General features: G+C 39.6%; 6 protein-coding genes, 2 long non-coding RNA genes and 1 pseudogene across 10 annotated transcripts; 4 read left to right on the forward strand and 5 right to left on the reverse strand.

The window, feature by feature from the left end:
- Positions 1-15266: 15266 nt before the first annotated feature.
- Positions 15267-18756, forward strand: LOC115677472 (probable E3 ubiquitin-protein ligase XBOS32). Its single transcript, XM_056320893.1, is given in 9 exon segments — positions 15267-15461; positions 15574-15633; positions 15797-15868; positions 15951-16377; positions 16627-16685; positions 16796-16842; positions 17016-17156; positions 17852-17943; positions 18115-18756. Coding segments are annotated over 9 exon segments (1596 nt in total). The 3' UTR covers positions 18618-18756.
- An 18225-nt stretch (positions 18757-36981) lies between these two features.
- On the forward strand, positions 36982-39725 carry LOC130140716 (uncharacterized). The gene is made up of 5 exons (XR_008818696.1): positions 36982-37103; positions 38182-38387; positions 38807-38989; positions 39254-39400; positions 39585-39725. It is a non-coding gene; the product is annotated as an uncharacterized LOC130140716 (long non-coding RNA).
- LOC115677279 (cation/H(+) antiporter 4-like) lies at positions 38983-42510 on the reverse strand. Its single transcript, XM_056320892.1, has 3 exons — positions 42122-42510; positions 40564-41577; positions 38983-40304 (listed from the first exon to the last, which is right to left on the reverse strand). Exons 1-3 carry the CDS (start codon positions 42500-42502, stop codon positions 39195-39197), a joined length of 2505 nt encoding a protein of 834 aa, XP_056176867.1. The 5' UTR covers positions 42503-42510; the 3' UTR covers positions 38983-39194.
- A 2750-nt stretch (positions 42511-45260) lies between these two features.
- On the forward strand, positions 45261-46556 carry LOC115677469 (mannosyltransferase APTG1-like; annotated as a pseudogene).
- A 42-nt stretch (positions 46557-46598) lies between these two features.
- Positions 46599-47304, forward strand: LOC130134576 (uncharacterized). Its single transcript, XR_008818734.1, has 3 exons — positions 46599-46649; positions 46734-46901; positions 46998-47304. It is a non-coding gene; the product is annotated as an uncharacterized LOC130134576 (long non-coding RNA).
- A 10135-nt stretch (positions 47305-57439) lies between these two features.
- Positions 57440-60917, reverse strand: LOC115663439 (VAN3-binding protein). The gene is made up of 8 exons (XM_030585432.1): positions 60723-60917; positions 60544-60633; positions 60346-60414; positions 59663-60029; positions 58662-58832; positions 58468-58517; positions 57745-57793; positions 57440-57657 (listed from the first exon to the last, which is right to left on the reverse strand). Exons 1-8 carry the CDS (start codon positions 60915-60917, stop codon positions 57440-57442), a joined length of 1209 nt encoding a protein of 402 aa, XP_030441292.1.
- Positions 60918-65158: 4241 nt separating this feature from the next.
- Positions 65159-66420, reverse strand: LOC115677499 (transcription factor IBH1-like 1). Its single transcript, XM_030600673.2, has 2 exons — positions 66226-66420; positions 65159-65860 (listed from the first exon to the last, which is right to left on the reverse strand). The coding sequence occupies exon 2, from the start codon at positions 65857-65859 to the stop codon at positions 65281-65283; it is 579 nt and encodes a 192-aa protein (XP_030456533.1). The 5' UTR covers position 65860; positions 66226-66420; the 3' UTR covers positions 65159-65280.
- Positions 66421-83448: 17028 nt separating this feature from the next.
- Positions 83449-85927, reverse strand: LOC115677434 (uncharacterized). Of its 3 annotated transcripts, none has more exons than XM_056320985.1 (4): positions 85660-85927; positions 85442-85564; positions 83946-84161; positions 83449-83826 (listed from the first exon to the last, which is right to left on the reverse strand). In XM_056320985.1, the coding sequence occupies exons 1-4, from the start codon at positions 85826-85828 to the stop codon at positions 83771-83773; spliced, it is 564 nt and encodes a 187-aa protein (XP_056176960.1). In that variant the 5' UTR covers positions 85829-85927; the 3' UTR covers positions 83449-83770. The 3 variants fall into 3 exon arrangements, with proteins under 3 accessions (XP_056176960.1, XP_030456460.1, XP_056176959.1); XM_030600600.2 differs by having other exon boundaries at positions 83449-83817; positions 85660-85926; XM_056320984.1 differs by having other exon boundaries at positions 83449-84161; positions 85660-85924.
- A 4193-nt stretch (positions 85928-90120) lies between these two features.
- On the reverse strand, positions 90121-95076 carry LOC115677417 (very-long-chain aldehyde decarbonylase CER3). Its single transcript, XM_030600583.2, has 11 exons — positions 94701-95076; positions 94269-94489; positions 93920-94152; positions 93607-93826; positions 93013-93140; positions 92477-92736; positions 92254-92361; positions 91387-91593; positions 91060-91170; positions 90782-90955; positions 90121-90509 (listed from the first exon to the last, which is right to left on the reverse strand). The coding sequence occupies exons 1-11, from the start codon at positions 94749-94751 to the stop codon at positions 90318-90320; spliced, it is 1905 nt and encodes a 634-aa protein (XP_030456443.1). The 5' UTR covers positions 94752-95076; the 3' UTR covers positions 90121-90317.
- Positions 95077-120140: the final 25064 nt, after the last annotated feature.

Raw genomic sequence — 120140 nt, forward strand, 5'->3', positions numbered from 1 at the left:
GAACTTAATGGAGTATTTTGAGGATATTTATTGGCCTAGAGTGACCCGTTTGGTGGCTGTCCATATCGGGATTGAATTGGACAAGGCGCGATCAATTTGAGGTTTAATTGTGTAATTACCGGGAATGTTTAGATTGGCGGTTTAGGTGTCTGAATTGTCTTCGGTTGTGATTATTTTGTGACGCCGTGTCGTGTGCCTAGTGTGACTAAGAATGGAGTAGCTTGATGGGTCTTGAGTGCGCGAATTCATGTTGATCCAATTGCGCGATTTATATGCGTAGATTTTGTGCCATGCAAGGGTGTTTTGAATTGCTTAGTGGACGTGCTATTATGTTGGTTGGGCATATTGAAATGTGGATTGAGCATGTTGGGGCGTTGTATGGAATAAATAGCCGAATTATGTTGATTGCTCATTGTGAAATTCTTGAATGCCCAAGTGTGAACGTTATGGCCATGAGTGTGCATCTCGAATATTGACATAACATGTGCATATGCGAGTATGCATGAATGACATTAGTATGTGATCACCTAAAATGCCCTGATGCGTTTTACGCGGGGTTCAGCTAATAATTGGTGATTGTGAATGTGTGATCACATAAAGCCCTGATGCGTTTTACGCGGGGTATTGAACTCGTCCTGATGCATGTTACGCGGGACGATGCCCGGGACTACCGGAAGATGACCAGCCTGATGCGTTTTATGCGGGCCGGAGATCGATCTCAAAGTAATGGACCTGATGCGTTTTACGCGGGTCGAAGGAGAAATGGGTAAATGGCAAGTGTGCAAGAGTGCAAGTGTGCGAAAGTGCATTGTGAGCATGAGCACGAGTGTGAGCATGAGCATAGCATATGCATGATATGCGTTGTGACCAAGTGATGTCATGTATGTGCCATGAGTGGGTTCTGTGTTATTATTATGATTTGTAATTGTCTAACCTGCAGGGCAAAGTAAGTATTGAACCTGGGCCCGAGGGCCTGAGTAATTTATGTTTTGAATTGTGTGTCGTTTAATGCTCGTCAGGAGGTGCATGTTAGCCTAGTTTAGGTTTAGGAAGCCTACTCACTGAGATTTATTCTCACTGTTGTTTAAACCCCACCTTTCAGACCCCCGATCCTGAGGATGCCTGAAGTTCCGGTACGTTTTGGGATTCCGCATCAGATAGAGCGAACGAGGATGGTACACCCCGTAGGGAACGGGGAGTCGTATATTAGGCATTATATTTTAGTATGGGTGGATGTGGGGGAAACGTATTACCAGACCCATGAATATGTAGCTTGGTGCTTCAGGGATCGTCTCGGAGAGTATGGTCATCTCCGAACTTTTGATGTCCCGTTTACCGGGCTGGGCACGAGGTACCCCCAGTGCCCTGATGGAGAGGTGGCTGATCCTGGTTCTTCAGCTGAGGAGAGTGCGAGCTCTGACGGGGTACCCGTAGAGTACGAGGTGGATGAGCCCGATCCGATGGACTTGGAGCCAGCTGACTGGGACGCTGTTCCGGAGCCAATGGAGCCGGATGATGAGGAGCCAGAGCCGATCGAGGAGGATCCCATACCAGAGGCCGAGCCTGAGGTTATGGACTCGGAGGAGGAGGCCGCCGAGGTTAAGTCCGAGCCAGACTCATCAGATTCTGAGGAGGAGATGCCTGATAGCTCTTCATCTTCTGAGTCTTGTGATTCCGACCCGGACTGGGCACCGTAGGGTTTAGCTTTAGTCTCAGTCTGGTAGGGCCAGTACCTTTTTGACCGGAGCCCCACCTTAAGTAGTAGATTGACCCCCCGGGCCATTTACCCCTTTTTGTCAGTAGTGGCCATTGACCCGCTTTTGGCTTTTGATGCTCAAGCTGTATATGAATATTGTATCTGGTCCCCAATATCAATGCAAGTGTGTATTTGTTCATGTTGTTTGTTGTGCGGCTATCCTTGGTTATGTGGTTTTAAATTGTTCGGGTGTTTGGTTATTTCCGCTGTGCTTTGTGTTCTCTGAGATATGGGTGTTGGGTCGGCGACGCGTCCTGGGACGTCGCACATGAATCGACCGCGGTAGGGATGTGGCGTGCCGTAGGGTGTGGGGCGTGACATCCCCGTTTGATTTGGTATCAGAGCAAGGTCAACTCGATCCAATTAAGTCGAAGCTTGGAGTAATAAGGAGCGATGACCTTGGGTAGCTAGTAGGGTGACCTCGTGTGCTAAGTGTACCTCCTGACTGTCTGTGTCTTGATTGATTGGTAGTGTAAATGGACCCGTAAAGTGCAGGTGGGGCAAGACCCGAGGTACGTACGCGAATCTCCTTGGTTGAGATGTTGTGTTGTTTGTATAAGATCGCATGCTGGTTGCTTGACTGCTGCTGTGTATACCTGCCTAGGACCTTAGACCGATTTAGCTTGGTTAGGTCTCTAATTCCTGAATGGAATTATAGCAGGTAGGTGAGCGTGCGAGCTTGGAGAGATGAGTAACCAATGAAGAGGTAGAGGTTGAGGCCGTGGTAGAGGTAGAGGTCGAGGTCGTGAGCAAGACCGTTTGGAACCGCAAGTGAGGGTTTCTGAGGACCCAAGGGTAGATGGAATTTTAAGAGCTCTCGAGGAAGCCGGAATTCTGGGAGGTAGGCTAGCCCAAGAAAGAGATGCCACTATTGCCGTTGCTGTTGAGGCCGCCGTTGCTGCTGCCAATGGGGCCAATGGGAACAACGGGAATAATGGAAATCAGGGGATCAATGAGAATCCAATTCCGAGACCGGCAAATGTGATCAGGCCGATGTCTAAGTTGGTGGAGCAGTTCTTAAAGTTGAACCCGCCGAAGTTCACTGGGAAGGGTGACCCCGAGGTTGCTCCGCGCTGGGTGGAAGAATTGGAAAAGGCCTTTGATGTTCTGGGGTGCACCGAGGCTGAAAGAGTGACACTGGCAGTGTATCAGCTTCAGGACAATGCAAGTGACTGGTGGAAAGCCACCAAGGGCAGGGTGTTTTCAGAGGGTACCGCCCAGACTTGGACCGTGTTTACAGAAAATTTCTATGGAAAGTACTTCTCAGAAAGTGCCTAGGAGAGAAAACTGGCTGAATTTATGCGACTCTGCCAAGGGCAGATGACCGTGGATCAATATGAAGCGGAGTTCGCCAGGTTATCAAGATTTGCACCGAGAATGGTGGAGAACTCCCGCCGGGCATCGCCTAGACGGCACTTTCATAACCATGCGCACACATCAATCACTCATTACCAATTCTTATCTTTGCAATTTAGCCAATGCCGAGTGTTTATGACGTGCAAATCTCTATGAACGAACATGTCATGAAACGCACTCATCTTGATTCAAACACCAATAGCAAATCATGATTAGCCACAATTAAGCTAAGATTAACCATGATCAATCACAATCAACCACTAAGTCAACAAGAATGAATAAGATCAAGCAAAATCAACCACTCACTAATCAATACCGAAATCAGCCCTTAATATAAACGAAATCACCCAACCAATCCCAATTTAGCCGCTAATTAAGCTTAGATCAAACCAGCCACAAATCAATCACATTAGACCGTTAAAAAATCAAACATAATCAACCATCAACTAATCAAGGTCAACCACTAAATCAACCACCAATCCGCATCTTAATCAGCCACAACTCAGCCCCTAATCGGTCCACTAATCAGCCCACAAAACCGATACTAAACAGCCACTAAATTAGCACATGATCAACCAATAAAACAATCACTAATCAGCCCACAAATTAGTCAACAACAGCCACTTAATCCTCCACAAATCAATCTACCAATCGACCCCAATTCAGCCAAGAATAGCCCGCCAATTAGTCCAATAAACAACCACTAAATTAGCACTAAACAGCCATTAATCAACCCCTAACCACATCCATTAGTCACCCATTATCCTAGTCAAGGTTTAGGGGTTTACTTACCAAAAACCTAATAAAAAGAACCAAGCAAAGGCGGCAAGTAGCCATGGCAAGGGCGACGATCATCAAGCGGCTCCGGCGATTGGCGAACGGCGGCAATGGCGAAGCAGCTCTCGGCGGTACAGGCGGCTGGTTGGTGGTGCAGGTGACTGGTAGGCTGGTAGCGGTGACGGTGAGGGGTGACGGTGGTTATCGAAAATTAGAGAGAGTCAATGGTAAGGGTGGCGGTCGAGGCGGCACTCACAGCGGCTGGACGGCGAAGGTGGTGGTAAATGGCGGTGAACGGCGGCTGAGGTGGTGACGGAAATATGATGGTGGTGATGGCGAACGGACGAGCAAGGGGAGAAGAGGCGAAGTGGTGGCAACGAGCAGCACAGCTGCAGCTGGGGCGGCGGCAATGGTGCTCCTCCAACGGCTGGACGGCGGCCGCTGGTGCTCGGCGAAGCAGCTAGTCGGTGCTGGTGGTGGTGGTGCCGGTGGTGGTGGTGCCGGCAGAAGTGAGTGAGAGAGATGGTCTTGCTCAAAATGAAGAGAGAGAGAGAGAGAGAGAGAGAGAGAGAGAGAGAGAGAGGGAGAGAAACTAACTACCCCACTAAAACCCCATCAACAACCCCACTAAGGACGGATGATTAGGATTTAATCTTGCTCAACACTCTAAGATCTAAGGGTCCACATTCAATCTATCTAGTGGCAATATAGAAAATAAGCAAAGAGGAGAGGGGCAAGATGGTCCACAATTTTCGGCCAAGAGAGGGAGTCCAACATGCCCAATTTGTCCTTTCACGCAACAAAGGAATCCAAAATACTTCAAGGATAAAATGGTCTTTTTGAACTTCCGATCTGAATCACACTTTTTCGAGAATTTCTGAGCGAACCGACAATAGATGAGCTTAACGAGGCGATGTCCAAACAATTAGTCGTGATACCTTTGGAAGTTCGATGCCCAAGTTCGGATTCTAATTCATGACCAAAATCGATCAATTGCGACTTTAGTGTATCTCAAACTAACAGGCGGCTTTTAAGAGTTACGCGTGTTCGACCCGTGGCTGATGCAATATCGAACCGCGTTTAAGCTTACTCAAGCCATGGTGACCTCGGTTGTCATGTAATTGCAAAAGTCAATCACTAGTTCCAAATGATACGATCGTTCGGAATAAGCTTAGGGTCGTTCGCAATCCATACAATGGTCAAGCGGAATCACTTGCAATCCAGTTGTATACCATTGGCGAATCATTCCATAACGATCCTTTGATCGGTCTATAATGGCCCAAAATTATTCCTCGTCAATCCTTATGATCGAATGGTCAATTCACGGTCGAGTTCTTATGTCACACGTACTTAATTCCTAGCTAGCATTTCTCTAACGGTCAGTCCTCTCATGAGTAATCAATTCAGAGTGAGATTTAACTGAAAGTGCATCGACGAGATAATCATTTCATATATCCGAAAAGGGTCGAAATTCAAAATATCACAGCACCTATGACAAATTTACCCTTCGTTAATTTCCGTTAAATTTTACCGTCAAATTGTTGCGTTGGATGACGTGTGGAAGTTGACGAGTGTACCAGTTTGGGGTTTTACCTTATGTTTGTCGCATGTGTATCAGTTTGTGATTTTTCATAGTATTAATCAAATTTAACGGAAACTAAAAGAGGGTAAATTTGTCACAAATGTACCAGCTTGGGGTTTTTTGTGGTCAAAAAATTAGTTTGTGGTAAATTTATCATAGATGTACGAGTTTAGGTGTCACGCCCCGCACCCTACGGTACGCCACATCCCTACCGTGGTCGATTCATGTGCGACGTCCCAGGACACGTCGCACATGAATCATGATGTTATCAATTTCCCAGAGCACACGAGGATTTATCGCTAGCCCCACGCGGTCGTCCGGAACAAGTTCGGGATCGTCCGCCGCGCGTACTCTCGGTTGTGCGGAACCACCCGCTATCCTATCGTACGTCGTCGGTCGAACCAAATCCGTCACTCTCCTTGGACCGGCCTACATCGGCACAAAATATTTTCTCGTCGTATCTCGGAATCGGACTCAATTCATGGTCGAGTTCTTGGGTCCACGTACCGCTTTCCTAGTTAGCCTTTCTCTACTGGTCAGTATTCCGAGAATGATTAGTTCCGGACGAGACTCACTAAAACGAAATGAGAAATAATCATCTATTTTATTAATCCCGGAAGTGGGCGAATTCAGGACGTTACAACTCTTCCCCCTTACAAAAATTTCGTCCTCGAAATTTACAATCCAAACCCGACTACTCAAATAAATGGGGGTGCTGACGTCGCATTACTTCATCGCTTTCCCAGGTGGCGCCTTCAGTCCCGTGATGTTCCCAAATAACCTTGACCAGCGGGATCGTCTTGTTTCTCAAAATCTGCTCCTTTCTATCATCGATCCGCACCGGTCTCTCCACGTACGACACCCTGTCGTCAACGTCTATTACTTCATGGTTCAGCACGTGGGTCGGATCCGGTTCGTACTTCCTCAACATTGACACGTTGAAGACGTTATGAACTTGCGACAAATTCGGCGGCAAGGCGAGGCGATAAGCCAACGTTCCAATCCTTTCCAAAATCTCGAACGGCCCTATATACCTTGGACTTAGTTTTCCTTTCTTGCCAAACCGAGACAATCCCCTCATTGGCGAGATCTTAAGGAATACATGGTCGCTAACCTGGAACTCCAACGGTCTACGCCTTCGGTCCGCGTAACTTTTCTGACGGCTCTGAGCGGTTTTTAGCCTTTCCCGGATAACCTTTATTGTTTCCACCGACTGTTGTACCAACTCTGGACCTGTTATACTTCTTTCCCCCACTTCGTCTCAACACAACGGTGTTCTGCACGCTCTGCCATAAAGTGCCTCAAACGGTGCCATTCCGATACTCTGCTAAAAGCTGTTATTGTAGGCAAATTCCACCAAATGCAACTGCTTTTCCCACTTGCCCTGAAAATCTAATACACAAGCTCTCAGCATATCCTTTAAGGTCTGAATAGTCCTCTCAGATTGGCCATCCGTCTGCGGATGATAGGCCGTACTGAATTGCAACTTGGTTCCCATGGCCGATTGCAGACTTTTCCAAAAATTCGCAGTAAACCGGGGATCACAGTCCGAAGTAATTGATACTGGTATTCCATGAAGACGAACTATCTGTCGCACATATAATTCTGTCAACCTTTCTAGCTCGAAGTCCTTTCGCACTACCAGGAAGTGCGCTGACTTGGCCAGCCTGTCTACTATTACCCAAATGGAGTCCCCTATGGCTTCTTGGCAATCCCGTTACAAAATCCATTGTAATGTGTTCTCATTTCCACTCTGGGATTTTCAACGGCTGCAGCATTTCACCAGGTTTACAATGATGTGCCTTCACTTGTTGGCACGTCAGACACTTGGCCACATGCTTGGCCACGTCCCCTTTCATCCCGTTCCACCAATAGTGCTGTCGAAGGTTCTGGTACATCTTCATGCTGCCCGGATGAAAGCTATAATTGCTCCTATGAGCTTCCGACAAAATCTCTTCCTTGAGTTCCAAGTCATCGGGCACACACAAACGTCCTCGAAACTTAAGAATTCCATCCTCGGACACTTGGAAGTCCGGTTTCCTCTTAGGGCCATCCATCTCCAGAATTTTCTGAATCTCAGGGTCCGTAGACTGCAACGCCTTAATCTTGGCTTGCACTTCTGGTTCGATCCTTAATGTCGCCATCAGACTGGAGAGGTGTCCTTCCTCGAACTTAAATTCTGAGTCTCGCGCTCTTTCCAATAAAATCCACTTTTTAACCATTAAATGCGCGATGCTCGATTTCCTGCTCAAGGCATCTGCTACCCAGCTGGCCTTTCCGGGGTGATACAATATGTCACAGTCATAGTCCTTCAACAGCTCCATCCAACGTCTCTGCCTCATATTCAATTCTTTCTGCGAAAATAAATACTTGAGGCTCTGATGGTCCGTGTAGATCTGGAACCTTTCTCCACATAAGTAGTGCCTCCAAATCTTAAGCGCGAAAATGATTGCTGCCAGTTCCAAGTCGTGGGTCGGGTAGTTCATCTCATGAGGCCTTAACTGTCGCGATGCATAAGCAACCACTCTTCCATGTTGCATTAGCACGCATCCCAATCCCTTGAGCGAAGCATCACTATAAATCTCATACCCGCACGGTCCTGAAGGAATCGTCAACACTGGCGCCGTCGTCAATCTCTGCTTCAACTCCTGAAAACTTTCTTCGTACTTTTTGGTCCACTCAAACTTAGTCTCCTTCTTAAGCAACCTTGTCAATGGAGTGGCTATCGCTGAGAATCTTTCCACGAATCTCCGATAATAACCTGCCAGTCCTAAGAAACTCCGAACCTCAGTAACTGTCGTCGGTCTCGGCCAATCCATCACTGCTTCAATCTTTGCCGGATCCACGAAGATTCCTTCTCTGGAAATTATATGCCCGAGAAATGCAACTCGATTCAACCAAAATTCGCACTTGCTAAACTTAGCATACAACATATTCTCTCTTAGCGTCCGTAGAACCTTTTCCAAATGTACCTCATGTTCCTCGGGACTCTTCGAATACACTAAAATATCATCAATGAAAACAATGACGAACTGGTCTAAAAATTCCTTGAATACCCGGTTAATTAAATCCATGAAAGCAGCAGGGGCATTCGTCAGTCCAAACGGCATTACTGTGAACTCATAGTGTCCATATCTCGTCCTGAACGCCGTCTTAGGGATATCCTCCTTTTGGATCCTTAATTGATGATACCCCGTCCTTAGGTCAATTTTGGAAAATACCGAGGCTCCTTGCAACTGATCAAACAAGTCGTCAATCCTTGGAAGGGGATACTTATTCTTGATTGTGACCTGATTCAGCTGACGGTAATCAATACACAGCCTCAACGACCTATCCTTCTTCCTGACGAATAATACCGGCGCTCCCCATGGAGACGCACTCGGTCGAATAAAACCTTTGTCTAGCAGTTCCTGCATCTGAATCTTTAATTCCTTCAACTCTGACAATGACATCATATAAGGCGGCTTCGAGATTGGCTCAGTCCCAGGTGCCAACTCGATAACAAACTCGACTTCTCTTTCCGGTGGCAATCCCGGCAATTCCCGAGGAAAGACATCGGAAAAGTTGCACACCACTGCTATATCCTCTAGCCGCACTTCTTCCGCTGTTGAATCAACTACACTTGCCAGATAACCTTGACAGCCCTCACTCAACAACTTAATTGCCTCTACTGATGAAACCCAAGGGATCGAGGTTCCTCCTTGACTCCCTACAAACTCAAATTTAGGGTGTCTAGCCGGACTAAACTGAATCACCCTGGTACTGCAATTCATTACAGCATTCTGTCTAACTAACCAATCCATGCCCACAATCAAATCAAAATCAGACATTGGCAAAACCGCTAGGTCTATCCTGCTTTCTACGCCACCAATTACTATCTCACAATCCGGGCATCCTAACGATATGCATATCTTATCCATTAATGGCGTAGTCACACACAATTGCACTTCTAACAAGACAGGTCTTAATCCAGCCAATTTAACAAACTGAGCAGATACGAAGGAGTGCGACGCCCCCGGATCAAACAAAGCATAAGCTATATGATGGCACAGAGAAACCATACCTGTGACCACACCCGGCGCATTCTCAATCTCCCTTCGCACCATGGCGTACACCCGTCCTTGTGCCGGCGGTCTATTCATAATAGCCGGCAGGGGATTCCCAGCCTGATTCCCTATCTGGGGTTGTTGCGGTTGCATCAGGGGTCCTGCGAGGCGTTGCTGGGGGCAATTTCTGATCTGATGGTCCATACTCCCGCATTTGAAGCAAGCCCCAAATCTATTCTGCTGGTGGCTCGGCTTTCCGATATTCTTCTTGATCGATGGGACGAATCGCCTATTTCCCGCCATCGGTTTCTTCCAGAGACGACGGTTGTCCCTAGCCGGGGCGAACTGCGATCCAGATGTGGCTGCCCTCTCTGACTGGTCTCGCTCTATAGCTTGGACCCGCTCATACATCTCCCCATATTCCCGGATATTGAGCGATATCATCTGACTCCTAAGGTCCGGTTTTAGCCCATCTCGGAATCTCTGAACCTTGTCTTGCGGGTGCCGTGTTGCGGTTGCAAGGCCGGACCGATGTTCCTAATTGGAATGCCGTCTGATACCCGACTTGCCGGGGGTGTTTGATCCCAGACGTTGCAGTGCTCGAAGTAGTGGGATGATGCTCGGCTATGCCGGAAGATCGGCAGGAGTTCGGTTATGGCCTGAGGGGTCGTTAATGTTGAGCATGTCTAGATTATTGCTTGTGTTTGCATGATATGCCATGGTTTGTATTGTGTGTGCTCGGGGGAGCATTTGCCATGTTATGATGATTATAACGTGCAGGGGCATATATGTGCCAAGGTAAGGTAAGAATGCCTGTAGTTGTTTATAGCACGTTGAGTTATGCTAGAATTGCATGTTAGGGCGATCCGGAGGTACATGTTTTCCTGAGCGAGATTTAGGGAGTTTACTTATTGAGTTTTATCTTATTATTGTTATTTAACCATTTCATACTCCCGACCATGAATGGTCCTCCCCAACGTTTTGGGGTACCGATGGATTTGGATCATATGTTAATAGAGTACCCAGTAGGAGAGGATAAGGTTTATATAACACATGCGACGACGGTTTGGGTGGACGAGGGCTTTGTGTTGTGGAAGCCACACACCTTTTTGGCTTGGTTCTATCGGGAAGGGGATGTTCTGCTTAGTCCTCTTCGAGGTTTTAATGGTTCCCATGATGGCGGATTAGGAGTTGCTGAGTGGGATCCCATGGAGATAGATCCTCCCGACGGGGCCGTTATCGATCATGACACCAGTCCCTCGAGAGTTCAGATTCCGAGCCGGATTATTTAGAGTCTAATCCGAGGACGCCTCCGGGGTACCACGGGGATTGATGATAGGTTTAGTTACTCCGTCTTTTTGAGCGCCCTCTTTTGTGTAGAGAAGCTAAGTTAACAGACCACCCAATCCTTTTTGCTTGTGCGTGGTCCGTAAATAGTGGCTTCTAGCAAGGGTTGTGCATTGTATCTTCTTTAAGTAATCATATGTTTATAAAAGTGGCTTTATTGGTTTGTGTATATGGTGTCTTCTTTACTATCCCTTTGTATGATTGTTGTTTGGGTGTTTCAAGTTCGCTTCCGCATGTGTTCACTCGTTAGTAAGTGGGTTGGGTCGGTGACGAGTCCTAAGATGTCGCATTCGAATGACCATTGGTGGGATGTTGTGAGCTCGTAGGGTTCGGGGCGTGACAGCTGTACCGGTTTGGGGTTTTTGGTATTCAAAAAATTAGTTTATACCAATTTAGGATTTTTCGTGGTATTAACCCTCGATAAATCAAGTCCTTTACTCCCCCTCAAATTAGGAATGGGAGAATTCCAAATTCCCAATTTGCAACATAAGTTTCCAAATGCATTTCTAGAAAATGGCATCATGAAGACATCATCAATTTAATGTAGAGACACATACTTAGTGTTCCCAAAGCCACTTTTTCTTGCACATATTAATAATCCAGTTCTATATGTTTAGTTCTTGCATGAAATATGGGATTAATCTTCATATAAAGTGCACCAATATTATCATAATCTAATTTTGACATACTTGAGAGATGAATACCTAAATTCTCTTCAAAGGATTGACATCCAAGTAATCTTTGCAACTATTGACGCCGTTGCACAATATTCTGAATCGGTGTTAAATCGAGCAACTAGGTTTTTCGCTCTCCATGATGATAGTTGCCACCGAAGAAGGTAAAAAATCTAGTAGTTGATCGTTAAGTCAAGAAGCAATCTCAATCTCCATCATAAAAGGCAAACAAGTCAAAAGTTGACTTGGACAAGAGTCACATTCCTCGGTTGATTGTGCTAATGCACCTCACAATTTGAAAATGACTCACAGTAGGCTGGTGCATGAATTGACAGACAAAATTGACTGCATGTGAAATATTCGGCCATGAGATTGTAACATATTGAAGAGCTCCAAGGATACTTCAATATAGTGTAGGATTCGAAAATAGTTTTGCATCGATACTAGAATGAGAGCTAGTGGCCATAGGCATGAAAACTGACTTGTAGCCCTCCATTTGTGCACATTTAACAATTGACAAAGAATATTGTTGTTGGCACAAATAAAGAGCAACAAATAATTTCTTAACCTCCAAACCCAGAAAATAGTGCAAAAGCCCCCTTCTATCTTCATTGCAAATTCGCTACTCAATGTGGAAACGAACCCATCAAGTAATTTTGGAGACAATTATGTTAATATGCCTTCCAAATTGTTTTTCCAAATATTTCTCAAAATTGAGAAAACATGTATAAAAGTCAGATTTTTGCCGTAATGGAAACAATCGAGTATAACATGTATAATCATCCACAAATCAAAAAACCTTTGAAATGACAATATTGGAGTATTTCCACACAAATCAGAATGTATCTTTTCAAAAGGTTCAGTTGTACTAGATATGAGAAAGGAGGATTAGATGCTCAACCCATTTGACCACTACCACATATGGTAATAGGTTATTCCAAGCAGCAACCATGATATTGCTTTTATTTTGCAGATGAAGGATTGTTGTCAATTGTGGATGTCCCAACCTTTAATGCCAAGAACTTTCATCCGCTTTCCTGAACCCGTTTGAAAATAATGCTTCTTTTGGCGCCTTTAGGGTATGTAGGTCACCTTTGCAATCTCCAATTGTTAGAACCTTCCACGTTTTTCTGTCCTTTATCACAAAACAAATGGCAAAAAACTTAAATTTTAGAGAATAGTTAGTTGTAAATTGGCTCACTAATAATAAATTCTGAGGAATAGGTAGAGCATTTTTTTATGTCAATGTTCTCTTGGCCCAAACTGAGCATCATTAACATGGGAAGTTTTAAGTGAGTCACCATTCAAACCATAATGCTATCTTTCCAAATATATGGTCGTAAGTTGAAGAGGTTACCTTCATCTCTAGTCAGATGATTTAAAGCTCCAATATCAGTGAACTATTTCCAACAGTGCAGGAATCGCGTTTGGCACATCTAATGGGAGGAAAGACTAATTAAACCAATTAAAGCAATCTTAAGCACTCTGTCCCCACTTTTTACATAATTGACAAAAAACGACTTTGTTTTTGTTGCTTTCACAAGCTTGTTGATCTTGCTTTGGTTGAATTGTGGCTTTTGACCCTGCAAATGCATAAAATGAGCTTGAGAATTTTTCATTCTTAGACAATTGTGAGGAAATGCCCTTCCGGAAAAGAGAAATGATTGTTGCTAGAATTGTTTTCCCTTCTTGGCACTCTTAAAATCACATCTCTGACCAAAGAAAGCCATCCCTTGTTGAATTGCAAGGGAACTTTTATTTGTCAGCCGACTCTCAAAACTTTGCGGTTGCAAAATCATGTTAGAGAAGATTAGCATGGGAGGCTTCAACATGTAAGTAGTAAATGAATCATACTGATCACCTAAACCGTTCAAACAAAGAGACCCTTCTTTTTGTCCTCAAGAGGACAACCGATAGCAAATAACTCGTTAAAATATCTTTGAAAAGTACTAGGATACTCATGAAGAGATGAAAAATTATCTCTATGACATTTTTGAATTTGTAGAAAAATTAAAAGTTCACGTTCCTCCAATACCTTGGCAAAAATATTTTGCAATGCTAACCACACCTCGACAAATGTCTTCAAGTTTACTACTTCAGCAAGAACTTCTTCAGAGAGCGTTGCAATGATCCATCCTTCCAGAAGACGATCTAACATTCTCCATTGTAAAAACTCTGGATTTGTTGCTTCCTCCTGAACTCCAGCTTCTTTTCCAAAATTAGAGTAGGTGATTATTCTTTTCCCTTGATTGATAAATCATTGCCTTTATTCTTTATTCACGATCATTGTGAAATACATTAAAAAAGGCTATTAAACCTACATTAAAATTGATATAGAAAGTATTTACATGGAGTATGCGTGCACATAGCATCATCTAGACTTCTAATGTATTCAAATAATAAACAAACGGAGTAAAATAATATAAAAACAAAATCTGTATAGTATGCAAATCTTTTAGATAGTTACCTTAGTCAAACAAGCACATTTCCCTTAAAAAAAGATAGGCCAAAAGGGCCCTAAAAAACAGCTAATTGCCGTGACCGCAGTATGGCTGATCTTAGTATGATTTTTGGCCCGAAAAATAAATCTGAGGTTGAGATGTGGTAAATAGTGAATGTGATTATTCTTCTCCCATGATTGATAAATCATTGCCTTTATACTTTATTCACAAATAATTGTTGTGAAATATAATAAAAAAATGCTATTACAACTAGATTACAATAGATATAGAAAAGTATTTACATGGAATATGCGTGCACATAGCATCTAGACTTCTAGTGTATTTAAATAATAAGCAAAACGAGTAAAAGAATACCAAAAAAAAAAATTCTGTATAGTATGTAATTGTTTTAGATACTTACTTTAATCATACAAGTACATTTGGCCCTTAAAAACAGCTAATTGCCCTGACCACAGCATGGCCGATCTGAGTATGGTTTTTGGCCCGAAATATAAATCTGAGGTTGAGATGTGGTGAATATTAAATGTGATATTAGTTCTTCCTTGATTGATAAATCATTGCCTTTATACTTTATTCACAAATAAAACGATCATTGTCGAATATAATAAAAAAATGCTATTACACCTAGATTACAGTAGATATATAAAAGTATTTACATGGAGTATGCGTGCACATAGCATCTAGACATTTAGTGCATTCAAATGATAAGCAAATGGAGTAAAACAATATAAAAACAAAATCTGAATAGTATGCAAATATTTAGATATATAGTTTAGTTAAACAAGTACGTTTTCCCTTAAAAAATGATAGGTCAGAAGGGCGCCCTAAAGACAGCCAATTGCCATGACCACAGTATGGCTGATCTGTGTATGGTTTTTGGCCAGAAAATTTAATCTGAGGTTGAGATGTGGGAAATAGTAAATACTCCAACTGTTGTTGTTATTAAAGCCAAGTCAAATTACAGATAAAAAGTCAACCATTATCACAAAAACACCCTCGGCCTCTGCTTTACAAAAGTCACACGGACAAACACAACTTCCCAGTTTTTGGCTGTAGCGCTGCAGCCACTAGCCAGCCTGAACCGAACATTCGCATAATGATGGGTTTCCCGTTGTCTGATGTTTTGGAGATCCAAAATAGTTCTGTTTATGTCGTGCTTCCCTCTGGAAAATTCGAGGCATTTTGGGAAGCCACAAGATCATTTCAAGTCACATTGCCTAGTGATTACTGTGATCCTTGAGCTCGTCATTTGGTTGATGAGCGCCAATGAGAGTCCTAAACCTCTTAAGCAACTCCTTTTGATGCTCAGCATATGGGGAACGCCTAGTTTCGGTTGCGAGAGATGGCGACCTCGTAGAAGCCAAGACTTTGCTGGAATGCAATCCGCGCCTCGTGAGGTACTCCACTCTCAGTGTTCACAACTCCCCTCTCCATTATGCTGCTGCTCAGGGCCACCATGAGGTAAGCTAATGATCTATCTCATTTTGATTCAGGAAAAAATCGATCTCATTTCTTGTAATTACGGGTTCTTGGAATTGCTTCCTGATGGTGCTTTGTTGTTCCGTTGGTTTAGATTGTTTCTCTATTGCTCGAGTCCAGGGTGGATATTAATCTGAGGAATTACCGTGGTCAGGTGATGTTGATCTTCTCGTCCTCTGGAAATTCTACTTGTTACTCCATTTGTTATTTGTTCAGGTTCACAGGAAATTTGATCATTTATGTGGCCTGTAGAATTAAGTGCTTTTGTGATCAAGCTCAATTACAGTTTAGTTTGACTTCTCTTATGCATTGAACAGACAGCTTTGATGCAAGCTTGCCAGTATGGTCACTGGGAAGTTGTTCAGACTCTAATTCTTTCTAGAGCTGATGTGAGACTCTACAACTTCTTCCATGTACACACGGTCTGTTAGCTCACATAGACCGCCTTGATTGCTTGGCTCTTAAATACAGATTCACAGAGCGGACTATGTCAATGGGGGCACTGCACTACACTTTGCTGCATTAAATGGCCATTCTCTGTGCATCCGCCTCCTCCTTGTAGATTATATACCAAGTATGCAAGATCTTTTCAATGTCATGAGGGGAAAATCAGAAAACTTGGAGTCTATTGCGGAGTTTGATCAAAGGTTCTTCCCTTTTAAGTCTCTTTCACCCTAGGATTTTCTTTTTCTTTTTACCCGTGTCTTACTTATGCTACTCTGTATTGCTTGCTCGAGTGCCCTTTATGAGGTCGTCAACAGGGCTGCTGATGGGGGCATAACTGCTCTGCACATGGCTTCGCTTAATGGCCACTTTGAAAGCGTGCAACTTCTCTTGGACTTTGGAGCTTCTCTTTCTGCTGTTACTGAGGATGATGGAACTACCATGGACCTTATAGGTGATTAATGTGACTGATGAAACTGTTCCCTATTTCTACTCTTCTACCGCATAACTTAATTTGGTGTCTATTTCTTTGTTTTTGTTATCGAGTATGTTTGGTGTTAGTGGTGGCTAGTGGCACATCAAAATGAATGTTCAATTGGCCTCTCTTCTTTCTTTTCCTGCGTCTATGACATTGATTTCAGATTACCTTGCCTCCTCAAATATTGTGTGCTTATAAACTGCGAACTGCTTCATCACTATGCAGGTGCTGGAAGTACTCCCCTTCATTATGCTGCATGTGGTGGAAATGAACAATGTTGTCAGGTACCTTCTAATGCAAAAAAAATAAAAGGAAAACACAGAAACATTAACTAGAATGGTCGATTCCTCGAGAGTACTTGTTTAAGGATTAAAATTGTTTCATTATGTTTCAGATCCTGATAGGCCATGGCGCGAGTCTTACTGCTGTAAACAGTAACGGGTACGCATCAACATCACATGGTTTCATATACTTTGTCATTTGAGTTGTGTATATTTCCTCACGTACAATTAATTTTTTGTCCTTTGACATTCTGATTTGGTGTATATTGTGTTTGCTTGGCACCATCAGCATAGCACTAAAAACTTATCTCAACGACTCTGCCTTCTTCACAGTCGGACTCCTTTGATGATTGCTCGCTCATGGCACAGAAATTGGCTCAAGGAAATCCTTAGCGGACAACCAGATGGTCTGCTACAAACTCATCCTTCGCCTTACATATCTCTTCCTCTGATGAGCATTGTCAACATTGCTAGGTGAGTAGGATCTAAACTTTTATGTGCACTACTATCATGCACGGAAGAAGCGTTGACCGACTTGTTGGTTTTCTTCTTGTATCTCTGGAAAAAAAAAATGCTTTTTCGTTCGTATGAATTGTGCTAATTTTCTGCACAAATTGAAGTCCAGATTATGCAGGATTCTAAACCAATCCTTAACAAAGCAATATTCTTTCGTAACATCAATTCATTGGATTTTTCTTCTCTGTGCCATAGATGCCGTATCTTCTCAAACCTTTGTTCTCTGCACCACATATGTATGAATCCTCTGATTTTGCTATATTTCTGTGTACCCACTTATGCATCAATCTTTGCTATTGGCTCTTTCACTGAACGTTGACAATAGATGGTGTTGGCCGTGTAAAGATTTGGCCTTCTTCTCATAAAACCCGTGCCATCATGCAAGTAAATGGTCGCCTAAAACCTTAAATGAAATATTTAGGTGAGATGATGAAAAACCATGTCAAGTCACTGTGGTAGTCTCTGGCCAAAAAAGTTACTTCGTTATTAAGCAGGAATGTTATAGTATCAACACTAAGCAGAAGGCGAAAGCCTTGCATATTGCTGTGATCTGATGGCAGTTTATGATTTTGCTTGGTTACATGCCTGGGTGGCGAATGATTTTCAAGCGGCAAGTAAGAAACCCAATTTTCCCCCCTTTTTAACATTTCCAGAGAATGTGGATGGAAAAGCAGCAATTTGCACACATCATACCAAGAAACCTGCGTGGTTTGCCTAGAGAGGATGTGCTCTGTGGCTGCAGAAGGTATACCAAGAAATTTAAAGAACTGTTCTCACGATTTCGCTCTCTCTCTCTCTCTCTCTCTCTCTCTCTCTCTCTCTCTCTCTCTGTGTTAGTGAATGCAGTCGGGGCAATATTTCATTGTTACCTGAATATGCCGACAATTTCATTGAATGGTACATGCTACCGATGCAGGTTGTGGTCATCAGTTCTGCACTAGGTGTGCCCTGTACTTGTGTTCTACTACGAGCTGTTCCGTCATTGTTCACGGTTCTCCGGGCTCTATTGCATGTCCCCTCTGCCGGCACGGCATTGTCTCGTTTGTTAAGCTTCCAGGGACAAGGCCGGTTGATAAGGAGATCACGAATGTGAGCCCATCTCTTGCCTTCTGCACATGTTATGGAGCTGGGCCCGAGACAACTTTCTTGGAAAACCGATATCGCAAGCCAACTTTCCATGGCATGCGAATCTCGCTGCTGAGATCATCTTTCCGTGTCTTGAGATTTCGCAAATTATATTCAACGAAAATAAACCCGAGACTTTGCTTGGGAGCTCCAAGCACAAGTCCTCTAGTTCCTTTCTCTATTGATAGGAAACTGCGGAATCACCTAAGGAGGTGCTGGAGATTGGCCTTAAGACAATCAGGTTATGATCGGCGAGCCGAAGAACGTGGTTTTTGGCATTCAGTCAGTATGTAGCTACTACAGAATAGTGGATGCTGGAAGTTCCAGGGCAATCTTTTATTTTCCAATTAAAGTACAGTAAAGCATATAAAGAATGCCCAGTATATAAGGCTCTTCTCACTTTCTTTACCTGTCGATCAGATTTTGCTTGAGATACTAGCTACAAAAGTGACAACACTGTAAATACCTAATGTCTTATGTCCTAATTGCTGTTTTTCCAGTTTTTTCTGCCTTTATCGAGGGAAACATCTCATTCACTGTTTGTACATCTTCTAAACAAAACCTTTCAACCCTTGTAGATCCATCTCTTGGTATATTAGTTAACCCTATCAGTAGTTTAGTCCAGATGGTCGTGTTTGCCCAAAATCAATGTTATTAGTCCTTTGGCGATGCGTCCTTTTGCTTATTTTTAAGCTATGCTTATCTCTCTTGGTAACTCATGATTAATCCTTTCTCTCTCTAAATCTTCCTTCAGCAAAAGCAACACTCACCATAGAGACATTTACATTATGTCCCGGATAAATCGAGATTTCGGGCAGTTTTATTTTTCATGGCTATTAAGTATGAGAATTAAATCATGCTAGAGACCTGATACTAAGATCGGTTAGCTATCAAATTGATTTACAAAATAATGCGACCCTATACTCTGTTTTAGTCCAAAGACTTGTATTGAGTGCTCGAATGTAAATCGCATATTCAAATATCTGGCTCTAGTTTGCCACATGAACTAAACCAAGTCAGCACAAATAAATCTGAACGAACATTTTTTAGCATTTCAAAATCATCCAAAATCATTATGCCCACATCAAGTGTTTGTTCTTATCGGATGGAGATCCTTGGTACGACATTGAAATGGTGAACATGAACACGTGAACTCCCCACTCAAATCTTTCATAAATTCCTCGACTTCTTGAATGGGAGCTTTGTGATTGCAGCAATTTCCTTGGTTTCCCTTATCTAGGCGATCAGTAATTCACCTATATATTAATGATATTTCCCAAATCGTTGGTGTTAGATTAACGTGCAGTCTCTCTAAGTAGTTTCCTGCGCTCCACGTGTTTGCATGGTCTACTCGAATGTGGCTGATTTTAACACCATTATAAACACTAAGCTCTTCTTAAACTCGTTCTGCTGGACTATATATTCCTTTAAGCCTGAGGGGACAAAAAGCAAGAACTGATCTAGGGACGCGTTTATTCTCCAGTTTTGCCGAGAAACCTACGCTCAAATGACTTGACTTAAAGGTAAAGGGGGAAAAAGGAAAGCAAAACCCTAGCTCGTTATATATGATACTGCGTATTGGCTATGAACACGGACCTCATCTTCTACCTTGAGCTCAGTTTATTCATTTTCAAGCATGTAAATAATACAAATTACTTGAATGACGCCTTTCGAGCAGTCACTCTCTCGCCCTTTATTCAGAGAGAAAAATCTAACGAGAAACATCATAACAAGCAACTTCGGGAAGATCTCTTGAAAATTTTGTGCTCCTCATGAACATGCATTTACTTTCTAAATATCTAAAATAAAATAGAGATGGCCACAAGAATAACGATGAAACCATATGAAACTTGTCTTAACAAAAGAAGTGATCTCTGCACAGTTGACAAGGTTAAAGCTCAGGAGGAATAGACAACCTACATTAAAATAGAAGATTTGACTAAGATATATATTAAAAATTTAAACAAAAATAAAATTAAGAGCGGCCATAAAAATTTAAAAATACCTAAAAAGCCTTGCAAGGTCAAGAAAAAAATTTAAAAACAGAAAATCATCATATTGTTCAGCTCAGGGAAGGATAGCACCGTCAAGAGATTGATTTAACACCCGCTTTCCATTTCTTCCTCTTGACCAAGCAAGAACAGAGGTTCTTTCCCATGATGCAAAGTTTTCTCGGTGTTCGCCAAAAACAGACGGAAGATGAGACAGATTTGAACAAGGAGAGGATCAAATGGGTCTTCATATCTCATGCCAAAGCGTACCTGTAACTTGGGTGACTCTGAAGTGATGGAAATGGGAAAGAGACGTCCTTGATGAAGAGACCGAAGGAAGCTCGTTATATAGAGAAGGAAACAAATGAGGAAGAAGAAATAAATGATGAACAGAGATCACTGACATTCCCAAATACGTGTATAGCTCCACCAAGTTGCAAAATGAAGTAAAGAAATTGAAAGAAAAGGGAAAAAGAAAGCACACCCTCTCTTGCACTCTGCATGTGGGGGATTTTCAGTTCTAAGCAGAAAAAGAAAAGGAGGGAGTGATGTGAGAGAAGGTAAACAGGGAAGTACAGAAGTGGCAGTGAGAGTGGCAATGTGACATAACCATCATCACTTATTAAACGCATCTCTGTCTCTGTCTCTGTCATCTGTTTTCACATCTTTTACCTTGTAAGTCACGTTAGTTCGAAAGGCATAAGAAGAAGTTATAGGGACTCGGATTTTTCGAATTTTGAGGGGAGGAAAGAAGTTGCGAATTTTCAACCCTAGCATGGGGCTGTAATGAATACGGTATCAGAAGAAGATGATGAAGAAGAAGAGTCAAGATGCAATCCTTTGCAATGTCCCTTTCGCTTATACGCTTCTTTGTGTATGTGATCTGATCTTCTTTTGTTTGACTCGCTAGTTACTTCACCTCTTTGGCAATTTGTCCTCACCTCGATCATCTATAGATTCTTGAAGGGAAAACCAAATGCATCGTTGGAAACCATTCCCGACTCTCTACGCATGGACAAAATAACCCTTTGTTTTTGCACAGATTACATTCATGCCAATATGATGACATTGAATGTTCGGACTCTTTTTCAATTCACACTATTGGACACTTTATATCATCGTTCATCTCGCCTTTTCAATCTAAACGGACGATGAGAAAATTCTTATTTCGAGGGACACGAGGTGGGGATTTGGTTTATTAATCTCGCCTCTTCAATTATGTATAAATTCAAATAAAACTTTCCCTCGTTACCATGCTCCATTAATTATTAAAGGTATCTTATTCTGGGAAGGATGCCCTATATTGTTATGTTTGATTTTAGAAAATTAGTCAAATTTTCCATTTGGGTTGTGCTCCCGTTCCGTTTTTACTAACGTTGCGTGTGGTGCACTAAAATGGAATGGAAGGAAAGGAAATAGAATGAAAAAAAGAAAGGAATGAGAATTCTGGTTCTTTTGTTTTGGTGATGCAGGCACGGTATGAAATAAAAATTGTATAATTTAATTGTTAGAAAAAAACATTTTGGGAATGGAATGGAATGAAATTGAGATTTCAAGATATTTAAGTTAGGTTTTACTATATAATAAAATCAATTCTGTAAATATAATCATGTTAAAGTGGTATACAAAAATTATTTTATAGCTTAACTTACCAATTTGCTAATTTAAAATCAGGAATATATTAAGTAATATAAAAGAAATAATTATTTTTATTTAGTGTTACAATATTCTTTATATTATCACCGCCGCCGTCGTTATTTATTATTATTATTATTATTATTATTATTAGAAATAATCCACAATATCAATAATGGAAAGTATAATTAATTTAATGATTTCTTGTTTAATCTGATATCATTAATTAATATTATAATAACAACTCATAAGTTAATTATTACTAAGCAACTGTGTGGAATGGAATGCTCATTCCATAGTTAAAGCCATGGCATGACCTGGCAGTTGGTAACTTTCTTCCACGCGTCAAGTTTGGATTATGAATTCATGAAAATTCATATTATTGCAATGTATGATAGTTCTCTTTTGTTCATTGACACCCAATCACTAATCGATACATGTAATCTAAAACTGCCATGTGTTGCTTGACCTTTTCCAATCTTAATATGCAGACGATTCCACATTTGGGTTATTTATTATGATTTCGACTCGTGGCTTATATAAGTCAACAAATTGATTTAAAAAAAGTTAATTAATTTATATATTCTATGGATATGAACCCAATTGCAAAACAATCCATGTTTCGCACTAATTAGGCGATAACAATCAGTAATCACTATCTTTGCAATTGTTTGCCTATTTCAAGGAGTTTTGTGAAAAAGCAGAAAGGAAAAATGACCACTCCATATTCAAGTGAAATAGCAGAATAGGTGAGAGGAAAACGTTCGTTTGGCCTGTGAACTAAATCGACGTACTTTCGCTCGTATTGGCAATTCGATTGGCCATGCACGCACGTACTCGTACCCCATGCCAAATGCTGCCAACTAAGTACGCAAGAGTCCAAATCCATGCACAAAAGTAGTGAGCAGAGAATGCACAGATACAGCTAAAGAGCACAGCTTCTCCCATGAAAGATCTCCAAACTGGAAGAAAGAAAAAATACTTTTGGTCCCGATACTTACGAAATGGGGTTGTGTGTTAAACACTGTTTGACACAGTGTTTGAGGTTGGCTAGACTGGGCAAAGAAGATCTCTTGAAAATTTCAGATGTGAGAAAACACAAAAATTAAGCTTTTTCAAGAAAGCTGGCCGGATCGAGACAAATCACTCCCTGTCATTTTCTTGGGTGCATGTATCATCTTCGTTTCCACTTTTTTTGCCACCACCCTTAACGTTCTGACTCTGAGAAACAGGAAGCTAGTGTTTAATAGTGATACGCCGCTGACGATTATTCGTTGGTTCAGTTTTTGAGTGTTGGAGTAACTTTTCCTTACCTTTTTGTGGTGATTTCTCTGTTGTGATTTTGGTTTCTGTGATTTTTTCTTTCTCTTTTCCATCTTTTTTTGTCGTGATAGTATTTGCATGACGAAAATTCAGGCATGACTTGAGACCCCTAAGCTTAAATGGCCTGTAATCAGCAAACAAGTGTAAGCCGTCTCACTTCTTTCTGTGATTAGTACTCACTGCTATTTTAAAAAACAAAGGCAACCAGGAGCTGTCAACGCGATCATGACATGTTCATGAATAGTCTAATTTGAAAATTAGTTCAGAAAAAAGAGTCAGCGTTCAAATCTTTAGCACATACATCTATGTTTACGCCAAAAACACAGTCTCCTCTTTGTAATCAACAACTAATAAAGGTTGATAGATTAGGTGAGGTTGGTTAATTAAGATGATTCATGCCATGGGAAAATAAACAATCATGTGGCGTGGACATCATTAGCTATATGATATGATCATGAATATATAAACATTATCAATATCAACAAAAACTTGAGAGATGTCCAATGAGTATCATGACTCATAGACGGAGAACACGAGATTAGCTACCTTATAACTTGGCTAACTGTTGGAGACAATAAGAGAACACATGGATCAAGATGTCGTGTGAAGGCGGCAATTGTGAACGATGGTTGAGTGTCCTAGAAGCTTTGGAAGTTATGAATAGCATTCCGAGAATTTCAGAGGACATGCACTTGTAACTGCTAGGGGTGTGCAAAAGAATCGGGACCCGCCCGGACTGCCCGGAATCGTCCGGAATCGGACCGGAACCGGTGGTTCCCAAGGGAACCGGTCCGGTTCCCGGTTCCAATTTTTTGGAACCGGTACTGTTTGGGCCGGTTCCCGGTGTGGAACCGCCCACCCGGACCGGACCGATAATATAATAATAATATATTTTATTTTTTTAATTTTTAATTAAAAAATCTGACCAAAAATTTTTTTTTAAAAAAAGAAGAAAATTTGTTATCATATCTGAAGCTCTTGTGTAGTTGGGATACCTTAGTCATTTTTCCCAATAATTAATGGGTACCCACTTGATTTATGGATGATATGGTTAATATAATCGATCATAGTGTAGGAATTGTATGAAAAGTTATGTTCTTTTCCTTTTGTTCTGTTGATCCGATGTTGGTCCACAGATTTTTTTTTATTTGTCTAGGAAAAATTGTTGAGACCGGTTCCATGGACCCGCTCAAGAACCGGACCGCCGGTCCGGTCCTGTTCTTGGGCGGGTCCATGGAACCGACGGGCGGTTCTCGGTTCCAATTTTTGGAACCGGTCCTGTAGCGGGCGGTCCACGGTTCCGGCGTGGGAACCGTTCACCTGGACCATGCACACCCCTAGTGTAAGGACCCAGGGTCTACACTGTGTAATATTGTCCGCTTTGGGCCCGCTGACCCTCACGGCTTTAAAATGCGTTACACAGGATAGGCCACCCAGGCCTTATAAGCAACCCCAGGACTCCCCCCTAAGCGATGTGGGACAGAGAGATGCCCCCCTTGCCATCCTAGAAGCCTGCCAGGAGCCGCTCCTTGTCCAGGTCTTTGAACCCCGGTGACCACTCCCCGCCCTCGTCGGACCGGGTCGTTACATTCTCCCCTCCTTCGAGCACAGCGTCCTCGCTGTGGCCCCACACGCGGTCGGGAGTCGGCTCTAATACCATTTGTAAGGACCCGGGGTCTACACTGTGTAATATTGTCCGCTTTGGGCCCACTGACCCTCACGGCTTTAAAATGCGTTACACAGGATAGGCCACCCAGGCCTTATAAGCAACCCCAGGACTCCCCCCTAAGCGATGTGGGACAGAGAGATGCTCCCCTTGCCATCCTAGAAGCCTGCCAGAAGCCGCTCCTTGTCCAGGTCTTTGAACCCCGGCGACCACTCCCCGCCCTCGTCGGATCGGGTCGTTACACCTAGTAACTGCATTTAGAGTATTCACTGACGATCACTAACTGTATGTTGTAATCGTGATTAGTGGGCTATAAGTATCCATTGCAATAGTACAATCATCACTTCAAACAAAAGTTTCCGATATGTTTAAATGCATTAATTTCTAGTCTTTTCAATTTTAGTGTTCATTGTTTACTTTAAGAATACTGATATTTCATTACCTTTAACAACTTTTCTATCCAAAATTGCCTTAGATGACATTTCCATAAAAAAAAATCATTTTTTGGTGAATTTTTTATTTTATTTGGATAAAGACCCATTTTCGATGAAAAGATTTGAAAAACAAAATTCCACAAATGACCAAGACATGTGTACTCAAATATTTAATTCATAATATGCACATATATCCCATTTAATTTACGTCGTTTGTGAAAATACATAATTTCGTTAAAATGATGTTAATTATAAAATTTTAAAAAAGTGAAAAAGTTGGCTATAAATAGAGACTAACATGTTCAATCCCATCAAATTATAATGGATTACAGAAAACTATTTAAGTAAATATTAATTAGTTTCCTCCATTTATTTAATATCTTATCTATAATCTATCTTATTGCATCGAGTGGTATACCAACATATAGATCACTTTAAAAAGGGGTAGCTTTTTCTGTTAATTTGCTAGCAAAAGACGGTAGTCATTCGGCACTATTTTCACATTAGGCACATGTTATATAGCTATTTCACTAATAAAAGAAGGGTAGTCTTAAGCTCAATTTGTTTCGTGAAAAATAAATTATTTAAAAAATATTTTCTTAAAAAAACCACTTGTATAATTTAAAATAATTAATCATTTAAAAATGTATTCATTACCGATAACAATTTATGCCTAACTATTTTTATGGATGACAATTTTTTTTCATTATTTCATTTTTATAAATGATATATACAATTATTTTTAAGGAAAATATTTTTTAAATTATTCATTTTTCGCGAAATAAATGCAACATTAATTGACATTTAGCTGGCTAAAATCAAGTCAATAGTAATCACCATTCAAAAGCAAAAGTACACTAGATCCATCCTTTCTCTTCGCCAAATGCAAAATAAAAAAAATCACAATGTTTTATTGACAAATTTAACGCAACCTGTTAAACGAGCCAAAAGAACACGACGTTTTTTTCACTGTAACGAATTTAACATTATTTTTTGAGTCAAAAAACTGCACAATCTTTGTTGTTATGACAAAAAAAAAGGAACCGACTTCTAGTGTTCTGTCCATTCTCGCTCTTATCTTGTCAACGCGTCAATGCACCCGACTCTTATCGGTTATTACTGATTTTAGGATGTCCCCTCAACACTAAAATCACATTATTTTCTCTAAATAAGCCTCGGAAAGACACACTTATAACAAAATAATGAAAGATTGTGGTTCTGCTTTGGATCCTTGGGTGGTTATAGTATATACCTTACCAAAGCAGGGGAAGCAAGCTTCCGACTAGCCCACCTGTCTAGATTGTTACATTTGGTGGGCTGATAGGACTGCGTTTCTTATTTTAACGTGCCAGTGCTGGCATACTCAGTCCTTCAAGTTGGGAGAATTATTTTTCTTTTCTCATCCTAGCGAATACCTTTATATTTTACGTCTCGGAGTCCAAATAAAATAGTTTAAGTATTTACTCAGGTCAAAGTGTTTTCATCGTACGATCGGACGATCGTTTTAAATTTGTTATCACGAAGAAAGGCCGTGATTGTTTTGGTATTTGCCCCTTCCTTTCTTTCTTATGGTTTTTGCAGGAGCATCTTCACTATTTTCTTTTGTTTTGGGGTGGGGGGTGCTGGCCCTAGCCCTAGGAGCATCTTCACTATTCAGTCAGCTCTAAATAATCTTTGACTACAACACACGTCACAACCCTCCTGACGTGACAATACATAGTCAATTCATCATCAGACTCTCTATCTCTCTGTCTCTCTCTCTCTGGTTTGCAGCCTAAGTACTACCAAGACACGAAGATATACACAACAGAGAAGGCTAAACTGTAAGAAGGAATGCTCCATGTACAGACATTTGATCTATGCCTCTGCATGCATGCGGGACTCATTTCTTATTCCACCTTACAAATCAATGCTCGCTTTGGTGCCATCTCTCTTCACTCATCTCTCCTTCTCTTTTCCCTCCCATCTGTCTGTATTTTCTTTTGTTTATTATTCTTTATAACTGCAACGAGCAACATTCACTACTGGGGTTATGGGCAATTAATGGGATTAACCATCCGCTTTCGTGTTCGTGCTGCGGGTTTTGCAGTGGGAGAGACATTCATTTCGCTCAGACTAGGGAGGGCATGGAATGGTCAGGTGATGCGGTGAAGTCCTTCATTGCTCTTCATTGCCAAATGGCTATTCTGAGCTATGCAGAGGGTAGCTAGGGATGGAATGGGACCTGAGTTATGTTTGAGGTTTTATATAATTTTATTGGCGCTGACCTAACAAAACTTAAACGAGTGTTCAATTCGTGCTTAAGAGACAATCTTGAGATTCTATTTACAAAATCTTATTCATTTCAGACGATTTCATTTGGGATTTACCTAATCATTTACACAAAACCTAAATTTGGTGGGCCATTTACGAATTCATCTTTTACTCTTTTAGAAACAGTGAAAAACTTATATAGCTTTGTAAATCACAAAACGCAAAATCAAGTATGATTTAACAATATCACATAGCAATTGCCGTTTATGTCGATCCTCTCATTTTGCGATTGTCACATCTTAGAACTTCACTTCCCAATTCGAGCTTCGTTCATATGGTATTGTATTTTGCTATTACATAAATTTTCTCTTTAGACATCGACGGCCATGCACAAATCTTAAATAGATAGTAATGGTTACAAATCTAAGATGTTATGACATACTCGGTTTGGTGGGAGGTAATATACTTAATTATTAATACGGTGCGGGTTTCAAGCAGGATGGACCAAGTAATTGAATGGGCCAAAATAGTAATCGAAGCGTGACTGAAAAGTACATGGGATGGACCAGATTGAATCCATTTTAAGTTTCTTGGACTCCTAATCATTCATATTTTTAGAGCGTTTAGTAAGCTGTCCAAAATTTCTATTCGGGATAGAAAGAACGAAATACATTTGGTAACTACACAAAATTTCTTTTTATTAATAATATTTTAATAATATTTTAAATTGTTTAATATTTTTTTTTCTTTTTTTCTTTCTACCCTTCCCTTCTTTGGCCATGGCCGATCGCGGCGCCGGCGACGGCCACGAGCCGGGCGTTGCGGCCACGGCCGCTGCCTCATCGCCGGCCTTGCCTAGATTAGGCGAGGCCGAGCCTCGCCGTCGGTCGCGACCGCGAGGCCGCGTTACCAAACGGGCCCTAAGTTTCTTAGACTCCCAATCATTCTTAGTTTTAGAGGTTAACGGTCCATTCGGTTGTCAAACGCAGCCATTAATTCTCTTTTTGTGAAAGGAAATTGATACAAAGACTTGAGCAGGTCCTTAAAAAGCTCAATCTTAGTCTTCGTCCGGATCTTGGGATTACTGGGATGTAAAACTTCCAGAAGGTATTCCTTCTTCCTGAGGAATTGAAGGGTGGGGGACAGGGCATGCGGGCACCGGCATGTAAAAACAAGAAACACATATGTAGAGTTCATTGTCACTGTGTATCAAACGAAATGGCCGCAGAGGCCCCTATCGAAGCTTCGGCTCCTCTCCTTTGGTGAGATTACATCTTAACCGAACATTAAGTATCCAAGAAAAGCCTTTGGTTTAAGAAAATTGATGCATTTGTTGTGCTTATTACGTGCTCCAATAGTCCTAGACAAAGCCCACACTTTAGCACACTATCAAGGTGATTGCGCAAGTTGGTTAGATTTTAGTCTTGTGTGAATTGGAGCAACCTTTGATCACAAAGTTCGATTTCCTCAATCATCCCTCGATTTGTGGAAATCTCGGTTTGTCTGCGGCTTTGTGTCAGGCTTGGAGATAACTCCACTTCCATCCAATTTGTGTTCGATGGTTCAGCAGCGGTGAACTTGCTCAAAACTAGCAGTGGTTACAATTAAAATATTAATGTTTCAAAACTACAATGGGAAACTCTTCTAATAACTCATTACAAAGTTGTTGATGTTGATTCTCCCTTCTCACTCTTTTATCTATGTCGATCGGCAAAAGTAAGGTCGTTAGAGAGTGTCGTCTTGATGTATTAGGCTCACTTCATCTTTTAAAACTCTATCATTAGATTTTTGCTAAATGAATTTCATCCCTGTGATAGTAGATGATTCATTCTATATGCGGCGCTAATGCGAAGCTAAATTGGTACCAATATGCTTTTGCCAAAGTGGCTTCTAACCCAAGTAACCGCATCAAATTCTAGTATAAAAATTGCTTGACAAATGGTTTAGTGTATCGATCACACAAAAAAAAATGAAGGTCTCGAGCAATGGGTAATTGAAATCAACGTGTAAGGACTTGATTGCAAAATTCACCAAAACTTAGTGGCCATCAGTGAAATTTATTCAACTCAGCCTTTTCTTTTGGATCCTTTAAATTTCAGAAAAAAGTTTTCCGTGTTTGGCATTTAAGGAAAATACCAATATGTTTGAGGAAAAATGAAATTATTTTCAGAACAATACTTGCAGAAGTGTACGTATATTCTAAAAAATATAATAATAACATGTGTTCTGTAAATTAACAATCGTTTTGTTTTTAGCAACCGGAACACCACAAATCTTAGGGTTAATTCCATAAAAAACTCTAAACCGGTACACCGCGATAAATTTATCAAAAACTAATTTTTTTACTACAAAAAATCCCAAATTAGTTCACTTGTGACAAATTTGCTCCCCGATAATTTCCATTAAATTCTACTGCCAAATTGCCGAGTTGGATGGCACGTGACAGTTGATGGGGGTACAAGTTTAGGGTTTTAACCTCCATTTATCACATGTATATCAATTTGTGATTTTTCGTGGTATTGATCCAATTTAACAGAAATTAGCAGAGGATAAATTTGTCACAAGTATACCAGTTTAAGATCTTTGATGGTAAAAAAATTAGTTTTGAATAAATTTGTCATAAATATACAAGTTTAGATTTATTGGTGTACCAGTTAAAGGTTTTTCGTAGTATTAACTCAAAATCTTATTTCCAATCTACAAATATTATTTCGAAAAGTCGTTTTCTGTTTTTCGTTTTCATCATGGTAAATTTGACTTCAAGACTGAAGAGCACACATGGAAGTTGGTGAGCCAACCGCCAACCAGACATAACCGATCTTGAACTGGATTGTGGCAAGGATCATAGCTTCCCAGGGAGCAAGAACTGTCGAAAATGGTGCTCTTCTTCTTCTTCTTCTTCTCCTCCATCTCTGCAACTTCCACGACCACATCTCATCCACCATTCACTCGCCCCTTCACTTCCTCTTTTCCACTCGCATTGCATGCTGCCACCTTTGTTCAGGCCTATTTCAGCGACCCCCCTGCGCCCTCGAGATACCACGACCAAGAAACACCACAAAATCGAGGAGTCTTTGCTAGCTATGAAGCCTTACTTGTCTCCGTGTTCCGTTCCTTCTACCAGTTCAAGCCCTCTGCTTTTGGCATCCAAGCGAGTCACTCATTGCTGACTGGTGAATTTTGGGGATGTCAATGAAAGTCTGATGGGCTGGTGAACAGTGTAAGAGAGAATGTGGCGTTGTGTTGTGAATTATGTGCTCTTTGCCGTTTGGCGTGGTATGGTGCGAGATGGATGAACTCGTCGAAGTTTGTCGATCTAGATGTTAAAGAACTGATCTTTCCAAGTTCGAACTTGAAAAGAATGAAACTTTAATAGACTTTTCCCGTTGAAATTTGATCTTGTTGGTTCAAAGCAGAGGAAATGGAATTCGAGGCTGTGTCTAGCTTCATTTAATAGGGACTTGCTTTGGTTTTTGTCTGACTTCTTGTTGTTTCTCTTTTTATACTTGTTGCGGATAATAGCCAAGCGAATTGGATAAAATAGTCGGAATGAAGGAAAGAAAATTGAATACTGTATTTATGTGGTTCAGTCCGAATATCGGAACCTACGTTTATGGAGAGAGCAGTACGAAATTTCACTATACAAGCAAGCGATACAATGAAGATACAATCATTCGAGTACTCAAACACTCTCTTGATGTTTTTTAGTCCCTAATTATATCAAATAATTCACTCAATGTTTAGTCCCCGTAATTTTTAGTGAAATCTCACTCAAGGAATTAAATAAATTTTACTCATAAGAATTTAACTGGCTAAAATCACTCCGGTAAAATTACAACGAACAAACGCTTACGAGAAGAACTTTCTCTCGGCTACCGAAGGACTTGGCGTTCTCTCGGCCACCAAGAACTTAGCGCACTTCCCTTCGTTCCCTCTCTTCCCTTTGATAAGAATAGAATTTGCCCGAAGACAAATCGAGCCGCAGCTTCGGCGCCTCCCTCGTTAATTCTCCTGGACGTAGAACAGAGGGAAATGATTACCTTTGACTTCCCTTCTTCTTTCTCCATTTCACGTTTACCTGGCCTTTGTCAAAGAAGACAAAAGGCCAGAAGGGAACGCATTTAATGTAAAGTGAGCCGCCATCCTCTTTCCTCCATTCATGGCATGCATGCACACATGCATTAATGAAGGAGAAGAAAAATGGACGAACATGGACCTTCTTTCCTCTTTCTTTGACCCATGCAAAGAGTGCCCATCACTGCACTTTTCTTCGTACACGCCAACTCCCACAACTTTGCTCCATTAAATGCTAGCTTGTGTGTTTGCTACTTTCTTTGATTTCTTCGTAGATCTTCTTTCGGCGTCCAACGCACATGCAGTAGGGACATTTCAGCTTTAGACTTATACGGACCATGTTCATTTAACGGGCTTAAATTTGATATATATTTTAATAATTTTTATCTTAGCTTAATATTTAAGTTAAGTCACAATCGTTTCAGTGAAAACCTTACTACTATTCTCTCACAATCTCAATGAGCTCAACCACCATAGGGTGCTTCCAAGTTCAAGCCAAGCTTAAACTTTGTCATAATCGTGGACCTCGTTAGAACACTAACTCCATCTGCATAGTTAGCTACTCCACAAGAATGTATTGTTCGAGCAGCGATCGAACAATAAAATTGAGAATAAGAAAATAAATCGGACCGGATTTACGTGGTTTGGTCACTAGACTCCATCTGGGGATCACACTGAGTCACTCAAACACATAGTTTTACTTCACAAGAATTTTTCGACATAACCTCATGTATCACAAATCTTACCACAAGATTTAATCTGCTAAATCACTCACGCACGAAGAAAACACCAGGACGTAATTCCACGAAGACTCACGTCAAGCACTCGATTCGGTGCTTCAGTTCTTCTCTGGACACGAACGGCACAAAGACCACACTCTGCACTCTTCAACTTCTTCTTTTCAAAGTGCCCACGAAAGAATATAATATATGTGCCCAAGAGTTGACCGAGTCATGATCTGAATCAAAAGCCACGTTGGACTTTCTTGTTCAAGCCGTAGACTCCAACATCAATTAGGAAAGAATATTTGTTTCCTCCGGCACATATTTGGAAAGTAAATTTCCAATATTTCCTTTTTGCTCAATTTCGGATGTCCGCAAAATATTAATTCGGAATATTCAGATTTTCGCTTCGGGCTTAAACTCGAGACATATATTCAACTGTATCCGAGATAAAGCAAAACTATCATTGCGGTCATATTTGACAGAAGGTCGAACACGCATCTTGCAAATCCAGTAGCTACAAAAACTGTCGGCTCTACAAGCTCGCGCCACAAACACTCATCCGTGTCGATTATTCTTGGGTAAACCCCCCCCCCGGGGGTTTTCTTAAACTCCTAGGAGCACATCAGTACTGTATTACACGCAAACACTCTAGTCTGCGGAGACTCAAAGGTAATTTCTTTGCTGTCAACAGTTGAATTTATATTCGGGCATCACAGTTGATAGCCCCACTCACCTTGTGCATAGCCACGGAATATACACCTTGCCCTCCATCGAGCTTACCATCACTCGCTCGAAAATAACATGGGCAACAAAACATTCTAAAAATAGAATAATTAGCAACGTTACTTGACGACACTTCATTGGGAGTCCGATATTCAATAGCAGTCAATGGGGATCTATTCACCACGTAGCTTGCCATACTAAGTGCATCCGCTAGAATTCTCCTAGCCACACCAGCACTAAAGATCATGTTACGGGCTGTCTCTAGTAATTTACTGCTCATCAATTCTGCAAACTGTTGTGGTTTACTGTTATCAGTGTGGTGTTTCACTATGCCTCCTTCATGCAGAATTTATTTACCAACTCCGAGCAGAACTCCATGCTATTGTCAGTCCGCACATGCTTGATCGACTTACCCGTCTCCACCTCGATCAAAGCTCTTGACCGTGTGTTCCTGACAACAACATCAAACTTGTGCATCGGCACAAACACCTAGATCTTCCACGAGTAGTCATTAGACTCTTAAACAGATGCATCCGACGTCTTCGGGGCAAAACCTGTTACTGTCTCACCTTGAAGTTCATACATGCCATTGTGCTTGATTCCTCTCATTATCACCAAGGCACCTCGGACAACCTCTAGAATTCCACCTTCTAAAAAATACTTGTAGCCAACTGAATCTAGAGCATCCAAGGAAATTAAGTTATCTTTCAATTCTGGAACGTGTCTTACTCCAGTCAATGTCCTCACAATACCATCATGCGTTTTGATTTTAACATTAACAAGACCTACAACATCGCACTCAGCTTTGTTCCCTAAGTGCACTTTACCACTACCTATGCACTGATAAGTAGTAAACCAGTTCTTATTTGGTGTAGCATAAAAGGAACAAGCAAAATCCATAATCCATCCATCAAATGACGAATCCTCAGTGATAGACAATATACAATCGACACCATCAGAATTATTCTGAGCTACAGTTACAATATCTGTAGACTCAACTCTAATTTCCTTACCCTTTTCATCTTTTAGCTTAAAACAATTTCTTCTAATATGCCCACTTTTGCCACAATTTTAACAGACAACCCCACCGGTCCTAGATTGATTACGTCTGTTCATGTTTATACTATTCCTACTAATACGAGTACTAGTTCTTCCTCTACTCTCACCTACTAATGCAGCAGGCACAAGCTCATTGGATTCTTTTCTACAAATGTCTTCACTTAGAATAAAATCGCAAACCTCATTAAACGTCAAGCTTCTTGACCCATAGGAATTACTGAGAGTAATAATAGTAGAATTCCAACTATCAGGCAATGATGATAATAAAATCAACGCACGTACCTCATCTTCAAAGTTAATCTTAACTGAACTTAACTGGTTAACAACCACATTGAATTCGTTGATATGTTCAGCAACTGACGTACCTTTGCCCATTTTAAAGTGAAATAGACGTCGCATCAAATAGACTTTTTTGATCGCAGAGGATTTCTCGCTCATATTCGACAGGGCTTTCATCAGTCTCGTGGTGGTTTTCTCCTTCACGATGTTAAACACGACATTACGAGCCAACGTTAGCCGAATAACCGCCATCACTTGTCTATCCATCAATTCCCACTTAGCATCTTCCATCGAATTTGGTTTCTCTCCGGATAGTGGTAAGTGCAGATTTCTCAGGTATAGAAAATCTTCAACCTCTATCTTCCAGAAAGCAAAATCTTTCCCGTCAAATCGGTTGATTCTCACCTTTCCTTCTTCCATCGTTATCGATTCGCTTCAAGTCAGTCAACACTGGCTCTGATACCGATTGTTGCGGATAATAGCCAAGCGAATCGGATAAAATAGTCGGAATGAAGGAAAGGAAATCGAATACCGTATTTACGTGGTTCGGTTCGAATTTCGAAATTTACGTCCACGGGGAGAGCAGCACGGAATTTCACTATACAAACAAGCGATACAATGGAGATATAATCACTCGAGTACTCAAATACTCTCTCGGTGTTTCTCAGTCCTTAATTATACCTAATAATTCATTCAGTGTTTAGCTCCTCGTAATCTCTAGTAAAATCTCACCCAAGGAATTAAACAAATTCTACTCACAAAAATTTAACTGGCTGAAATCACTCGGGTATAATTATAACGAACAAACCCTCACGAGAAAAACTCTCTGTCTTGTCTCGGCCACCAAAGGACTTGATGCTCTCTCGGCCACCAAGAACTTAGCGCACTTCCCTTCGTTCCCTCTCTTCCCTTTTATAAGAATAGAATTTGCCCTAAGACAAATCAAGCCGTAACTTCGACGCCTCTCTCGTTAATTCTCCTGGACGTGCACACCAATGGGAAATGACTACCTTTCACTTCCCTTCTTCTTTCTTCATTTTCCCGTTCACATGGCCTTTGTCAAATAAGACAAAAGGCAAGAAGGGAACACATTTAATGTAAGGTGAGCCTCCATCCTCTTTCCTCCATTCATGGCATGCATGCACATGGTCATGTACATGCATTAATGAAGGAGAAGAAAAATGGACGAACATGGACCTGCTTTCCTCTTTCTTTGACCCATGCAAATAGTGCCCATCATTGCACTTTTCTTCATATACGCCAACTCCCACGACTTGCTCCGTTAAATGCTAGCTCGTGTGTTTGCTGCTTTCTTTGATTTCTTCGTAGATCTTCTTTCGGCGTCCAATGCACATGCAGCAGGGACATTTCAGCTTTGGACTTATACGGCTATTAATGGGCCATGTTCGTTTAAAGAACTTAAATTCAAGATATATTTTAACAATACTGGTATCGTAATATAGATGCTGAAGCAGTTTTGTTAGGAGCGCCGAAGTTACTTGACCGAGCATGAATTTGAGGCATTGAAAGAACGTATTGGATTCAGGAGAGTTTCCTGCATAATGTTACCCTTCCTTTGTCCCAGCTTTCAAATTCTCCAGATGAATTTCTCACTTACGGTGAGGTTGGTCTGCGTATTTCCAATGCTCGATTTTATTTTAGCACATCTGGTGTTTTTGATGATGCATGTTCATGTTATAATGTCCTAGACATGGACATTCTGCATGATTTTGCATCATGTTATACGTCAGATACACCTTATACCAAGAAGTAGATAACATCTACTTAATTATCCCTTTTGATTGGTTATGCTTTGAGCAAAGAATGGTCACCCGTAACTAATGGAGCTTATATTGGTTTCTTAAGTCTTTGTAACAAGTACAGATGTATTACGTACACGTGTAATTGACATGAACTTTAGAATGTGAAATGTAATTTCTGAAAATCAAACGATATAAAGGGTACTTATTCTTGACTCACACGATGTAAAGTTTACCTTTTCTTTAAATTTTTGTATGTTTTGTTTCCGTTTTACTTTTAATAGTTCTCAGAAAGAGGAGAGGATCATGTAGTTATTGGTACCCTTGATCTTCGTCTTCCAGCGAAATTACAGGAAAGAAACCAGATGTATGAAGAACTTCAGTGAAGACTCTGCTGCTAGTTGTATATTCATCTTTAACTTGCCATGACCAAGGTGCTATACATCTCGTTGGTAAACTGTCAAACGACTTAAGAGTGAAAAGGTGAAATATGTGTTTTCAGTGAAGAGACTTGTTTTAGATTGTGAGTGGCGATATATCCATGTGGAGATGAAATTCAAGTTCTATATGCTATCGAAACTTTTAACATTAATGGATTAACAAATAAGTTTTTCTAAAGATAGTTGTGAGGACCCTCAATATTGTAAATTCTAATCAAAATGCTGACGCATGTCAAATATGATTTTGTTAGCACTTCTTTCAACGTTGAATCACCTCTCTCGTTTTTTCCTTCACAGGGGATTGAGGCTGATTTTGCAAGGGCATATCCAAGCAATGTATGTGCTACCAAGGAACTTCACAGAAATGGACTCGGTTATGCAATTGTTTCAAAAGCAAAGATCGTTGCTCAAGAAGGGGGTAACATAATTTTATCTTGGCAAAATCAGATTGTTCTGACAAGGTACTGTGATGCATACAAAAAGAGTAAACGAAGCAACAGCGAATCAACTATGTAGTCATTAAATGCAGAATCTACGAACTGAAATTCTTAATCTGACAGTACATTACATAAGAACACAACAACTAACAAATGTGCTGACTTGATCATGTAATTCTGACTGGGTTTCTCCTAATTCACTGTATATATGGTCTTCCAGTTATCCATACATTACTGTTAGTCACTGGAACTCCCAGGAACCTCGGTACATCTTAGAACAGGGGCAAAGACTGAATAGCTTCCATAATCCGGATTTTAATGATGATTCCCTCCGTCTTTGATTTTTGCTTGGTGGAAAATTTAAGTACAACAAAGGATACCAACTATAAAATGGGAAGGGTTAATATTTTTGTGAGTTTCCTGTTCGACTATACTCAATGAGTCCTTATATTTGGTTCTGAGATTTGGCTCCTTCGAAACTCGATTGACGGGTTATGCTAGGCTAGTAGCCTGTGTTCACCGGACCTGCACTCTTTTCTAGCTTGTGTTCACACCATTCTTTACTATTAGTCACTGGAACTCCCTAGGAATCTTGGTGTATATCTTACATCAGTGGCAACTACTGACTACCTTCCATAATCCGGATTATAATAATGATTCCTTGCGTCTTTGATTTTTGCTTAGTGGAAAATTTAAATACGATGGAGGATACCAACTACAATATGGGGTTGAAGGGTTAATACTTGTGAGCGTCTCCTGTTCAACTATACTTAGTGAGTCATTATAGTTGGTTTTGAGATTTACCTCCGGAATACGATCGATGGGTTATGCTAGCCTGCTTCACCCTACCTGTACTCTTTCTAGGCTGCTTTGGCTGTTAATGGGAGTCGTCTAAAAAACATTGTTCTTGCTGGTGGAACTTCATTTTCTGTGAAAAATCGCATTGTCATATAACCTTCACATCTTACTGTTGTTTTGGGTGGCATGTATCTTTGTCATAAGACACGACATGGCTGGCATTCATCTATCTTGGTGTTAATATCTTTCTGTCTTTTCCAGGTGTAATTGATTTGAATGTCATGTTGCTGTGGATGATGAACTGGCTAACAATTCATACACGAAAGTTGACTTCATCTATGAAAGTGACGAACCTGCATTGCGAGCTAGATTTCTTGGATGGCCTCCGAGAGTCTTTTTGTGGAAAGTTCTGCCTTCCACCTATGAATTATAACCTCCCAATGGGAAGTTTTCGTAAATTAGTCAAGGTATATTGCAATTAATGATCAGTCATCCAAGGGCATTCAATGTCATTCTTACGGACCTCTAAACTCTGTTCTATCGACAAAAAAGTTGAAATGAGGGATTTCAGCCACTCGCATGAAATCTAATACTTTATATTCTTCGTCAAGCAATGTCTATTCATCTATTAAAGCTTCTATTACTTTTCATATCAATCTATCAAAGCTTGTTCGAGTTGCCAAAAAGCCTGAAGTGTTATTTCATCCGGCACATCCTGCCCTTAGGTTCAACGTTTGATGCTTGATTTTCTGCCTATTTTGTATTGAAATGCTTTCTGAATTGTTCTATAAATTTTTTTAAGAGAATACGAACACTTACGATGTGATTATCATACTAGTCTCGATAAATTTGATGCAGAGGAATGCCTTGTCCAACTCTATTACAGATCTAGATTCTATAGCAGGAGCCTGATCGCTTCGATCAGCTTCGAGAGAGAGCCAACCTCAGTCAGAGCAAGCTAATGGAATAAAAAAAAATGTTCTGACAAGTATCGTCCTGCAAAGATAAACCGGCTTCACAAAGCATTTTGTTCTGCAGAGTCATGCGCTCCTTGATATGCAGCAACTTGGTGAGATTTCATAATCCAATTGTCTATAGTTGTTAATGATTAAGATTCAGGAGGAAATGCAAATGTTCTAATTAAATCTAACAAGGAAAAGTGGCCTGCAGAATGTCTGCTTTGCTCCTTGACCTCGGTTGAAAATTTGAGAGATACAAACAGCAACATAGCTAGATGGATCCCTGAATGGACGAACACCCTTTGTTTTTTGAGGCTAGACCTTCTGTTGTTGTATGACCAAGATTGAAAAGCTTCCTATGATATCTGTTGTAGCGAGAAGGTCTCCAATGACCCCAAGCTCGGGGAATTCACTCCATTCGTGAAGTCCCATTGTCTGAGGGGACGCTTCTTTCTGGCGCCGCCCCACTATAATGAGGTCATACTCGTTTGCCATAGGCCTTATGACCAGGGCAGTGTTAGGTCCGTCATCCACCATCTCTTCTCTGTACGAAACATTCCTGCTACCAATACTACCGTTCTTGACGTCCTTTAAGACTTCAGAATTATACATCTTTTCCCAGTTGGAAATGCCTTTGTCTGAAGGGTGGGTCATGTGGACTACTTCGAGAGTGATGTTTGTACCGTTTGCCATGCGTTTTGCCAGAGTCAATGCCTCCCTGTCGTCGTTGCCTCCGAGAAAGATCATGGCCACTCGAAGCGGTGACTGAGCTGACGACACCAGCGAATTGGAGCCTCCCAAGTAACCACGGTCAACTAATATACCCACTGAGCAAGGAGCCCTCTCAAGAACACTGCTGTTCAGGATCCTCAGCTTTTTGTCGTCCGATTCCAGGGACCCGTCCTCGGACCACTTACGATGAAAGGGTAGTATTATGAGGGAGGCGAGTTTTTTAAGTGCCAACATGCATATGTCCTCATGCATCAACCTCGGCGGTGAGATCGCCGTGTAGACGTTAGCTGATACGGCGTCCCAATGGTCTTGCTCGTATTGATTGAAAGCCGCGATGATGTTCTCGGAGTACGAGTTTCTGATGAGTGTCCTCTTCTGCATCCTATGATAGATTAAGAGAGGAGAGGCTCGGCCGACCAGCTCGATGAGGTGGAGGCCATAGAGGGCGATGGTTTGTTCTTTGGTGGGGCATGTGGCATCTAATAAGTTGAGGATCGCTGCAACATTATCAGGTCGATGAACGGTGGCGACAATTCGGAGCTCGGCTTTGGGTTTCAGATGCAAGATGTTCCTCCGCTGGTAGCCTGCATATTTCCTCGAAGGGTCGTAGAAATACTTCACGCCGTATGGAGCGATGATTGCGGTCGCCAAGATGACCGCAACCATGAAAGAGTAAATGTCATTGGCCAGAATCTGCAGAGATGCGAAGAAATAGAGAAAGCAAGGACATTTAGTAAAAAGAACTACCAATGAACTCCTTTGGTGATTTTTCCTTGTTTTTTCAGTGTATGTTCAAAATGTTGATTCATTGAGAGAAGTTCTGAAAAGATCACACACCAAAAAGAGAAGTTGCTAAAAGAGTCCATGCTCATCAAATCACAGAATCCGGAGTTCCATGGACAATTGGATATAAGACGAGACATGACAATGCATTTTCACTAATAAGGAATACCTTATTGTCTCTGACAAAGCTCACTGCAACCAAGTCGACGACGCCTTTGCTGCTCATTATGAAAGCAAGGGCCAACATGTCTCGTTTAGGTATCTTCAAGACTATCGAAGGAATCATAGAGCCTATGAATTTCGCCATGACTACTATTGCAGTGACCATGCTGCTAACCTGAAGGTAGTCGCTGCTGAAATGGATCTCTGAGAAGTTTGCCTTCATCACCCTCGTGGTTACCAAAAGAGGCAAAAGCACACCCGAAGTGAAGCAATCCAACTTCTCCACTATGGAAACTCCTAATGGCGGGCCATCAGGAATGGCCAAACCCAGAATAAACGGCGCGAGGAAAGTGGAAATCCCCACCAATTGGAATATCACCGTAGAAGCAACAAAGTACAGAAATATGGCATAGACATACACATTTTTGACCGGCCTGCCTTCCGGAGTTTGTTTAATAATCCAATTCATTGCTGGCCGAATCACTTTGGTAACGAAAGCAAGGTACATGACGATACCCGCGAATTTTCCTGCAGCTTGCCCAGGGTTTCCGCCCCCAACTGCACCAATAGCCAAGGTGGTTACAATTTGCAGAAACATGCTGAGTATATCACTGATCAGCGCAGAAGACAGTCCTAACCGGCCGATTTCCGAGTTCAAGATTTTGAGGTCATCGAGAAGGCAAGCAACGATGGGAAATGGCGTTATAGACTGCAAAGCAACAAAATTAACTAGAGCCAACTTATTATCTCGAGATAGCTGCCACCGAGCACCGAGTTTTACCACACCTGACAGTCCTAGCATCAATGGCACCAACAATGATGCTACGCCAGTGTACAGGCCATTCTTCCCTGTCAGCAGAACCATGTGGAGGTCGATCTTCACGCCCGTCAAGAGAAGAAAAACTAGGTAACCGAAATGAGTAATGGCATCAACCAATTCTTGGCTCTCAATAGTGAAGAGAGACCTCACATTTTTCCCACTGAGGTAGACAAACAGATTAGGGCCGAGGATTATACCAGCCTGGTTCACAAAAACAAGATGAAGAAATCCCGCACCGTCATCAGCCGCTATCATTTCAGGGAAAGAAAAAGATTCTGCTTAATTTACGAAACAGCATGGATAAGTGGAAAAAGCATTGCATCCGTCCCTGCCATTGATGAATACAGTGAATTTCAATTGACTTCCTGGGGAACACTGCAGCGGAAAGAGAGTCCTGAATGACTTCACATGTTTAACCGCATGCGGACTTTTTATTAAGCATCCTGTTGAGAAGTCTTTCGAAAACCATAGATTTGTATAGCTTTGCCATATCCCAAACCATCAACACTTGCAATTAGAAAGCACTTCATCTAGACAATGTTCTTGCCTCAATCCGCTAATCAAGACCGGGGAAGATACCAAATCATTCTTTACGTGTGAATTTTTTCAGAGGCTACATGAAAATGAACCCCCCCATCAACCAAACCGAGAGATTGTCTTCTCCTCCACCGCCTGCTCTACCCAAGAAACAAACTCATTACCTATGCCACACAAGCAGTAAAAGGACGTCAAAATTCGAACTTACAAGAATCTGCGAGACCAACTTCGTCATTCCAATCCGCTTGAGCACGAAATGACAAGCTTCGGTGACGAGGAACACCGTAATCAGCTCCAAGTTCAGCCGAGATAACCCGTAATCCAGCGGATTGTTGGTACGATCCCGAAGGAACGTCCACACACCATCTGAATTGACTCTGGGAGGCAAGTATGGGCATATAGTGTACTCTACAGTACCATTATCAAGGATTCTGTATCTAGGAACCATCACATCAACCTGCAAAAGATGCCTTCTTTTCTCTCTTAAGCTTTCTGGGTCATGACAACGAAGAACGTTCAGCCCTTGTTTTCTGCAGTAATCTGCAGTTAACATGGCGAAACCGAGTACCCAACAAGACATATCATTCATAGTTTCTATTTTTGGACGAGAAGGTGGTTGAGGTACTAAAACTAAAACACGGTGCGAATGTATTTTTGGTGGATGCCATAGATTCTGTTACCAGATTGTCCGAGTTTTTGCTGGAATTGGACGTTAGGCTTTAGTTACAGAATTTGGGCGATACGTTTTGACTAGGTTTTCTAGGTGCTCATGGCATTTTGAGACTGCTAGTCTTAGTTGTAGGGCAAAGAAAAAATCTAATATGCTTAACAAAAATAATTTCTGAACTTTGACAAATTCATTTTTTCATTTATATTCGCCAATTTCTTCGTAAATGCTACTATTTTCCCCCCATTTTCCAGTAACAAATATATACAGTATATATACTTTTGATAGAGCCGCTTTTTGTGAAGTAAATGAGGAGTAATTCCCTTTTTAAGAGCCTATAATTTTGCAATTTGCATTGGATTCAACTATTTTTCTCACTTGAAGGTAGGGGTGTGCAAAATGGACCGCCCGGACCGAACTGAACCGGCTGATTTGGTCTGGGTCCCGGGAGTGTCGGTTTGGTTCCCGGTTCAGTTCCTGGTTCCTAAAAGTGGAATCGGTGTCTGGGCGGTTCAGTTCCTGGTTCCAAGGGAGAATCGGATCGGACCGACAAAATATACTTTTTTTATTTATTCCAAAAAAATTAGTAAAATGTGAACTAAACCCATGTACAATGCTTTTCTCTGATTGTCGCACCACAATGATTCTTCACTCATCATCGTTTCTGCCAATATATTGAGATTTGTCACTCTCTCTCATTGTAGTGGGAAAAAAATAAAAAAGTGATTGGTTCCATTGAACCGGACCGGCGGTCCGATTCGTGGTCCTAGGATCAACCGGTCCGGTCCCCAGGTCTCAAAATTGGGAACCGATCCTCCCGATCCGATTTCCGGTTCTACTATGGAACATGACCGGATCAGGAACCGATCACCCCTACTTGGAAGACAAGAATTTTTGTTATGTACATGGGGCTTTAACAAGGGTATATGAATGAACTTTGTACACAAAACTTTCTCGAGAAAAATAAATACATAATATTTTCAATCTGAGCTAGGCATCGGGAAGTATAGATTCTCGAAAATTTATATGCAAAAAATAGTAATCTGGAATTTAGGAATTCAATTAACGCATCGATTTGTTGTAACGAAGGCGTTCTACTATCAAATGTTAATAAATCAATTTATGTATGATTAGTAAATGTGCAAATGCGTCACGCGTATGCAAAAAATTTCACATTTAAAAGATTAAGCGAAACCACTTTCAACTGCACTAATCAAACATTTGAATCATCAAATATCAAAAGGAAATCATTGATAAGAAAATTAATTTACAAAAGGAAATCACTTTAAACTTCGCTAATCAAACAGTTTCTTCGCCGTCGCATCGCAGGGGAGTTTCTCTTTCCCTGTTTGCCCCTCTTCCCTTCCTCTGAAGACGCCCGCGCGGGCGCGCCCATTTCGTCATCCGGGATCTCCCGCTACACAGTCCGCACTGCGTGTTAAAAGTTCAGATTTTGAAACTGTCTGCAACTTGAATTGGATCATATCTCAGCTGGGTCAAGTGAGAAGAGAAACAAAAGATATGCTTGATGGGTACTGGTTAAAGTTCGAGTTCACCGCAGGAGAGACCCATCTCGAGATGATCTTGAAACTCTTTCTGTCATATCTAAATGAAGTCAGTTATGTTGTGCTAATATGATGGATTGTTCTCCAAAAATATGTCCGGATAGAAACGAAGAAATTTTTAGCATGGTTAGAGGATATGAATTTGCAGATGCCAATAATGTGCCTATATAGTTTTCTTATTTTGGCTATCCATGTGAATCTGTTGTGGAAGGTGATTCATTTCCCAGGAAAAAGAGATATAATGGTGGTTTTGGCCAAAGCTTGAATTTTTTCGCTCTTGATTGCAAATGGTGAATGCGCTTTCATTTTGTTTATTTTTCATTCATCACTATGTCTGCTTAAACTCTGATCTTCATTTCCTTATTCAGTTTTGCTTACCTACGTACAATATGATCACTGTCTATGCATTTGCAGCGACCATGCGATAGAGACATTGTGTTTCTGCTATTGCTGGTGGTGGACAAATATGGCAGGATTTGAAACCCAAAGAAAAATTAGAAGAATCATGTTTGTTCCTATCAGAAAAGAGAGTGCTGTTGCTTTGTTTGGCTGTGCGAGTGTTGAATTCCTTGCTTGTACAGACATATTTCAACCCGGATGAGCACTGGCAAGCTCTGGAAGTTGCACACCGTATTGCATTTGGGTAAGTTAGCCTCCATTAATTCTATAGCTGCATCTTTTATACATATGTTTTGTTGCTAGAAAAATTGTTAAAAAGGATGGACATTGAAAGTTCGATATATAAATTACCAGCTATGGACACCTGACGTGGGAATGGAAAAAGGGTATGCGAAGTTATCTGCATCCAATGATATTTAATCTTCTTTACAAAGTTCTCGCAGCACTTGGTCTTGATAAACCTCGGTTCATGGTAAATACTGGAAACTAGAACTTTTTCTATTATAAGATTGATGAATAACTCAAGCAATCAATATTCTTACCGTCATCTCTTATATATATATTTTTGGTCAAAACTGTCATCTCTTATATGCGAAGCTGCTTTTCTTGCTTTGCAGATGAGGGCTCCAAGGCTGCTCCAGTTAATATTTGCTGCAGTTGCTGATCTCTACTTATATAAACTCTCTTGCCTTCTTTTTTGGCAATTGTGTTGCTAGATGGGCGGTATCCTTGTGCTATTACGATTTGCAGCATCTGTATCGTCCCCTTCGTACTAAATTGTTGATTTGTGGAATTTTCTGCTAGAAGTTTAACAATATTGACCTTAACTTTCTGTCAGTTATTTTCTGAGTTGACAAACTGGTTTATTCTGCATTACACGGACATTGTCAAATAGTTTGGAAACTGTCCTTACAATCATGGGGCTGTATTACTGGCTGTGTTTGAAAGTTTCATCCAGTAGTGATGCCTCATTGACCAGGATATGGGGCTTGGTAGTGGCAGCATTTGCATGTGTAATTCGACCAACAAGTGCCATTATATGGATTTACGTCGGCCTTCTAGAGCTTTCTTTGGCCCTCGATAGAATGAGATTCATTTTTTTGGAGGTTCATTCTGTTGGGTGGGTAATCATGCATCTATTCTTTCTGGTATGGCTATTTGATGGCATGCAACTGTGTATGCATTTTGCACGATTGATTTATGCTTTTCTAATATACTGTATAGGGCGCTGGTGCTTGGACTGGCAACTTTACTCGATCGGCTAGTGTATGGCTCATGGGTTCTAGTACCTATGAACTTTTTCATGTTCAATTTTCTTTCTTCCAGTGGCGACTATTATGGAACCCACAAGTGGCACTGGTACTTTACTCAGGGATTCACAGTGTTGCTCTTTATGTTATTCCCCTTCTCCGTAGCTGGCATCATCATGTCCAGAAATTGGAGGTTTCTGGGCTTATTGCCTGGGTTTTAGTACTTTATAGAGTACTTGGCCACAAAGAATTTAGGTACAGGTGATCCCTTTGTAATTGCTTATATGCTATTTTGAATTCCTGCTTTTTTCCTATTTATTCTCTTTTGTAACCAGAAATGTGGACCCAGATTTGTTCTCCCTGTGCTTCCGTTAGCTTTGATGTTCTCGGGATTTTCTCTAGCTGCAATGTCGGCACACTACATTTCTGATGGCAAGACAGCAGAACCTTTGGAACATCATACTAAATGCCCCTCAAGAATGTGATGGGCCATCTGCTTCTTGCTTGCAACTAACATCTCTATGGCCTTGTACATGAGCTTAGTTCATCAGGTACTTCAGAATTTTTTCTGTCTATGATTGAAAAACTGGGATGCTTCTGCTTTCATTTGAATTTTTCTTTATCCTTTTACTTTGAATACATTGGAATGCCAGAATGGCTCTGTTAACTAAGGCCTTTTTCATATTTCATCAATAAATGTAGGTTGAAACTTTTCTTGTTGAATTACTGAGTACTTTGGTCTGCTGGACAGAGAGGATCTGAGAATGTGATGAACTTTCTATCCTTTTCCTTATGCCCTACCATTTCAACCCTTCATTGGGACCTGCCCATGCGTTTGTTGGACTGCTCACCAAGGTAATCTTTGATTGCTTCCTGTATAAAACCGATCTATCTGTCTAAGGTCTAAGTCATGGATTTGCGTTTGATTTTGCTCAACAGTGAAGAGATGGGTGTTCCAGATGAGTCAGACCATTTTAAAATGGATCCCGTAGGGTCTACTGAAGAGCTTGCAAATGATCGGTCACTACCGAGTCACGTAATTTTATTTGAATCAGAAGAAAGAGCGTTGAGGGAATTTTTGCTGTTGCATTCTTTTCTTTCAAAGAGGTGGATACTAATTTCAACTCAACACCGTCTTAATCCCAGTGCATTTTCTTTTGGTTTATATTTCTTCCTGGTTACACAAGCTATCAATGATCGCAGGTGAAGACATTCTTCCATGCTCACTTCAAGGTGGATTGTGACCTCCAATCATCAATGGTTGTCTTTGCTTTGACAGCTCAATGAGTTATGTGATCATGCATTTGTTATTCGAGTTCTCCGCAAGTTTGCCGTTGTTTTTTCACATCCTATTTTGACTTTGCTCGAGAACTTCAACTGCTTTTTTAGAGTGGGAACACTGATTAGAATGTGGCGGCAATTCGTAGGTTATGATCTTTGGCAATTCTTTACTTTTAGCATTTGTCGGCCTTTTTTAGTATTAAAAGCTGTGGAATTCAAATTAGTCTATGGGTTCACTAGAATGTGTCCTTGTGAGCTGCGGATTCCTTTTGATGTTGGTAGTGTTGGAGTTTCATGTATGACGCAGCGTTCAGTGAATAATTCAAGCAAAACCTTGCTTAGAGAGAGTAATCTCGAAATTCAATATTGATAATAATGTTCTGTTCTTCAAAACAAACCCTAAACACCCTTTTATAGGGGTTAAACCTAATTACAATAGGAAACCTAATCATAATAGGAAAGTTACTTAATCTGAATTGGAAACCTAATCATAATAGGAAAGTTAACTAATTTGAATTGGAAACCTAATCATAATAGGAAATCTAATCATAATAGGAAAGTTAATAAGCATCAAATAGCAAAATTACAAAAACGACCATTGAAATTAACTCATAAAAAAATACTAAAATAATAGAAAAAAACCATCTAATCGCATCACCGTTTCGCTTTCCGTTTGGACTTCTGTTTGTCCAATCGGTCCAGAAACGCACCACTAATAAATTCCGCATCATTCTCCTCCACTTGAAAAGAACTTGTCCTCGAGTTAAAATCAGGATCTGGATATAACGGCTCTGTGGACTCATGAAACGGTGATAAATCAGTAACATTAAAAGTGTTGGATATGTCCATGCTATGTGGAAGGTCTATAACATAAGCATTATCGTTGATCTTCTTGCTGACAGTGTAAGGCCCATACTTCTTTTGCTGCAATTTGCTATAAGATCCAACTGGTAATCGCTCTTTACGAAGAAAAATCATGACTTGATCACCTACCGCAAACACCTGCTTTCGCCTGTGCTTATCTGCTCCAGCTTTATACTTTTGATTAGCTTCCTCTAGGTTCTGTTTGACTTCATGATGCACTTCCACAATCTGTTTAGCCATATGATCCGCTGCTACACTTTTATCCGCTTGCTTAGGCAACTGTACCAAATCCAGAGTATGCTGAGGCGCCTTTGTATAAACAACAAAAAAAGGCGACTTGCCAATAGAACTATGAACTGCATTATTATAAGCAAACTCTGCTTGTGATAAAGCAACATCCTATTGCTTCGGCTTATCTCCACAAATGCTTCGAATCAAGTTTCCTGGAGTTCTATTAACCACCTTTGTTTGCCCATCAGTCTGCGGATGAGCTGTGCTATTGAAATTCAAAGATGAATCAAACAACTTCCACAAAGTCCGCCAAAAATGCCCTAGAAATTTGCTATCCCTATCTGAGGTAATAGACTTGGGCACACCATGCAAACGAATCACTTCCTTAAAGAATAATCTGGCCACACTTACTGCATCAGAAGTCTTCCTACAAGGAATGAAGTGCGCCATCTTAGAAAATCTGTCAACCACAACGAAAACAGAATCCACGCCTCTTTGTGTCCGTGGTAAACCAAGCACAAAATCCATGGACAGATCTTCCTATATATTGTCAAGAACAGGTAATGGCATATATAAACCTGTTTTATTAGATTTCCCCTTAGCAGTCTGGTAAACATAACACTTTTATACGTACCTGCTGACATCTCTACGCAACTGGGGCCAGTAAAATCGCTCCCGGACTGCAGCAATAGTTTTATCACGACCTAGATGTGCAGCTAATCCACCATCATGTAAATCACGAATTACCTTCTCTCGTAATGATGTCCGAGGAAAGCAAAGCTGATTGCCACGCATCAGATAACCATCCTGCACATAAAATTCTTGTATAGGTTGACTAGCAACACATGACTCCCAAAATTTTCCAAAGTCATCATTATCTGCATAAGTCTTTCAGCTGCTTGAACCCTAGAATTTCCTAGCTCAACGTAATCAACAAGCCAGCTCTCCTACTTAATGCATCTGCCACAACATTATGCACACCTGACTTGTGCTGTAATCTGAAAGAAAATTTTTGCAAAAATTGACACCATCGCGCATGCATATCTTTGCTAATCATCTTTTGACTATTCAGATACTTCAAAGCTTCATGATCAGAATAAAGGACGAATTCTTTCCTAATCAGATAATGCTCCCAGGTCTTCAAAGCCCTTACGACAGAATAGATTTCTTTATCATAAGTGCTCCACTTCTGTCTTGCCTCGCTAAGCTTCTCACTGAAATAGCAAATTGGTCTGCGCTCTTGAGATAAAACAACTCCTATACCAACTCCACTAGCATCACAGTCCATTTCAAAAAGTTTATCAAAATCAGGTAAGGCAAGAACATGTGCAGTACATAACTTCTCATTCAAAATAGCAAAACTATTCTCAGCTTCCTCTCCCCATAGAAATTTGCCTTTCTTCATACATTCAGTAATCGGAGCTGCGATAGTACTGAAATTCTTAATAAATCGCCGATAGAAAGTAGCCAACCCATGAAAACTCCTAACGTCAGAAACTATTTTAGGAGTCGGCCACTCTCTGATTGCTCTTACCTTCGCCTCATCTACTTCTATTCCTTCAGCAGTAATAACAAACCCTAGGAATAACAACTTATTAGTTAAAAAACTGCACTTCTTAAGATTAATATATAGCTTATTAATCTGCAAAGCTGTCAATACCTCCCTTAAGTGTAATAGATGATCCTCCTCGGTTTTACTATAAATCAGGATATCATCAAAATAAACTACAACAAATTTGTCAATAAAAAGATTTCAGAACCTGATTCATAAGCCTCATGAAAGTGCTTGGAGCACTGGAAAGTCCGAAAGGCATCACTAACCATTCGTACAACCCCTCCTTTATTTTGAAAGCTGTCTTCCACTCATCTCCGGGCCGAATTCGAATATGATGGAACCCATTCTTCAAATCTAGCTTCGAGAACCACTTAGCACCGTGCAACCTATCCAGCATGTCATCCAATCTCGGAATTGGAAACTTGTAACCCACGGTTATCTTATTAATGGCCCTGCTATCTACACACATCCTCCAACTCCCATCTTTCTTAGGAGTCAACAAAGCCGGAACAGCACATGGGCTCATGCTATTCTGAATGTGTCCCTTTCGCAACAACTCCTCCACCTTCTCTTTTAGAATCTCGCTCTCTTTAGGACTCATCCTGTAGTGCGGTAAATTAGGCAGACTAGCACAAGGAATTAAGTCTATATGGTGCTAAATATCGCGCATAGGCGGCAGCGTCATACCGCTTGCGAGAAAACTCAGACCCTTGCGGATGTGATAACGGTCAGATTGAGTGTTTTCGATGTTCTCGCATTAATGGACGGGACAAACAGCCTTTTTCAATGAGAGTGAGTGGAAAGTCCTTTCTGACTGAAGGTCCCTCATTCAACATCTCGAGAAGTCCACCTTGCGAGCGAAAATTGTCTTGATTGGTAATTACCCTCGGTGGATGTTTGGTGATGCAAACATGGCAAAATCATCATGCATGAACTTTCAAATACACATTCTGGAATAGCCTAGCTTGTCTATCCTTGATGAATGCATGCATGTTTGCGCTAATCGTCTTTGACAGCTTAGAGTTTTGATCCCCAGTGATAGGACACGAAAATGTGGGCGCTGGAGAAGTCCTCATTATCATCCCAAGAGAGATGCCCCGAAAAAGGTCGGGTATTCAACAGATGATGCATCAAATCTCCGGGTAAGAAACCCTAGGTATTTCTTCAGAATTCTTTTCAAACTACCTAGAAGGTAAATAGGGTGTTCCTTTTAAAAAGAAAAGCATCTTGACTAGCTGGTCAAGATATTTTATACGATATTCTAGAATAGCTTCAGTTGTCTATTTCTCCAATGAATGCGTATGTCTTTGCACGAAAAAACTTATCTGACAGGAGACATGCCCTTAAGAGGCAGGAACGTGCCCAGGTAAGTATATTCTACCCATGTCCGGTTCCAAAAATCCATGTACCTACGATTGTTATGGTACCTTTTGAATATTGGATTGACCCCTCTGTTCACAAACTGAATATTGGATTGACCCCTCTGTTCGCCATGTACCTACGATTGTTATGGTACCCCTCCTGAGCATGGGACTGACCTCCTCTGTTCACGTCAAATCCTCGGGCGAGGGCCCCCAGGTGCTCATCGTTTGAGTTTTTTTCAAGACCTGCTGGCGAGGACCCACCAGGCAAACCATCAAATCCTCGGGCGAGGACCCTCAGGTGCTCATCGTTTGAGTCTTTTCAAGACCTGCTGGCGAGGACCCACCAGGCAAACCAACAAATCCTCGGGCGAGGACCCTCAGGTGCTCATCGTTTGAGTCTTTTCAAGACCTGCTAGCGAGAACCCACCAGGCAAACCAACAAATCCTCGGACGAGGACCCCCAGGTGCTCATCGTTTGAGCCTTTTCAAGACCTGCTGGCGAGGACCCACCAGACAAACCATCAAATCCTCGGGCGATGACTCCCAGGTACTTTGTCAAAGCAAAATCCAGTCAAGGCGACCGAAAAAAGGTTCGGGTCCTAGACAAACGAAATCCAGTCAAGGCGACCGAAGATAGGTTCGGGTCCTAAGCAAGCGACTTCCCCAGTCAAGGAGACCGAAGAAAGGTTCGGGTCCTAGACAAAAGCAATCCCCGTCAAGGCGACCGAAGATAGGTTTGGGTCCTAGACAAACCATTTCTCCCGTCAAGGTGATCGAAGACAGGTTCGGGTCCTCGACACACAATATCAACTATCTGGAATTACTCTACCCTTCGACAAGGTAAGTAGCCCTAGGTATGTTTTATCTGCTTTAGCACGCATCATCTTATCGCATCATAAAAAATGGGACTCACGGTCTTGCCAAAAATAGCATTCATTGAGCATGCATGGGCCAAATTTAGGTGTCATTTTATCTTTGAATGCAACCTCTGCGAATGCAACCTTTGCGAGCTCACTTTCAAAGAGGGGCAGCTGTTGATACCTATTTTTAATTGCCCAAAATTAATTACACAAAATTTAGGAGTTAATTTTCTTTAATTCCTAAAATAAAAAATATTTCTATTTAAATGCATTGCATATAGAAATTAGGTACATTTTATATTAATAGGGTCTATTAGAATTAAAAAAAAAAAAATTCGAGTCGGGTCGGGTCAGGGCCGGGCCGACCCGGCCCTTTTCTTCTTTTCTTTTCCCCCCCCCCCGCGCTGGCCCAGCCCGCTTTTTCTTTTTTTCTTTTTTTCCTCCGCGCGGCTGGGCCTGGCCCGGCCCAGCCCCTTCTCATCCTTCTTCCTCCCCCGCCGAGCGTCGCTGTCGCCTCCCCTGTTTGCCCCTGTTCTGGCCGTAGGGTGACGCACGGCGGCGCCACTCTGCGCCGTCCCTATCCGGCCAGAGCAGGGCCGGGGTAGCACGCCACAGGGACTGGCCATTAAGGCCAGTCCCGTCTTCCCCATTTCCCGGTCTCCCTCTCTCTCCCCTTCTTCTTCTGCACTCACAGAGCCGGCCCCCCCTCTGCACCGGCCTAAATGGCCACGAAAGTCGCGGGCCAGAGTACGCCGGTGCAGGCCGTCGTCATGCGGATGCAACGAAGCAGGGGGCAACGTCATCGCCGGCTATATATAGCCAGAGAGAGAGAGAGAGAGAGAGAGAGAGGCCGGTCGGCCATTTTTGAGAAAAACAGAACAGAGAGAGAAGAGAGAGAATAGGGAGAGAGAGAGAGAAAACCGAGGTCACGCCGGAGCCAAAGGAGAACCAGCAGCGGTCGTCGACGCCCCCAGATCAGCCGGAAGCCCCCTGGAAGTCAGCACAAACCGGTGAGCCTTCCCGGTCGCGACATTCCCTGTTCACCCCTGTTTTTTGGCACGGTTTGGCCGGGACTCGCGTCGGCCGTGTCGCGCGATTCCCGGCCCATACCGCCTTCAGTCACGGTCTCCACTCTCTGTCGAAGGCGAGCTGCAGCTTCCGGAGCCGACCGGATCGCCGGAGGAGGTCAAAACCCCTCAGTTTTTGTTGCGCCTATCATGTGTTCGCTAAAATGCCTCAATGAGGCCGGGTAAGTTTTGCTCGCCGGCCGGCGAGTAGGTGGCCGGACGGTGAGCTTGGTGGTCGGTGAAGCTCGGTGGTGGTCTTAGGGGCCAGATTTTCGGTCGGCGCTGGTTTGGGTCGGCCGGCGATAGGCCGATTTTCGGCTTCACCGGCGTCTGCGCACGAGGGTTCGGCCTGACCCGGTTCAGCTGACCCGACCCGGGTCAACGCCCGGGGTCGGATCCGTTGACCCGGGTCAATTCGACCGACCCGGATCAGCTGATCCGACCCGGGTCAACGCCATGGGTTGGATCCGTTGACCCGGGTCGATTCGACCGATCTGGATCAACTGACCCGACCCGGGTCAACGACCGGGGTCGAATCCGTTGACCCGGATCCGCAACCCGACCCGGTTTCAAATATTATATTATTTTTTTATTTAAAAAAAATTTTTAAAAAATTTTTAAATTTTTTTTTCTTTTTCTCTTTTCGTATTTACTTTTTTTAAAAAAAAAATTTAAAAATTTAAAATAAAAATATTTAAAATTTTTAATATTTTTAAATTATGTGGTTTATCTGAATGTTTTAATTTATTGTTATATTATTATGCATGTTGTTATAATTGCATAAATTGCCATGTTTAAATTAGATAAGCCTATAGGGTTATCCAGTAGTATTTTGCATGTCATTTTTACTACTGTTTTGCTATTATTATGCATGTTTTTAATGAAAACATAATTGCATGAACTGTTATGTTTTGAATATCATCTGACTTAGTTAGGATTAGAGCCTAATGCTGCATATCTATCTTGACTGCTAATCGTTTTTGATTATGCACTCGCTTGATCACCTCATATGTTAGGAGAAAGGTTCTAAAATCAATCCAAATTGCCTGACAAATGTTTTCAGAAATGAACAGGGTAAAAAGGTACCGAAAGGGCATTAGTTATCCAACTAGTGTAACCAAGTCCCCGAACTCAGTTAATCTCTGATTCGTAGGAATAGGGTGATTCTCCCATTACCTTATTTGGGTTTCTAATCGACTCATCCCAAATCGATTAGTGGCGACTCTTTGATATAAACCACTTGCATGTTAAATACTTAAACCCTAAGTCGCGATATGGTATGGGCTTGGGAGAGCCCGAGTTAAGTCCCGAACCTAGACTTAGCACGTATCAGGCGAGCCCCCCCCTTTTTGCCTGTTTGCCAATACAAAGCGGGGAGGTCGGTCGCGACAATTATTAAGCGATAATTAGTTACTTCATCTAATATCACGATGAGGGTTTCTTCAGAGTTTTCTTGTAGCAGTCGTTCCTTTAGAGAACATATTGTTAGGCCTGCTTCGAATCCAAACCCCACAATTAGTAGTTGCCTAATATCTGCATGGATCTGTCGCATGCATGGCTGAATTGATGGGATTTGCCAATGCGCGATCCATTCTCGTAGCTGCTTGTTGATGCAAAAAGGGTATGATGGATTATTCCAAACGAGCAGATCTTAATCACGTCTTTGGGTAGACATTAACCGACACATCCTGTGTCCCACCTTTTGGGATAGTAGTGACCCCTCGTGGGGTTGAAACTTCTATGTATATAGTGCAATTGTTCTGCTCCTCCCACAAAAAAAAAAAAAAAACAAAGGAAAATGACACAAACAGTCCCTAAGCTTTGGCCCAATGTGCAATGTGGTCCCTAAACTTTTAATTTGTTTATTTAATTTGTTCAATGTCATCTCTGAACTTTTGGTACATATTCAATGTAGTCATTCTATTAATTCAAGTTCAAGGACTACATTGAAAATTTTCATATAGTTCAGGGACAATATTGAACATATACTAAAAGTCCGGGACCACATTGAACAAATTAAAAGTTCAGGGACCACATTGAACATTAGACTAAAGTTCAGGGACTACATTGAATAAATTAAAAATTCAGGGACTATATTACACATTGGGCCAAAGTTCAAAGACTATTTTTGTCATTATCCCAAAAAACAAAAATGTGTATCACCTTTGCTAATATTATTCCTGAACCTGGAGAGGCTCTTTTGGCGCGCGTGATATCATTAGAGAAAGATCAAGATCGAAGAGAGCACTCCGTGTGACCAAGAGACGACAGAGGCATGTTTTCTCAATACGAACAGTAGTAAAACTCTACGGAACATGATACCGGGGTGCGACGAGGTCGATGTCGAGACTTTATTTTAGAGAATAGCGGACCACATAGCGATGTTGAAGCTGCAAGTTCGTGCTCTTAAGAGCCTCCTAGGACTGTATGAATCTTGATATGATGCTTTCCCATCTATCCTTTTGTATTGCGGTTTGGGTTACTCCCAAGTGGTGTAAGTATCGGGGCGTATACATGCCTGTCTATTACCTTAGTTACCAAGCATCTTTCTCTTTTTATGTCGTGCGGTGTCCCATGACTTCAATAGTATCTTCATCGATCGATCGTAGGGTTTGCAGGGTATTCCATCTCTGTGCTTGTACCCTAAGGTCATAAAAAAGAGACATTGATAAGAAAAAGGATAAAAGAAACTTATTTGGGATTTCAATATTGATAATTGAGATGCTTGTTATGTATTGAAAGAGTGATTTACCAACGATTTTATTTGTTGCACGTCACAAGTGTATAGCGAAAAGATATGACTTAGCATGTGAATAATCATGTTGATTTCATTATAAGAATTGTTGACATCCAAATTTTAGCGACCCATTTAGTCATTCATTGTATAAAAAATTAGGGACTGACCCCGACCCATAAACAAAAACATTATTAATTTCTATTTGCATATTAGGAGCATTTTCATTAGATAATAATATGCCCACATAAATTGCATTTTGATTGGATTGGTGTAGGGAAGCTTTGAGCTTAATTAAATTATCTGGACTGAGCTTGCAAGAGAACAAAATCTGACCAATCCCATTGGATATATAATATGGCCAAAAATCACATGTGCATGGCATAAACTAGGAAGATTATATTCTTGTATTAAATTGGAGAGCGGGTAGGCATATTCCTTGAGAATTTCGGCAAATATGGATATGAGAGACGAAGAGATTCTAATTAGAAAATTTGTAAATTTTTTTGAATTTTATGAAGGCACAGGATTCTTGACAAGAAAAGGATTGTGGGCACGTGGTTAAATTTGGAGAGGTTCATTACCTCAAGGAATGGCAATCTGAATATATACAATCAAGAGCAAAAAATGATCAAGCAGACAAAGTATATGCACGTTCACCCACAAAAAGAAAGTTACAGTTCTATTCTTGGAGCCCAACTTCTTTACTTACAAAAAGAACACACGTTCACTAAAGGAGGAGAATAAAGTGCAGAAAACTTGCTGAGAACAGTGAAGGTCTTTCTGTCTCTCGGTCTGCTCTCCCGGCAGTTCCCCACAAGCCCCGGCGTTCCAAAAGCAGTCCTTGCGGTTTCCTACTCAGCCATAAACGGAGAATATATTGGGTGGTCCTGCACGTCATGTCAACCACACGCCTCTTTATCGTTGATCGCTACGTGTCAAGGCGGGGGTCCACGTTTCAGATTTTGAAGAATCCCTTTCTCAGTCACCTGCTCCTTTTTCACGAAGACCCCTCAACTTCATCTTCATCGTCTACACAAAACCACCATAGATCTCGAAAGCTACTAATAATAGAGGCCGAGAAATGTGGGTTATTGCAACCGTCGAGTAGTGGATCAGGGGACTTCAAAAGTAATCGGTGATGCTGGATGTGAAGAGTGGAGGAGCAACTATTGGGTAATGAAATTGTGAGTTCTAGGAGTCACGTAAAATGTATTTAACTTCTTTGTAGTCGTTGTTAACTTTGTTGGTAGTAGCTATAAATACTAGAATTGTAATCCGTACAAGGGACTGTCAATCAATCGATGAACATCAGTTGTTCAATTTTTATCTCAGTTTATTTTTACATTTCAATACACTTTAAAATGACTGGACACGATTATCTCCAGTCTCAGTACTTTTAATTTTCTCGTTGATTTGCATTGCCTATCCAAGAATCAACAGATGAGTATTCACATCCTTTGTTGATATGTTCATTGATCCACGGTCCGAAAGGTATTTCGTCTGACGCCTTTTGGCGAAGCAGTTTCGTACTCATACAAACCGGATATCCCCATCTCTCTTTGCTAATCTCCCATCTCAATGGTTCTTGAAGCCGTGATTGTGGCAGAAACAAATTATGTGCTTGACAAAAACTATATCGATATACACACACGACATTATCACGCATCCATACAAAATATTAGGGTTTTATTTCCTATAAAACTGAAGCTCATAGTTGGTAAATGAAGTGGACAGCATTAGTAGATGATTGATAGTGGTCGTCCACAGCTTGTATCGTCGATAATCATCCACCATGTCCAGCTTAATCGTTCCACGGCTCGTCGTCAATACAATGAGATAGCATGTCCCGGTCTCTTCGGCCTCTCCATCCTTATATAGCTCAGCATGCAAGTCCAATACAATGCCTATTCAAAAAGCATATTCGTTAATAAGTGATTAACGATAATGAGGAGAGATTAATTTGAGACCAAGATGGAAAAGAGAGAACGTACTTTCCTGTTTGCTTTTGAACAAATTGAGCTTCCTAAGTTGGAGAATCACCTGAAAAAGTAAGAACGAGCCATGGTAGATTCATTTGATAAGTCGCACTCAGTATTGCTCTATATATAATTTAGAGAGTTCTAACGTTCATCGATCAAAACATGAATAGTTGCCCAATCAGTTCTAACGTTAATCTATTATACGGATGCCAATTCGGTGTAAACTTTTCAATTTTGCCAATGCAGTCCTAAATTATTGTGCGAAATTTTGATGTAGTCATCCCGACCAATTGCCGCTGAAAATTACTGACTTGGCTCAAGTCATCACCGGCATCGTACATGGCACACCGACGTGGACAACTTGTGGATCGCCGCTTCATGTCTGCCATTTCTGGTGACAATTGGTTGGACGGATTATATTAGAATTTCGCACAGAGGTTTAAGGTTACATTGGAATTGGCCAAATGCGAAAGTTTAGGACTGAATTGGTGGCCGTATAACAGGCTTATGACTAATTGGGTAATTTTACCATTAAAATACGTAACCATGCACGTACATATACATATCTAGCTATACATCGTACACTGGACAATAAATTGTTCTTGAATTTAAGACGTATCTAGTTTCCTAGGTGACCATGTATGTATGCTAATATCTTGAACAAATTAATATTTACAAAAATTGTTCCCCCATGTATATCATAAACTATAATCGCCAAAAGGAATAAACACACACCTTGGCTTCGTTGTTTAGGAACAAAGAAACTGTTCTGGCCACGTACCTCCCTGTCCGAATTGATTCATAAAGTAGAAAAGCATAAGTTCTAGAGAAACAAAAATGAAAAATATGATAGTAATTAGCAAATTACACGACGATTATAGTATGATCAGTAGTAGTGTTATGCATTAGGATCCCGGAGTTTTACGAACCGTCTGGGGCTTCGATGCTGAGCTCGGTACCTTTGGCCAAGATGGAACGACACTTGTCGAAGTCGAAGTCAAAGTCGTTCTGGTCGTGGTCGATAGGAAGAACTGGTGAAGTCCCGTTCAATCTGTTTCTGCATCCGGTCCTTGCCTTGAGCGTGGCAGCTCCTCTTAATGCTGAAGAGAAAACATTCATCAAAAGCAACATATGACAGATCTCAGTTACTTGAGAAGATTATGTGGTAATAATGTGGAAATTTGCTCAGCTCATAGAAAAAGGAGGAATGAGTTTGGCTGATGAAACTAATTTTAATTCTTTTCTTATTGTTTATAAGGTGGATAGAACGTGACGCGGGACATGATAAGCTTCCAAGATTACAATTTGTTTAATTTTTCCTTGTTTCGGGATTTTAGAATTTTCAGGTAATTATTTTAGAGAGTTGAATAGTTTTATTTCCTTTTGTCTTTGAGATTGAACTAGGATTATAGGGATATTATCTATTTGGATGTAGAAATCACTAATTTAGGTTATCTAGTAAGATTTCTTAGTTACTTGTTTCTTAGTTTGAATGTTTTTGTCTATAGTTTTTTTCCATAACGCTTCATTTTTCATGTAAAGACAGCCCACTTCTTTCGATGAACTAATGAACTGAGAGAGTTTTCTTCGTTATTGCGTAAGCTTGCGTGTTTGTGAGCTGCAACTCATGTTTGCAAGGTAAAATTAGTGAAATATGAGCTTAAGTGCCGGAACACGAAGGAGATTTTTCCTTTTTTAACTCGTGTTTAAGATTTGTAGGATTTTAGAGATCTGGTATATTTCTATTTAGAAATGTTTGATTTAGAATTAATCTAGGATTCCCAACTTACTCGTTTCCTAGTTTGAACATATTAATTTTTCGTGTTTTTTTAGTTATAAATATTGCTTAATCTCTCATGCAAACCAATCTTTTATCATCACTTTTCCAGAATGAATTAAAGAGAAATTAGATTGAAAAGGAGCGCCTTACATGTAGTAGCTGCGGCGGTGAGTGTCAAGACGTCACTTGCACTGGTGCTGCTCATGGCTGATGTTATAACATTGCTAAGCTGCTCCCTCTTCGCTCCCATCGCCTCCGCCACTTGCGCGCACTGCGCCGCCACAAGGGCCGCTGCAGATGCCACTGCTGCTTCCTTCTCCGAGCTTGAGGACAAAGGCTCGCTGCTTTTCGAGCTCTCGGCAGCGATGGCAGCTAGGGCGGCTGCTACACCGGCCACCGACATCGCCGCGTGAACTTCGGTTCTTTGCAACCTCTCTTCTTCCTTCCTCTTCAGTTTCATCTCTTTCAACCACTTCTTAATTGAGATGATCTTGAATGACATCATCTTCCACGGAGCCTGTGCGAGAGGAGCATGAGATCCAATATGAAAAGTCATATTATGACAAAAACAACAATGATAGATACGCTAAGATCGGTTTTTATGAAAATCGACAAGCTAAAGTGACAAGGTGAATAGTTATCTGCGTCAACTATAATGACCCACTTGTCTAAATATCGTATTTCCACTTGCATGCTATCACTTCTTAAGTTAACTAGCCATACCAATTTCAAGGCCCGGTTCTTAGTAGATATAATTACCACAATTCATTTGAAATATCTAGCATAAGACTTTACGTTGCTAACTTGCTATACATCTGAAATGTTTCACTTACCCATTTTTTCCTGAAACAGCTGTTATAGTTTAGTTCTGGGTGCATGGCCTGTTGCATCCATATCCATGACTGTGGAAAAAGAATATGAAACAAGGGCTTTTCATTAGCACTATCAATTAGTCATTTATGTCTGAGTATAAATATATGGATAGAGTTCACTTCGTTATTTATGACTAAGCAAATGTATAACATTAGTACCTTGACGTTATTCGATTTCCATGGAGGTAAAGACTGGAAACCTGCATCATCCATGGTCACACTATTGTCCATCCTCTGCAGATTGTATAACTTAGCATCATATCTCCTCTCACCAAAATAAAACTTATACGTAATAACTCGATGATCCAACAAGTTAAAGTCGCTTTTACTCAACTCACCAGGAAATTGCTAGGAGAGCTCGTTTCTTTCTCGAGTTTCTCGATTGGGGGATCAAGGAGGACGATCGACTGGTGGTGAGGATCGTGCAATGGAGGCTGAAAAGCTTGGACTGCGAAATTGCACCATGCACTGGAGAGGAAGTCCATGGTCTCGGGATGAGCTTGAGTTGGTGCAGAGCTGAAGTTGGACTCCATGTGAATGTGATTGCTTTTCAAGAAGAAGAAGAATAAGATTAGGAGATGAGCAGAGATATGAGCAAACTCTAAGCATGGGGGGTATGCTTAAATAGATTGGTTCTTTAATCACTGTTATTATTAATCTCTGAATTTTGTATTGTGGGGCCCAACTCTGACATTACACTGTGGCCCATTTAGAGAGCGGTGGTGGTGTGTATCATCATAACCCCTAGGCCTTAATCATAGAAGACCTCGATTGATTTTTTATAACTAAATATAATGAAATTATAAGAAAAAGAGAAAGGAAATGAAAAGAAATTGTTTAAGTTTCAGGATGAAGTTCAGTGTGTTTTCCTTAATGAAATATATAAAGATTGGCAAGATAGAGCCCGTTATTATCCGTAATATTTCGTCTCTTTTCTAAGGATGAAACTTAAAGTTTGAGTTATTTTTTTGAATCTCATCGATAGATGTCCTTGGTAAGATGACTCAAATAAAAAGAAAATTAATGAAGATACTTTCTTTTGTGCCCTCATTTGTTGAGATGCTTTCGAAACTGGAAAATGAACATATGTCCAAAAAAATATGAAGAAAAAACATAACTCAAAAATCAAATCTATCAGTTTTTCAAAATATATTTAATAAGTCTTAATAAGTTCCCTAAAAGAACCCTCTATAATTTCCCATGTTAGTTTAAATGGTTTTGTAGCTCTTTTCTCTTCTAGAAAAAAAGTCGTGGACGTTAATTTAAGCACTGAATTATAAATGTCGAAAATACAAATACAAATTTGTCCGACAATCATTGAAATCGGTGGATAAATATGACTAATTTCTCATCAAACATGGAACCGCGATCTTATTGTTAGAGTTTAACAAAATAATTGGCAATATTCAAATTACCATTTATTATTTTTCCTACTCGCGGGATTGAGTAACCATTCCTTACTTACTAGGTTAAGTGAATTTTTGACTTAATTGAGTGTATTAAATAAATAATAAATAGAACAATAAAAAAAGTTTGATCTAATTATGTGTTGGATTTTCAATTGAGTTATATCAAACAGGGCTTAACATGTTGAAATGGATCTTAAAAAAAGAGATCATTAACGATCCAGACACGTGTATTTTCCATTGCCAGGGCACAATTCAACTTCGAAGTACTCATCACCAACATATGCAACTTGTACCTTTTTCCCCCCTCCATATACAACTAATCAGTGTTGTGAATGTTGTTCCAAGTATATGTCCGTGGAAGACAAAGAGGGACATTCAACAGTAAATGACAGGTTGTTTCCCATCCCCTTATGCAGATCAAAAAGCTTCTCCCAATGAAGTGGACAGAATTTAGATGTAGCAGTTGGATAAGTGTAAGGCTGGGAACTCGCAGAGCAGTCATTGCCCTACAGAGAATTGGGGGAGGCCCCCTTCTCTTTCGTGTCTCCAAATGAAAACCATATCCTCACGCTAAGGCTTTGGGAATGTTTTGGATATGAAGAGAATAACGAATGAACTTTAAGCAAGAGCTGTTCAAGGGCCACCCCAGGGAAGAACCCTAACCAAACAATCTTGTAAAAAAAGAAGGAAAAAAAAATGGAAGGAAGGTAAAGCATGAGGGGCATTATGAGCAAGCGTGCACTTGGGCCATGGAAAGCTAAAAGGTGGGAGACACACATGATTGATGTAAAAGCATTGATGAAAAAAGCAGAAGACATGTATCATTGAAGCTGAACATTCTTTAGCAGTCCCCTCAAAAGCTTGTGAATCAACAACTTGGGTCGATGATGGAGATAAATTATAGCTTTTGGTTATAAAATTCAGTAGCTAGAGCTGTTGGAGGGGGCTTCCATGAAGTTGCTCATCTTCAAAAGGGGGTTAACATTCTTTTCCTGATGGGATCGTGTTGAACTTACTATTCGAGATTTGATTAAAGTTGCGCTTATTCGAGTCATGTGGAAGCAAGCATACTTCGTATCATCAATAGTTAGTTTATGTGTGGCACCCCATGCTTTTAACAAAGTTGATCTGACATTTAAATGGAAGTTGCGGGCAAGAAAGGAATGTTCACATGTGCATCCACAGATGCTCGTATAAGCACAATGGTCGTGTCATAAATTCAATATCTTATGAGCGGGTTCCCTCTTGAATAGCAAAAGGAAAAGAGCTATGTGATTTGAAATCAAAGTCTCATTGTGGTAGATATATGAGATTGCTACATTTTTATGTAAGTCAAAGGCTCATATCTTTCGACCAAAAAAAAACACTCATATCTCACTCTTATAAGGAACAGGATCAATAAGGATTTGGCTAGCTTGATATATCAGCTAAAAATGATACGATGAACGAAACATCGAGTAAAAAATTGAGAAGATTCAACAAATAGAGTTTGCTAACCTGACAAATTCCAGATTTGGATGTGGCACGTATAGTGTTTGAAACACAAAGTCCCATACCTTAATTTATATATTTTTTTATGCCAATTGGACATACGGTTGCAGATAGAACTTCGTCACAAAAGAGTAATTGCAATCTTGTGATTGGCGCGCTATACCATAAGACACATGCAACATATCCATAAAATAGTTGTATATTGGGATGTTGAATGAGAATGGGCCATAAGTACTCCCATTCCTTGGGCTTTCGATTGCATAAAACCCAAGCTAGGGATGCCGAAATGCAAAAGGCTGTCCAGCCCAATTTTTGACATCATATACCCTAATTTATAATCTACACTTGATCTTAGCTAAAAGACCGAGAAAGGTACCCCTAACATATGTTGCTCAGTGACATAATATTGTGTCTGTCTTCCAACAAAATCGATTCGCACAAGTTTAATTATCCAAGTAAGTACTCAAATCAACAAAAATACAAGATTAATCCGTTCCGTTGAATCCCAGTAATAGAACAAATTCAAGTTCTCCAGCTTGGGATATACTAGAACTTCAAACTTGAATGACTACAAGAACATTCTTAATCAACTAGCAAAACTATACTATGTAGCAACCACAAACTTGGGAAGACTTGAAAGGTTATTTGTAAACGATTCGCGAATTGCTACATAGGTCCCAAATTATTTTTTTCAAGGATATGGTAGTACAAATTCACTTGGTTCTAGTTGACCAGGCCCTCCAAGGACTTGGTTGGGGAGAATTCAATTCAATCCAAGTGTGATCTTTTGATTGTCAGAGAGCACGAGAGCGTAATCAAAGCAAAAGAAGAGGCTCCAATCAAGGACCTTATGTCCCAACAAGCACACATGGTCAAATTAATGAGCTTGGAATCGATTTATGGCCTCGAAGCATCTCCCCTCTCTCTCTCTCTCTCTCTCTGTCTCTCTGTCTCTCTCTCTCTCTGTCTCTCTGTCTCTCTGTCTCTCGCAAATCGTCCTTCTCAGAGAAAGAGACTAAGCAAACGTGGTGTGTGCACGGGTGCAACCCTTCCTTTGTTAAGCTATTTTCCCCCGGGTCAGTACCAACTTTGCTCCTCTAACTCGTATCTCTCTCCATGATTCAAGACCCATCTCTGCTATTGTTGACCAAAATCAGCTCGACAAAGCAATCCATACGTCTAGAGGTCATCCCTCATTTATGACTACATTGAATTGCATACAACACAGTGCCACAACCCCCCCCCTCTCTCTCTCTCTCACGCAATACCGAACACATGCGGCGCGAAAACAACGTATAATGTTCCTTGAGATGTCTAGTACACTCAATCTCTCCTTCATTATCCATCTCCCTCTGCATACATGAGGATTTCAACTCTCTATTGACCATGCGTCATGGGTTTGTTGAAATTATTAGAGAACCGTGTGACGTTGCGAACTTGAATCATCGGGACTTAAAACGGTACGTTAGGCAGATCTTTACTCTTGTCCTAGGAATTTAAACTTCGAGCTTCCGTGAAATGAGGTCAAAAACATGTGAGGCATTTCCTCAGATAAACTCGAATGAGGAAGACTAAATTTGGTTAGGGTAAGCATCCTTCTTTTTCATGTTAGAATGGGCATTATACTCAATGTGTAATTCCGCTTCTAAAGCAACATAATTCAAGCCGCTCCTGTGGGTATGAAACTCATTTATATCGAGGATACTGAAGTTGACAAATGAGCTTTGGAAATTGCAAGATTGTCGACAAGAGAAGAAATTAATTAGTAGGTGGGGTAAAGCTAAACAATTAATCTAAATCTTGAAAACTTGACGAGTAAATAGTAAATGACAAAGAGAAAAGGTGGAAGAGACTCGGACTTTAGTGACATTGAGTTGCATATACAGGCATTGAACTATATATAGCTTAATCACATTTTGCCTCAACCCACCTAATCTTGCAAAGTGGAGATCAAACAAAATCTATTTATCAACTTAAATCATCATAGACGATGATTTCATTTACCATCTAGGAGCTCACTCGCACGAGCGAGAGAACGCATGACGTCAACTTGAGCTCGGAGCCACACCATATAATCTAGGGTTTCTTCTATCAAAGAGATAGCGTCCATTGATTCTCCTCCTGGTACAAGGTTCTTGAGCAAGTGTGTTCTCTTCTTTACCAACCTCTTGGCAATAGAGTTTGGTGGATCTTTTAGAGCGCCATTGCTCAGTTTTCTCACTCTCCTAATGCCCCAGCTCCTTTTCAATATCTTCTTGCTGGCAATCTTCTTGGCCACGGAAGTTGGTGAATTTGCCACAACATCAATGGAAGCTTTCTTGTGCTTCACAGCATCAGAGCCAACGATATGTTGAAGGAGAGCTTTGTTGTCATCATTTTGGGAGGCACTTGCGACTAGGGCACGACTCCAACGGGTCTTGCAATTCCGGACCGAAGCCAATGCGAGGTCTGCTGAGAGCTTTATGGCTTTCCTTCTCTCCATGATCGTCATCTTCTTCTTTGAGGAATTGCATAGCTGGAGACCCATTATCCATTTCTTGAGGAACTTTTGCTTTATTGAGCTAGCACTGTGCATTCTGAAGAAAAATGTACAAGGAACAATTATGTAAGGCTTTCTGTACATAGAGATGAATGAAGAAATTAGCTTCAACATAAAGGGAAGATTCTTGGATTTGATTTGGAAATGCTTGTTCTTTACATCCTACGCATTTCATGAGGAATTGTCCAGCTAATTTGTGAATTCTTGAGCCAGCTAAATGTATGCTTCGTTTTCTTGCTTTTTAACCCAAAATGGTTCATGAAACAATATCAACGCAACCTTAAACAAAGCTCAAAATGATTCCTGTGAACGAATAGAGGGTTGAAACCCTCATCAACACTTCTTTTGTATAAATCACGGCAAAAAGAAGTGCTCGTAGGACATATACAAAATGGAACATACCTCTTTCAGTGTTGTGAGAAGTGACCATGAGAAGGAAGATGACTGGAGATGACACACCACAAGGATCAAGTCACAGATCCTGATCCAAGAAAGATAGATATCCAGAGAAGTTTCAGAAACCCAAGAAAAACAAAACTAAGAAAAGTTTGGGTGCGTTTTTGAAGAGAGAAAAGAGGGAATGAGAAGGTGAAGAATGTGAAGAAACCCCCATTTTATTTGCTCAAAGGAGAGAAGTGGTGGGCCTTTCCGAGAAAGACACAGCACATGCATGCACATGGTGACCATGGCCCGCCACCTAAACCTTCCCTATACAATAGAAAGAAAGCCAAAAAAAAAAAAAACAGCAGCCTCATAGACATATACATAGTTCTTGTTGGTTTTATTTTATGTATAGTGAAGAAAAAAAGTCCCCTTAGTGTCATGCAAACCTAACATTTGTGACTTCTTACTAATACAAACAAAACTCACTAAATGTGCTTTCCGGCCCTATTTTGGAAGTAGGGGAAGTGGGCAATATAGGAGCATAATAGAGAGTGCCTATATCTTCTTCTTTTCTTTTTTTTTTCTTTCGGTACAGAAACTTGTGGGGTTTTCATAACTAATGGCTTGGACCAAGATTTTCACCAGGCTGCTCCATCTTTGACTTGTCATGAGTTGACATAATGTGCGTGTCATTGAAAACTAAGCATATTTCTTTTTCTACATGCATGTGTTTGGAAATGATGAGTAACCAAGAGAACCAAATATCTGCCTTGCACATCCTTCCAACAAGATAATGCTCATACACCCTGATTTGGCAATCTCATGTTGCAGCGCTTATCTGCTGGAGGTAATATCGATAGATAAAATCTAGCACAAGATACAAAAAAATTCAATAGAGTTTGTAGGAGGAAAGAAATTAATTGTTTTATTAATAATATAGAGGGGAAGGTGTGGAGAGTTAGCTACCTATGACCTATGAAATACCTTGCAAGTCCCATGAACCGGTTAAGACTAAGCCTTTGGCTTATGCAGGTGGCTCTGGCTTAGAACAATTTGCACACAATTGGTAGGATTCAAGCGGGTGACCTTTATATCCCTCAATGCCCCAACTAATTACGCCAACTCCAAAGGTACAAAGAAAGAAAGGAAGAAAGAAAATCTAGAGAAAGCCAATTATTTTAGGGATACTTAAATGAGCACATTGCACGATAAAATTGAAGAAAAAAAACACATTTCATATTCTCCATAAGGGTGTGCTCCAATGTACTTGTGCATATGAAATATAAGTAATGAATAGCTACTAGGTTATATAGTCCTAATTTCATATTCTTACAACATGTTTAAATGTCTCAAGCCGGTTAAATAAAAATGGAGTTCATCATTTTCCTTTTCCCGCATGAAATAATAGAAAACAAGTTAAACTTCTATCATGTATGTCAGGCATTCGGTGATTCCGGAATATATATATATATATATATCAACGTATATTATATAAATTCTCTCCATCTGCGATATCATACAAAGTACATCTTTGCATATTCAATTTATTAATTTCCCTAAAACGGTGGGGAGGTTCAAAAGTCAAATGATTCTTTTTGGTATTATTCCGGTTGCCTTTTTACCTCTATATCCATCTGCCATATCCATTGTACCCAATGTGAAGATTGCGCCAGCTTTTCATTAATATTCATTAGACAGCAATGTGAATAGGTAAACATTATGTTTTCCCAAATAGTATAAACAAGCGAACTTTACAGTTGTTTTTGGGCATTGTTCCTACTCCCGCTTTTACCTCCATCTCCAGCTGCCACAAACATTGTATCTGTACCCCATGTGAATAGCTCACCACCTTTAAATAGAGCGAAACCCAACATTGGAAAAAAAAAAACCATGTCTCATTGAGAAAAATTAAGAACCAAGAATAAAGAAATTAAAGCTTCAATGGACACATGGGTCGATGTTTCATTGACGTAACATGGAAAAGAAAAGGGGACATGGTGGAATCTTAGTTGCGAGTGTGAGTCTTGTTCAATCTCTTCTCGGACTAATAAGGGCTTTTTAATTGGGTGTGATTGAGAGGAGGGAATTGGCAGGATCCGGAAAACATGGTAATGATGGGAGGACAGACGGGTCCTACAAATTGAGAGGAATTCTAGGGCATCGGGTTTGGGCATGGGAGAGAGGGAGGGGAGGTGAAGAAGAGCTCCCCTCACATGGTCTCCACATGGGGGTTTTCAAAGCATGGCCTTTGAGCCACGCACAACGTACAGATCTCGTTCAATAATTAGATTTCTCCTGCTTGCACAAAGAGGGATATTTGGACTTTTTCCCCCCCCACCTCCGCTGTTTTCTTTCTTCTGTCTTAATTTCTCATGTACCCTTTTTGTAAACAAAATTTGGTAAGAACCCCCTCCATGTAAAAATGTTGAGCAAAACTGCTTTATTACTTTATTTTACTGCTTTATTACTTTATTTTAATCACCCTTAAGGTTATTGTGGTGCATTGTCCAAATCAAAGGACCCAAAAGATTAACATTGCACTAATGTTTACATGTGAATCTGTTATCTCAACCATCTGTTGTGTTGAAACATGTGTCAAGATCCCTCTTTCCCATGTATATGGAAAACCTAAGATTCTATAGAGGTAACATTCATGTTATGATGGCCGTACGGGTTATTCACCATTGAGACAAGTTTTGGATTTCCCCAAGTGATTGAGGAATTAATAGAAGAAAGTTTCCACCCTCCAAGCTATCTCTCTCTTTACTTCTCTCTCTCTCTCTCTCTCTCTCTCTCTCTGCCCTGTTGAGTTGCTTGATTTGTGGCACTTTGGCTTTCATGTGGACTAGTGGGACCAGATTGTCAACGGGTTTGAATGGGTGTCCCCATATGCTGGATTACAACAATTTGTTCCCAAATCACCATACAGCTCTGATTAGTTTGTTCTCTTTCCCCTTTTAATCTGTGCTTTGTATGGGGACGGATCGGAGTGCGCCAACGAGCCCTTTGAATTTCAAACGAGAGGAGGCACAGACAAACCATAGTACCGTGGATCTATCACACGCTCTTTACTAGGTAGGTGTTCCTTTTTAGATCACTTACCAGCAAAGAAGCAAATGTGAACATGGTGTGAACAAAAAAGAGTGGAAGAAAAAAAGAAATTCGTCAAAGCGCATGCAAAAAGGGAAAAAAAATTGAAGACTTGGATCATCCTAACAAAGGAATATAAAGGGCTGGAGCTGAGGAAGATTTGAATCTCAATTGGTGATTAGTACATGAAGGATTCGGGGGTGTTGCAGTCAGTCGTGCATGTCGGACTTATTGAATTAAGATATCTACATCATGTATGATATAAGATTGCTATTTTATCTTAATATAAGACGTGGGTTTTCATGAATATTTTAGATGAATTTTTAGGTTGAAGGCCACCCTGAAGTACGATATATTATCTTAATGGTGCTAAGTTGCTAATCATAGGGACAACGTTGTAAATAATAGAGACACTCCAACTAAACTCATATTACCGTATGCAAATACCAAATATATTCAGACCAAAAGAAAGACCACGCCACACAAGAAAAGCAGTGATTGCGGAAACCAAAAGTGAAACTGTACCTTCATACATACTCATGTGGAAGACTATGCGCATGCATTTTTCGTACCTGAACTTACGACATGATAGTCCTGTTCGAAAGTCCATCCGAGATATTATCATGCAAGTACTTTGAAAACTGAGGATGACAAAGTTCAGATTTGAATCTCAGATATTTATAGTGTCGAAATAACCTTAAGCACCGCCGGTTCGCCTACTAATTAGTTTATATCACATTCAATTTTATCCTCTCGGTTTGATTTGGTTTACGATGTCCTAAGCCAAATCATAGTGGATCGAAAATGTGATTTTTGTTAATCAAACCTACATATTTGAGTATGAAAACACAGGTAAAACCAAGTTAAGTTTGTAAATTTTAGATTTTTCTGCCGATTATGGTCTAGCATTGCGATATGATTAATATACAACTGAAACTGCATGAGAATCAAATGTATAGAGGTAGGCATACTCTCACACCCCAAATTGTTCTCTTCATGACCTAGTTAAATTAGAATAAAAGATAGTCATGAAAAATCTTAATTATTAAAGTTGTGCAACCGGATCGAACTGCCCATTGGAACTGGTCTGGTTCTAGGTTTCTGTTAGAACCGCTTCGGTTTCTGGTTCCGAGTGAAGAACCACTCGAGAATTGAATTGACTGGACCGAATTTGGATCCGGTTTTATAAAATCTAAAAATCTTGATATTTTTCTTGGCATTTTTTTCTCTCTCTTTATTTTTCTCTATTCTTTCCAACCTTACTCAAACACTTCACATCTCTCTCTCTTTCTCTGGACTCACCCTCCTCGTTAGCTCGTGGCTCACCCTCGCTCGTTCGAGCCTTGCAACCCTCTTTTGTTCATTCTCATTCATCTTTTACTTTGAATTGTTTTGTTGCTCATATTATTTGGCTATAGAAAAATGAAACAAAACAAGGAACAAAAGGAAAACAGGTTCTCGGGTGGATCGTGGAACTGGATCGAAATAAACAGGATCGGTTCTAGGTCAAACGTGGTAGATTGTAAGTTCCAAAAACTGGGAACCGATTTTAAGAAGGTAGGTTCTAGTTTTCATATATCAGGTATGGAACCTACACACCCTAAAATCGATCACCCCTATCAATCATTATCTCGCTTCGTCATTTTTCTTGAGAAACAAACAAGAGTGAAAGAAAGCCTTGCAGCTCCCCCTCAATCTCGCTTTGTACCTAAAATACCATTTCCCATTATGCTTTTTTCCTTGACGACGAAGCACGCCGGCAGATAGAAGTAAAGCAATTGCGTCTACCAAATCACGGACAGCCAATAACTCCGATCGATCAATGTAGAAAATCCCGTTTGCTCGAATGAGATCCACATGGTACTCGTGATTAGTTCTCGTGGACGGCTAAATTGCAAATCACAAAACCCTCTTTCTTTTCACGGTGGTGGGTCACGGAGGCGTTTCGGCGGTAGCCGCAAGGTTCAAGAAACAGATACTCGCGAAGCATGTCACAAAAATCACTTGTATTAAGCCATTAGGAAAGTGGAAATTAGGGTCAGACGTACGGTCAAGATTCTGATGCAGAAACCAGTTTATGCAGAAGCTATTTCAGACAATAATTTAACGAAAAGGGATGGACATTGGGTGTTGAAAGCTACGCTAATCGTGGGAGGGCGAGTCACATGAATAAGAAAAAAGCTTTGCACGGACACGGAGGAGGAAATGGGAGCCGAAAGGGTCAGCCCCCGTGATTTGCGCCTGTCCTTAGAATCGACGACCCACCGCGCCACCCCACACCCACCCCCCCCCCCTCGCCTTTTGTTGTCCGGTATCAGAAGAAAGTCTCTCTGCTAAATTCATGTGAACAACCAAATATGAGGAAAGAATCATAAGAGAAGTTAATGATGTCCCATTGTCCTTGTCTCCACGAACCTTCCGCTACCTCTCGTTCTCGTAATACCTCCATTTTACAAGATGAGAGTCCTGCGTCCCACTCGCTGTTTCCGGCATGAGTTTCACCACGGTGCCTCGAGAAATCTCGATTCTCGATTACTAGAAGTGGGGTTCTTATTAATAGTTGAGATGTGTCCGTGTAGTTAGGGGTGCGTCGTGCGGCGGGGGGGAGAGGATCTTTGCCGAGTGGTTTCACCCCTTTGTAAAGATCCATATCTTGGATGGTGAATTGAAATATTTAATTCATCTTCCTAAAACTGTAGAGATATCGGTCTGAAAAAGGGCAAGAGTTAGTGCTCGCGCAACAATTAACTGGTGCTCGTTAGGTATCGCTTGTTTATCAGTGCTTCTCATCGTGCACCTTGAAGCCAACGACACACGATCATTTTGCAAATTAACACCAAAAAAAGCCTAATTTTCCCTCCAATCTCTCTCTCTCTCTGCCACTTGCAATCACGGCAAGCCGCCACCCTTTCAAGTGCTGCCATCAATGTCGCCTTGGGTAATTGCGCCATTGTCCACCGCCCTCATACCACGCCGCCATGTAATCGAGTCGTCGTGTCCTCATCAAGCCCTTGTCCCCGTCCCTCTCTATCTGCTCAAGTCATGCCGTTGTGACCCTGCCACCGCCATGAATGGAGCGCAGGTCTTTGGCCACACCAGATGTGGGTCATCCGAGGCCGGCAACGACTGATAGGGGTGTGGTTGAGTGCATAGCATAGGTATTAGGTGCATAATGAGAGCTCCAATGAACTAGTGTCACCAATCGAGCAGTAGCCAAACTTAGCCTAAAACACAAATATTGGATCGTCCAAATTGGCTTTTCCCCTTCTTTTTTCCTTCTTTGCCCCTTATGTCATTTGCTTTTTCCTCTTTCACATTCTGCCCCTTCTCCTGTTGGCGCCAACCTCCATGCGAGCTGCGTAAAAGATGGTGTTGGTGGCTTGGCATAACGACCCCGACAAAGATAAAGGGCAGGGGGAGAAAGAAGATAGATTATGTTTGTGTTCTTTGATGAATTTCCCTAAAGTTAAAAGGCATTTTATCAATTTGAAATATAAGTGACGCCTATCCCTCTTTTAATTGCCAAGAGATAAGTCGGGAGACCAATATATAATTCAGATGCGATATAAATCTCTCATTTCGAATTATATCATCTCTCGTTTTAAGTGATATGGGCAGCCATGCTACCATCTTGTATCCGAAGCCTTTTTTCTAATAAACATGGTTGCACGAATTTCTACCGGTAGTTAGGATGATCAATGATACGATCAAAGTTGATTTACAAGAATAATCACCTTTACTAACAAAAGAAAAGCTAAATATTTTACTAGTATATCTCTATTAATCTAGAGATATCCCCACGTAAGCTTTCCCCTCAAAGACGACTTGGAATCCTTTAAAATGTTTTTTAAAAGCATCAGAGAGATGTACAAAATTTTTCTCACGATAAAATTGACACGGCAAACAAAATTAGATGAAACTCACGGCTTCGAAGCTTGCAGAAAATATATTTCTGAATTGACGATGCAAATTTAAGTCGAAAGCTACGCTCAGACATACTAAAATCGACTTGAAGAAACACGACATATGGAGCGGTAGACTTGTAATAAGATGAAATCGTGCTTACACAGGTTGTCTAATTATCACGAGAAATCGATCTTTAGTATATCAATCCGGGTTAACTGGTCGCGCGGGCCGCACGCGACCACCTGCGCGCGTTTGGAATGGGGAGGATACACATGACGTGGACCCCCGGGGGGGGGTGGGGTGAATTGCAAAGGCGCAATTTGGTGGCCGTGCTCGTGCGCGCGCGCGCGCACGCGAACATTGGGGGGGGGAGGTGGTGAACATGAACACCAGCGGGCAATGTCATGTGGCACACATGGATGGGCCCCGCTCTGCCTGGAGAAAGGTTTACAGCCCTACACCCTTCAATCATGATGCAAATTTGGGGAGGAGCATTAAATTTTCATTGACGTTTCCCCCTCTCTCTCTCTCTCTCAAAAGTGGTGGAATGCTAGTTGCCTTCCGCCTCCCACCTTGCCTTTGGGTGCGGATCCTCTGCCGCGGTACGCGCTGCAATCTCCTGTCCCTTTCGCGAGATCATCGTGCGAGTTCGCCTCGCCCGGTCCCGATAGCACCTCTAGAACTTCCGCACGCTCTCCCTCTTCCCTCGCCTCTCTACTCCAACCCTGCATAGCCCGATCCGACTCAACCCAAGCCCGGCCTGTGCCACTACTGCTCTGCGGTCTCTACCATCGGTTGTCGAGGTCCGCTCTCTCTCTCTCTCTCTCCCCAATCCCCTCTGTCCTCAGGCTCAAGCCAGCATTGAGCTAGATGATGAATGCCGACCATCGTCATGGTCATTACCGCTTTTGTTGCCTGTCTCTGGGGCGCTCGTGACTGGAAGATTAACAAAAAAGTTCTGAATTTATTGTACTTGTATCAATTTAGTCATAAACATTTCAATCGTACCAATTTAGTCATAAACTTTTATGACATTTTGCCAATATATTCAATCATGTCAATTTTGTCTGGAAATCGCTGAAGTGGACACTCGTCGTCCTACATGACAAGACCGACGCTGATGTCGGCAAAATTTATTAATTTTGTTTTCTTTTTTTGTTCCTTCTTCCTCCTTCGATCGTTGGGTCTTGTTGACCGGCCAAAGGCAACTACCATTGAGAGTCGCCCTCGCTAGGATGTCGCGAGGGGAAACCTCACCAAAGGCCAGCCCTCGTTGGCCTTTGGCAAGATCCCCTCTCGCCAGATCTCGAAGGGCGACCCTCGCCGGTTATAGCCTATGGCCGGTTACTGACCATCGTTGAGGCTAGGCGACTGGTGGAGGAAGAAGGAAAGAAAAATAAAAGAAAATATAAAAAATTCAAAATTTTTTAAAAATATTGAAAAATTAATAAATTTTGTTTATATCAGCATCAGCTGTGTCACGTAGGACGGTTGGCATCCATGTCAGCAATTTTCAGCCAAAATTGACTGAATGGGCTACATTGGCAAAATACAAAAATGTTTAGGACTAAATTAGCACAATTGAAAATTTTAAAACTGAATTGATACAAATACAACATGTTTAATTTTTTTGGTAATTTTCCCGACTCGTGACCGCAGAGGTCGTGGCTGCCAAGCGAGGACTTCAAACTTGAGGTCGTGAATTGGTAATCAATGATGGATTCAAATAGAGATAGAGAGGGGGGTAATGAATTACGAACCCGCTCGATGAGCTTCAACCCTCGGACGACTACATAACAACCATACTATTATGTGGTAATGCCGCAGCCCCATCCTAGAGAGCACTTGTTTAAACAGATTAGCTTAAACAGTTTAGTATTCAAGGTATCAATCAGAAAAGCACAAGGCACGAAAGATCGTGCAGTTTCCTTAGCTGGTTACTTAACAAGTGTTACCAAAGGCACTATTGTTAACGATATTATTGCTATTTTTATTGTTTACTTTTTGGCCATATCATAGTCATGTTATTTAAGTATGTTTCGAAACATTAATACATTCGCCGAGTCAATTATCACTTAATATCAAAACCCAAATGAAGAAATGTGCTACTAGCGGATTTTGGTGCCAATGGAGGCGACTCCTTCGAGTGAGAAGACTATTCTTGCTTCATTGCTGCGCAATTAGAGAAAAGTTTTGCGGTGATGATAGTTAAGAAAATGTAATGATCACAGAAACTAAAGATACGAAACTCATCCTATAGAGACCTGTCATTGATATATCCACCGGGAACACATTATTAACGAATAATTTAGGGAACTAATCAGTAATCATTGACCCAAATCTGTACGATAAACGTCCTTTTCTTGTCTGCTGATGGAGCAACCAAAACCTTTGTCAAGGAACAGTGGCTAGCTAGGATTTCGATGCTGGACTTCGCTTTCTTATCGACGTTTGAGCTAATCTCACAAGCCTGGACATTATTATCAATCTTCTTCTTAATCCCGCTCTAAGTGGAGAGAAGGAAATCCTGATGAATGAGAACAGGCCTTGTGACTAGTGATGCGATGTGCGTATACAAAGTACTATTATTGATCTCGGTGCCCCATGTTATCTTCCTATAAAGTTCAAAGACAAGTTGGGAAGTAATGAAGAGTGTTGCCCCATTTTAAGCAAAGATGCTTTTGCATCCTAAGAAGCAAAACAATGGACTGTCCCTTGGTTTAGATCTGACCTGATCTGCTGACTGTAGATACTATTATGAACTTAGATTGGGATTAAGATACCTTTTGTCCTTTGTCTGGTCATGTTTCGGTAATTTTTAGCAACATTTCAGGTTAAAATATTTGAGGATGGCATGTATAAGTGTGTAACTCTGTTTCCTCTAAACCTGTTACAACAAAGGATGATACCAAACTATGAATTTATTAAATAAAATAAGTACATAATTGTAAACAAGCAATGGTAACAGGTTTCATCTCGATATGCTATAATAACATTATCTTTTAAGCCTTTCAACCAATCCATGCGTAATTACTTTGTCAATCGTGTGCCTAGGCATGATAGTGACTCGATTGACAAAGTCATTACGAATGATATGTTAAATTCACCAATGGCCCATATTTTCTAGAATTCAATTTGTTGGTCATGTTTCTCTTCTTCTTACCAAGTAAGCACATTTTTGTATTTAGATGCAAAATATAGATTCCGTAACGATTTTAAGTTGTGCAATGATTGGTAGGTCTCTCAGTTTTTTTTTTCCGAAAGGTCTCAGTTTAATGGGGTATAACAAGTTGGTCTTGTGATTCTTTGTAGTTTGCTTTGCACATAAATGAAGGGTTTTCTACAACTTAAACTAGATATCGCGTCATTATCTAACAATTTGAAATTTACAAGTGATCAGCTGCAACTCAATTAAAAAAAAATTAATTACTTGGAGCTTATGATTGTCAATGTATGCTCTCAATTACAGCATCATGAGGATTTATATTTGAAATATCAAACTAGTTTACCTATTAGATCAAGTTTTCATATATTACATATGTGTTTTATAGACATTGAACATGGTTACAGATTCTACCCTAGAATCTGAGAACTTGACTAGTAGGAATCTGTAGGTTTTAGGTTCCAAGATATGCAGGGTGGGTTCCAAGTTCCAAAAATTAGGGAACCTGTTTCGACGGATAGGTTTCATGTTCTAGGTAGGTGTAACCTGAAACTTGGAACTTGAAACTTGAAACCTGAAATCTAAACAAGTTTTTTGTGTTTTTTCTTGGTCTATATTTTCGCGTGATTTTGCTGTGTTTCATGACGTTAAATGATGATAATATAATTTGGAACCACTTCTCTGAGCTTTCATTTTATAACTTGTTAATATTTCATATTTTTCATGTGTCTAAATATAAATTATGGTTAGTGGGTTATAAAAGTAAGTGATGGTCATTAAAGGTGATGATTCACTACAATTATTCAATTAATAATACATGTGGAACCTGAGTAGACTTTGGAATTGACCCTCGAACATGTGATTAGGGGTGTCAAAACCAAACACAATACCCGAACCGAAACACGAACCGACCCGACCCGAACACGAAATTTTCTTATTGGGTCGGGTTAAGCCTCAACTTGTTTGGGTAACAATAAAAATAATTGGGTATTGTTTGGATTTATTGGGCTTGGGTACCCGAGCCCAACCCAAACAATAACCCAAACAATGAAACCCTAAGACCTTTCTTCCACTTTTCTCTCTCACTCTCTCGCCTCTTCTGCGTTTTCTGTCCTCCATCCAGTTCAAGTCCGATGGCAACCGCACCAAGGCCGTCGGCATGACCGGCCCCGGCGGCACCGCGGTGCAGGGGAGCGGCCGCACCGGCGGGGGAACAAGGGCGGGGGTTACGGTGGCAGGGGAAGGGGGCGGGGCTATGGTGGTAGGTCCTCGTCGGAGGAGGAGGAGGAGCTGAGGAACGACACCCAGAAGCAGCAGCCCCGCTTGGCGAAGGCAGCGTCCGCGGCGTCGGCGCTGGGCTCGCGGTCCCGCTGAGGGGAGACCTCGAAGGAATGCTAGGCGGACATGAGATCCCGGGATCGCCGAATATCGGGGGAATGGATCAGGGGCTCCTTGGATGGCGGGATCTGCAGAGCTACGGCGGTGGACGGGAGATAGTTCCGATCTTCTTCCTCCTCCTCCTTCTTCCTCCACCACCATTGCCATTTGAGCCTCTCGCCGTCTCCGAAGAAGGAAAGGACAAAAACGGCAGCTGATTTTAAGATCACATGAGTGAATGGAATGGAATGGAAGGGAATTGACTCGATCATTAAATGCTCGTCACGTTCTCAAATTCGCGATTCGCCACTTCCTTCGCAGGAAACAACGAAGAAGAAGAAGAAACGAGGACGCCTTACCGAAAACAGAAGGCCGGAAGACGAAGCAATGTAACGCAGGAAGGAGGAGGCTCGCGAGGCATGGATTCACTAGCACGTCGCCGCCGCCGCCGCCGCCGTCGGGATGGTTGCCTGCGCTGTGATTGGTGGGAGGAGGACTGGGAGGCCAAGCATGGCGGACCGCCTTGAACGACATCGCGAGAGGCGAGGCGCGGAGGGGGGAGGGAGAGAGATGGTCTTCTGGCGATGGTGGTGGAGGAAGGGGGAGGAGGAGGAGGATGATGGGACTCGGTGATGCAAGAAGACGAGCGCGTGGGAAAAGTTGAAGAGACTTGACTAAAGTAGAATCTATGATTCATTGTTTGAAACACGGCCCGACCCGACCTAGCCCGGCCCGATCGTGCGGTGATATCTTGTTCGGGTCTTGTTTCGGGTTGGGTCGAACACACATATCCAATATTTCGGGTCAGGTCGGGTATCATGAAAACCTAACCCGACCCATTGACACCCCTACTTGTGATAGGGTAGGTTCTAAGTCCCAAAAAATAAGAAACCTATTATCATGGGTGAAACTTATGCGGAATATGGAACTACTCACCCCAAGTATTAATTCACGCAATAACTTCTCATTTTAGTTATATTTATTTGAACTGTAATGTCAGAAAAACTAGTCTTTTGTATTCTCTTTGATGGATGACAAGTTTGTTCAGTATTGTTGCGTTCATTTTTATTTTGATGAAATTAAAAAAAAAAACAACTTGTTAGACCCTGAAACTTATCCTGAAACCTATGACAGGGTAAATTTCAAGTTCAAAAAAATGAGGAACCTGTACCCGAGGGTAGGTTCCAGGTTCCATGGGAAACCTGTAAGGAATCTGGAACCGCTCACCCCTAATTGATATGACATTTTTGTTTGTGTTAGCACATAGTGGTAGTCACTTGTTAGATCTCTAGGATGTTGTCACTCTATGAATATTTTGGACCTATATCGATGCATAACTAGTAAAATAGAAAAATATGCAAAGTTAAACAATCAAAAAAGGAAAATGCATATTATTAAACATACCAAAGGCAGCATGAAAGCTTTTGAACTTATCTCTTATTTGATATTTTTTTTTCATAAAAAATCTCAATTTCAAATTAAGGTGATTTTTATAAAATTTTCAATTTTTTCCCAAACTAATTTGCTTTAATTAAGCTATATTGAAAATTAAGTGAATTATAAATAAGTGAATTTTGAAAGAAGAAAATAAACTAAATGCAAAGTACGCGCATGATTCTAGTAACTTGCAAATTTTATTCTTTTGTTGTAGTTTTTTTTTTGTTTAATGCATATTAAGTGAAGTATGTTCACATAATGAAAAATTTATCCTTCAAATTATTTTAACTTGATTTTGAATTAGATAGATAAGCAATGCAATTATTCACGTGTTAACCAAAAATATGCTTCAAATTATAAGTAAATTTAGCATAATAATATATATCTCTCGTTTTGACTTAATTTCAACTTAAATGATAATTTATATATTTAAATATTTTTTTACTTATACTTATCTTTTCCAAATTATGTCAAAATATTTTATTTTTATCTTTATTTATTTTGTTGGTCGAATACTTTTAAGATTAAATTTGAATAAATTTTTATCCATTTTCAAAGTTTACATTAAAATTTAATAAACAACAAATGTTTGAGGATGAAAATGACTAAACTAATGCTAATGGGCCGAGTATGGGCCATGTGACATAATTATGCGATATGGCTTGACTCGTGGCAATCACAGAAGTAAATTTAAGAGCCACGTGGCAACTGTAGGAGCGAACAGTTTCTCAACTTTTGATGTAACTACGTACTATAGAAACCCTAAATTGCCTCCCCAATTAAGAATCACTCTACAAATAGTTTTGAATTGGATGTCCATTATAGATAGGAAGTACCTCTCACTTTTCTGACAATGAGATAGAGTAATCATTCTGGTCATAACAATGCATTACGGAGGGAATTATCATCTAAATAGTCCTAAATTTATTGTACGACGATTAATTCAATCATAAATTTTTTAATTTGACAAATTTGATCCTAAAATTTTTAATGATTTTTCAATATAGTTATTCCAATGGCCGAAAATTGCCGATGTGGATGCTAGTCATCTTATATGGCATAGTCGTCACTAATGTGAGCAAATTTTCCAAATTTTTATTGATTTTTTTAAAAAATTTTTACGTTTTTTTTTAAATTTTATCCTTTCCTTTTCTTTTCGTTTTTGTTTTTCACTGTTCATCATCCCGGAAGGGCTGGCAGCGATCGTCTGGGCCTCGAGTGGAAAAATAAAGAAAATAAAGAAACGAAAAGAACTCAAAAATTTTATAAAATATTCAATTTTTTGTAAATATTACAAAAATCATCCACATCAGCTCCGCTTATGTCACGTAAGATGGCATGCGTTGATTGGACTGCCACATTAGCAATTTTCGGTCAAAATTATCCGGAAAGACTATATTGACAAATCGTTAAAAGGTTTAAGATTAAATTGGCCAAATTAAAAAGTTTAGAACTAAATTGGCTGTCGTATACTAGATTTAGGATTTTTTTGGATAATTTTTCCCGTTACAGAGACATCAATTGATACATAAAAAATAATGATTACACTTCTGAAGCTGTGTCATTGACTAGGTCTTGTCTTCTTGTGTTTTTTCTTTACAACAATTATTTCTGATGTAAGAAATTGTTGAAGTCAGCTAAACGTATGGTAGTTGCTTGCTTAATGCATGGAAATGGACCAAGCTGTCGAGCACGAACGCCCATTATACTTTGAAAGAGACAAATGATGAACCATGATTGCACCTGCTCATCCTTATATATGGCGAAAGGGAAAAGAATTGGTTGAGTCGTAGAGACCAGCTTGCAGAAAAGCTAGCTCCGGGTCCAGGGCTATTCTCAACTCAAATAAAGTACATAAAAATTATCACAAAAGCCATTAACTTGTTACACTTGTGCCAATTTAGTCACGAATTTTTCAATTGTCCTTATTGAGTTCTAAACTTTTTATGTTTTGCCAATTGAGTTCATCTAGCAAATTTTGGCCACGTCGACTCTAACCGTCCTATGTGGCATGACTGGCGCTAACGTGAATAATATTTACAATTTTTTTAATTCAATTTTTTTAAAATTTTAAATTTTTTTTTTCTTTTTCCTTCTTCCTCCGAACGGTGACCGACCAAAGGTGAGGGCCAACCTCGCTAGCTTCCGGCGAGGCTCCACCTCAATGGTTGTCATGATCCTCGTGCGAGGCTTGACCTCGCCGGATCCGGCAAGGTGGACCCTCGTTGGCCTTAAGCGAGACTCGGCTTCACTAGCCTCGCCTTAATCCGGCGAGGTCAGCCCTCACTAGGTTTGGTGAGGGTGACCCTCGCCTTTGGTCGGTCGCTGGCCATGGCGATCAACAGAGGAAGAAGGAGAAAGAAAATGAAAGAAAAGAAAAAATTAAAAAAATTATAATTTTGATTTTTTTAAAAATTGCAAAAATTATCCACGTCAACGCTGCCGGTGTTACGTAGGACGGCCGATGTCCACGTTAACAATTTTCGACAAAAGTTGGCTAGATAGACTCAATTGGTAAAACGATGGTTATAAAGACTCGATTATACAAATTGAAAAGTTTTAAAAGTCAATTACAATTTCAAAAAATTTTCTTCAAACTCTTTTCGGTGATGTGATGTCACAAGATTAAATAGTATATCTTGTTGGAACAAACTATTTGAGGTAAAGTTATTTTCTTCACATAATCTAGTTAATGGGAGAAGTATACTGAAAATCCTAAAACTCATAAGGAAAATGCAATTGAGTTTTAAAACTTTCAAAAAGCGTAATTAAGTCCTAAAAATTATCACGAAAGTGCAATTGAGTCCTAAAACTTTCAAAAAGTGTTATTAAATCCTAAAACTTATCAAATTAGTTCAATCAATTCCTTCCGTTGATTGCACTTTTTGAAAGTTTTAAGACTGCATTGCATTTTTTGAAAGTTTTAAGACTCCATTGTATTTTCGTGACAAGTTTTAGGATTTTTAGTGCACTTATTCCTATAATTATGATATTTTTATGTACTAAAGACCTAGAAACATAAGAACTACCGTACCAGCTAAAATTAGAACCTGCGTGGTCCAAACTTGGTTTAACTTCCTCTAATTAAATTTTGACTAATCTGTCACTCTAGCTCTGGTCCACGGGTACGTGCCTGGGTCATATCTAGACATTGGGGGTCTTTTCCCCAGTCGAAATGAGCCAATGAAACAGCTTAGCTTAGCTTAGCTCCACATTAAGGTTTGAGGGTGTCGCCGATCATTTGTCATGAGATGCCTGGTCTAAAGATCGAATTGTGACATTAATCCGCATCGATTGAGAATCGTATTTGTGGCTACTAGAAAGAAGTTAGGAGAGAGAGAGAGGAGATGCAATTTGATAGGGTCGCATTTAGTGCTATGCACGTGCATGCATGGATTTTGATTGATGGAGCTTTGACATCAAACCATCCCTCGGTCCCTCAATGTCAATTCAGTCGTAAACTTTTTAATTTTATCAATTTAGTTCTAAATCTTTATGCGAAATTCTAATGTAATCATTTCCAGTCAATTTCTGCTGTAGGCCGTTCTAACTATCACGTCAGCAATCTCTGTTAAAATTGGTCGGAAAAACGATATTGGAACTTTACGCAAAAGTTTAGAACAAAATTGACAAAATTAAAAAATTTAAGACTGAATTGACATCTGTACAACATGTTAAACAATTTTCCCTGTATGGGAACAAGTGGCCACGTGTGCGTCCTTGATTTGGGGCCTCAAAACTGTACCATTCTCCTAACTTCCCCCTTGCTTCATTACATGACCCATTGACAGCTTTATAAGTGAATTATCATAGACAGCCAGTCACTAGCGAGGTACAATCTGTGTGGTATCATCACGACCCGTAATATCTACATCCCAACATCGATCATTTTCGACGCATGTTCTCGTGGGGTACACCGGACATAGACTGTGTCTGATAAAATAATTGGACAGGGGAGCATAATAAACGAGTCACTGCAAACAGTTAGTTCATCAAGGTATCTTTCTTGATATTTATCTGCATCCAAATCATCTTTAGACTGCTTTGACTTGCTTAATTAGATAAAACTCGGATCACATCCAACCAAAGTTGGTTCTTGATTTGGACGATAAAGACAAAGAACTTGTAAGGGGGATCAAAAGGACAGAAAATGTCCAGCATCCGGCAAACATTTTAGTTGATGAGATGTTCATCCATCATGTGTCTTCGGACATCAGACCAAAGTTGGAACGGTGTTGGATGAAAAAACTCGCAATCACAAAACCATGTTACCGTAAGTTCTTTTGACATTTCAGGAGCAACCGCGCCTATTAATAGGGGTTCCATTCCAAAAACTACCTCAACATACTTCAATTAAGAACATTTGTTGCATAAACCATGATAGTCGAATGCCACCAAATGTACCCATTGCGCTATACTGCGGAACTTCAAGAAGACAGAAAAAGCATACATACCCAATTCACAAGCATTAGACCCGTAACCTGGCACACAAAAACGGAAGCACCGCACGGAAGAGAGATTTCCCAATTCTCTGTGGTCCGACTGTGGGAGGCGTGGAAACTAGGATATTCTGTCTTCTTGAGACGCCCTTCAGTCAATGACAGCTTTCGTGGACTCTTTATTCAGCCTCTGTTTCCCTGCAACCACTTCATAAAACAAGAATCATTTAAGAATCATTGGATATGTTACTAGCTTCTAGCATTTAGCCTTCTCTCATATATGAGAAATACTGAAATGACTCGATTTAAGTGGTGCAGGGTACAACCTGACACCATAGACGTGCGGCAGTTCTGGTACACCATGTGCTTAACTGTCTCCCTTTGTCCTAAACTATGGCCTGCAAGACTAATCTCGGGGTGGTTGTCATTGGAGAGGTGGTTCTCTACAATTAGACATGCCGACTGATTTGTCGAATGGTCGTCCGTTGTCATTTCCCTAGCTGATAATACAACAAATGCCTTCTCAAGTTGGCAGATTGGACCTGCGATGACAAAGCTATTTGTTGACATTTGCTGGGCATTAGGTGACACTGATCATGCTTGAAAGCTCAGCAAGTGCAAAGAATTAAAAGGAATGAAAATGTAATGACAACAATCAAATTGCATTCCTGACATTTCTTTTGTTAACAGCTTTCTTATAGCCATGTCTTGTTAACCCACTTAACACTGTAGTTTTCTCACTCGGTCAACTCCACCACTTTGAAGTATCTCGACCTCCATCTCTTCCACAAGGGCTCTCCATGTTTTAGAAGTTATGTCAACCAGTGCTATCAGAATGCAAGCAAATTCCATGCCATCTCTAGGATTCCGGTGGACTTTCAACTGTTGCAACAGCTTGACAGTTTGAGCCAATCACTCCAATAAGCTAATTTCGGAACAAACATGCACAAAAATGTCGGGTAGAACGCATGAAAAGTAACATATTTTACAAGCCCAATTTCACAAGGGAGTTTTAGCAATCACAGATTGACAATACACTCCATTCTCCAATGGCATGATCGAATACTCAATAACGTGCTACAGTGGCCGTGGCACATTCACAACCATAAACATGTCATCTCGCAATCGAGCCTGTTCAAATCTGCCAATGCCTTTTAAATCCTATCTCGCCCTGTCCCGATAACCTTATACATCTAGCTCAAAGACACATCGAAAGTGTAATGGACCTTAACTGCACTAGGCATCAAGCCAACTTGCTCTTCATATAAGATACAGAAGCTATAGGGCCCAAAATCCTTCCAAAGTTATTAAAACTCCAAACTATGGCAGAGTCCATGATAAGGATGGATTGCATGTGCACCATTTCATTAATTAACATTGAGACGTAGGCTTCTGTTTGATCTTGTTCTAAAGAGGCACGATCAGATGTTTCAACAGTTGTCAATTAAAGCAACAGTACCAAATTCACACACACGTCGCTATGCATAGCCAATTCATCCTTCAGAACCATATCATGGATATGCACCAATTGCATCGGTACAAAATTTGAGCAGCCTGACAACTGCTTTCCAAGGCATTGCTTTAGCAGCAAAGCTCGACAAACCACGGAACGACTTAATCTCAGCACCAAAATCAAAAGAAACAAATTGCCAATCGTGAATTTGGACTAATGACATGACAACGCCCGTGTGAATCTCCTCTTACCAATATGCACCAAGCGAACTTTCATGAATCCGGCACCCAGTTGAATATACCACCCCAAGCAAAACAACAAGGATTCTATTACTATTGAAGGAACTCATAAAAGGGTCATCTGTAGTACCTGCGACAGTGTCTTTACTCTCTTCAGTGTCTGCTATCGGCGCATACATGTATGAATCGGACTTCAAGTACTCTCGTATTTTCTCCACCAATCTCCTTTCATTTTCTTCTCTTGCTCTCCCCCCTTTCGAGAAATGACAAGAAACAACAGCCCATAGCTATGATAAAGATTACAAAAAAGGAGTTCCAATTTCATGGCTTGGATACGGAATCACTCACCAGTATCAGAAAAAAGCAGAGCCTTTCGCGGGAAAAGATGAGAGCTTGAACGAGAGATCAAGGGGGCGAACATGTGAGAGTCGGTCCCGAGATAACTCAGCAAGCCCCTCCTCTTGCTTCGCTTCGTGGGTCTCTTCTTTTGAACTCCCAGCGACGCTCTCTTCTCCATCTTCGAAGCTCCAACACGAAAACATCACAACCGCTTCGCCATCTCCATGCAAAAGCAGTTTTCGCTAGGCGGTGCTCGGCTTGTGGCAGAGGAGGACACGTGGCGGTAAGAGGGAACCGCTTCAACTTCTGGAGTGACACGTGGAGGAAGAGAGGAACAAGCGGCTTCCGAAAAACTGGGCTGTCCTCTGGTTTTTCAATGACGATGGGCTCGTAGATCAACAGGATGTTTCTTGACACTTTTCAATTATACTTTACCAAATAATTTTTATTTTTTGTGAAACCACTTCAAATTAAAGTATTTTGCATTTTCTCGAAGGCTTTCCTAAAAAATCGAACCAAATGCAACCATAATAATACGATGTATTATATATATCGTGATGTGATACTATCTTTGGACTGCATATAAACAATAGAAGATTTTCCCTATTAACTAATATGGGAAAGCCTTTGATTTATGTTATTATGCTAAAATAAAATGTATTTCTTAAATACAAATGAGTTATAATTAAATAGTAAAGTAACGAAGAGAGAGAGGAGAAGGGCGAGGGACAATAAATTAGCGAATATTAAATTTTGATATTTTCGCGCGGAAGATATTGTTGTAATTATATAGATATCACCATCTATTTATTAACGAAGGTCATATGTTTTACGTTATCATAACTTTTGTGCACAACAAGGTTGCTTTACGAAATTCCATGGATGTTTCGAGGCATTTTCAATCTGTATTAAAGAGGACGGATAAAAGGCTTAACGGTTGGAAATACGAAAGCTTGTCAATGGCATGTCGAATTACTTTATCACAGTTTGCAGTTATGTCTAACCCTATCTATCACATGCAGTGGGCTAAAGTTTCAACTCAAGTTTATTAAGATATTGAAAAGAATTGTCGTGCTTTCATACGAGAGACACAAGCGATAAATGTCGTATTCACTTCCTAAATTGGGAATCCATCTGCAAGCTAAAAAAATGCGGTGGTCTTGGTTTTAGATCTCTTGAATTGACTAATCAAAGATTTATGATGAAGCTAGCCTAATAATCTCTGGGCATAAGTTGTGATTGCTATATATAGCTAACAGAGAACTTGTTTTCATGCTAAATCTGGTGATTCGATTTTATGGAAGGCGATTGTGAATGTATGGCCGACCTTATAGGAATGAGCTATGGAGTTTGGGAAATGGCAAACATGTTAGATTTTGGACAGATAGGTGGATACTAAGTATGGAGCCGCTCTATGATATTGTTAGTACCCAACTATCTCCTTTCGAGATGGACATAAAAGTTTGCGATTATGTGCTAAACGGAAATTGGGATTTTCGGATATTTCGAGGAATTATACTAGAAGATATAATCATTTGCATTAGAGCTGCTAAACCTCCTTTAGCTTCTAACGGGGACAGTACTCTTCTGTGGAAGGATACTGAAGCGGGTTTTTCTCTGTTAAGTCAGCGTACAAGGTAATCAATGGGTAGACAATTAAGAATCTGATAGTATATGGTCCACAAATTGGAAGTAGAAGGGACCTCAAAGTATTAGAATTTTCCTTTGGCTAGCCACTCATAAGTGACTGTTGATTAATGAACTGAAGACTTCTCGCAACTTGCGAGGAAATCCATATTGCTTGAGATGTGAGTCTCATGTGGAAACAACTTAACATGTTCTAAAGGATTGTCCAATTGTCCATAAGATATGGCTTGAGTTTGTCTCACGACAATAAATGAATTTGTCGCAATGGTTGAATTCAAATCTTGCTAATAAAGGGCAATCGAATTTTCATCATGATTAGAGCATAATTTTTGGAGTAAGGGTGTGGCTTTTTTTACAATGGAGAAACAAGTTACTTTTCCGGGACAACTTTATTTTCCCTTCGAATCCAGTACAAGTAATTCGATTATACACAAAGGAAATTATTAAAGCTTCGTCTGTGAATAATTGGACATTAAGGCTGCGCATGGCAACCATTATGTGTCCGGGAACAGATTCTGGTCAGAAATGATTCTTTTTTATTCTGTGCCTGGGAACTGATTCTGAGCATTTGAAGGTGTTTGGTAATAGCCCAAAATTTCTATTCCTGAAATAGTAAAAGAACAGAAATGCGTTTGGTAACGGCATAAAATTTCTTTTTATTAATAATATTTTAAATATTTTAATATTTCTTTCTTTTCTTTTTTTCTTCTCCTCCTTCTTGGCCATGGCCGGTAAAATATTTTTTAATTAATAATACTTTTATTAAAAATACATTTTTTTTATTTTTTTGGCCATGGCCGGTAAAAAATTTCTTTATTAATAATACTTTTATTAAAAAATAAATTTTTTTATTATTTTTGGCCATGGCCGATAAATTTTTTTTATTAATAATATTTTTTCCTTTTTTTTGGCCATGGTAGGTAAAATATTTTTTTTTTATAAATATTTTTTTATTAATAATATTTTTTATTAAAATATTCTAATAAAAAATATTTTTATTGAAAATATTTTTTTTTGCCATGGCCTGGTCGCCGGCCATGGCCGGTAAAATATTTTTTTTATTAACATTTTTTATTAATAATATTTTTTATTAATAATATTTTAATAAAAATGGTTTTTTCCTTTTTTTTGCCATGGCCGATAAAATTTTTTTTTATTAATAATATTTTTTTTATGGCCTAGTCGCTGGCCATGGCTGGTAAAATAATTTTTTTTTGTTCATGGCCGGTAAAATATTTTTTTATTAATAATATTTTTTATTAATAACATTTTTTTATTAAAATATTTTAATCTCGCCAGATACGGCGAGGGTGGCCCTCGCGCCGACATTAGAAGCTACATTAAAAACCAAGAAAAAGAAGAAGAAAAAAAAAATTGATTCTCATTTTTGTTCCAAGAATCAGGAAGCTACTTTTTTTTTATTCTTGATTTCTGCTCCAAAACTGATTCTGGGCACAAATTTGCAAGAATTTGTGCCCAGAATCAAAAAATTTAACAAACGGGGATTTCTGTTCCAAAATTGATTATGGGAACAAAAGAACAGAAATTTTCACTATTTGGTCAGTTGCCAAACAGACCCTAAATGAATTATGCACTTCTCCGATTTTAGTCAGATGGGATCCTCCACCTTCCAGATGGATTAAACTGAATACTGATGGGGCTCTAAAGGCAACCTAGGACTTGCTGGTACATGGGGTTTATTTGGAAATGAAGGGTTTGACTAGCTTAGTGGTTTTACCGCATTCGTAGTAATATGTTCGTCAACACAAGCATAATTTTGGGTTTTGTGGTTGGGAATCAACTTCGCAAACAACTTGGTTTTCATAAGATCATCATTGAGATTGATTTTAAAGCCATTACTGATATTGTTAGTCCATAACTTATGATTGATAATACTGGCCCTGTTTTTCTTAAAGATATCAGAAAACTGTTGCGCTCTCGCTTTGAATTTAAAGTGCAACATAACTTTCGGATAGGAGCCGATAACTTGCTAAACTTGAAATTGATAAGCGCCTGGATACTAGTTTCTTTATATTACCTCCTATAGGTTTACTTCATGTTTTATTAGGTGATAAAATAGGGATAGTAAATTTACAAGTTAAATTTTTGTATTCGACTTTAACCCTTTTACATACCAAAAAAATATACAACGAAAATACAGTCAGCATACATTTAAAAAGCGGTTGACAATAAACGTCACTTCACTTTCGAATGTTAGAAACATAATATCCGATTCACTTGCAATCTCTATCAGACCTATAAACATCACGTTGGCTGGCATAGCATCAGTCACGTCCCAATGTCGAAGTTGCGCAAACATTCTCACGACATGCCATATTCTTATTTAAAACTGTGAACGAATTAAGGGTGCTACTCTGTCATCCAAAGTTTATTTTGACAGATGGACCTTCCAATCCGATTTGACATTGAATTCAATTGGACAGACACTTCAAAGAGTCCACAAAGTTTTGATGGTCTTTTCGGGTTAGTTTGGAGTTAATGGGTATGACAGGAAATGGTGCAATTGGAGCTGAAGTCTGATTCAGCTACATGAACGTATTTAAGTGTTCTTGATTTAGACTCAGCGCATGAGTTTTAGCTGTGGCTTTCGCGTAGATTTACCGTTTCTCTAACCAAAAGGAATTGATGATATGGATCTAAACTCTCTTTTGAAGTGGGTTATGTCTGATTAAGATGACCAACTGATGAATAGAACTAAGTCATTTGACGGGTATATCATCACAGATCGGTCATTCGCTCATCCGTCGCACTTGCAACCAAGAACACGAGGGTGACTTGATTTTAATCGATTCCGACCAAAAAGAAAGAAAACAACACATGATCTTACGCAAATAACCTTGGTTTCATGATATTTATATCTGGCACAGCAGCTGAAGTTGAAATTGATACGAATGGACATATCGTTGTCTTATGACTTTCTTTTAGGGCCCAAATTAAAAAGCTAAAAGAAAGAAAAAGGAGGAGCTCCTGCCAATGCCAACCAGTGCTTCCTCAACTTATCAAGTTACTTTCACGGGATGAGATTGTTTGCTGGTTGTCACCTGCTTCAATCCGTGTTTCAATGCGGCGTTCCACACCAGATCGATCCTGTCGACGTCGATCGCTCCAACCTCATGATGAGTCCATCCTTCCAGGAGATGCACCACTCCACCAGCATGGCATGCATGAACCACTCCTCTGTCCATGGTATACTGTTCCAACATCACACGAACAACAATTCAGCAATACATGCACAAGGATCTGCACTTTTGTCTGTGTTTCAGCGATTAAGAATACAAGAAAATTGGGCAGTGTATGCGAGAAATGCAGTCGACATGAATTGTCAAAGAACAAACCCAAGCTACAAGGAATGAAACTATTTTTCTCGTGGAGAGTTCGAAAGATACTAATCACACTATTATGATCGTTCTCTAGATAGCTCAAGCATTATGAGTTTTCTTAAGGAACATTAGCATCGACTTACCTCGCAACTTCCAAGTCCTTGGACATCATCCGGCAGTCTCATAGCTGCAAGATCGCCATATGTGCAGTCTCTTCTGAATGGAAAAATCGGCGGCACCACAAATTGATGGAAACCTGCTCCTGGTGGAGCCCAACTCTGCTCTCTCGGCGTGATCCATTTCCCAACTATCCATGTCTAATATGCGCACAACAGATTAGCCCCAATGTTCATCGTTCATGGTGTAAGGGGAAGATTGAAACTGTTAGGTTATAGTGTTAACTGTTCTTAATTTAATATACCTTGCAAGTCCTAGCTGCTTGGTACTTCGTTACTTGCACAAGGTAGTTCTGACAATCAGCTGGTGCTTCCTTCTTGATTTTCTCAAATCTTTCTGTCGAGAGAGTTAGCATCTGCGTCATACGGAACAATCTGTGAGCATAGTGTGCACTAGCATTGGATGTCTCAATCTGCTGGTTTAGAATCATAAGGTGAAGACATTGATCTCGAACTCTTTCTGATCCTACAGTCCTGAATCTAAACCAGATCACCAAACATATTACGGCCGTTGGTTTCCAATCAGGATCTGGACCAGTCAGTGCAGTTTGAGAGAAATGTACTGCACTTACAAGGACTCGTACTCTCCTTCGACAAAGATAGAGAGCAATGGCCCTCCCGAGCTTGGAGGTGGCACCCGTCAAAAACACCTCCGTGACATCTTTGGGGACATCGTTCAGAATCACCGCCGCTGTTAAGGTATTTCCATGGACGACACAGACTTTGAGGTCCTGGTGCTTGTTGACAAACAATGTCCCTCCTCCATTAAGTGCTTCATTCTGCAGAGAGATTTTCAAAAGGGGAAAAAGCAATCATTACCAATGCAACAACAAATCAACATCTGTTTCTGTAAAGGACCTACATCTTATGATAGAAGTAGCCAGAGAGGATTCATAATCATTTGATTCCTAGGAAAAACAATTGAAAAAATCACTATTTATCCTGTCATGCGCTTTTGAAATTAGTAGAGTGAGCCAACAACGGCAGATACGTTAGTGGACATTCAATGTTTATTTTTACGCTTCCGGCAGCTATTTGTAATTCTAAGAGCCCTTATTCGCGATTTGGCAAAGCAGAATGGTAAACGAGTTAGGTGTTTTCGACATGTTCAAGAATGTTTGGGCTCCCTACAGTAGAAACTAGTCATGGGGATGGTTGGTGAAGAAATATGCTATCAAATAGATGGGACATCTTCTTCTTAACAATAGAAAGAGTTGCCAATTGTGGTGGTCCTCGTGCAGATAATAGAATAGATCGAAACCTACAAGACAGCACGCTTTTCAAGTAACTTCTCCAACCCTATATGGTCCACACTCCATTACTGCTATTCCAGAATCAAGCACATGGATCGTGGAGGTTGATAGTAATTCCAGCAATAACCATGAAATGGAAAATCAGACGAGATAAATGTGGGGATGGAAGAGGAAACAAACAACCACCTTATTTAATGCAGCCAAACTGATGACTTTAACTCCTAATTTATCAGCATCTAAAATAGCCTCCTCTATCTGCTTGTTAATGCCAGCAGCTGCAAATGGTAAGAAGTACTGCAAAAAAAGGAAATAGTTTCCATTTTAGCCTGTATCCATGAAATTTTGGCACGACAAAGAAAGTTAGAGCATATTATTCTACTATTCCTCGCTCCACGAATATGAGATGTACCTGAAATCCAAATCTTGGCACTGCCCACGTTTGGTGCAGACGGCCCCTTAGGTCGTAGAAAGAGATCACAAAAGTCTTAGCCCATGCCCACATCGCCAGCATCACCATAAAGACGATGGGCAAGACCGGTAAAAAGAAGAAACAAGTGGCATATGGCAATGATGCAAATGATCTCAATACGAAGGGGGCGTGCATTGAAGATGATAGGTCCACGACATGAGCCAGGAAAACGAAGTCTGGGATGGCCCTCCTATATTTTCCTGCAGCAATGACAAGTCAATTATTGTAAGTCAACTCTTCAGTCCCGGGGGCCACTTGATAAATAGTACAATCATAGTCTTGCACACACAAAGAGGCTGAAATGGGCCAGAGCCAGAGCGATGATCGCCTTATGATGAATGGAGATCTGATTGGAAGTTCTATTGAGCTTAAGTCATACAGTTACAATTGCTTGATCAATTATCGATCTAAACAGGGGTGTTACTGCTTAAGTAATATTTTGATTACTCAATAAGGGAGAAAACCTTCAGACCTACCACATTCAGCATTATATTCCTTTTGAAGTTGCCATGATTTGCTATTTAGAGTGTTCCCAACTGCATCAAAAAGTGGCATAAAGAGGCAGAAATTTGTGTCCATATCTGTATGATGGAGGTTATGGTATCTGCACAATCAGCAGCCAAAAGATAACACATTTGCGTTATAACTGAGAAAGAAACATTTAAACTGTAGTTTCTTGTAAAATGCAAACTAAATTTTCTTCTATCCAAATTTTGATTGATCGGTGAACCCTTTTATTGCAACTACCTCATCTGTGCAAAGATGCTTCTTTTGAGATATAAATGTATAAACTGCATATCTGAACAACGCAGGTGAAAGGCTTCTATTAAAATGGAGAACATTTAAAAGCTTGAATTCCAAAATTGCCATATTGGCAACAATTATATCTTAGGGGCTCGTAAAAGTACGATTTTTCTCTCCTTTTTAGGGTAATGTGAGGCTCGAGAATGTGAAAGCTTCTTTATTGGGCTAAAAATGGAGTAACTGACTATAACAGAACCTAGCAAAGTTGAGCACTGAATCTTGATAAACATGTCCAATTTGCAAATTGGCAGTCTAATCTAACTTACGTTGGGGTATAAATGAGATATCGGAGGAAGGGAAGTCTCTCGAAGATGCGATAAGGAATGAATTCAACATTGCAATGACCCAAGCATCTCAGAACATCAAACATAAACAAATATCCATAAACAAGGCTTAGTGATCCATGTCCCAGCAAAGTAGAGCCCAGTATTGGAATTCCAGCAATTGTGGTCAATACGAGATGCTCCAAAAATGTTGCATGTCCAGCTGCAGCGAATGAATTGTACCAATTAATATGCAGGCATGAATATAAAAAGCAATATCTCACAAATTTCATGGGATCAGATTACTTTATCTCACCTGTAAAAGGCTGGGGGACTGCAGATTCATGGTGCAATGAATGGTAATTGGTGAATAAGTATTCCCCATGGAAACATCGGTGTGCCCAATAATAGAGTGGCTCTGAAGCTCCTATATGAAGCATTAGGACTGTGACGAGGCCTCTTGTGTTCCAAAGAGGAAGGTCTGCCAGTGATGGGAAGATGTAGTAGGCCATGGAAGCCACGAAAGCTTGAAGAATCAAAAAATTATCCCTAGCAAAATGAACCCAAAAGAACAAAAACAGAGAGAGAGATTACTAAAAATTCTCTCACACATAGATAGACACACAGACACATGCAAAAGTATGATCCCATATCAGAAATCTTACCAGTCCCATTCTCTGTCTATCTGTTTGAAATCTACACCTTGCTTGATGATCCGGCGGGTTTGATTCAGGAACAGCATGTTACTAAAAGAGCCGAAGTTCACATAAATGGAAGATCTGAGTCCCCATATAATGAGAAGATGTAGGCACCAGCGGCTCTTTGCAGTGTCTTCATACATCCTTGAGTAGAGAACTTGCGCAACGAAAGGTCCATAAAGCAAGTACTGATCACCCCCAAACAGAAAACATTTCAAAAGTAGCAACTTTAGCAATGATACTAATCTGCAAAAACTTATAACTAACTAATATGATGCCCACAGAGCTTAAGACTGGATATTCTATACGGATCAACCAAACTTTAAGAATTGCATGACCAAGAATGTAAAGTAGTAAAATTAAAAAAAAAAAAGGCTTCTTGATGTCCTTTTTTATCACCTTGAAAACTCCCAAGTTTTCCCAAGGCCAGACAGACAAGGGAGCAACCATTCTCTGAACTGAGCAGTGGCAGAGTCTCAACTCTTCCTTCTCAACTTGTTTCAGTTGCAGCTGCTTCTGGTTCTTCTTCTTCTTCTGTGTGCTCTCTCGTCCAAACCAGGAAACACCAAATGATACAACACCACTGAGAAGCAAGATGAGAAGAGGCAATATTTATAGAAACAAGAAGCAGAAGAAAACGGGTCCCAGATAGATGGGACGCTCCTGAGAAGAAACAGAGTTGTGAAATATATTGGGTGAAAGTCAAGAATGCTTTCTGGTGTTATTTTCTTGCTTTGGCCTCAAATCTCTCATCTTTTTAATGAGCTTCGAAGTTCAAACAAGTCAACAACAAATCTTTTACTGATCCCACCCCACCCACATCTCCTACTTATAAGGTCCAAAAAGCACCCAAGCGAAGTTGCATATATGCAGTTAAAGCTCATAATCAGTCCCCATCCCTCCCTCATTATTGTCACCGATTTTCATCGAATGAAGGAAAAAAGAAAATCTTTCTATTCTAGAGTTTGACAACATGGACCGAAAGCTGTGGTTTTTGGATGTACATCCAACGCGTCCTTGCTTGCGTACCGACCTGTTTACCGGCACAGCTGGAGAGACGGCCAAGGAGTCTCCACCTATTAATTACTCCTGGTTGGGAATATGACCAAACGGGCCTCCTTCATTACTATTACTATTCTTTTCATTTTTCATTTTGGCCCACACCCTTTGTTTGATTACTAAAAGTTGTTATTTGGTGGTTGGTTGAATTCCACAAGAAATTCATCAGTCCTGGAGGCTAGGACGATTAGGACAATTGAACATTTAATCGAGTGTGCCAGTACATGATTCTCAAAGTATTATTTCCCGTGCGGAGTATTTGCATGCACCACGTGTTCTTTCGAAATTTCGACTTGTTAATACCTCTTTTGGGAATTGTATTGTTCTAGCAACATTGACCGACACACAAGTTTGACAATTACGTTCAAAAAATGGTAGCCCTTTTTCAAGACACTCCCCGCACCATATCAAGTGTGTGTTTGTTTCATGAAAAACTCAAGATTTGGAAAATATTTTCTGAACAATGATTGGTTATGTCGCTTAGAAAATTAGTTAACGGAAAATATTTTCATTATCGATAATAATTTATGCTTAACTATTTTCATTGATGATGAAAATATTATTTATTTATTTATTTTTGTAAGCAATAGAAGCGTGGGAAATTAAGTGAATACTACATAGAGATGGGAATGAAAAGATAATAAATTTCTTGCAAGGTGCAAGAAATGGAGCATCTAGTAATACGGACCTTGATTTTAGAAGTGTTTAAAGATGCTCCTAAGTGCCATTACTCACTCTATTGAATGTGATTCACGTCTCAGCTATTTGCTTTTATTGGACTTAACCACACTGATGTGTTACGAAAGAGATTGAAAATCCTTTTGTGGATCTTGCCTCTGAGAAGATTAATGCACGTAGGTTTGCATTACTTCGAATTAATCCACCTTCACTCCCGAAGTCCAAAAGTCATAATATGAGTCGCCATTGCACATGATATGAACGCTAAACGGAAAGAAAAAAGAAAAAATAGACCAAACAACTTTCCAATTTTACTAAAAACAGGAAGAAAACAAAGTACAGATTTTATTGTGTAGGGATCGGTCATTATCCCTACGGACGCGCAGTTCCCAAGTCAGGATCGAAATGGTTTGGGAAATCAATTAGGGACGCGAATGGTAACCATTTTGCTCCAGAAATCAAATTCTTGCCAGAAATTGATTTCCGAAATTTTTGCTAGAAATTGATTTTTGGAGGAGAAATCTGTTTGATAAAACATTACTAATTCTGCTCTAGAAATTGATTTCTGGAACAGAAATCTATTTTTATTTTTTTTATTTTTTTGGGCATCTAAAAAAAAATAAATTTCACTCAAAGTGGGTGCCCAAAGGTATTCTAAGCCATTTTGTAAAGTTTTGAAATTTTTGATTTTTTGATTTTTTTGGGCACCTCAAAAAAATTAAATTTCACTCAAAGTGGGTGCCCAAAGGTATTCTAAGCCATTCTGTGAAGTTTTGAAATTTTTGATTTTTTTATATTTTTTGAAAAAAATTCACCAAATTTCCTATTTTCCCGAAATCTTACTGTTTTTTTCTAGAAATTTTTATGAATTTTTCTGGAATTTTTTCAATTTTTATGCATTTTTGGAAAAAAAAAAATTAGTGAGATCTCAAAATGTGTTGTAAAGGCAACGAAAAAGAGAAAAAATAGGGAGAATGCATTCTGGAAGAGAGAAGCTACAAAAAGTAGTTTCTCTTTTTCTTGCCCAAAACTCATTATGGATTCTGAAATCAAGAATGCATTCTGGAATCAAGTATTTTTAACAAACGCATTTTTATTCTAGAATGCAAAAATTGCTTCAGAATGCATTCCGGAAATTTTTTAACAAACGCATTTCTGTTCCGGAATGCATTCTGGAGCAGAATTTCTACTCCAGAATGGATTCCATGCGCGCCCTAGGACACCAACATGTCCTCACCTCATCGAAGAATGCTAATGTCATGAACTTCGAATTATGTCAAGGGCACAACTAGAAACCGATACCAACCTAGAATATTCTTAGTCATTTCTTCATCTACTATAATCTTCCTAAAATGTTGCATTCCGTACAATTCGGACAATCACCTATTCACAAATCACGTGTGGGGCTAGTAGTTTTCATTTCATATCTCATGGAAAACCCTTTTTCGCCCCGCTTAGCCTTATCCCAACGACGTCGATTAAACTCGAGCATCGACACATGCATGATGACAAGGTGCAAAGTGTGGGGAGAGCTAGTCATGGAGCATAACAAAACCTTTGCTGAAACTCCTCCTTAGTTAAAGTATAAATTAGTTCATTTTATGAAATCATTTGGCTTGAGTTAATCAGTGCATAAGAAGGAAATAGCTTACTCAGACTTGCTTACATGCATTTTCGAGGCCTGACCCAATCAGCAGGCCGCCGGACCATGATCAGCTCTACCAGTGAGAAGGAACACATTTTTCACACACTATAGTCTATTTTATGAGACAGCTAGACTTTTGTTGTTGTTGTTGTTGTAAACTATGTAATATTTCCTTAATACCTATGCCTATGAAGTAGGAAACGGAGGTCGGATGATTTATGCAGGCTACTACACAAATTGGCTGGGTGCTTTCGCACCGGAAAGAACATAGAATTGTGTGATTAGATGTATCATAAACAATAAAAAAAGGGCAAATTGCAATTAGAATCCTCACGTTTTCTTCATTTTCAATTTTAGCCCCATCTTTTTAGATTATCAAGATAAATCGTCACCTCTTGAGCTCACATCAAATCTATCCCAAGGTTAGATTCCCTCTTAAGACTATAGTTTAATTACTATTTTTTCCCTTTTGCATTGTTTATTTACAAGATTCTGTTTAAGGTCATATTTTCTTTAAAAGAACCTACTTTTAACTTTGTTTTTACTTCAAAATAATTTAAAAATGTTATACTAAAATAAAGATTGTCAATATAAAGCTGTATAAATATTTTCCAATTTAAAAGATGATAAACAAAAGAAAAGAGGCCGCATGAGAAAAAAGGTTGCACAAATTACAGAAAGTGAAAATTGGGACACAATTTGTATTTGAGAAGGAAACCAATGGATTATTCCCTTTAGAAATTGTGCTAAAGGGTTCGGGATAGATTTAAGACAGATTTGAAACGTCGGGTAATTTTCTGATAGGATTAAAGATCGAAATGAATTTGAAAACTACGGGAGAGGAAAGAGCAAAAATTGATGAATGAAATGAACAATTGTGGGTTTAGGGACAAATGTACTCGAAATGATTACTTAGAAGACATAAAACATTTCAATAGGAAAGAAAGCAGAGGTAGACTCATGTACATCGTGTGGCAGGGGTATGGGCCCAACCATCAAGCAGGTGCCTTAATTGCTTCCTGCCTAATTCAGTCCCATGCATGTGCACTCCATCCTCATTTACTCCTGTCTTTTTTTGTTTCTATTTTGAACGTCATGATTTCGCATTTGGTTCTTCTCAACTACTTAAATGATTATTTTGGCTCAAACCACACACACAAAAAAATGAACCAACAAGCTGGTAATTATGACATGTTGCAGTGTCTTTATAAAAGTACGTGCATGCATGATGCATCCACATGAATTGGTATCTCATAACTATGAGATGATCACAACCTGTTAAGATTTCCGCTGGTTGCCCTAACAACTTGAGTTTCTTTCCCTTCTTTCTTTCTATGCTTTTGCCTTTTAGCTTTGGATCATGGTAATTGGTACTTCTGGTCTGCCACGGGCAAATTCACCATGAAGCTATCGGGGTCGATGAACAGCTAAACGCTTGACGATTCAACGCCTGATATCGATCACCCAATAAATTGAATTAGCTTTGAGTTGATGTGCCCGATCGAGCTATGCACATTTACCTAGACAGGTATTACCAATAAAAATATTTGATTAATACCACGAAAAACTTCAAACATATATATTTGTGATAAATTTACTTAAAACTAATTTTTTGACCACAAAAAACCTCAAACTAGTACACTTGTGATAAATTTACCCCAAACTAATTTTTTGACCGCCAAAAACCCCAAACCAGTACATTTGTCACAAATTTACCCTCCATTAAATTGAATTAATATTATGAAAAATCACAAACTGGTACATTTGTGACAAACGGAGGGTAAAACCCCAAACTAGTACACCCGTCAACTATCACGTGTCATCCAACTTAGAAATTTGACGATAAAATTTAACGCAAAAAATTGTCACTGGTATACCAGTTTGGGATTTTTGGTGATCAAAAAAATAGTTTGGGATACATTTGTCTTAGGTATACCAATTTGGGGTTTTCGGTGGTATTAACCCTAAAAAATTACTTTTGTAGGGAGGAAAGGAATCAAAGAGTAAAAAAAAAAAATGAGGAGGGATACAAATATATTTTTCAGGTCTTGTTTTGATGAAGAAGAATATTGGGAATGGAAGTGAATGGAAAAAAAAGAGCAAAATTCGAAAGTAAAAATATTACACTCTTTTTCCTTCAAATGGTATAAAAAATGCCAATTCCAAAGTTAAAGGAATTAATTTCCTCGCTTCTCTGCGATTTTCTCTCTAATTCAAAAACATTGTTTTCTGTTTTCGTTAAATTTTCTCTCTTTCCAAATAATGAAAACCTATTTTCTCCAAATACAAAATATTGAGAGATAATGCAAATGATGTAAGAACATGAACGCTACCTATTAGAGCTACAATTTGAAGATGAAGTGTGTTTAGCATATGTACAGGAAAGGAGAAGCATGCATGAGTTAATGCTCTTTTTAAACTACATGATATCTCGTCACTTATCTATATTTGAATTCGATCGACAATTTTATGACTTTGTATTGCCCATGAAAAGATATTCCCATTGCCAAATAAAATGATAATACAGACTTTGCTATATTAGCTTTTATTTTCGCGACAAACACATATGTTGTTAATGTGTATGTAAAACTTTTTTTTTTCTTTTGACATAAAAATTGATAAAAAAATAAGGTACCCTAAAATAATTTGAAACAACATTTTCCAAGTGTTAGAAGGAGTTGCGTTGATCACGAGGTAGATTTTAAGCTTCAACGAATTTGGAATTAGAGACTAGATATGATTGATTACCGATATATGCTACTCTGAATCAAGGTCACCCGCACATATTTGTACTAATTAATCGGTTTATGTATTTACAAGGTATTCCACGGATGTCCCGGCTGCTGATTTTCTGCGCTCGTGTCCCTGAAACTATACAAAAAGAAACGATTGCTTTTAGTGCAGGGTAGGGAAAAGTGCCAAAAAAGTCCTAAATCTTTTGCATTAGTGCCAATTTAGTCCTAAACCTTTTTTTGATGCCAATTCAGTCCTAAACCTTTTGCATTTGTGCCAATTTAGTCCTAAACCTTTTTTTGGTGCCAATTAAGTCCTGAACCTTTTAAATTGGTGCCAATTCAGTCCTAAATCTTTTGTTTTTGTGCCAATTTAGTCATTCCGGTTATTTTTACCGGAATTTGCCGACGTGGACGCCTGCCGGCCGGCGGCCGGTCACCGGCGCAGACGTGGCGCCGATGTGGACAAATTTAATAATATTTTAATATTTTTTTGAATTTTTATTTTTTTTCGCTTTTTTTTTGTCCCCCCCTCCTTCTTCTGGCCGGCGAGCTTGACCTCGCCGGCCACTGGCGAGGGCGGCGGCCTCGCTCGGCGAGGGCGAGCCTCGCCTTGGTCGGGCCTCGCCGCGGCCTCGCCCCGAGGGCGAGCCTCGCCTTGGTCGGGCCTCGACGCACCCCGGCGAGGGCGGCGGCCTCGCCCATCGAGGGCGAGCCTCGCCTTGGTCGGGCCTCGCCGTGGCCTCCGGCGAGGTTCGAGCCTCGCCATGGTTGGGCGAGGCCCGACCTCGCCGGATCCGGCGAGGTCATGGGCGAGGCTCGACCTCGCCAGATCCGACGAGGTCGGGCCTCGCCGACCATGGCGAGGCTCGCCCTCGCCAAATCCGGCGAGGCCCGGCCTCGCCGGATCCGGCGAGGTCGAGCCTCGCCCGACCAAGGCGAGGCTAGCCCTCGCCAGTGGCCGACGAGGTCGAGCCTCGCCCGACCAAGGCGAGGCTAGCCCTCGCCAGTGGCCGGCAAGGTCGAGCTCGCCGGCCTCTGGCCTCTGGCCGGTCGCCGGACCGGCGACCGGCCAGAGGAAGGAGAGGGGGACAAAAAAAAAAGTGAAAAAAAAAAATAAAAAAAAGGAAAAAAATAAAAATTCAAAAAAATATTATTAAATTTGTCCACGTCAGTGCCACGTCGGCGCCGGTGACCGGCCGCCGGCCGGCAGGCGTCCACGTCGGCAAATTCCGGTCAAAATTGACCGGAAGGACTAAATTGGCACAAAAACAAAAGGTTTATGACTGAATTGGCACCAATTTAAAAGGTTTAGGACTTAATTGGCACCAAAAAAAGGTTTAGGACTAAATTGGCACCAATGCAAAAGGTTTAGGACTGAATTGGTACCAAAAAAAGGTTTAGGACTAAATTGGCACTAATGCAAAAAGTTTAGGACTTTTTTGGCACTTTTCCCGTGCAGGGTATATGCACTTTACCTCCACTGTCGGCACTTCACCTCTTTGATGAGAATGTATGTGGAAGTGAAATAAACTTCTATATTAAAAGGGTGCTCTTATTTCTTGGACAAGAGTCCATAAGATTTTGTGGTTGTGTTAATTAGAAATTTCCCTCTCAAGTGGGGCATTCATAGATTTGGTTATCGCATTTGCCAACTTCAAGGATAGAGAGCAAAATAATAACAATAATAATGATAATAACAACGCTGTAAATCTTGTTTCATACACTACTATACTCTAATGGATACTCTTCGATGGGGTTTAGCATTTTCGTATATGCGGGCATGTGGATAAACAACAAAACTTGGTGCAGAGCAGAGCCGGGACGACAAAGAGTAAGGAGTCAAGATTGACATTGTTAAATGACTATCATCCAAGGTGGTCAGGTGGTGGCTGCCGATGTCATCATAGGTGATATGGTTTTTGAGCCTCTTTTGGAGGGGGGAGTTTTCCGTTTCGATTGTTCTGCAAAAACGATAGAGATATTACATTTTCTTAGTCTTTCGTTCGTCAACATGGATAGGGACACACCAACAATAAGTTGTCCTCTCCCTTGTCATATCCCTACTTAAAACCTCGGTTGGATTAACACTGCGGTACACATTATTTAGCTACCTTAATTGCTTCTTGCCTAATTCAGCCCCTTGCATGCCCACTCCATCCTCTTTTACTCCTTTCTTTTTGTTTCTATTTTGCACGTCATGATTTCGCATTTTGTGCTTCTCAACTACTTAAATGATTATTTTGGCTCAAACCACACACAAAAAAAAAAAAAATGAACCAACAAGCTGGTAAATATGACATGCTGCAGTGTCTTTATAAAAGTACGTGCATGCATGATGCATCCACATGAATTGGTATCTCATAACTATGAGATGATCACAACCTGTTAAGATTTCCGCTGGTTGCCCTAATAACTTGAGTTTCTTTCCCTTCTTTCTTTCTATGCTTTTGCCTTTTTAGCTTTGGATCATGGTAATTGGTACTTCTGGTCTGCCACGGGCTAATTCACCATGAAGCTATCGGTCTCGATGAACAAGCGTTTAGCTTGACGATTCAACGCCCGATATCGATCACCCAATAAATGCTGATGTAAAGTGTCTGATAATTTTTCCATGGTTTCGACCCACAGCATCGTAGAAAGGACCCTTTTCTTATTGTTATTTCAGCAGAAAAGCACAAATGTTTCTTATCTCAGCTAAATAGGCACAGGAGAAGCGAAATCAGTACGAGGAAGTCTCACATCCAGCAATTGACTGTCTCGTCATGCACAAGACCACATGTCCTTATCAGGATCACTCAACTCCTCCGAGGAAGGGGTAACATGATATAAGAGAGAGGACAGGTGAAACGAATGAGTGTAGCGCAGGAGAAGCGAAATCAGTACGAGGAAGTCTCACATCCAGCAATTGACTGTCTCGTCATGCACAAGACCACATGTCCTTATCAGGATCACTCAACTCCTCCGAGGAGGGGGTAACATGATATAAGAGAGAGGACAGGTGAAACGAATGAGTGATTTGAGTTGATGTGCCCGATAGAGCTATGCACATTTATGTTGACAGGTATTACCAATAAAAATATTAGATTAATAATACGAAAAATTTCAAACTGATATATTTGTGATAAATTTACTCAATATTAATTTTTTGACCACAAAAAATCCCAAACTGGTACACTTGTGATAAATTTACCCCAAACTAATTTTTTGACCACAAAAAATCCCAAACCGGTACATTTGTCACAAATTTACCCTCTATTAAATTAAATTAATACCATGAAAAATCACAAACCGGTACATCTGTGACAAACGGAAGGTAAAACTCCAAACCGGTACACCCATCAACTGTCACGTGTCATCCAACTCAGAAATTTGACGGTAAAATTTAACGCAAAAAATTGTAACTTGTGTACCAGTTTGGAGTTTTTGGTGATCAAAAAAATAGTTTAGGGTACATTGTCTTAGGTGTACCAATTTGGGATTTTCGGTGGTATTAACCCTTAAAAATAACTTTTGTAGGGAGGAAAGGAATCAAAGAATAAAAAAAAAATGAGGAGGGATACAAATATATTTTTCAGGTCTTGTTTTGATGAAGAAGAATATTGGGAATGGAAGTGAATGGAAAAAAAGTGCAAAATTCGAAAGTAAAAATATTACACTCTTTTTCCTTCAAATGGTATAAAAAATGCCAATTATAAAGTTAAAGGAATTAATTTCCTCGCTTCTGTTGCGATTTTCTCTCTAATTCAAAAACATTGTTTTCCGTTTTCGTTAATTTTTCTCTCTTTCCAAATAATGAAAACCTATTTTCTCCAAATACAAAATATTAAGAGAAAATGCAAATGATGTAAGAACATGAACGCTACCTATTAGAGCTACAATTTGAAGATGAAGTGTGCTTAGCATGTGTACAGGAAAGGAGAAGCATGCACGAGTTAATGCTCTTTTTAGACTACATGATATCTCGTCACTTATCTATATTTGAATTCGATTGACAATTTTATGACTTTGTATTGCCCTTGAAAAGATATATATTCCCATTGCCAAATAAAATGATAATACAGACTTTGCTATATTAGCTTTTATTTTCGCGACAAACATATGTTGTTAATGTGTATGTAAAACTTTTTTTTTTCGTTTGACATAAAAAATTGATAAAAATATAAGGTACCCTAAAATAATTTGAAACAACATTTTCCAAGTGTTAGAAGGAGTTGCGTTGATCACGAGGTAGATTTTAAGCTTCAACGAATTTGGAATTAGAGACTAGATATGATTGATTACCGATATATGCTACTCTGAATCAAGGTCACCCGCACATATTTGTACTAATTAATCGGTTTATGTATTTACAAGGTATTCCACGGATGTCCCGGCTGCTGATTTTCTGCGCTCGTGTCCCTGAAACTATACAAAAAGAAATGATTGCTTTTAGTGCAGGGTATGTGCACTTTACCTCCACTGTCGGCACTTCACCTCTCTGATGAGAATGTATGTGGAAGTGAAATAAACTTCTATATTAAAAGGGTGCTCTTATTTCTTGGAGAAGAGTCCACAAGATTTTGTGGTTGTATTAATTAGAAATTTCCCTCTCAAGTGGGGCATTCATAGATTTGGTTATCGCATTTGCCAACTTCTAGGATAGAGAGCAAAATAATAACAATAATAATGATAATAACAACGTTGTAAATCTTGTTTCATACACTACTATACTCTAATGGATACTCTTCGATGGGATTTAGCATTTTCGTATCTGCGGGCATGTGGATAAACAATAAAACTTGGTGCAGAGCAGAGCCGGGACGACAAAGAGTAAGGAGTCAAGATTGACATTTTTAAACGACTATCATCCAAGGTGGTCAGGTGGTGGCTGCCGATGTCATCATAGGGGATATGGTTTTTGAGCCTCTTTTGGAGGGAGGAGCCTTCCGCTTCGATTGTTCTGCAAAAACGACAGAGATGTGGCATTTTCTTAGTCTTTCGTTTGTCAACATGAACATGGACACACCAACAATAAGTTGTCCTCTCCCTTGTTATATCCCTACATAAAACCTTGATTGGATTAACATTGTGGTACACATTATTTAGCTACCTACTAGGACTAGTTTTTGCCCAACTTTTCCATGCTAGCATTTGTTTTTTCTCTTCTTGAATACTCAGCGATCTCTCTTGTTTCAGGTTTTTGCACGGAACATTGACGGATGGGGTTATGGCCCTGGTACTACATCGCTGTACCAATCTCATCCTTGGGTGCTAGCATTTCTTCCCAGCGGAGAGTCACCGGGGATTTATGCTGACAAGACGCGCCATCCCGTGATGTTGTAACACTCATACCTAGTGTTGGCTGGGTTCGCCTCTGTGGAGCCCAGCTAACATTAAAAAAAAATAGAAAATTCAAAAAGAAAAGAAAGAGAGCAGTTCGTGAGTTGAGCCCAAGAGTGAGAGAGAAAAGAGGAGAGAGAGAGAGCACCGAGAAGATCGAAGGAGAAGAAGAAAAAAGGGTGCAGTTTTTTGGTCTCAATTCGAAAGCCAAACATTATCGTAATTGACTCAAATTTTAGTATATTGATCGTTTCGTTCGTTGAGAACCTTCTCCAAGTCGTCTCTCGTTTTCTTCAATCTCGTTTTGAGAAGAAATTGATCACGAATTGGGTTAGTTCTTGGTAAATTGTTGCCAAGTTCTTCTCAACAAAGTGGTATAAGAGCTTGTGTTGTGTTAAATATGTCTTGAATTTTATGTTCTCGGTCCTGTTCAACACCCGACCCGACATATTTTTGTGCGACCCGAAAATTGAGATTTAGTTCGCGATGCGGAGAGTTGGGCCGATAGGCTATCGGCCCAACTCGTAGCAAGTGAACAAATCTCTATGGCGGTACGCCCGAGCTGGAGCAACGAACAAATGTCTCGGGGGGTTCGGGGGCATAGCCCTCGAGGAAATTTTTTTGGGAGCACTATTTATACCGCGGCTAGGTTTTCTCATTGATGTACAGAGAGAATTTTGTTTTCGAGAGTTTTGTGAGCCGTGAACTTTTGTTGTTGTTTTCGACTTCTGAAAACTGTTCTCTCTTTGATTATAGTGGAATTTTGTCTTGCCTCGCCCGTGGACGTAGATCACGTTGTGATCGAACCACGTAAATCGCTGTGTTCTGTGTTTGTTCTTCCGCATCTGTTTACAACATGTTGAGATTCTAGTGTTAAATGGAAGAAACTAGCGGCACAATGTCGAAGTTAAATGCCTCGAATTACTCCATTTGGAAGCCTCATCCGTTGATATTAATAAAACTAAAGGAAACAAGGAAGACAAAGAATGGGAGTGAATGAATCGAAAAACAGTCTGGTATATTCGACAATGGATTGATAATAGTGTTTTCATCGTGTTGCACAAGAGAAGAAAGTGAACACTTTGAAGAAGAAATTACATGAACTCTATTAGAGGAGAACCCTACAAAATAAAGCCTTTTTAGTTAAAAGACCTGTAAATTTGAGATACAAAGAGGGAAGTAGCATGTCGGAACACTCGAGTGAATTTCAAGATGTTGTAATCTTGAAATTCGTGTTTATTACTTGATACTCTTCCCGACAGCTGGGACACCTTGGTTGTGGCATGAAATAATTCGGCTCTTTACAGTGTGCTTTCAATGAGCATGGTTAAGAAAGCCTATTCAATGAAGAAATTAAGATAAAAGGCTTGGATTATACTTCTAAATAGGAGGCTCTTGTTACATAAAACAAGGCGAGAAGTCAATCGAGAAAGTTTCTAAGTAACGATAACAGAGGTAAGCCAATATGAAGGTTAAAAATATGGTAGAGAATGAGTGTGAAGTGTTATAATTGTGGCAAGATGGGACATTATGCTTAAGAATGTTGGTTAACAAAGAGAGATAAATCTCATGATAGAAATAGAGATCCAAAGAAAGAAGAGAAACATATTACAGCGGCAATTGCATTCGATGGCGATATTTTGTTCATTTTTTACAATGGTTGTGTGAACCTTACATGCTAATACTCTAGCTAGGTTGTTGATTTTGCAGCTTCATTTCATGTCACATCTCGGCGTAACTACTTTATATCCTATCGCAGCGGCGATTTTGGTTGTATTAGAATGGGAAATAATGGTATTTACAAGGTTATCGGAATGAGATGTTTATTTGGAGACTGATGTTGGATGAAATTTGCTTCTAAAAAATCTTAGACATGTTCCAGGCATTCGACTTCACTTGATCTCCACAAGTACCTTAGATGATGATTACGTGCGAGAAAAAGTGGCTCTGGGAACACTTGTGTCTAATTATGTTTCGTTTGTGCATCAAATTGCTGATCTCTTCATGAAATCATTGTCTAGAAATGCTTTTGGAAATTTATGTCGCAAATTAGGAATTTGTGATTCTTCCATTCCCAATTTGAGGGGAAGTCAAAGCACTTATTTATCAATCAAGGAAGAAGAATCTAGAGATATCAATCAAAATCACAAGCTGATTCTTGGAGATGCTAGAATTAAGGGATTGACAACTCTTGTAATGTAATGATCTCTTCATTTATTATTTTCCATTGTTGTATTATTTCTTTACGAAGTGTAACATTTGTAATATCTTTATATAATAAAAATTATCTCAACAATTGTTCGTTGAGATCAAGAATCAAACACCTCTATTTTTTAGGCCTAAAACCTGGTATCTCATAGGGAGGATGAGCAAATGATGTACTGACTTATATCTTCCCTTGAATAGTATAAGCACAGATGTACGGTGCTCAAGGTCATGGAGAAGCACGTTACCTGTTGCAAGATAACAACGGATGCCGAATGATTTGCCAAAGGCGTTTTGAAGAGCTTTTTTTATGTGAATCCGATACATGGATCTGATGCAATTACAGTCTTTGAATTTCTTGAGTTCCGATCCTTATAAGATCTACATAAAAAAAAAATTACCCACAAAGTCCTAAACCTATTTATATGGATGCCAATATTATTCTAAACATTTTAATTTAACCAATTTAGTCATAAATATTTTGACAATTTGCCAATATAGTACTACCGATCAATTTTGGCCATAAATTTCTAACATGGACGTCAGTCATCCTACGTGGTAAGGTCGATGCTGACGTTGATGATTTTTGCAATTTTTATAAAATTTTCTGAATTTTCTCTTTGTTTCTTTTCAGGGTGAGCGCGACCCTCGCCTGTGGCCAGCAAAAGTCGCCAACCATTAGCCAGGCTCGATTAAAAGAAAGAAAAGAAAAAGAAAACATTCAAAAAATTCATTTTTTTTAAATTTATAAAAATTGTCCATGTCAACGCTGGCCATGTCAAATAAGATGGCCGACACTAACCAAACCGCCATATCAGCAATTTCCGATCAAAATTGACTGGAATTATTATATTGACAAATCGAGAACTAAATTGATCAAATTTAAAAATATATATAACTTAATAGATAATCGTAAAATATGTTTAAGACTTTTTTTTAATTATCCCGATCCACGTATCATCAACATTAGGACCGCGTCGGTCCCCACAAATATCTGTGGGTATTTCGGATGGCGGTGGCGAATTTGCAACGCAGAGGTTGAGGAGAGACCAGTTCAATCAGAGCATTCAATGCGTGTCTGCTCGAAGATGCTTGCACTGAATGCAAGGTCTGGTTCCGAAAAACAAGTACCTGCGATTAACCAGATTAGGGGATGCAAACGTGATCTTCCCCTTGTGGTTTTGAGAAATTTCATTTGTCACTTTGTTGCCGGCCAAATATTTTCTAATTGCATGATTCATATGTGAGAATTAGGATAGGTGTTACATACTCTTCATATACATGTGATCCGAAGAGCATGACCTTTGAAGTTAGAACGGTTGAAGAAATTTTACGATATCAAAATATCGGGAGTACATCTTTGGGTTAAAAAGAGGTCGTGGAAGAGATGGAGAGTTAGAGATCTGAATTGGTAAAAGCAACTTAAACCATAATCGAGGTCTGAATTCAATCCACACTTGCAATTCGCAAAACCCCAAAAATGTGAGTAGATAAATCAAGCCATTTTTAGAGGATTTCATTTCTTTTTGTACATGTATTATATCTGTGTATTAGGCATGCAGGACCATCTTGACAAGTCACGGGAAGTGGAGGGTCACTGCAAACACTTGGAAATCAATCAATTAATAAGATGTCTTGTATGTAATTGCAATCCATTTCTCTAGTGGCTAGGCCCTTTGTTGTCTCTTTTAGCAAAGCTGACCACAGGAGGATAAAATTCTTTGTGCCAGACCCTAATCTACATGTTGGGTTTGTCTCAAAAAGTCTCCGTTTTCACATTAAGATGAATTCCTAAGTCCCGAGTCTTCTGAAAAATGATAGTTGTGGAAGATGGTTTTGCAATTGAAGCATTTAATTTTAAATTATGATAACATTCTTCTTCGATTAGTTTTCCTGCTTATAGAAAAAAGAAATCGATCATGAATTAAATATGAAAATGTTTTTCTTTTGTGATAGTAGGTTTTTGAAAAAAAAAGAAAAAAATTTAAAAGTTAGAAAAATCTCAGAAAATTATTAAAAAACTAAAAAAAATTCCACAAAATTTTTTTTAGGTCATACGAAATGCTTTTTTGTTCTTTTTCTATTCCGAACACGTTCTTCTGCTTAGAACCTCGTCCATGGAATAGAATCCGAAAAAAAATTATTCCCGGGAATAGAAATGTCACCAAACGCACCGTAATTTGCTATAGACAATCTTTGCTTTTGCATGTGTGCAATATTTAAAAAAATGAATCCAATGACATTATTCAAGAAAGAGAAATCCATGGGGTAATTAACTGCAAAATTTAGATGATGGAATATCGATCCAAAATAAAATAAATGCTTTTTAGGAATTCATAATTAAAGAATATTACCAACACACATATAATATAGATAAATTTGACATTCAATTTTTTTCAAAGTTTTTTTTATTTGTTTAGATACATGACACAAACTCTTTCATTTGCACACTAAAACCCAAGTTAGCCTCATCTTTTGAAAAAGAAATTCACTTATCTCTCTTGATTTGGATTTTCATACTTAATGGAAAAAAAATTACAATGTGATGTTAGGAAGTAAAATGAATATAAACTAATGCATTCTAGGGATCACTATTTCTGATACAACAAAAGAAGCGACTTGAATATGTTATGAATTTATTGAGAAACTCAAACCTAAATTGAACTTGTCATAGTACAATGCGGTCCACTTGAAATTGACATGAATTGACAATCTTTCATAAATTTTCGGTAAAAAAGTCTTATGTTATGATATTGAAATATTTTGATGCCGACATGAAATTACATGAATTGACAATCTTTCATAAATTTTCGGTAAAAAAGTCTTATGTTATGATATTGAAATATTTCGATCCCGACATGAAATTACAATGTGATGTTAGGAAGTAAAATGAATATAAACTAATGCATTCTAGGGATCACTACTTCTGATACAACAAAAGAAGCGACTTGAATATGATATGAATTTATTGAGAAACTCAAACCTAAATTGAACTTGTCATAGTACAATGCGGTCTACTTGAAATTGACATGAATTGACAATCTTTCATAAATTTTCGGTAAAAAAGTCTTATGTTATGATATTGAAATATTTCGATCCCGACATGAAATTACACAATGTGATGTTAGGAAGTAAAATGAATATAAACTAATGCATTCTAGGGATCACTACTTCTGATACAACAAAAGAAGCGACTTGAATATGATATGAATTTATTGAGAAACTCAAACCCAAATTGAACTTGTCATAGTACAATGCGGTCTACTTGAAATTGACATGAATTGACAATCTTTCATAAATTTTCGGTAAAAAAGTCTTATGTTATGATATTGAAATATTTTGATCCCGACATGAAATTACATGAATTGACAATCTTTCATAAATTTTCGGTAAAAAAGTCTTATGTTATGATATTGAAATATTTCGATCCCGACATGAAATTACATTAATGGTCAATCCTAATCTAAATGATACGACATAATTTGCCACCCTATTTCATTCTTGTAATTATCGAAATTTAATAATTTTTCCTTTAGGTTTTTTCCTTTTTTAATCATGGAAATTACTATTCATTTCATGAATTGACAATCTTTCATAAATTTTCGGTAAAAAAGTCTTATGTTATGATATTGAAATATTTTGATGCCGACATGAAATTACATGAATTGACAATCTTTCATAAATTTTCGATAAAAAAGTCTTATGTTATGATATTGAAATATTTTGATGCCAACATGAAATTACATGAATTGACAATCTTTCATAAATTTTCGGTAAAAAAGTCTTATGTTATGATATTGAAATATTTCGATCCCGACATGAAATTACAATGTGATGTTAGGAAGTAAAATGAATATAAACTAATGCATTCTAGGGATCACTACTTCTGATACAACAAAAGAAGCGACTTGAATATGGTATGAATTTATTGAGAAACTCAAACCTAAATTGAACTTGTCATAGTACAATGCGGTCTACTTGAAATTGACATGAATCGACAATCTTTCATAAATTTTCGGTAAAAAAGTCTTATGTTATGATATTGAAATATTTCGATCCCGACATGAAATTACAATGTGATGTTACGAAGTAAAATGAATATAAACTAATGCATTCTAGGGGTCACTACTTCTGATACAACAAAAGAAGCGACTTGAATATGATATGAATTTATTGAGAAACTCAAACCCAAATTGAACTTGTCATAGTACAATGCGTCTACTTGAAATTGACATGAATTGACAATCTTTCATAAATTTTCGGTAAAAAAGTCTTATGTTATGATATTGAAATATTTTGATCCCGACATGAAATTACATGAATTGACAATCTTTCATAAATTTTCGGTAAAAAAGTCTTATGTTATGATATTGAAATATTTCGATCCCGACATGAAATTACATTAATGGTCAATCCTAATCTAAATGATACGACATAATTTGCCACCCTATTTCATTCTTGTAATTATCGAAATTTAATAATTTTTCCTTTAGGTTTTTTCCTTTTTTAATCATGGAAATTACTATTCATTTAAATTACATTCGACGTGATTTGCTTGCCAAAGAGACAGCATAGTGGTGCTACCAATGCAACACCAGTCAGCGCCTCTCTCTCTCTCTCTCTCTCTCTCTCTCTCTCATGAGAAGAGAATTCATTTTCCAAAGTCTTAGCATACTAATTTTTGGTCAGGGAAAATATTTTCTGTTGATCGATTCATTTTCTGGTGTCCAAACAGGATAGAAGTCCGAATTTTTTTTCCTGAAAATAGTTTTACTCTAACTAAGTCACCCTTAGTAACTTCCCTACCTAACTAGTTTGGTTGTGAGCATGAAAATGAGAGGGAAGTAATCATTTTCATGCTCACAACCAAACAAGAAAAAATCAAGCACTTTCCTTGAAAAGGAATTTCGGGTAAAACCATTTCCTTCAACACCCTAAGTAACCATTTTGCTTGCTTGTTTGATTAAGATTCAGCCAAAATAAAAAGTATACATACTTTCAAGCCAAAATTTAAAACCCTATTTACTTTTAAAAAATCATGAAAAAAATTATAGACATGTTCAATTGGACTTAATTTCACTCAAAAGTTTAAGCCATCGAGTTATGGGACAACTGAGTATTGTTTATTGTTTATTTTAGCTCTAATCTTTTAGTCTCATTAATTGTTTGAAGCCTCCTCTCCATGCGTGACCATAATAACTTCGTTTCATTGGGAAATATTGAACTAAATAATTTGCTCGGTATTCAAAACTAGAATCCAAAGTAATCTCCAAATATACTATTTACTATTAGACTAACATATTCCTTATCCGTCCTCTGGAAGGCACAAGCTTATACTTGATGTTGGAAAATTAACTTCGAAAATGGGTAGAACAATGAAGTGAGACTTTGAGGCGTGATATCACTTTCTTTAAGGAATTATTTGCCCCACGAAGTTGCTAATGGTCACCGACAAATTTCCTCCAGGATCCAACAAAGTCTCGATTGAGAATACCGAATAGCAATTTCGGTATATCTCCAGGGTCTCTCTAGGAAAGCAATTAGAAAGAATGGCTGCAATTTTTCGGAATGAAAAAGTGACTAAAAAAAATCCGAATGAAGAGACTTGATATTCAACCATGTAAAAACTGATTCACTAATCGCAGCCTTTCGAATAAAGGCGTCCCTTCATCAAAAAGATGTATAGTGAATTGGTACGAAATCAAAAGTCACGTTGAAAAAGGATATATTAAAATTCGGAATAAAATAATAATAAAATAAAAGAATAATATTTTTTTAATCATTTTTATTAATTCGAATTTTATAAATTCTGAAAAATAATCTTTGAACAAACACAACCTTTCAATGTTGAAGGAGTTATGTCCGAAAAGACATAACCTTCCAAAGGTGAAGTAGTTATGTCCGAAGATACACAATTCTTCCAAAGGTTGTAAGAGCGCCTAATAACCGTTAGGCTAAATAATAAATTTCGAAATTAATTAATAAAAAAATAACCGCAACTCTATTGCGAACAGTCACACTGTTTCAATAGGATAAAATCCTTATTTTATAATAATAAATTCGAAATTTAATAAATAAAAATAATAAACGAGGATTAGTGCTAATTATCATCCGCGAGCGCACTAAGTGCTAAGTGCTAATTATCATCCGCGAGCACTGCTAAGTGCGCCTAATAATCGCGCACCCGCACGCGGGTATTGAGAAGTCTAGTCCACACCCCATTGTCTTCATTTTAACATTGAAGAAGACACTTACACATATAAAGTGGCCCACCTTCTCAAAACTTTCCTATGTGGGACAAAGGAAAATGCACTATTTTGTTTGTTTTACAAACAAACAACCAACACTCGAAACTATACAAGCCTCCAAATACAAAATATTGTGATTAATTATGGTTAGACAAAAACGTGAAATGATTCATCATTTATTTTTTACTACGTAAAACATCAGCTAAAAAATTGTATAGCAGGGGGAAAAATTGAAAATAAGAACAAGGGTTTTTCTATTTGGCACATCGTCATGAGTCAAGAGTCCTAAACATTATCTCAACTCGAGGATATAACAAAATTTTATCGAGTTCAAATTTGAGACAAGGTCAAATCATCTCAAACCCGCTTTATTATTATCCCTAGCTACATCATTGTATCGACAACTCTCATATAGCTAGACTTGGAAACCTAACGATTGGACCGTGATTATATTTAAGATGTTGATTGATTAGATATAATGTGAAAGGTTTAATGCATGGATGGGCAAAGGGAGAGAGAAACAAATATAATTGAGTTCTATTAAATTGGGGTGGATATCAGAATGGAAACATAGATGGAGAGACTTCCCACTTGAGATCCACCTGTCGCAGTCTCCCAGCTACTTTTCCACACCAGCAATAAGAGCCAACTAATAATAGATGGTGCAAGAAGAGAGGAGATCTTTCATTTGGCCACTTGCAATCTCGATGCCAAGCCAAGATCATAAACTCCAGAAGTCAAAATTGCGATGTAGTGACAATATCGTGTAAGAAATTTCTCTATCGGAAGTTGAAACTAAATGAGCCAACAATATTCAAGCGCCTGTTACGTCGCAATCTTAAATGCAAAGGATTTTGTTGCAAAGTGTCCTGAGATATTTGTTAAGCAATAAAAATAATGAGATAATGAAATTTCTAATGTACTGATTGTTTTTGTGATATGAATAATTAATATTTCGAAAATTAAGTATTTCGTCGTTACGAATGTTTAATAAGTTTCTGAGGGCACTCATAACAGACCTAAATCTAAAGATAATGATAATGGACCTCCAGGATTAAATGGTCAAGGAGTTGAGAAGTTAAAGAAATCTTTCGGACTCCATTAAGAGTTTCTTGTATTTTTTTTTCAAGTTATTTATGCTTTTTATGTATTTTTAAATCTTAGGTCTTTATAATTCGACTTTTACCTAACTTGAAGCATCTCAAACATTTCAAAATGTACCAATTTTGATAATAGTATCATATGTAGCACTTTTTTTTTTTTAAGAATATGAATTATATCCTAAGTTTGGATTGGAAACTTACAAAGTAATCATTTTGCTTACTCCGACAAAAAAAAAATCATTTTGCTTACTTGTTTGTGTAAGATTTAGCAAAACTAAAAGGTTAAATGATATGAATGGTCCCTGATCTTTGACCTAACATGCAATGTGATCCTTAAACTTTAAATTTGTTCAATGTGGTCCTTAAATTTTAGCCCAGTGTGCAATGTTGTTCCTGAACTTTTAATTTGTTTAATGTGTTCCCTAGACTTTTGGCACATGTTCAATTTAGTCCATGGACTATATGAAAATGTTTAACGTTGTTCCTGAACTTAAATTAATGGAAAGACAACTTTGAACATTTTCATATAATCTGGGGATTAAATCGAACATGCATGAAAAGTCTAGGGACCACATTGAGCAGATTAAAAGTTTAGAGATGACATTGCACATTGGGCTAAAATTTAGAGACTACATTGAACAAATTTAAAGTTCAGAGACCACATTTCACGTTCGGTCAAAGTTCAGAGACCATTTATGTCATTATCCCAAAGTAAAAAGTACATATATTTTTACGCCAAAATTTAAAATGCTATTCAATTTTTAAAAATCATGAGAAAATTATATGTGGCTCTACGTGTCAATATTTTTCAGTTATAAAAGTTTTAAATGTTTCGGATTTTTTTTTAAAACGTCAAAATTTATTAATCGCAAGATCTATATTAAGTAAAAAAATAAGTAAAAATCAACAAACAAACAAAAATGCCAAAACACCAACTTTATATTCTATGTTTTACACATTTCACAGGCTAATTCCAAAAGAGAGCACCAACTTTATCTTGAGTGACAATTTTGGCCCGAACTCTTTTTTGTCTTAATAAAAAGCACCAACTTTTACTTGAGTTCCAAATCTAGCCCCCGTGATATAAAAATTTCAAATTATTCAGGCCAGATTTAGGATTTAAGTGAAAGTTGGTGATTTTTTATGAAATAAAAAAAAGTTTGGGCCATAATTGTCACTTAAGGTAAAGTTGATGTTTTTTTTTTTTTTTAAATTAAGCCCACATTTCACAATGAACTACTTTAAAATAAGAGGAAGAAAGAAAAGAGTGGTGCGGTTCATTGCCCATTAGGCTGACAAGCTTGATCTGCACTTCTGGCCCAAAAGTTTGTGGAGATCAAAGAGGAGTTTCGCCACTGGAAAAGAGAGAAACTCATCTATGCGTCTAGGTCCAGCTACAGCTTAATCTGTCATCACTGCCATTGCTCATCCACATGTTTCCTTAATTTCAGGAAAGGAAAGAAAACACTGTAACATTTGCCTAAGTTGAGAACAGAAGACAGAGATGTAAGAAATTTCCTAAGGGCTTCATTAATTGAGATTAACTGTATTAGTTTGGTCTAATAAAGGTAAGATATATAGGTTCTTAATAAGTCTAATATGTGACTGGCTAGTGTGGGCCGAGTACGGCCCGGGCCGTGATGAGAGGGCCCGTGGCCGAAAACTCTATAAATAGCGCTTAAGTCCCTCCTCTAACCTGATGATGTATAATTTGACTCACATACGGACCTAGAGAGGAATTTCTTCTTATAAGTGGCAATCTCATTAGGCCAGTATTCCGGCGAAGGGAATAGGGGAGAAGTACTTGAGTTCGTGTTCAGAAACCATCGCCAATTCCGCGTCAAATTCGATGGATTCCAAACTAGGTGTGCGAATCGATAACTTCTCTATTTACGTGTTTTAGTTTATGTTCATGGTGTTCCTGGACGTGCTATTTTCGTGGCTGACATATAGTATTAGAGCCTGCCATAGATTAGAATCGAAACATGCGGATTAGGACCGTTTTCGCTTTGTCCGACAGGCTTTTGCCATTTTTTTGAATTTTTTGTCGGATAAAGTTAAATTTTATTGCATATTTGGAATCTACTCATCGAGACTAAAAGAATGAGGGGCGGCGAGTCACCGGAGGATACGGCACGTGCCCTCATGCATCGACACACCGCCATGGGTGCGATGGCGCATGATGGCCACACGCGGCTATGATGAACCGGCGTGTCTCGTCGCCGGTAACCGCCGACATGACGTCATGCTGCCGTTAGCGACACGGGTCTGGGTTGACCCGGATCCTGACCCGACCCGATCCGTTGACCCGACCCTGTCGACCTGACTGGTCAACCTGTCGAACCGGCGGTTCAGACCGGTTTGACCGGCTGAACAAGCGCGAACGCGCCGTGCGTTCCAGCGGCGCTTGAGGGCGCGTCTGATGTCCATTTGGGATATTATTGGTACCACCGTGCTCGTATCAAAATTCTATACACTGTGGTATATTTATTTTACATGTTTGAATCTTTTAAGGATGTAAAAATATGTATAGAACCCTATATACGTGTATTTTTAGGGTATTTTTGCGTATTTTCTTGTATTTTTCTATGATTTCGGAAATGTATATGGTAGCTCACATGTATATCACCACATAAGGAATGTGTAGAGTGAAATTCATTGTCTATCAATGAATAAAACAATATAATTAGCATGGCATGTAATTTTTAGAGACAAATAATTACATGTATACAGTGAATGTGAGACATATAGTTCATAACTTATGTACGAGAGAGTTTCAAAGATTTAGTTGGGTAGTGACCATCAAAGTGGCATACTTGATTGGATTTGAAAAATATCAGTCTCATATTGTGGTGGGATGTCTCCTATTCTAATATGTGGTCATACTCCCAGGGGAGGTGATTTTGTATTGGTTCATGGAGGGATACATGTATAACATGTGCTTGAGGAGTGATTAATTTTAGTGATTCATACACCCAAAGGTGGTGATTTCACGAAAGATTAGAATATGTTCTCTTAGCCGTTGTCATGTGGAGAGTGTAGAACTGCATATCATATTTTCTGCTCAAAGGTGATTATGTGATGATGTATGTAACTCTTTAGATAAGTACTCACATGATGCTGATTGTATTGTTTGTTTATTTTACGGTCACCTTTTATGTAAACGGCAATTCCATTTCCATTGAGGTCCTTACTGAGTTGAATTTTAAGAAATTGAAAGAAAATTTGCTATTTGGAATGGAACTTGTGGATGTTCACATTGCTCTTACTAAGGATAAGCCAGCAGATATCACTGCCACCAGTACTGAAGCTGAGAAAGCGCACTATGTTGCCTGGGAAAAGAGCAATCGGATTTGCTTATTGACAATGAAGCGATCCATTCAAGAACACTTGAAAAGTGGTTTGCCAGCTGACTAGCTAGTGTGGTGGTAGAGGAAGAGAAACTTAAGAAGGACAGATGGCATCTTACCTTGTATGTTTCTGGTTCTCACAAAAGGAAGGATAAGAAGTTCAGAAATCGTACTCATAAAGGTACTCATGAAATTTCCAGTCAATCTGACGATATGGGTCCAAAGAAAACATCCTTCAAGAAGGATGGTGACCACTGCTTCTTTTGCAAGAAGAAAGGTCACATAAATTTAAGGCTTAATTCTCCAAGTGTGAGGCTACAGATAATGATCCTTTGGCACTTGTTTGTGAATCCAACCTATCAGAAGCACCATCCAGTTCTTGGTGGCTATATAGCGGTGCAACTAATCATGTTGTGTTTACCATACAGGAATTCATAAATCGGAGAAAGCCAAATCATGATGAATCAAAACTCATTGTGGGAAACAATGAGAAAGTCGACATTGTGTTTGTGGGAGATGTTATATTAATTTTAGACTCTGGTTTTAGATTAATATTAAAAGACACATTTTATGTACCTTCTTTTAGACGAAACTTAGTTTTCGTATCGTGTTTGGACATGTATGGCTACTTTTTTGAAATTAAGAATAATTATATTTCTGTGTTTCTTGATTCAAATAAGGTTGGGTAATGTAATATGTTCAATGAATTGTACAGATTGTGTTTCTCTCCCAATGACATATACGTCGCTTATACGGCAGAAAATGTTGTTTCCAAGATACCTCTACCTAAAGAACAGTCTTATGCATTGTGGCATAAACGGCTTGGCCACATCTCTAAGAAAAGAGTAGAAATGCCGATAAAGACTAACATCCTGCCTGCTCTTAAAAATGACCTATAGACATGCGGAGACTGTTGTAAGGGTAAAATGACCAAGATAAGGAAGAAAACTACTGTCCGAAGTGCTGACCTATTAGAGGTCATTCACACTGACATTAGTGGACCTTATACTACAACCTTATGTAGAAATTTTTATTTCATCACATTTATTAATGACTATTATCGATATGGCTATTTGTACTTAATTAAGGAAAAGTCCGAGTCTCTTGACAAGTTCAATATTTTCAGACTGAAGTCGAGAAATAGTTGGGAAAGGTCATAAAGGTTGTTAGATCTGATCGAGGTGGAGAGTATTATGGCAAGCATGACGATATCGGACAGCTTAAAGAGCCATTTGCCAAATACTTAGAGGATTCTGGGATAGTGGCTCAGTTTACTATGCTTGGGAGTCCTGAACAGAATGGTCTAGCCGAAAGGCGCAATCGCACCCTTATGGAAATGGTGAGGAGTATGATTAGTAGAATAAATTTACCTAATTTTCTGTGGGGTGAAGTTTTAAAAATAGCTTTGTACATTATGAATCGTGTACCTACTGAAGCTGTTCCATTGACTCCTTTTGAGTTATGGATTGGACGTAAGCCTAGGATGTCCTGCAAAAG

The sequence above is a fragment of the Syzygium oleosum genome, unplaced genomic scaffold, assembly GCF_021117445.2.
Source record: "Syzygium oleosum isolate NSW1041296 unplaced genomic scaffold, Sole_v2.1 Sole_v2.21, whole genome shotgun sequence".
Classification (NCBI taxonomy): Eukaryota; Viridiplantae; Streptophyta; class Magnoliopsida; order Myrtales; family Myrtaceae; genus Syzygium; species Syzygium oleosum.

Bases quoted from the DNA above. Each gene is read 5' to 3' on its own strand.
- LOC115677279 (XM_056320892.1), bottom strand. From the start codon at position 42,502: ATGAATGATATGTCTTGTTGGGTACTCGGTTTCGCCATGTTAACTGCA. The intron at 41,578-42,121 runs GTAAGTTCGAAT...TTTGTGAACCAG, and splicing joins AGTTGGTCTCGCAGATTCTT to GCTGGTATAATCCTCGGCCC. The intron at 40,305-40,563 runs GTATTCCTTATT...GCATCTCTGCAG, and splicing joins GCTTTGTCAGAGACAATAAG to ATTCTGGCCAATGACATTTA.
- LOC115663439 (XM_030585432.1), bottom strand. From the start codon at position 60,917: ATGGAGTCCAACTTCAGCTCTGCACCAACTCAAGCTCATCCCGAGACC. The intron at 60,415-60,543 runs GTACTAATGTTA...CTTTTTCCACAG, and splicing joins GGAAATCGAATAACGTCAAG to TCATGGATATGGATGCAACA. The intron at 57,794-58,467 runs GTGTGTGTTTAT...TTACTTTTTCAG, and splicing joins TCCTAAACAACGAAGCCAAG to GTGATTCTCCAACTTAGGAA.
- LOC115677499 (XM_030600673.2), bottom strand. From the start codon at position 65,859: ATGCACAGTGCTAGCTCAATAAAGCAAAAGTTCCTCAAGAAATGGATA.
- LOC115677434 (XM_056320984.1), bottom strand. From the start codon at position 85,828: ATGGAGAAGAGAGCGTCGCTGGGAGTTCAAAAGAAGAGACCCACGAAG. The intron at 85,565-85,659 runs GTGAGTGATTCC...ATTTCTCGAAAG, and splicing joins TCTGCTTTTTTCTGATACTG to GGGGGAGAGCAAGAGAAGAA. The intron at 84,162-85,441 runs GTACTACAGATG...TTGTCATCGCAG, and splicing joins GAGTAAAGACACTGTCGCAG to GTCCAATCTGCCAACTTGAG.
- LOC115677417 (XM_030600583.2), bottom strand. From the start codon at position 94,751: ATGGTTGCTCCCTTGTCTGTCTGGCCTTGGGAAAACTTGGGAGTTTTC. The intron at 94,490-94,700 runs GTGATAAAAAAG...GGGGGTGATCAG, and splicing joins AAAACTTGGGAGTTTTCAAG to TACTTGCTTTATGGACCTTT. The intron at 92,737-93,012 runs GTAGGTCTGAAG...TCATTGCTGCAG, and splicing joins GGAATATAATGCTGAATGTG to GAAAATATAGGAGGGCCATC.